Below are 117,565 nucleotides of genomic sequence, written 5' to 3' on the forward strand. Positions count from 1 at the left end.
TTAAAAGTATATATTCAAATCTAATATCTAATGCACATACACTGGAAAAAGATAATACAGTGAAGAATGACTCATCTGGTGTCAAACCGTAAAACCTCTCATTGATTCTGGACTAGAATAGAGTAGAATTCAAGAAAGTGATTGAACTTTTTTTGTGGGGAAAACCACATCATCAGTGAATTTTTATACGTCTCAAACCATTTCTGGAGGGGGGTCTGTCTGAAGGAAAAGTCAGGTGCCCATATAAACAATGGAAAAGTTTCCTTGCTGTAATGATTCCTCCTGGAAATGCACTTCCATTGTGAGTGATGGGTGGCAAAATCCACAGTCCTCATTCTGTGCTAAAACGTATTCTAAAGTTTATATAGCCTTTACAGGCCTTCAAGAGTATGAGCGAGGCAAATCAAGTGTAGCATCTAGAATTTTTTGACACTTGAGTGCCTTTATAATTTTGTATTAAAGACTGTAAATTTGGAAGATATCCACTAACTACTGAAGCCTTATGCTGGAATATGTTTTTTTTGTATGGGAGGGGGAAGCTGTGGACAGTGTCCCCTCATCACTTACAATGGAAGACACACACAAACGTAGAGAGAGAGAGAGAGAGAGAGAGAGAGAGAGAGACAGATACCGGGGGGATTCCTCTCTGCTGAACCAAAGAATGAAGCCTTTTGTCCCTAAACATTAGCAGGACAGGAACTACACCACACATTTCCGACCCCTCCTCCTCCTCCTCCTCCTCCTGCCGCTTAGCTTCATGCGGTCACAAACTTCACTTTACGCCACCATGTTTCATTTTCACCGTTACCATTGGCAACGAGGAAACACACACAGGCACTTCCTCTGCAGAGTTATCATGCTCCGCCGGGCCCGCAGAGGTAAGATGACATGTCAGATGTAATTTGGGATTTCAGTGGTTGTGTAATGTTTGTGTGCAGACGGTGGTTGTCATGCTAGTGTTTACTTAACCGTTACCTATCATTTTCTTGTGAGTGTTAATGTTTTCTCCCTTGGTTTTGCGGTGTTTTAGTAACTTCCTCTCGTGTTGAAGTGGCGCTAATTAGCTACAAACACACACACACACACATACACAAACACACACACACACACACACACATACACAAACACACACACCATGGTGTTTGAATGGTGAATCAAACAGCTTTCCAAATTTGTTTAGTTCAGTGTTGGGTATAACTTCATGGCAGTATAATGTGTGCACCTGCAGTGTAATGAGGCAAACGATTGTGCCCAACTTCGACACTTCTTCGAGCTCATTCAGACATTTTTTCACTCAACAAATTTAACTTCCCTTTTGATAGTCTGTGAAGTGCCAATGCGTCTGTAAGTTTGCACTTAAAAAAGTGAATATATATAGTTACCTTTTGCATTAACTATTTAACTTGTATGTATGGTTGTTGTCCTGTTGTATGTGTTTATACTTGCTTAGCTTTGTGCATCTATGCCTATATTTATATTTGTGTCTTCCTGTAAATCTACGGAGAGCTACTGACATTCAGATTCAAATGCCTTGCATGTGTCAGTTCTGACCTCCAAAGTTGATTCTGAGTCAGTAAAATGTATCCTACCTCTTATATAAACAATGAATTTATTTATTTACAGCTTTATTTTTTACAGGAAATTGGTGATATATAATCTTAAATAGTGTAATTTTCTTGTTCTTTGCCTTTGAAAGCAAACTTAGATGTTATTTTGATAGGTAACTGACTGTAAAACCACAGGTGTCACTTATAGCATTAACAGTAGCTCTATTTTAGACCTTGACAATGTGTGACGATTTGCACATGTGCTTTTCCTACTGTAATGTCTCAGAATGTCTTCGGTGCTCACGGCCAGGTGGCACATGGATTATTTCTTGTGTTATCTTGTGACCAAACTAGAAAGATACAGACTACATCATTTAGCTTTGTAGGTAATTAACATATGTACGACATGAAAGCAAACTTTTATAAGAATGCTCTGTCTACAGGAATGTGACAATATCACAAGTAGTTAGTGACATAAAGAAACACAAAAATTACAACCAAGAGTTAAAAACATCAACAATGAACACAGTCAAAACGGTCACTTTCAGCTAGTGGTAATTTCAAAATGATTTAGGCATACTGTGAAAAACCTATAGGTGTGCAAAGTTTACTTGTTAGAGGAGCAGTTAGACAGTGTTGTTGGTTCTAAAAGTTGACCTAAAGACAAACACTATAGTAAAATGAAACCCTCTTAACATGCTTCTCTTTTGCAGGCAATGAAAGGAAGAAGTGCTTCTATTGGATAGTAAACCTGCTTGTCCCTGCATGAAACCTGAGATTCAATTGGACCTGGTCCTGCAGTGAAATTAGAAAGAGAGACAGAGAGAGAGAGAGCGAAGGAGCGAGAGAGGGAGGGGCAGAGGGGATGTCCCTCTCAGGACTGTTGTGAAGGATCATCAGCATCAGTGACCCACCTTGTCATACAGCTGCGTTGAGACGACATGGCCTCTCTAAGGCAGTTCGGCCGAGCGTCTGTGGACATTGCTAATGTGATGCAAAAACTGCAGGGTAAGTGTCATTCTTTGACTCAGTAGGCTTAAGGACAAAAGATTCTCTCCTCCAGCGCTGCTGCACTGTAACATTGTGCTGATTCAATGCCTGGGCTGCGTGCCCATCTGAAGTTTGTCGGCTTTTGCAGGGCAGGATGCTCACACACTTACGCTTACATACACACACCCTCTCACAGACTCATTCACATAGGAGCTATTTGGACATACAGTTGAAAAACTTGGAAACTTTTTTCCCATTATTGCTTTCTAGGATTATAATAATAGGACATTCCTCCAGTTAAGGGTTTGTCTGTTTGCTGTGTAATTTTGTCTCTTAATTTCTTGTAAATCTGGATTCTGTGTTAATGGTATAAACCTAGAGTTATAAAGTGCACAAAAATTACAATGTCAGGTATTTTTTTTATACTTACAAAATGATAATTTATGTACATTGTGTGATTAACCTGTTCTCAGGCACTTGTAGCCTTTTAATAACACATTTAGGTAATTTGATTTAGTGTGCACATGGTATCTTTTGTCACCAGGTTTATTTTTTCCAAGATAGCACATAATCTTATTTGCAATAATAAGAAATTCAATGTTCATTCTTGTGATATCTTGTGACCAAACTACAAAAAGACATACTGCATTGTGTGGCGGCCTGGACAGGGCAATTAAGTTATTTAGAGGAACATGATTCGTTTTATTTAGGTGATATTGTGAAACTCCTGATCTCAACACATGATTCAGAGCGCTCCTCTGATGAGCTTGTTTTCACATCTTTAAATCAGATTTTCTTTAGTGACTAGTAAGCCAAGTTTGTTGCAGAGAGACATGCATTCATGCCAGTATCCAAGTAGCACCAAGTCAGTCTGGAGTAAAAAGAGCTCTATACTTTTTTGGTATGTATAATTTTTTGAAGGAATATACAAATTTTTGTCCTTTGTTTGATCATAAGATTTAGTCTGGGGTTAAAAGTGAGCTCCTTTAGTTCAAGATGCATCTGAAACATTTAATCTGCTCTGAGTCTTGACACGAGATATCGAGTCACAACAACTGGGGCTTCATGAATGCACAGACAATGCTCTGAACAACACTAAAACCTGACACCCTTTCTGCCCTTGGTAAGAGAATGGATCGATGGCGAGAGTCTCTTTTTGTTGGTGTCCCCCTTCTGTTACAAGGGCATTAGGCCACTACCATCGCTTCACAAGTCTGGTCGATTCTGGCATCAGCTTCTGCTCAGTTGAGATGTATTTCTGGATGTACAGTGTGCCAGGATATTTTACACGTTATAGCTTGTTACCATAGCTACTGTTATGAAATATTTGTCTGTGGTTGTTCCAGTGTTGCCCAGTTCCTGCTGTAGAGAGACTTGGTTTCCGGTGTGCTGCACATCTTTTGCCATTCACATTCACGCATAATGAGGGCAAAATCTGTCATCACTAAGAACACCTGTCATTTGGATGTTATTTAATTGTTTTACACAATTTGACACCTCATACTGGCCCAGACCTGCTCTGACATGCAGGACTATATAAACTCAAAGTAAATATTTTCTTTTATTAATGCTGTAAGTGATAAACATGAACTAAACCTTTTCTTAGCTGTTGCTGAAAAGAATAATTAGATTTCAATATAATTTTTTAGGATGATTTAAGAAACACAAACAGCTCTATTTAAAAAAACAAATCAGAAAACCTAAGATAACCTGTGGGTAAAATCTACTTGAACGGTGCACAAATGGCACAGTCTGAGTGCCACCCCCTGTTGCGTGTTTCATTTCAGGAAGTGGAATTTGGTGTCATGTCACATCTGGAAATCATTCTTGTAGCAGTGGTTTTAGGTGTTCAGTAGATGGTGAAGCTAGTCAGGGTTTTTTTTTTTTGCAGCTTCCTGTCATTAAAAGCATCCTGCAGGGAGGGTTACAGCACGATCACTTGAGTAAAGGTCCATCTGGGTGGATGAATTATTGACACCAGCACATCTGTAGTCATTTGAAAACTAACTGATTATCTTAATAGTGTCGATTGTTTTAGTTTACTGTGTATAAAAACAGAAACCTCCTAAATTATTGAATGTTCTACCTTTGGGAAACTAAAAGCTCGTATTTGTATCTGATGCAACTTGTTGCTGCTCTCATGCTGCAGTCGTAGTTTATCTGTCTGGTTCCGGGGCCATATGATGATAGTGTAACACTTAGTGGCACTAAATGCCCTCAAGGTACAATTGGTGTCGGTCTGTTGCGTGACTGTCTCTTGCATGTCGCTTTCATTATGACTTGGCTTTTGTGGGTTTCGGTTTAGTTTAGACTGTGTGTCAAACAGGATATGAAGGCACACAGCTGGTGAAAGGTTTGCGGTGACGTCTCAAAACTGTGATGAATCTTCCTCCTGGAAATAAGGACACACAATCCTATCTAATCTCACATGATGACAAGATATAGGCCTATTTCTTTAATGATTATCTTTTGAGATTTTTGTCTGATTTCCAGTAATTATTTGTGAAATGTTATGTAGTTTTTAAACCCATTTGCTTCCTGTGATGAGTAATCATGCCACACATGCCACACAGAATGAGGGAGAAAATCATTAGGGTTGCAACACACAATTATTTTCTCAATTCACCAATTAATGTCAAAATAGTGAAAAAAATGCCCAGTACAATTCTTTCTGACCCAGTGTCACGTCGTTGATGTTTTGTTTTTGTCTTTTTGGCTAACAGACCAAAAAACAAAGATATTCATTTTAAAATGATATAAGAGCAGAAAAAAGCACATTTTAGAAACTGGAACCAGTAAATGTTGAATGGCATCCTTGCTGGAAAATACCTCTCTACTTTGGACTTGCAGCCAGAAACACAAAATTGCACCTTTTAGCTGTAAAAGGTCACAAGCTAGAAATCTGTGTTCACCAAGAAGGTGGAGCTGTTTCATCACTGTTGGTGTAAAAGCAAATAAAAGAAAGGCAAGCTTGCATGTTGTCAGCTGTGAGAGATGCTTCTACTCCACAGTGTCAGTAACAGCTGCCCAGACAGCCATCACACTGATATGATCTCATGAACACAGAGCCTAATTCCCACTCAAGACTAAGCCAAGCTGCTGCAGACTGTTTTAAATACTTAGTACTGCAGAAGGTACAGACTGTATCTGTTCTCTGATCCTATGTTCATTTGTTCTCTTTGTTTTTGAACAATAGGTTACAATTCTGTCATGTTGTCTTGAAGATCAGGAAACCATTCACTAAGTAATAATTCCTGTATCTCGGAGTGGACTGGCTCGAGTCCAGCCACAGAATCTTTTCTTGTCCGGTCTAATTGTTGTTGGCCTGTCGTAGCTAAAGTAGTGCTGTCGACTAAATGGAAAAACAACAGAGTGAGTGGGCTTTTACAGTGGTCCCAGATGACCAACACAGGCGAATGAAGCCAAGCACCCACAGTACAGTATTGCCAAAGGTATCATCTGTCCTAAGATCACCTTAAGTACTCCATTACTCACGTGAATTGCAGATGCGTTAGTGGTTTGATGCACTGTGTGGTGTTTGTTGCTGGGGATATCCACTTTTAATTGCCACTTAGCTGCTAGTAATACATCAGGATTAATTAAGTCAGTTGACCAAGACATAATGACTCAGTGATGGTCAGCTGGTTTACATAAGGATATCATGCTTGTCAGTTAGTATGCAGTGTTTTCAGAAAGAATTCCCCTTCACTTTTTTCACTTTTAGATATGTTTCAACCTTTGTTTGTGTCATTAATCTACACTCAGTACCCCATAATGCCAAAACAGAACTTTAGAAATTTTTACAAAGGAAATGTTGAAATATCACATTGACAAGTATTGAGACCCTTTACTCAGCACTTAGTTGAAGCAACTTTGGCAGTGATTACATCCTCAAGTATTCTCGGGTGTGATGCAACAAGCTTTGCACACCTGGTTTTGGGGGGATTTTCTGCCGTTTTTCTCTGCAGATCCTCTCAAGCTCTGTCAGGTTGGTAGGGGAGTGTTGGTGGACAGCCATTTTCAGGTCTCTCCAGAGATGTTGGATGGGGTTCAAGTCAGAGCTCTGGCTGGGCCACTCAAGGACATCCACAGAGTTGTCCCTAAGTCACTGTGTTGTCTTGGCTGTGTGCTCAGGGACATTGTCCGGTTGGAAGGTGAACCTATGGCTCAAACTGAGGTCCTGACCGCTCTGCACCAGGTTTTCATTAAGGCTATCTGTTTCCTTCTCTCCAACTTTTTTCCCTGCTGTTGAAAAACACCCTCACACAATGGTACTGAGCCGGTGATGAAAGTTGCCTGGTTTTCTCCAGACATGATGCTTAGAAATGAGGCCTAACATCTTATTATAGGACAAAGTGAAACATATAACTGAGTTCAGGACTCTGGACAGCTCCTTAAGAGCTAGTTGGATATAGAGCAGAGCAGCTGGAATATCAGGAAAACTTCAAGTTATCATTTGCAAGTTTGCTTTCTTATGTCTCATATGTTCTTTTTGACAGTCCTAAAATGACAGTAAGTGTGGCTTATCTAACCTCAGTACTTTGGAGTCTGTAGCACAGAGTCTACAAAAACTGTCCAGAAGTTTGCACTGAATGCTTTGTCAGATTTTTAATCCTGTCATTTTAAATTAGATAGTTCCTAATTTTAGATCTACAAGTTACTCCTTGTTTCTGAAGCTTTCAACTACCTCTTGTGGTCCTCCTCTGTGGATGATGTTTTTTAGCTTTGGAAACAAGTGAGCGGGATGCTGTGATTGGGAATTGGTTTGTCAAACTGTTTTTTCCAAGGTCAAGAATCAACCCACAAGCTCAAACTTTTACCAGTATTAAACAGTTTTGTTTGGACAGTTAGTTGTTGTATTGCTGCTTGTGTTTAGAAAACATTCAACATTTCCGAACTTTGGCTTATTTTGTTAAATTTAAAAATAGTTTTATTTAAAAAGGAGTAAATTCCTTAATTCCTTAATTTTGAGCATAAAAAATAGTATTGTTTTGCTATTAGTCTCTTTTTGGATGTCAGTACTATTTGAGCTTTTATGGACTCTAAGTACCATGAAAGGTTGGATCGATATGAACTTAATAAATGTACTTGGTAGATTAAACCCTTGTTTTTTCAGCCATTGTGTTTGTGCATCGTATATAAATAAAAACTCGAAAATATGTTGTCAGTAACAGGGTGCACGTTAAAGGGTTAAAAAGATAAATAAATATCTTCAACATTAAACACTTGAAAATGCTTTAATTACAATTAAGTATAAGCTTAATGTTATCATTTTGTATTTTTATCAGTTGTCCTCCAGGCCAGTTTGAGTATCTAACTTTTTTTTTGTTCAGGGCTCAGCTGGTCATAAATGACTGAGCACTGATTGCAGTATCTCTGAAAGCCCATTGTTCTCAGTGCATGCAGCTGTCAACAACATTTTAATGGTGCTACTTCTAACCTTTTGCTGTTTTCAAAGTAAAAGGGAAAAAAAAAAAAAATCCATTTTCACCCAAATAGCTTTTCTGGGCCAGTTCCACTTGCAGTCTATAGAGCAGTAATAATAGAATCACAAGCTCAGGCCTATTTTTAGTTTATCAGAAAAGCTTTTAGTATGCCGTTCTGGTCTTGAAAGAATAAAGGGAATTTTTCTGCAGGAGATGATAAGCTATCATGTACCATACTTATTCACTATTGTGTGTTATATTCAGAAGAGTAGAGTAGTAGTCCAATAGAAAAGCAGACTGGTCAGAGCTGAAGTGGTTCTGTTAGCTCTTACGGTGCAAAAATGAATACGCTTTAAAGCTTTTACATGATGCTGTGCATGCAAAGGGAATCCCAGGGTGGGTGTGTCTGCTTTGTCGTCACAATAGCATTGACACTGAGAGAGAGAGAGAGAGAGAGAGAGAGAGAGAGAGAGAGAGCAGGTGGTAGATGTCATTCATCAGCCTCAGCATTAATTATTAAGAGATGCTGCACCATGGTGAGCTTTGTGCAGCAGTCTATCTAATTAATAGGTCTACAGGGACTTTAATTAATTTAACAGCTAAAATTGAACACAAAATAAATCTTTATTATATTTCTTTCATCATTGCCTGAGACAATGTGATAATGTGATGCTTTTTAAATGTGTCAGTCTCATAGAACATTAGACAAATCTTATGAGCAAACACAGATCCATAGACACACACACACACACACACACACACACACACACACACACACACACACACACACACACACACACACACACAAACCAAGCTTAAATCGGGATAATGCAGCCAAGGCTGTGACATCACCACCTCCCAAAAGCTGATTGGTGGAGCCATGCATCTAGCTGATCTCTCTCCAGCCTCAGACGGTACGATGATACAGCGAGGCAGTGCAGCGGGGGCTGTGCACATCCACACAGGCATGGCTCCTCTGGGTGGGAAAAACACAGGAAGAAGGAAGGATGGGATTGTAAATCGCCTTATCTATTAGAGTTTTCCCCTCTGCCGTCCGTCCGTGTGTGTGTGTGTGAGTGTGTGTCTGTGTGCGCGTGTGTGTCAGTGTGTCAGTGTGTTAGAGTGTCAGGGAGGAGGGGACGTTTTCATCACAGCCTCCAGCAGCTCTTTTGCTTTCACCAGGGAAGCCAGGCAGCCAGATCTGTTTTGCTTCCTGCTGGGAGAAAAAAAGAAGGGAAAGGACAGCTGTGTGTTTTCACCCCAGTTTTTCCACTGTGGATCTTATTTTCACACATACGTATATGTACGCTGGAACTCATGAAAGGCAAAGGGAAGGAGCCGGAGAGTGGGGTCTAGAATGGCTCACTATAAGGATGTATCTGTCAGGAAGACTTCTTTAAACCTGGTGACTGGATTTTTTCAGTATCTTCGTGGTAAGTAGGGCAGCAGCACCCTTCATCTCTCATCCTATGTGTGGTCCTATGTAGCTAATATAGGACATAACATATGCTAATGGTTAGTAGGTGAATCCCTGCTATGTGAACTAGTTATGATGCTGCACAAACACAGCTGTGTATGTGTGCTGCATGTGTGTGTATTTGTGCTTGTGTGCATGTGTGAGTCTGCATGTGTGTGCTATGCTTCAGTGGGCATCCCCTGTGCATCAGTGATGAAGCATTTGCCTGTGGGTTAACTTGATGTCTTTGCTCCCTGTATAGCGTTCTCATAGCTTCTTTAAACACGTGACCACTATCTATATCTCTATGGGTGGATGTTTAAAAATGGCCACTCTGTGCACTGTGCAGCACCAGCCTACCGGCATGCGTGACAGGGTGTTAGAATTCAGTCGCGACAACAGCATCACTACAGCAAAGAAATCAGTTGTTTTGTTATACGTGTTGCATAATGCATGAGGCTTTGTGGCTGAATATATTAATAGGCCACAAAAGAGTCTGAGGGTGACCTGAACAATCACGCATGTTATTACTGAACACAGAGGGGCTTGCGAGGTGTGTTGGCTGAATTCTCCTCCCCACTCAGTCTCTAATCTCCTCATATGACCTCTTTTTGATTGGAGGATCTATCATACAAACACTGGCAAGCTTGTGTTAATGACATTGCATAAATCTAACCATTGCAGGAGTCATACTTCTTACTCAACATCCCAGTGGCAGTGTGAAATTATGTAGTGTGAGGTTGGATAAAGTAGGATTATGGCGGTGGGAGTCCTACAGAGCCTATAACTGACAAGAGTTATAGATATATATGTATAATATTTGATGCGTTTTATGTTTCTGTGGTGTCATGTCCATATGTAGAATCAGTTAACTCATTTGCAAAAAAACATCTTGAATCTCTGATCACCTAGTCCTATCGCATCTGTTCCAGTCACCCGATTTGTGTGTCCTCTATCAATATCACCAGCTCCCTCAGTCTCAAGTGTGAGGCTTAGACTCGACAGTCAACAGTCAGAGCATGTGGCGTCTATCATGTATTGACATGCGCTGTGTGCCGTTTGCTTTCAGATGAACAAGAGGCAGTGCAGAAGAGAACCTTCACAAAATGGATCAATTCTCATTTAGCAAAGGTAAGTGTGAATTTCCATCCATGCTCTCCACTGCTTACACACCACACGATGATCGTTCATCACTCACAGGGGCTTTTACGAGCGCATCAGGCTCACGTTAAACAAACAGTCAAAGCAATTACATTACAAGTAAGTTGGGAGCTATGCTATGTTGACCTTTTTCATCAGAGACACTAGTGATGTTTTATTGCTCATCATGATTATGCAGCTTTGGTCAGTGACTGACTGCAAGACGAGCGTTGCAATGCAACAGTAATAGCATCTAATAACACTGCACAAGATGATTGAATTTATCCAGTTAACTGCATGTAATAAAATCATTTATCTTAGCCTTCAAAATCAAATCATGTTTGATGGAGCAGGTTTTGTTTATAATGATAGTTTCCTGGATGTTATGATGGGGAAGGAACACACCCTCTGTATAGTACCTATGAAAAGGTCATGGCAGAGACTGCTGCTTGTTGCTGTGCTGCAAAGATGACATAGACATGATGGAGCTCAGAGGCATCTTTGCAGTTCTGTTCTAGAGAATCTCACTAGGGGCATTTATACTTAGACGAGCTTCTGTGCCACTAGTGGAGTGTGTTTGTGTGGACATATGGAGGGCTTAATGGAGTTCTTCAGAAGATGCTGTGTGGGGTGTATATACTTATTGTGTGTTAGGTCTTTGTGTTTGTCGGCCTGTGTATGACTGTAGGTATGTGCGTGGGTGTTTGGTTATTCATGTACTGTATGCGTGTGCGTGTGTGTGAGTGTGTGTATTTGTAGACAGGATTGGCAGGGACAGTGATGCAGTGTGCAGATGGAGAGCAAGAGGGTGAGGACAGTTCCCTGCAGGCAGTCGTCTGCTTCATAGGTCCATGCATGTAAATTACAAAGCACCGAGTGAACAACAATAACACTCGCTCACATGCTGTAATACATCACACTGTGACCCTAAAATAACAGAGGCTTTATTAGATTATGCACACAGCATTAAGATGAACCTTAGAGCTGTAAAACATCAGAAACGGACAAAAACACTTCACAGAAAATTGTTAAAAATTCAGAATATGGTAAACTTTATGCAAGTAGAATCACAGATGACACAGCAGAGTGTGCAGCTAATCAGACACAGATTCAGGGTTTAAGCCTGGAACCTGGCAAAGAGATCTGGTTTAGAGGGGTCTTTTGTTGAGCTTGATCTGCCCACAATAGTTCAAAGCATGGCTTCTAAAACTTTGGAAGAATCTCAGTTATGTGGTGGGCCAACGTAGAGTCGCTCTGTTGGTCTATTCTTCATTATTCATGCACTGCGCCCGAGCTCACTCACTGTGCATACCAATAGGACTAATGTAGCATAAGCCACATCATGAAAGAGCTCTGTCACGTTTACACTGCAGACAGTGATTGGCTTATTTAGGGATATTTACGGTACTTTTCTTGTGCACAAAATGTTTCCCGCAGTGATTTGCAATAGTTTTGTGGCTGTTTATAAATGATGAATATTGGTTTGAAGGAAACTCCTTTTTTAAGGGTGAAAGTGTGTTTTATCTAAGTTTGGACTTCCTCCAGTTGTCACACTTTCCCTTCAGCCTTTGTTTCCATTTCCTCTGATTTTGCATTACTAAGCACCTTTCCAGTGATTTTCAGAGTTTTTCCACTGATGGGAAGACTCATGTGACTGTTTTCCAGGGTGGGAGTGATTTTCAAATTTCAGAGGCTATTTTTGTGTCACGGTGCATATTAGCAGTATCATTGGAAAATCAGATAACTCTTTCTTCTTCTTTTTTTTTTTTAATAATCTGATTGATATGAATAAAGTAGTTGTAGATTCTTCTAGTCAAATAGTTTATGTAATGCATAACTCTTAAGCCATAGCTGTGTGTAATCATACAACAGTAATGGGCCTTCTATGGAATTACAGGACAGACGCTTGCCTCTTCACACTGCTCTGCCCCAAATAGGCAGCCAACTGCATCCTGTCATGGAATATGTTGAGTTGTGAAATGGCCTGTATACAGTGCCAAATAAAGAATTCCCTTCGCGACCTTTTCCTTTTAATTAAAGCTTCACTCTGTCGAATAAATACACATCTGTTTCGTTCACTCATACAGTACTGCTTGTATAACACAGTGGGCTGCAGCGCTGTCACTCAACTTGGAGATTGTGCAGCCCCGTAAATGTGCGGATATGATATCAGGAGACAGTATCCAGTTAGGGTTAAATGAATACCATCGCCTCAGGACTGGGCACCAAGCCACTGCTGAGGAAAAGGCAGCATCTTTTCAGCTGCAGGGAGGCTCTGTGGTTGTTGCCAACAAGCCTGTTTCTCACAAAACAGCATTTGGTTTCTCCTCATCCCTACTAATGGGTTAGAATACCAATATCCTTTCACACTAAAGGATTAACAATGCATTGATACTGGTTCTGTAAATGCATGGCTTCTACAGACTGACACATTTATAATTACAACAAATTTTCATGATGCTGTTTCTGCATTTCAAAGCTCTGTCCTCTCCCCTCCAGCATAAACCACCACTAGAGGTTAACGACCTTTTTGAGGACATCAAAGATGGGGTGAAGCTCTTGGCTCTGTTGGAAGTGCTGTCTGGCCAGAGACTAGTAAGTAATACTTATTTTAACACAGGATTTAAACATGGATTGTGTAGATATGCTGGGCCTGATTCACACCTTTAAGATCACTTTTTTTTATTTGATGCTGATTTTTAGTGTTGATTTAAATCATTCCCTTCTGAATGGACATGTAAATCAAGGCACATCTTTTCACTTTCACACCACAACAAATCAACTTGTACTTACATATGTTGATTCCCTACATTACATGATTTAAAACTAGGAATCTGCATACAAATTCAAGTGCTTCTGTTACATTTGTATTCGATTTACATTTGTTAAAAACTAAAGCTCTGTCAAAGTTGCTGTTGTTGTTGCAGTGTTGTTTAATTCATTGTATTAGAAATGTGAGCGGCAGTTCAGAGATCTGTAACCAGACCGTTGATTGGTCTTTGAAACAGTTGAATATATTTTAAATACATTGTATTACAGCAAAGCAAAACATTCAATATTGGCCCATTTACTGTATATCCTTATCTGATCAACATCGATATCAGCCTCAAAAATCCTGTGTTGGTTGAGCTACAATTTATTTTGAGGCTCAACTTTGACAGTGGCAAGAGAATTGAATCAGCGTGGATGTGCAGTATACAGCATATGCATTTTACAAAAAATCCAAGGTTCGGATAAAAATGTTGTTCACATTTAGTGTTGGCTCACTGCACATAAATTACTAGGCCATAATTCAGATCTGAGGCTCCCTGCTGTGAGAACATGTTAGCACAACAGTCTTCTTCTTTCACTCTCTCTCCCCGACACACAACACACACACACACACACACACACACACACACACACACACACACACACACACTGGCCTTGACTCTGATTGGTATTTAGTAATTAGACCTATCTTGATACAAACTGCCATGTCATCTGCAAAGCTGTTACCTGGCTAATGAGTCACTCGCACTGGTGAACGCTGCCTGATGCACTCACTTAGTGCTTTCAGACGCACACCCCTGCTGGTTTATGTCAGCCAGAGTTTTAACATGGACAGATCTCAGGATTATACTTTTTCTCTTAAAGCAGCTTTGGCACTCACCAGTTAATTTATGTAAGAAAAAACACACCCAGACCACTTTCACTATCCTACCAAGCAACTAGTGACAAATGAGCTGGCTTTTAAGCTTTGCTACTGCTATAGAGGTTGGTTGGTACAGTAGACAAAATGGCCATCTGCAGTTAATATCCCAAGCTTTAATATGATATTGCTTCCTTGGCGAGCTTGATTTTCACTTTCTGTCTGACTTGTCTGTCTTAAGCCCTGTGAGCAAGGCCGCCAGCTGAAGAGAATTCACTGGGTTTCCAACATCGGCACCGCACTCAAATTCCTTGAGGGCAGGAAGGTAAGCATTCAGTCATAGCAAATATTTAATCTTTAAGATATAAAGTAATTTTTCCACAACTAAATATACTAGTAAAAAGGAAGGCATATCTTAAAGAAGTCAAGGGTATGACTAAGAAAAAGCTGTTAATTAGATGTTTGTTAGTGCACATTAGGGGGGGACCTGTCTGCACAGCATGTGAAACGTTGAGAGAAGCAGCAGCTAGAAACAGGACTTCTTGATTACATAACCCATCTCTAAATCCCTTGGCTCTATGAGGCCCGTGTCCCACTTTCGTCTGGGCTCCATGAGGACTGAGACTTACATTGTTGTGATCTCTCTCCCATCATGTGTGCCTTCAGTCTGTGTATCGAGGATCTCCGGTCAGTCGCCATTAAACGCCCTGTGTGATCATGTACTGTATGCATTCTTTTCATTTGATGCACGATGTGTACTGAGCTTGGATACAGACATTCAGTTTTTTTTTATAAATGTAGTCATTACGCTTTTCCACGGACATGCATATTAATGCATTTGGACTAGAACGGTTTCTGATGTGTCTGGCTCCCTGCAATTCTGAGCTGCTCAAATGTAAAGAGATGTAAACATGGCAAATTGGGGCTGCAAGGTTTGCAGTGCTGTGGCTCATTTGCTTTTCCTTTAACGCCTAGTTGAACACACTCTTCCTCTCTTTTCTTTTTTTCCTTCTGGTTCACTTTTCACCGTGGCTGTTTCTGCCGTCCTGGTTTGGCTATACAGATGCTCCATGATTATAATACTTACCTGCATCAAAGACTTGTCTTTGATGACGTAGAGCAAATGCAGCATTGTTTTGGTTGATATTAAACTCATGGGGCTTTTGTGGGTGGAAATGCAGAAGATTCTTACTTCCAAACTGTCTGGCTGTGACTTATATTCCGGAATAATCCTCTGCTTGGCTTTTGTTTCAGATCAAGCTTGTTAACATTCATGCCACTGACATCGCAGATGGACGACCATCAATTGTCCTTGGGTTGATATGGACCGTTATCCTCTACTTCCAGGTAATACTTCCTCTGATGTCCCTGAGTTTAATAACCATGCTCACTCCAAGATGAGTTGATGTCCTAGAAAAAACCCTGCACATCAGAAACTCCCCGACCAAATATTTTTGGGTCAACCTTTTAACCCAGTGTCAGTCTTTGTCCTGTTAAAACTTTACATTGCCTAAAGCAGACGTCAGTGGATGGTTTATGCTAGAAAACGCAGATGGAGATGGATGCAACAAAATATTTCCATTTTCTTTTCACGTTGCCATGGCCACAGAGCAACCCTTTCTTCTCCTTTTGTTCTTGTTTCTCAATTAGATTGAGGAGTTAACCAGCAACCTGCCAGCCCTCCAGGCGCTTTCCAACAGCAACTCTTCTGTGGAGAGTATAGCCAGCTCTGAAACAGGAAGCCCACCCATGAAGAGGAAAGTGGTCAACAAATTTCAGGGCAATGCCAAGAAGGCCCTGCTCAGATGGGTGCAGTGCACTGCTGCAAAGTATGACACTTTCAAATTCCCTTTTTGGCTTGGTGTTGCAAATGTTTAAGGATATTGGTGTAGATACTTATATGTACATATGATACAGAGAATGACTAGCCCCTAAAAGGCAACTGACAATTTTACATGACATATTTTGGGTGTTTCTGCATATATAGATGTTTATGCGAGTCTTGCAAAACAAAAATGTCTATGCATGTGCTTTTCAGGCATCATGGAATTGAGGTGAAGGACTTTGGTCCCAGCTGGCGAGATGGTGTTGCATTCCAGTCTGTGGTGCACGCCATCAGGCCAGACCTGGTGGACATGGAGGCTGTGCGCAGGAGAAGCAACAGGGAAAATTTGGAGGAGGCCTTCTCACTTGCTGAAAATGAACTGGGCATTCCCCGTCTGCTGGATCCAGAAGGTGCCCTTGACCTCCCCTGCTGCTTGCATTTAATATTTCAGCGACGCACAACATTCAGGCAGAATAGCACTGAATTCAGTGCGGACGAGTCTTTCTAAGCTTTTGTGTTGCCATTCAGAGCTTGGCAGCGTTTTAGACATAACGGCAGCAAATATACGGTATTGAGTAGATTCTACTTGTTTTTCACTGAAAGTAAATAGTTTTAGCCCTTCAGTCCGTGCTGCCTGAGCATTTTGACAAAACGTCTGCTGAAAAGATCAGTGACACCCTCCAGAGGATTAAAATTCTGTTTATATACGTGTCTGATTCTATTCTGTGGAAGTGAAGCAGTCCTGCAGTGGCTCTGCAGTCCTGTCTTCTCTAGCAGAGTCATGATGCTTTATTGCACAAAGAGCTGCACTGAAATGATTTCTAGAAACATAAGTTCCGGGATGGAGACGAAAGTAGACATTTATAATTAGCTGTCCGGCCTGGGGGGATTTATCCTCATAAGGACAAAAGTTTTTTTTTTTATAATATGTCACATGAACTTAATGCCACATGAAACTGCTCTGTCATATCTGCCTTTTATTTCTATGAGGTCTAAGGTCATGTTTAAAGTTAAATATTATATATGATTTTTGGAGGCCTGAAATACATTTTGCTTTCTATATTCAGATCAGTTAATTTTCAGTGGTGAATTTCATTTGTTGCATCACATAATGTTTGTGTTGTTGTGTAGATGTTGATGTAGACAAGCCAGATGAGAAATCCATCATGACATATGTGGCTCAGTTCCTCAAGCACTATCCAAACCCCCACCACTCCGAGACTGATGGACAGCAGGATGAGGTACCCGTTCAAAACTTATATTATAGATAAATTGCACATAAGGCTCTGATACGTTGGGTCACTTTTGGGAAAAAACACCTCTGTCTTACCACTAGATACTGTAATAGGAGTGATATTTTATTCATATGTTATTATTTTAAAAGTTGTATGTGTTTTTGCCATCCCCATTTTCCCCTAAAATCAGCTAGTGTATCATCATTCACAGAGAATAACCAGATGCAGAGATCATAACAACAGAATATGCTTAATGAGAAATGCTTAACTCCTGCTGCGCTTAACTGTTGTAAGACCATGCCTGCAATTCGTCATGCTCATCACTGTTATCACATAAATCTCTGATGAAATTAAAGTAATCATAGCATGAACACAGCAGTAATATAATCATCAGGTTCATCATGTTTTCCCGTCATCACAGACTTTCATTTCATTTCTCCATCTACTTGTTTTTTTTTTGTTTTGTTTTGTTTTGTTTTTTTACGCACATTAAGCTGCTTCTTGGCTCAATTCCAACTTTTGCACTGTCAGTGCCAATACTTCAGGTGAGAGATCAGGTCATAGTGCTGCATGCTTTTTGTTTGAAGTGAAATCCCGCCTGCATTCATCCTTCTCAGCTTCTTTTCTTTTTTTCCTTGCTATTCTAATGCCTTTTGGTGTGTGTTTGAATTTCTTTGTGTGCCTTGCCGCTTCCCTGGATAGTTTGGTCCCCAAGATATAGAGCAAATGCTTGAGGTATGTTTGACGAAATTAACAGACCTAATCAAAGAAGATACTTTTAATGTCCATACGCCTTTACGTCTTCCTCAACTTGTAGAACTAATCGGTGCTAAAATATAGAGGTTGTTTAATCTGTTAACATCTTTCTTTCTAATCTTTAACTGTGTGTTTCTGGAATGCCAGCTTGGTGTGAGTCTCACGATATATCGGCATGCTGATTTGAAATAAAAAAAAAAAGAAAAAGAAGAAGGGATTCAAATAAGTTTGTTCCTGTGACTCTCTAATTGTCCCAGAGAGAGGAGCGGAAGATGCTGAGAGAGCTGAAGGTGTTTTTAGACCAGCTGGAGAGAGATGTGCTGCGGGCCCAGGGAGCAGAGGGAAACCTCACTGACAAATATCAGGTGAGTCAGGCCGGAAAAGACAAAGTGCACCGTTATGTAACATTCTGCTTTGACAAAGACATTTATCAACTCTAACCACATGTGTATCTACTTTTACTATTTTTGGTTCTGCAGGCGTTTAAGAGCTTCCGTGTACAGTACGAAATGAAGAAGAAGCAGACGGATCCGCTGCTGCAGCCAGTCCACAGGGATGGCAAGCTGTCCGTGGACCAAGCTCTAGTCAAACAGGCCTGGGACCGTGTATCTGCCAGGGTAATTGTGCTGCGTACTTCCGCACAACATAAACAATTTATAACCAAGCCACAAAGAAAACAGAATTAATTATGATAGTTAATCATTCCCTAAATTAAACAAAACCTGAGTATTAATAATATATCTTTTTTTTTTTCTTTTTTTTATTTGTCATTGTGCTTTTCTTTGCTAAAAAAATTGCTTTGCTGCACTGAAATCTGTTGTGAGGAGAGAAACACGACTCGGGTTCTTCTTTTTATCCACTGCCAGTGAAAGTTCAGTGGAGTGCAAGTGTTTGAATGAGAGTTTCTTCAGAGAGGAGCGGGCGGGAACAGAGGAGGTTTTGTTCTCTGGGCAGTCCACATCCACAGCTCGTCTGGACCGGCATAAAATCTCTTTTGTGGCCTGATTGCTTGTGAACATGTGGAAGTGTTTTGATCAGTACAGCCTCCTCAATGGTGGGATCTTGCTTTGGCAGAGTGTTTTTTTTTAATGGATGTCAATTGCAGCTGCTGGACTGGCATATCCATCTGGACAAGTCTCTGCCTGGTCCTCTTGGAGTGATTGGAGCCTGGCTTCACAGGGCAGAGATGGCTCTGAGAGAAGACATACCCATCCAACATGCTCATGACGAGACAGCCAATGTTCTTCACAGAAAACTAGAACAGCATAAGGTAACGTAGCCATGCAGGGTACCCCCTTCATGCTGTTAACATTGTTATACAAGTACAATATAAAGGGAAGCCAGTGTGAACATGAACATTTCAATTTTGCAGGAAGTATTAAAAAACTTGGAATCGCACAGGCAAACCTTCCACCAGATCCACAAGGACAGATCAGTGAATGGGGTGCCTGTCCCACCTGAACAGCTGCAAGACATGGCCGAACGGTAAGACTACTCACTGTCTTAAGATCTAATTGTATGTACCGGTTTATGCCTAAAAAAATAGCTTATATTTAAACATTTGGAATAATTATCTTATTTGTTTAATTTGCAGGTTTAATTTTGTGTCTACATCATCATATGCTCACTTGATTAAACTGGAATTCTGGGAGATAAAGTATCGGCTGATGGCATTTCTTGTGTTGGCTGAATCAAAGCTCAAGTCCTGGATCATTAAGTATGGCCGGCGGGACTCAGTTGAGCTCCTCTTGCAAAGCTACCTTGTAAGTTGAAATAATTGGCACTGTAGTAGGAGAGTGAGTATTGCACAGTGTCTATCAAACTATTTAATATCATTACTTTTGTCTGCCTTTTCGTTCCAGACTTTCATTGAAGGCCACAAGTTCTTTGAGCAGTATGAGATAATCTTCACAGCCCTCCAGCAAGCTGCAGAGGTTTATGTAAAGTCTGATAGTTCAAGTAAGACTCTTTTCTGTTTAGGTGCAAGTTGTCTATTGTTTACATACATTATACATGTATATAAATGTTTATTTGGGCTCAAAGTAAATGGTTTTATTATCGATTTCATGTTATAGGGTCTAAGACCTGTAACAGAGGTAAGTCCAAAAACAGTCTGACAATCTTCAAAACCTGAACTTTGCCTGTCTCCTGAGCCATTTCTTTCTGTAAATGTGGGGCTGCGCTTTTCTTTTCTAACATACTTTTAACCCTCAGAACAGAAAAAGCATAGTATTGCATTAAGCATGAAAAAGTAACGGTAATCTAACAGTAGTTGAAAAGCTACTTTAGCATGATCGTTCTCGACCTAACACACTGTAGGATCACCTGAATGGCTTAATGATCAGCAGACATAATGAAATTCTTTTTTTTTTTTGTATACCTGAAACCCATATCGGTTAGGGTTTAACTAAACTGAACTAGCTCCTTATTTGATTTGCAGTCGATGAAGCGGAAGGGGTAAGTAAATTCCTCAGTGATGCCACGGCTCAGTGGAAGAATCTGGCTCTGGAGGTGCGGAGTGTTCGCAGCATGCTGGAGGAGGTGATCTCCAACTGGGAGAAGTACAGTAGCACAGTGGCAGGTTTGCAGGCCTGGCTGGAGGACGCTGAGCAGATGCTCAACCAGTCAGAAAATGCCAAACGTGTAAGTAGAGTCACTGAAGCTACTGATGATGAACAGTGTTATTTCTAATGTACAGCATTTATTTTTGCTCCTAACCTGTGAGTCGAATGTTTCTACCATAGCCACAATTGACACAGCTCTAATCGGCTGGACGATGTGCATTTACACAGGTATGTTCTTTGTTTTCTTCTCTTCTTTTAGGATTTCTTCAGAAACCTCTCTCACTGGATCCAGCAGCACATGGACATGAACGATGCTGGGAACTTCCTCATTGAGACTTGTGATGAAACAGTCTCACGAGATCTGAAGCAGCAGCTGCTTCTACTGAACGGGAGATGGAGGGAGCTGTTCGTCAAAGTCAAACATGTAAATGCAACAACAAATGTAACATGAAAAAATGTTACAGCTGAATTATTTAAGAATATCAAATTCATCCATCTGTTTTCCTCTGTTTGACCTGCAGTATGCAAGAGCAGATGAGGTGGATAAGTTGAGGCAAGACTACCAAGATGGTATTAATACCTTAAAGATGTTCATGGATGCAACCAATGAGAAGATGACTGCTCCTGTCCAAGTGTCTTTCCTGAACGTCAGAGCCTTTGTTCAAGATGTTGAGGTAAACAATCGATACATGTGCTCAGTTGTCAGTTTGCTAGGAACACTTGGCTAAAGCTAGTGCAGTCTGATACAATAATCCTGCAGTAAATCCTCCCTCCATGAAGATTTTAATGTTTAGTTTTTGTTGAAACTGTGTTGAAGAGCTGTTGATTCAGCTGTGTGATCATTCTGGGGGCTGCAGTTTGTGGCGATGTTGAACTGCATTTTGCTATGTTGACAGGTATTCTGATTATTTTGTCAGCCCCATTCAAATGAGCGGGGGTAGGCTTAAACAACAGATACACCTCCTTGTACAGCTTACAATATACTTTATTTGTATATCCCAACTTCCTGTAGGAGGTCAAGCACAAAGTGCCAGCTATGGAAGCAGCCTGTAAGGCAGCGAGTCGGACGGCTCAGCTGTTGACCAAAGACACACCACAGGAAGAGGTCTCACAGATGATGGCTGTGATGGCCTCAATCAAAGAACAGCTGAGCAAGGTGTGTGCATGTCTTTATACAGTATCTCATTCGATTGTTTAACCTGTCTTTAAATGTGTGTTTTAAAGTGGCGTGGCATTGTCACAGCTGATACTGATACCTACGGGTATTGAAACTACTGTAACAGATATTTGGTGCCAGTATTTAATATTTTTTATCACAGTCATCAGCCTGATCTAAGAGGGGATGCGTACTTATTAATACAAAAAAAAATGTTCACGTTGTAGCAACCACAAAATTATTTACCTGAATATTAACCAGAAATACAGCAGATTATTCTGCTTTTTATAATTTGCTGCATCATAATTTATCACTTTATGCAAATTATACGCAAATGATTGTTTTAAGGATATGTAAAATGTAGTTAATTATCCAAAATTACTATTTGATGTTATTGATCAAAACAACATATCTCCTTCGTAATTCAAAATAAAATTACAGTATATATATATAACCAGCATGCTGTCTTCCAATCAGGTGAGAGAGAGAAGTTTGCCTCTGCTGAGGGAATCTCAATCTCTATTACCTCCACTGGAAGAAATGGAGAAGAACATTACAGGCTTTTACCAGGCTCTGGAGAAGGCCAGTCATATCACCAGCACCACAGACTCTGAGGGACCAGTAGACTTTAAACAGAGATGCCAGGTAACTAATATAAGAGCATTATGGTGCCAGTTTTACTGAATGACTTTCAGATACATGGATAAAGATAAAGCTGACTGCCAAGAGAAACATGTTTTGGACTGATAAGTAAAAGCCTCAGAATATGAACAAAGGGCTAAAACCCTGCTTGTCACTGAATACTGCAGGAGCTGGCGACCTTCACACACAGCTGTAAGAAGTGTCTGACAGTGATAGAGAGAAACCACCAGACTATCCAGAAAATAATGAACAGCAGTAAAACCCTGCAGCACATGGACATGAGTCTTCTGCAGAAAAGAGTCGGAGACCTGCAGGCGTCCTCACAGGTAAAACTCAAGGCCTGTTTCACTCTTATGCAACCTTGTGTTTAAGCGTTTAAAAAAATATTACTGTTACATGTTTGTGTGTTTAGACAATGATTAAAGAATCTACTGAGTGGCGGAAGCACGTGGAGGCGAACAGCAGCCTCATGAAGAGGTTTGATGAGTCACGGGTGGAGCTGGAGAAGGTTCTTAAAATGGCACAGCACTGTCTGACAGAGAGAGGCAACCCAGAGGAGCTGCTCAAGAAACACACAGTAAGAAAATGGGTCTTTTTTTCCCAGTCTCTTAAGTGTACCCTGCAGTAACCATGTTACACTGTAATCCATAGACCAGTGCACTCAACCATCATGGTCTCGTCACAGTTTTGTTTTGTGTAAGCATGCATAAAGTGTACAGATGAGACACTCAAAACTTTATATCAACCTACACTCTGAGGTGCCAGTACCATACATAACGTGCAGCATGGAGCAGGTGCTTCTTGGAATACACAGTTAAACAACAGAATAAGTAAAGTGCATGTAAAATATTCATGACCTGTCCTGTACAGAGTGTGAGACACGATGAGGACTTGATATTTTTTTTCAGGAATTCTTTGGTCAGCTGGACCAGCGAGTTTTGAATACATTCCTCAAGGCTTGTGATGAGCTGACAGACATTTTGCCGGAGCAGGAGCAGCAGTCGCTGCAGGAAACAGTCAGGAAGCTGCACAAACACTGGAAGGTTGGTGTCATGAACAGTGACAGTAAAAACTGCACTACAACTTTGCACGCTGGTGGCTAAAGTCACGTCAATCTGCACAGTGGTGAAATCACTTTGTCAACAGTGCACAGGTGTGATAAATACATATGGGTCAAATGACTAATGGTCACAGTCTTGACTTTGCATTGATTTGATGTCAAATATCAATATATTTTTTCACAAATCCCACAAACACAAACTGATGAAAAATCTTTACTTTGTTTGAATTACTCCACCTTTACAGACGTGAACTAGAACAAGCAAAATTAACATGATGTTTAGTTTGGTGCAAGTAGGTTGAGCTAGTTGTATTTTGTCTCTTCCAGGATATCCAGACAGACGCCCCTTTTCACCTCTTGCACCTGAAAGTGGAGTTGGAGAGGAGCAAGCTGATGTTGTCGCTGCAGGAGTGCCAGGCAGAGGTGACCAGGGAGAACCGCCACCTGGCTAGCATGGGGAGCGAGAGGCTCATCAAGGAGCACAGGGTGAGCGTGGAGCGGCTGGCTGGCCGAGTTTCATGTATTGATTAGCTCAGTGTGAAATAATTCGATGCAAATTCACTGCTGTGTAGCAGCTTGGGAAGATTTTGATGAACTTGATCTAAAAGAACCGAGGCTCTTCCAGTGTCTAGTAAATACTGTTCTCCAGCAGCTTTTTATCTCTTCAAGGTTTTCAAGGAATTCAGCTTCAAAATGTAATATTTTATTGCCATAAAATCTAAGACTGTCGCATTTCACTGAATGTAAAGCTCTGGAACATTTTTCTTCTGTAACTGAACTAAAACCGATGATATGCTGTGGTCATGGTGTTCACCACAACTGAACCAATTTAAATAGCTGTCTTTATGTTAGGCCTTCTTTAGGGAAAAGGGCCCTCAGTCCATCTGTGAGAAAAGGCTGCAGCTGATGGAGGAACTTTGTCAAAAACTCCCTGAGGGTGACCCTGCTCACCAGACCCTGGAAGTAGCAAGAAAGGACTTCTCTGAGGTCCAAGAGGAAATTGAGAACACCCATCAGAAGATATTACAGCACCCGGATAAATGGAAGGAGTACAACACAAGGTGCAGTAATCTGAAGAAGCTACAGTGCTGCAGTGTTTGCACCGTTCATACAGCAGAAGGATAGAGTTTAACTGAAGGTCTACTGTTGTAGAATCGTTGCAGCAGCAGAAGAATGTGTTATGCATTCCCACGCAGTGTTGTGCATTCATCACATACCCAAAGTAATCACGTTAAAATTCTTCCCTTCACTTGAGATACAGAGCGATAGTTGTGGTGAGGCGAAAGTTTTCCTTGCAGATTTCTTTAATAGATTACAAAATGCAAAATGTGTCTCATTACTGTAAAGATGTTGCTCTTCCACACACTGCTGACCATGAAGTAGAACACACGAACTGATCCAGACAGTTGGGTTTATACGTATCCAATTTAGCCCTGAAGTTTGATTACATTTTTGACTTACATTACATTAAAGCACTAGTGTCATTTATTCCTGACATCCCTCTGAGTTTGAAGTGAAAATCTTTTATTCATGGTGTGAAACAGGTACGCTGAATTCTCCTGCTGGCTCATATCTAAAGAAAGCCAACTGAGGCTGCTGAGAAACCGAGCCAACGATCCCAGAAAATACAGCCAGGTGAAGGCTACCATCATGGTGAGTTTGTCCCATACATACCCTCCACAGTCGCCTCCTCGCCTCCTCTACGATATGACACTTGTGATGTGCTACTGTCGTGTCAGTGTCACCGCTGAGGAGATGAGACAACAAAAACACTTTGCGTCTGATGACTCGTCTCACCACACGGCGTGTATCACACTCTGTTGTTGTGTGCAGGAGCTCAGGAATGATGCAGAGCTACAGGAGGGGAATCTTGGCTGGCTGAAGGCCCGCATGGCCGGAATGATTGAAATCTGCGCTGACAGCGATGCCCAGAGGCAAGGAAGTGCACTGAGCAAGCTCTCTACTGATTTTAAGGGTCTTCTTGCTTCGCTCTTAGAGGTAGGTGAAACTTCCACTTGTTTTATTAAGGTGCCAGACACAATCCTGACAAAATATCCCCCTCCTTAAAATCTACAGTATGTAGTTTGTAGAAGTACCTTATACAAAAATAGAAAACATATTTTTACTAAACTGAACATTCACACCCCTTCATCAGCTCATCATTTTTGTTGTTGCACTGTATTTTTATCCTCCAGGCTGAGAAGATGGTGCTGGCTGTGGGGGACTGTGTGCAGTTCAGGGAAGAAGTACAAACGACTCTGGATGATCTTGTTCACGGGCAGAAAGAGGCGCAAGCTGAGGTCACCAAAATACTGGACTGTCCAACTGTCAGAGAAGCTCAACAGCTGCTACTTGTTCACCAGGTACTGTGCACAAAAAATAATCCGATTTTGTTATTTTAAGAGTTTGGTTTTAAGGATTAATTTAAAATTAAGTTAATCCTTAATTTTCCCCCCTTTCCACAGCAACTGCTGAAACGCCTGAAGCTTAAGAGGAAGGACGTCCAGCAGCTGATCACCAGAGGTCAGCAGCTCCAGGCCGAGGAAGGTCTGGGAGAAACTCTGCAGCAGGACCTGCAGAGTCTGGAGAACACACTCAGCAAAATGGAGCAGAATATGGATTCACAGGAGCAGAGCCTTGAGGTGAGCAGTGTTATGAATTTGTAGTGATTCAGGAAACTTGTGCTAGTACAAATCGTTTCACATTGGATTAAAGCACTGTCACTCTGATTAATAACATGCAACAGTAAAGTTACAAAGAAGGAAGGTCGGTTTTGCTGCAGCTTCAGACTGTCGTTGTTATCGATCAGCCAATCACTGACAGACTCTGAGATGAATCCTGACACACTCGTGATCAATTTAGTAATTGAATGTGGTCATTAATTGCTCCATTCTCTCGAGGGTACTGTTATGTCAATAAAGTGGAAGATTTTGTTCTGACATTAGCTGAAACTGTGTGTATTTCACCTCTGCTGTAGAACGCCGTCTCTAGTTTTGAAGTTCTTGATGTTTAGTCTTTGTGTGTATATGTGCTTTTATGTTCAGTATCTGCTGTGTAATGGTTTTTACTATGTCTCTGTCTTGCTTGTATCTTTTAATGTGTAACATCAACGTTCCCAGGGACTGCGCCTTTTGGCCATTTCTGACACAATTACATCATATTGATGTTAATTAGTGTGTGTTGTCCCTTGTAAATAAATGAATAATGAAGCCAAGTTAAGTAAATTAAAGGGAAACAAACATTTTGTGGACAGAAAAGAGCCTGGTCAGGGCAAAGAGGAGAGGGCTTCCTGTTAATGCAGTGCAGATGCAGCATTTGTGGAAAATGTCCTGAATAGAGGAAAGAGAGGTCTGATTGATGTTTTCTGCTGGAGGGACCTGCTTTCTGAGGCAACACAGCCCCTTTAGAAGATAGTGATGCAGTGAGTCATGCTCTTGGTGGTGCTTTTATAGAAGGGTGGGGGTGGGAGTCTTGACATGAACACCGTGTTGGGCTTTTCTGTGCCATCGAGGATGCATTAAAGATCTAGGTATGAGATCCTCAGTAAGGTGCACACCAATGAACTTCATGTTCCCAGCTCTTTCATTAGCAGAATTGCTGATATCCAGTAGGGTGAAGTGCTTGCAGAATATTCGCTGTGCTACTTCTGTCAGTATGCTGACTCATCCCCCCTGATGATAAAGCCAAAGACAGAAGTGTCATCTATAGACATAATGGTTTGTTAGCACAGTCGTGTGTCAGTGTGCTCTTCTGGTCGTGATGTTGATCTGGGATTCCTGCCATTAGGTTATAATTCTTTTCTCACTGTGACCTTTATACTGAATTCAAGGACTACTGAGAATGGGAAGTGCTGTATAAATGAAATTGATTTTCCTTTCGACATCACTGATCTAAACATTGTCATCCATTTAGGTCACACTGGCAGCCTGGCAGGAGTTTGACAGCCAGCAGGAAGCAGTGCATGAGTTTGTCAACAAGGCCCGCTCCACAATGGAGAGAGACCTGAACTTCAGCAGTCCAGAGAGCCTGGCTGTTGAGCTTGACCAGGCTAGAGTAAGCGACACATATCCTGTGCTTTAATCTTGACGTTTAACTAATGGTATTTATTATAGCTAGATGGAGAGTATTACCAATATTCTTTATTTTGTAAACAGGTGTTGTTGAAGCAGTGTGAAGCAGAGGCCTCACATATGAACACGTTGCTGAAGAGAGCGACAGAAATTCAGCTCGGTCCCAAAAACAAGACTCTGCTTTTACAGCAAGCTCGTTCCCTCAGTGAGCAAGTGGACACAGTGGAGGCTGGGCTCAAAAAAGAGTAAGATGATGGTTTAGATTATATTTTCTTGTGCTAAATAATGTTTGAGGAGACATCAGACAGTATTTGCACATACTTAATGGTTTTTGCCAAAGTAGATATCGAAGGGACATGTACAAAGTAACACGGGAATATTTGAGTCAGTTCAGAATATTTTTGTGCGATGAATTTCACGATCTCAAGGACACAGATGTAGTGAAATGCTGAGGTTTATTTGCAGCTATTACTTTGCCAATTTAAAATGTCTCCTCTTGTGCTCCAGTGTCAAGACTCTGGAGGAAATGAAAACTCAGTGGGACCAGTTCGGAGCCGGTTTTGAAACCTTTTCCTTGTGGATATCTGAGAAGGAAAAGCAGCTGGATGTACTGAAATCTTCTACCTTGAATCTTGAGCAACAGATCAACACAGTAAAGGTAAAGTGCTGTGTACTGTGAAGCTCACAACCCTCTTATGTCCGAACAGTAATCTTTTCCCAGGAAGCATCAACCGCAAAAACCACTCTACACTACCGTTAAAATCAATAAGGCCTTCTTAAGGAGCAATTGGTGTTGGACAAGACACAGGCCTTCTCTGCCCAAGCGCTGACACACTGTCTGTTTTTCCGACACCTGCTTTAAACCTCTATCATCAACACAAGGAGATGAGGAACTGTCTGTTTTTCTTTTTCTTAGACATAGCAGTTTCAGTGCTCACAGCCCGCCTTGTTATTTGGACGTGTTTTCAGAAAGCTGTACGAAAGCTTTGTTCAGTTAAACATACACCATGAATGTGTTTTAATTTATTGTTGTAGTGATTTAAATGGCATCTGCTGAATGGTGACATTAAAGGAGAACTCATCTCTTCTTATGATTAGTGGCTAGAATCTCTGAATTGAACTGTCAGCAGTTGAGTTGCACTGTGAGTAATGTAGGCGCCACGTTTTTCGACAGCAGCCTACAAGGCTGTTACAGGCACCACAATTCATTAGTGTTTCACCTACACTGGACAGTTATAAAACACTGGGTGATTATCTCAGGCTTGTTTTGTTAATTGTTTTTCATCCATATGTGCATGTCCAGACTGTTGGTACAGAGCTTCAAGGGCGAGCCGAGGTCCTTTCTCAGCTGGAGGCAGATTCCCAGGCGCTGGCCCAGTTTGTGTCTTCGGGGGAGGCAGCTCGCATTAAGGCTCGTCTGACCCAAATCGGCAGGTACTGGGAGGAGCTGAGGGAGAGTGTACAGCAGCTTGATGGACAGCTGGAGGAAAGCTCCTCTCACCAGCAGAAGTTTAAAACAAGCCTCGAGACAGTAAGTAAAGCTGAGTTATGATGATACAGTACGGTAATCAGGAAAGATATGATCATACATTTGTGATCTTTATTGTCTCCTAGGTGCAAGCATCTCTCGACGAGCTACATATGAAACTGGAACATCCTATTAAATCCTGCACCTCCTCATCAGAGACCTACAAAGCTCTTCAGAACCACATGGTATTCAGTTGTCTCTTCTTGTCTCTGCGCTTCGTACTGAGCAATTATTTTCTTTGCTGCTTTGATTAAAAAAAAAAAAATCGTATCAATGGTACTTGAAATTGAAGTGCAAAGCAGTGCCTGTTGATCCTTTCTGTGCAAGTCTTCCAGCTCTCAGGTCATGCTGTGTAGGTCACTGTCCTTTACGATTAATGTTCCCCAGGATGTCTGTCAGGGTCTTGAAAGGCTGAAGGGAACCTTACTGTCTCTGTCAGCTGGTGCTCGCAGACTCAGTGACAAAGAGCAAGCCGAGAGGACTGTGACAGAGCTGAACTCCAGCTATGACCAAAACATACAGGAGGCAAAGGACAAGCAGAGCACTTTGGAGAACCTGCTTTCTCTTTGGCAAAAGTAAGAGCTGTTGAACAGACAGGACACATCCCAGGATTTTAATAGCATAAGAATAATGAATAATGAATGTACCCTCCACTTTGACTGTGAAAATGGAAACATAAATCAGATTGTTACTCTTTGAGATACCAGTGTTTCTATTGATGTGTTTCAGGTATGAGAAACAGCGTTCAAACTTTGTTTCCTGCCTGGAGAGGAGTGAATCTGCATCCAAACTGGAGAGTCAGTGTCTGTCAGCTGATAAAGCCAAACTCCGCACAGAGCTACAAGATTTGCAGGTACAAATATTTTCTTCTACTAAACGCATCTAAAACCAAGTCCTAACCCTAAAAGAAATGGTGAATTAATACATAACATACATGAAAATTTCCCTTCAGGCCTTGCACTCTGAAGTCCAGTACCTGGAGCCGGCTCATGCTGAACTAGTATCTCTGGGGAACTCATTGTATGTGACTGCACCTGAAGAGAGAGTGAGGCAGCTGAAAGACGAGCTGGAGACTCTGCAGAAGAGATTGCACGTTCAAAATGAAATCCTGCCTCAAAGGTACAGATAGATAGTTGAACTGGAAATAAAAGTTTTTCATTGTAATTTTCTTCACAAAATCCATTTTTATAATCATCTAAATTCTAGGATTGATTTGACTCACTATGCTGCCGTTTTGTCCCGCAGAATCAAAGATCTTCAGAACCACCTCTCCCTGGTGGAGCAGTTTGACCAGGCCCTGCTTAAATTCTCCCAATGGAGTGAAGCCATGCTCTCAAATGTGCACTCAGCTTCTCAAGTCAACATTAGCAAGCTGCAGTCTGCCGCCGCACAAGTAAAGGTAAGATTTATTGCTATCCATTTGTGCATGTGGAATGCTGCTTTTCACCAGGACCATATAAAGTCAGTGAGCAGATGAATAGCGACTTGCTTAAGAGCAACACCTGATCCCCTGTCGCTTGCTTTTTGACAGGAGACCCAGGCGGCCCTGCAGAAGCAGTCCAGTGTGAGACAGAGCTTGGAGCAGCAGGCCGAGAAGCTCTGTCAGTTCTGTGAGCCTGGTGATGCACAGCTCCTCCGCAGCAGAGCAGACAGCTGTTTGCAGCCCTACATAGAGGCCCAGCACATAGCGGAGCTCCAGTTAGAGTGTCTGGAAAGGCTTGAGGCTTTTCTGCAGACCCACAGTGTGGCTGCAGGGGTGTTGCGGGGTCTGAGACAGACTGTGGAGAGTGCAGGGAGCTGGGATCGCGGAAGAGTAGAGGAGCTGCAGCAGGAACTGGCCACTATTGTCCCAGACATTACCCATCTTGAGACCCTGGCCGTCAATCTGGACAGTAGTCTCTGCAAAAGCCATCTCCACATCGGTGCTGAAGAGGGGTCTCGTAAGTCATGTCGTATGCTGGCTGATTCACTCAGTGCTGAGCTGGATACAGTGAGGAACCTACTTGGTACTAAGCAGAGTGAAGCAGAGGCCCTAGGGGCTCTGTGGACCTCATTTAGACAGCGGAAAGAACAGCTGCTCAAAGCTGTGGAGGACATTGAAGAAAAAGCAGATCACCAGAGCTTCAAAGAGCCGAGCCTGCATGCTCTGCAACAGAGGTAAAGCAATATAAGGTCAATGATATCAATGATAATATTACCATTTTGCACTATTAACAAACACCCATGTGTGGATACGAGAATGCGGACGACAGCATCATATTATCCCTTTGTTTGTCAGGCTGAGGTTCTTTAATCAGCTGGAGGATGAACTACAGTCTCACCAGCATGAGGAGCAGTGGCTGAGGGACAAGGGCAACCAGCTGGCCCAGAGAGATGCGGAGCTGGCCGGGGAGGTGCTGAGGGAAATCAGTCTGCTGGAGACCACGTGGGAGGACACCAAGAAGCTCATCACAGAGAGGTGCGGGGACGGGAAAGAGTTTTTCATCCCTTTTTAACAACAGTCTTTTGTTGGTTTTTTTTTTTGCATTTTCTCTTTTATCCACTTAATTGTTTTTTTTTTACAGTTTGTTTACATATAAGCTTGTATGGGTAATATAGATCGCTCTTCTTTTGACAGACAGGAGCAGTGCAATGTTCTTGTTGAGCTCATGAGAGAATACCAAATCCTGAAAACCTCCATCAGCAGCGTAATTGAGAGCACTGAGCCTCTGGTTGACATAAGCTCTGTTCTGAAAGACCACGAGGAAACCAAGAGGTCACTAACCAAGGTCAGAATAAATGTCAAAACACAACTTGTTAAGCTTAGTAAAATATATATCTTTGAGGATGTGATCTCTCTTTGTTAAATTTAATCTGTTCATGACATAAATCCTAAAAAAGAAAAAAGCTTTATGATTGGTTATCAGATTGCTTAAATGTTTCGCTGTGTTTGCTCCATTTCTAGCATGAGGCGGTGAAGACAGAGATGACGGTCAAGCAACATGACCTGGACCAGTTTTCCTGCAAAGGAAAACAGCTTGTGATTGAACTGAAGAAGATCCCCGACTGTGACTCTGAAATGATGAAGAAGGATATGGAGACACTAGTGGATCAGTGGCTGGACGTGAGTCTGACTATAATCCTGATGTGTTGATGTGATGTGTCATTCAAGTGTTTTTGATTGTTTTGGGACAACAATAGAGTTTCTACACAGAAACAAGCTATTTTAGGTTTCGGCTACATTGACATTACTTCTAAGTTGGATCAATTAATTTTTGGTTTTGGTTTTATAATGAGATTTGTTCACAAGCAGGAAATCCTTTTACAATAGTCTGTTGAAAGTTTTACCGACATTCTCTTTGCTTCACATCCTCAAACCATATGTGATAAAACAAGTGCACATGATCACACTTATGTCCACACACACAGTATTGTCCTGTGTGGTCAGAGACATGAAGGTTTGTGCCACAATTCCCAGCCACAAAAGATTCACTGTGAAGTTACTCTAAGATATTTTAATTGCCACGTACAATTTGTATACATGAAATGGTCAAGAAAAATGTTGTACTCTGTGTTATGTTGCATTAGCAAGCTGATATAAAACATAAAAGCTCTGTGCAAGACTTACAACACAGAGTAAACATGTGTGGCTTATTGAATCCACTCTCCAGGTGTCTGAGAAAATAGATGACAACATTGATCGCCTGAACCAGAGTGTAGCTCTGTGGGATGATGTGCGTAAGATCAGCGAGGACATTGAGAGCTGGACAAGCAGCTGTGTGATTGAACTAAATGAAAGCCTCAACAACCTCAACAACAGTCAGAAGGTGTCGGAAAGGCTCTCTACGTTACAGGTATGGTTTTCTGATGTCACAGTAAAAGAGGGTAATGATGTGTTTAGATGTGGTTTTTCACATAGGACAATGCAAATGTTAAATTAGTTTGGTAATCTTGCAGATTACCAAACAAAGCCACTCAGAAGAGTGTAATACATGCTTTTTCTCTTTTAATACATCCACAGGCAGAAATGGGTGAGAAGGAACAGAAACTTGAAGCCCTGCAGAGCAGAGTCTCAGAGCTGAAGAAGTGTAGTCAAAGTCAAGAGACTCCTGCTAAATTACAGGTATTTAATATGATAATGATTGTATTTATTTTGTTTTTTTCCCCACAGAAGAAGTAAGGCTCCCTTCTCCATATACATATGTGTCACCCACAAACTTTAATTCTTCTTGCTTCAGGTGCTGGAGAATGACCTGCGGAAGAAGATCAGCACTGTTCAGAAGCTCCATGAGCAGGCCAGGGGAAACCTCATGGACTTCAGTTTCCAAAGGAAACAGCTGGAGGATTACATCTCACAGATGTCTGCATGGCTGAAAAGTATGGAGGATTCCTTGGTTTCTTCTCCCACTGGATCAGATCCTGAGGACATCTGCAGAGTGAAGGTACAGTGTTGATCTTAATCCTTATCAACCCTTCTTTTCCTATAAATATCAGAGATGAGAATGTGAGGAAGCGAATCAACTACTAATCAACTTTTTTACATATACTCGAAGGACCTTCAGAAAGAGCTGCAAAATCAGCAGGGAAGCATTGACTCTACCAGGGAGAGCCTCAACACCCTGTGTAGAAAATATCCCTCTGAAGAGCTGGCTGGTCTGGGTTCAGCACTCACTGATCTCATCAAGACCTATGAGTCTGCAAACCAGCTTTCTGCCAGGACACTCGCGTCACTGCAGAACTGTCTTCAGCAGCAGTTCAATGGTAAGAAATCTGAAAAACATCTGAGGGAAATGTGTAGTTTCACTAAGTGGCCGCTTGATGTGGTGGCTTAAATGCCGCACTATTGTAATACTAAGTAAACGTATACATTCTGCAATACATTACACAACTAGCAGCCTATCCTTTTCCTATCCGAGGGAAGACATGCATGTGTGAGTTTAAACTTGATTCTGTTTTAGTCTCCACCAAATATTAATTTTCTTTTCCCTTTGCTCCTCAGACCTAGTTCAGGAGTTCCATCGCTGGCTTTCCGAACAGAGGGAGATAGTGAAAGAATGCTCTGACCGATCTGGAGACACTCAAATTGTGGAACGCAAACTACAGAAACTAAAGGTAAAGCTAGGTCCTAATTCAGAAAATATCACACATGCCAGGAGCTACGAGTACAAAGCTAAAAGTGATTTGAATTATCTGTCAGGGCGCCATGGATCGTGTGGAGGAGGGTGAGGTCCGTCTCACACAGGTCTGTGAAGAAGGAGAGAAGCTCCTACTCCATCTTCCCAAAGCCAGTGCCGGGCAGGTCCAGCAGCACCTTTCCTCCATCCAGCAGGACTGGGACAGCTTTGTTGAGCAGTGCAGACAGAACCAACAGATCCTGGAGGACAGCGCATCCCTCATGAAAGGGTAAGAGACTTACATGAACCGGTTCTGTAAAGCACATTCTAAACCCCTCTATTTATGAATATGCCATTCGAAATTCCTTATAGGTTCGAGGGTCGCCTCAAGAAGCTCAGGTGGTGGTTGGAACATATGGAAAAGAGGATGACCACGGATCTGTTGGAAGCCAGTCAGCGTGGTCCTGAAAAGGCTGTGCTTGAGCAAGTGGAGGAATATCAGCAGGAAGTGCTCAAAGAAAGGTGATTCTACTCTGTGTTTCTACTAATAAAACAAGATAGGCTTTTAATGCCTTTGTAGCATCTGACAGTATTCCTAAAAGGATCCCTAATTATTGTTCCAATTCATTCATCAAAGAATATATTAAAACATTTTACTTCTTTCCATTTAGGGACTCATTTGAGCGTTTATGCCAGGAGGGCCAGGCGCTAAATGAAGGTGGGCGAGGCGACGGTAGTGAGACGAGGGTGTCAGCTCAGCTGCAGTCACAGCACCAGGCCTTGCTGAGGCGTGTGAGAGAACGGCTGCGCAGCTGCCAGCTCACTTTACAGGAGCAACAGGCCTTTGAAGAGACACTGCAGACTACATGGACCTGGCTTAACGGAGTCCAGGAGCGCCTGGCTTCACTCAACAGCACAGTTGGCAATAAAGAGACTCTGGAGAAAAGGCTAGGTCTTGTACAGGTCAGTGAATAATGCCCTGATCAAAGAGAACATACTACTTTGGAGTCCATGTTTTTTTTCTATTTGCTGTAAAACTGTTTTCCTCTGTGTGTAGGATATCCTGCTAATGAAAGGCGAAGGTGAAGTGAAGCTCAACATGACAGTGGGAAAAGGAGAACAGGTCCTGAAGCACAACAGAATGGAGGGGCAGGAGGCCATTTGTTCACAGCTACAGAGCCTGAAGGATGCCTGGGCCAATATGTTGATGACTTCAATGAGTTGCCACAGGTAGGAAATGTGTCCTCTTTTATTCTTTCAGGGAGAACTGTCAGATTGAAGGCTGATAACAGTGTCACCATAGTTCATAACCCTGAGTAACATGCATTGTGCTGTTCTACCTTGCTTAATAACATTTTATCGTTGCTCATAGTCGTCTGGAGTGGACCGTGGCCCAGTGGACCAGCTTTCAGGAGAATAAGAGTCAGCTGCAGCAGTGGATGGAGTCAGTGGAGCAGGAGGTTGGGATGACTCTGCCTCAGCAGCCTGGCCTCAAAGAGAAATCAGCTTTGCTTGAGCGACTCAGAGCCATCCTGGCCGACGTGGACGCTCACGCAGGAGCACTGTCACGCCTTACAGACAAAGCCGTGGAGATGCATGAAAAAACTGGCGACCAGACCTTTGGACCAGAGTCGAGGGCAGAGCTCAATGCACATTTTGCTGATATCTCAGCTGTTGTCAAGGTGATCTAGATACTTGCATTGGTTAATAGTATTTGCAAATACCTGCCAAACCTTAGATGAATAATTTAGGAAAACTGGGTCAGCAGAAAAGAAGGTGTGGATATGGGAACATTAAAAAACACTCTCACAGAGCAAACACTTTGCATCATGATCAGCTTTCTTACAAGCTGATCTAAGTTTCCAAATTGTGTCTGAGAAGCTGGTTATATCATGCAAGTTTGACCACTATTACTTTAGTATCTTAGATGGACATTTTGCTATTTTACACAGTATCATACACAGTAGTTGATGTTTACATTGTCTTTTTATCCCCAAAGGGTAAAGTGCAGTCCATGCAAAACATTGTGTCTGAGCATGAGCAGTATCTTGATGCTGTGAGAGACTTCAACGACTGGCTGATCTCAGCAAAAGAGGAACTCCAGCGCTGGTCGGACCTGTCAGGAAACTCACTCTCTATTAAAAGAAAACTCTCCAAAGTGCAGGTGAGAAACTTAAAAATGTTATACTACCTGATGAGAGATGTCTGACCTTCAGTGTGTTTTCTGTCATATCTACTCTGGGACTTCTCCCATCCCAGCTTTAGCCTCAAAACCTCCACATTGAGTCACCTGGGAGACATTGTTAGTAGGTGTTTGAACCAGTTTAGCTGGATCCTCTCAGTGGAGTTGTAGCTTGACTCTGAGATGAGATTCTAGGATAACTGAGCTCCTCTCCATGTAGGAAAGACTGAGCATTAATGTCCAGTCATTTCTACCACTTGTGACAACAGATTTACATTTTTGGTCTCAGGTGATGACACATGACCAGAATTTATATTTTATTATTCCCTTTAATATGATCGAAGACCTCAGCATACCTGAGAAGACTCCTGTTAGGCCCTTTTGGCTCTGGGGAAAACTGTATTTAAAATTACATGCTTTAAAGATAGCACTTCTCTAAACTTATAACTAGTACTTTTGTAAGTTGACGGAGGTGATAAATTTCTCTTCTCAGGAGTTGCTTGACTCTAAGCAGCGAGGCAGAGAGAGGCTGAATCGGGTTCAAAGATGTGGGGCAGTGGCGAGAGATCACACTGGCTCGGGGGGCTATGAGGCTATGGAGCGAGAGGAAGCAGCCTTATTGTCATCATGGGAACAGTGGGAACGTGGAGCACTACAGACACGGGCCAGTCTGGAGACAGCCCTCTCCCAGATAGCCAGCTCTGAACAAGAGTTCAGCAGCTTGTCAGCACAGCTGGAGCACGACCTGCAGGATTTCAACCGTAAGCTACACAACTGGCGTCTGCGTTTGGCCCATGCAGATGACAAAAAGGATGGAGAGGAGGCTGTTAAGCGGTGGCAGATAGCAAAGGTAGGTCTTGGCTTAATTCAGTCCTAATAGTAAGCCACCTTTAATACGAAACAAGCAACAATAGCAGTAGTTTACGAGAACATATAAATACTTTTGGTTGTTCATCACTTCATGATATCTGTTTTCCATCCAGGACACGTTAGAGGAACTTGTCAAAGCTGAGCCCATGTCTGATAGTCTAAAGACGCAACTCAACGATCTGTGCCGGTTCTCCAGAGACATGGGCACACAGTCTGAGAGAGTGTCTGCTCTTATTAAAGAATACAACAGGTGAGAAAATGAATGAATATAGCACATAGTAGTCCTGGTTCTTCAAGGTAAACTGTCACTACATTTAGCATTTAGATATTTTATGTTTAATTTGTAAGATATATTAGTTATTTTAGACGATTGCCAGATCATTACACGGGATTTGTTGTACAAGTATAGATCAGGAGTGACTTGTACAGGTCATTGCAATGCAGTGTAATAGCCCCACAATGAATACGACCGTAGTTAAATGTTTAGAATAATGATTTAGCTCTCTTTCCGCATCCTGGTAGCCAAATGGTTAGAGTGCATACCACAAGGCTGCAACGTCCACAGTGTAATTGTGTATTTTTGAACTGCATTATATTGTATTGCATTGAACATTGCACACCACTACATTCACATATCTGGAGGAGCAAACATATTAAAAACACTTTACAGTAAACTACAGCTTAATACAACAAACCACAGACTGCAGTCTACAACGACAAGTTACTATATAACTGAACCGACACCTCTCTAACACACTGTCACCAAAAATGTAACATTTCACATGGTTTTTTGATTGATAGGCATTGATTAACGATTATACATGTTACTTGTTTACTTGTTTCTAGTCTGAGTCTCCAAGCGTCCAGGGAGTGCCAGAGCAAAGAGAAGCTGCTGGAACAAGGTTTCCGCTCATCCTTCAGAGAGTTCCAGCAGTGGTTGGTCAATGCCAAAATCAACACAGCCAAGTGTTTTGATGTCCCTCAAAATCTCAATGAGGCCTCATCTAGCTTGCAGAAGATTCAGGTACAGCACTCAGAGACCTCATGCTGTCGGAAAAATGTATTTGATTACCACTTAACACTTCAGTACCGTGTCTCTTTTTTTAACCTTATACATAATGTAACTGCAACTAAATAACCCAAAACTGCAAGATTAAGAGTTTTACTGTGTGCTCGAGTTGTCATCTCATCTCTCCTGTCTCTCCTCTCAGGAGTTTCTAAGTGACAGAGACCAAGGTCAGTCAAAGCTGAATGCTGTGGTTGCAAACGGTGAGCTCATCTCCAGTATCGTAGGTAAAGACAAAGTCGATGCAGTTCGGGCAAAAATGAACACTGCCAGAGAGGACTGGAAAAATATGATGTCTAACCTGCACAACAGAGAAGCAAGTCTACAAGTAAGCATCTAAACATCTGGGCCATCTTTCATGTCATTCCCACAGTAAAAACCTGCAGTGTATTAATACATCTGAAGCCAAGGAAACATCTCATCAGTGTCTTTTGTTTGTTTCAGAACGTTTTGTCTCAGATGAAGGATTTTGAGGCAAGTGCCGAGCCCCTCCAGGAGTGTCTGAATGTGACCGAGCTGGCTGTACAGGAGAGCAGCACGAGGCTTCATGATCTCACAGCCAAGAAGTTGGAGCTTCACAAGCTACAGGTACCAATGTCCAAAATCCACCGAGCTTGGAACGCCCCTCATGCTCAAGTGCAACAACCACTCAGTGCTTGAGTGCCAACCTGACTACACCTGTCATGTGCAGAAGCTCACCATTCCACCTACTGTACATTACAGTGTTTTAGCGTAGCTATTATTTGCCTAGGAAAAACTGCCAAGAGCTTATGCTAACTGCCAGTTGCTTGCTTTTTGAATTCATGCCATCTTTCTGCTTCTCTTTGCTGTTTTCACATCTTCTTAAGTGTCTGTCATAGAAATTAATTCTCACTGTATTCATAAAAGGCATTTTAAATGTGTTTAAAACTATCTACCAGCTGTTTCCAGAGGCCTTGATTGCACGTCTTGACCACCGAGAGCTTTAACAGTAACACTGGCCAAACATCTCATTCTCTTTTCTTTTTGCCATGTTGCCATCTCTAACCCCCTCAGTCTGTGTCCGGAGTTAACTGTCTTATATCTGTGTGTCAGCTTGCATGCCTCTTTGATAACCTGCTTGTGCTCTTCCAGTCTGTGCTTGAGGAATTAGCCTCTCACGAGGTTCAGCTGAACAGGCTGAAAGAGAAGGCCCAGCTGCTGTGGGATGAACACGCGGCCGGCAAGGGTTTTGTGCACCGTGTCTCGCAACTCTCTGCTCAGTACCTAGCTTTAACCAACCTGACCAAGGTACAGTAATGCCTTCCAATCTACCTGTGCACTGGGGCTTTTCTAGGGGTAGAGCTGGAGAGGAGACAGAGGCACTAGACTGGATCGAGCTCTGATTTAAGTTATTTTTACTGATGATAAACAGAGAAGGTACTAACACACCATAATTAAAAACTAATTTCTTTCTTTTGTTACTATAAGTCTTATACACAGGATATACAAGTTCATTTCCTTTATGCCTGTTGTACTAAATCTTTATTAGTCATTCAAGAATCTGCATGTGCAATTACCAGGTTGAGCCTAGTGTGAATTAAATCTCTAAAACTCATAGTGATCATTTTCTGACTGTGTCCTGCTTTGTAATTCTGCAGGAGAAGGCATCTCGGATCGATCGAATAGTCACCGAGCACCAGCTTTTCTCCCAAGGGTTAAAGGAGCTTCAGAACTGGGTGGCCGATACGAGCCACATGCTGCAGACTTACTGCACCCCCACTGCCGACAAAAACGTTCTTGATAGCAGGATGATCAAGCTGGAGGTATACAGAGTCGCTGGTAGTTTTCAAGGAGTTATCACAGTAAATTCCCAATATAGCGTTGCAATAAATACACTTGTGATTGTTGCACCAGGCCTTGCTGACCGCTCGCCAGGAGAAGGAGATCCAGCTGAAGATGCTGATCACAAGAGGAGAGTCAGTTCAGAGAAACACCTCAGCTGAGGGAGTGCCTGCAGTCCAGAAACAAATACAGGAGCTAAAAGATTCCTGGGATGCTCTACTCTCTGCTTCTATTCAATGCAAAAGGTTTGTTCTCTTCCACAAGTAACAACACCTAAAAATGTGTTTCTAGCACCCTTTTGGTAGCTTCATAGCAACAGCATTGTTGACAAAAAAAAAAATCCCAAACTGTTAACTATAAAAAGTGTGAAGTGCACACAGTGTGTAAGCGCTGCAGCTGCTTCTGTTTTGTATTGCAACTATTGCTACAACTACTGTACCGTTGTCTGACTTTGTCGCACTGCACTCTTCAAATCTGACAGTCAGCTGGAGGGTTCCCTGTCTCAGTGGACCAGCTATCAGGAGGATGTACGACAGTTTGTGGCGTGGGTTGAGCGTGTGGAGGAGAGTCTTGACCCCACGGACAAACAGTGCCCAGAGATGAGAGACAAAACTGCAAATCTGAGCAAAGCCAAGGTACTGCAATTTTCTGTCATGCTGTAAGACTTGTATATGAGTTAGTGAATTACCTTACCACTCTGATAGTTGTTTAAATACAGAATATATTTGAATTTTAAACCCTAAATTCTTACAAGTAATGAAAATGAGTGGTGAAAGTTTTTAAAATCTTCCAGCAAAGAGCCATTTAACCACAATAGGTATCAATGTGAATTAATGCACAGTTGATGGATAATGTTACTCAACCTTTCCTGTTGTTTCAGTTGCTGTATGAAGAAGTGCTGAGCCACAACACCCTGCTGGACACCATCACTGCAAAGAGTGCCAGTATTGCTGAGAACTATGTTGCTCAGCTGGAGCTCCAAGATCTGCAAGAGCGCTATAACACCATCAAAGACAATGCCATGGTAACGAGCAGCAGAAGTGCACAACGCTAGGCAGTGAATCCTATTTAAAATGCATTTTGGCTTTAGTACTGTGATACAGTTCACTTTTCTGTTGCTCTTTCAAAAGAAGTATACATGTACAAACCTGTGACAGGATAATTTAATGGCATCGTAAAGCGATGGTTTATTGTCATTTAATAAGGCTCATTCTTACGTTTAAACACAATTTGATATAATAAGTTAGATTCATCAACAGAATATTCATTAAAAAGTATCACACAGTTAAAGTGTGAAAAGTGAAAGTACCAAAGCAGGAGCCACATAAACAAAAGACAATTAGCTCTTAGATTACGACTGATTATCCTCACTGTGTTCTCAGAGGGCAGTAGGCAAAGCAGAGGAACTAGTAAAAGCCCACCAGGAGTATCAGCGGGGTCTCCATGCGTTTGAGGACTGGCTGGAACAGGAACAAGAGAAGCTCGCCTGCTACACCCAGCTGGAGGGCGATGTTGATATGCTGGAGGAGACTCTCCAAAAGCTGCAGGTGTGGAAATGATCAGTGTGGAAATATTGTTGTAAATAATACTGACATTTAATTATATTACTGTTACTACTACACAGCCTGAAATGTTATTCCACATAAGTAATATGTTTTCTAAAAGTTTAGAGAGCTCAAAGTGGTCAACCACATCTGTGTCACTACAGGAACTACAGCTGCGCTGCACGGAGGGCCAGGCTTTGTTAAACACTCTGCTGTGCAGTCGAGAACTGGTCGTTCCCTGGGGACTGCCTCAGATAGAGGATAGAGCGCTGGAGACCCTGCAGCAGGAGTGGAGGTTGTACCAGGCCCGGCTGGCCGACACACGGGCTCAGCTCAACAGTGCTCTGGCCAAACTGCGACAGATGGAGCAGAAGTTCCAGCGTCTCGACAGCTGGTTAAAGGGCATGGAGACCAAAGCACAACTGCGTAGCCATCGGCGGTCTGACCGCGCCACTAAAGATGCTCAACTCCAGCTAATAAAGGTTAGCGTAGTGTGCACACAGGGTGTGCATGTGAAATATTTTTTACCCTTGTGCAAAACTGCATAATTATGTATAGTTTTCAATGCTGTTTCAGTTGCTGGATAATTTCCTCACAAGTGACAAAACACTTTTAGTGCAGAGCAGGTCACTGCAGTTCTCATCGTTTTCAAGAGCCTTGGAGCAAATTCATTTCCAATGGAATCAATGTAACTTCCTGACACTTTCCAGTGAAATGAAAAATGAAGATAATTGCCCCAACATCACTAATGATCCTTCTTTTATCAGAGCTGGCAGGAGGAAGTGCTGGTTTATCAAGAGGAGATGGAGGGCCTCAGTCTTTTGGCTCAGCAGGTTCTGGATGAAACCCATATTAGCAGTCGGATCAGTACCAGAGCCACTCAGATCACAGCCCGCTACCACGCTCTGCTTCTGCATTTACTGGTAACATCTTCTTGAACACAGCACACAGTATCACAGTAACACATAAAGTTAATGTTATATATATATCTATAAGTATATACTTGAATACATGCTTGTTGATAGATTTGTCCTGGTTGCTTTAAACTTTTACTTTAATTTTAGTTTTAAAATCTTTCTGTAAATCTTTATTTTGACATGATCCTAACATTGTTTCATCCTCCGCCTTTGTGTTGCAGGAGACGATCAAACAGCTGCAGGAGGAGGTGTCCTGCATTGAAGAGGCTCAGTGTGTCTTCAGAACCTTCTCAGACTGGCTCAGCAAAGCCCAGAATAACTTCAGCACTGTGGCTATAAGTATCGATGTAGTGGACCGATTTGCCATGGAGAGAAAGATGAAGAAACTAGAGGTACACTCTGACATAGAACACATGCCTTTTGTGTGTTATTGTCTGCTCTGTAAAGACCATTCATAGCATTAGAACTTCAACATGTCATCAGTGGAAATGCGAGCAACATTGCACTAATAAAAGAAGCAACAGCATGATAATCCAAGCCCATGTACCTTTCAGGCTCTTCAGGGTGACATGGAGCAGGGTCACACTTACCTGAAGGCAATGAGGGAGAAGACTCAGCGAGCCATGGCGTTCTTGGAGGAACCCGAGGCAGATCAGCTAAAGGAGGAGGTGGAGACCCGTCTCTTCCAACTGGAGGAGTTGATGGTGGCTCTGCGCACAGAGCACAGCTCCCTCGAGAAATGTATCTCACTCTCCAAAGACTTTATGGATAAATACAAGGCCCAGAACCAGTGGGTGACGGAGACCAAGAACCTTTTAGCATCAAGTGTAGAGCCTAAAGCTGAACTCTACCAGAAGAAGGCTCAGCTAGCAAAGTACAAGGTAACTTAATATTGGTTCATGTTTTTGGAAACCGTGAAAATAGAACAAGACAACTAAATAATTTTGACTGCATTATTCTGCTCCACCTTCATGCATGCAGACCATCCAGCAGACAGTGCAATCGCATGAGTCAGCAGTGAAATCTGTCATTGAGAAAGGAGAGGCCCTGCTCGACACAGTCCACGACCCTACAATAAGTGACAACATGAAAAACCTGCAGGCTGACTACCAAGACCTCTGCTTGGCCGCTAAGGTATGTGTACTGTTAGACTGTTTCTGCTGAGATGTAGTCTGGAGAGTTGGTCTTGGATAGAGGGTCCAAGTTAAGTCCAAAAATGTAATTGCTACTATTATGTTGTTATATTACATAATGGTAGCAATTCAGGATTTCTGTTTGAAATTGATGTACCAGTATATATTGTTTTGTTGTCATACAAATATGAACGTGACTGAGATTTGCTTGTGTTGTGTTTCAGACACAGGTCCAGAATCTTGTGGAGTGGGTGAAGGAGCACGAGGATTACAACAGTGAGTTGCAAGAGGTGGAGAAGTGGCTGTTGCAGATGTCCAGTAGACTGGTCACCTCTGACTCCATGCAGACCAGCAGTATGGAGATGGCCACTCAGCAACTTGCCCGACACAAGGTGCCCAACCGTGTCACTGTCCTGCAAATATTCACAGTTGTTACTGTAGTGTTGGTTATATAGCAGTGTATATTATTACATTACATGAAAATAATTTTGGTTTACATTTCATGGATTACTTTTCATGATGTGCATTTGTACCTGCAACACCTGAATGTTCTCTTTTAGGCAATAATGGAGGAGATAGCCAGTTTTGAGGAGCGTCTCAGCAGCTTGCAGCAGAAAGGAGAAGGTCTTGTTGCCAGCTGTACAGATCAAGTTCAAGCTAAGATCAGTCAACAAGTCCAGGCTCATCAGCAGGGAACCAGAGACAGCTACTCCGCCATTTGCAGCACTGCTCAACGTGTGAGTAATATATATTTAACTAACTATAAAGCCTTTCCATTTGATCAACCTGCCTTTTTATTTTAAGATGTAAAGATAGTGAAAGTCTTACCTCACCTTGTCGAACAGGTGTACCAGAGTCTAGACCGGGAGCTGCAGAAACACGTTAGCCATCAGGACACTCTCCAGCAGAGTCAGACCTGGCTCTCCACAGTGCAGGAGGAGCTCCAGCTCAATGATCAGGGACCATCTGGACTGCAGGAGGCACTCAAGCAGGTAACTGACACACTCTTGGAACGCAGTGATAGCATCAGTGCGCTTAAGTTATTTTTGTATAATTTATTTAGAATGATTTACTTGTGCATACACACAGGTGAAGCACTACAGGGCCCTTCAGGAGCAGGCCAGTACTTACCTGGACTTGGTGTGTTCTGTGTGTGACCTGTCTGATGATGCTGTGAGAGTGACAGCTGCCAAGGTCCAGCAGGTCAAACTCACGGTCAGTTATTTCTCCTTATCACTGTACAACATAAAATACACATTTTATTAATCTAGGATGATTAGTGTATTAGTAATAATGACTCACAAACTGATTTTAATTACAAAAAAAAGAAAACAGGAAATTTCCTTGATGGTATGTTGACACATTACACCCACTGACAAGGTTTCATGAAATACTGTGTGCTGACACACAGTGTAATGATTGGCATGGATATAAGGCATATTATGGCCAGTACCCTACAAATACTCCTTCATCACTCAGTCAGAAAATGCATACAAGCAGCATGACACCCACTGTGATTGCAACTGCTCTGTATCTAGGAATATATAATCCTGCAAATATTCGATGCAAGAAACTGTAAATGTCTTTTTACAGATTGAGGAAAGGATGTCCAGTGCTCAGGAGCTTTCAGAGGGCTGGAGGGAGATCAAGGAACAGAAACAAGATCTAACCAGCCTGTTCCAGGACATGGAGCAGCAGCTCCTCAGTCTCTCCAGAAGGCCTGCAGAGCTGGAGACCAAGATAGCTCAAAACATGCTGTCACAAGCCAAGGTAGGGAACAGTGTCACCACCACTGTTATGGGCAACATTTTTTTTTATCATCCTCGTCAAACCTCTTTTTCTTTTGGGTATTTATTAAAAGCTACATATAACATATGTCTATGTGCCTAGTACTGTGAGTCTAAACATGACTCTGTTGGTGATTTCGTTTTTGCCATCTAATCCAACATTTTGGCTTCAGTTGTGTGGGGATTAAAGAGAGATCTGCTTACTATTTGGGTGTATTTAGGGTCACCATCAAATATATTGCTTGTCACACAGGAATGCAGCCAGCAACTGCAATCTAAACAGAGTATCCTGACCAAGATGAACGAGACTGTGGGCAGATTGACTGGTGGCCAGGACTCCCCAGAACATGCAGAGCTTGACCGCCTGAGCCATTCCTGGCTCGACCTCTGCCATCAGGCCAACAAGCTGCAGGGTCAGAGGGAGGAGGACCTGCAGAGGGCTAAAGAATACCATGACTGTATCTCTGCAGTGGAGGCACTGTTCGAACAGGTCTCCAAAGAGTGGGACAATCTGGCCAGGTGTGTTTGTGCATAAAGTGCATTTTTCCGTCACATACTGCTGCGTCTTCATTCCACTCTCCTGACAAGGTTAAAGCCAAAAAAAGGCTGCAAAAAGATGCCAGTTGTGCTTTCTCTCACAGTCTCTTTTTCCATTGCTATACATTATTTTATAAGGAAAAAATGTATGTATGTAAGATTTCAGGGATTATGAGAAGGAGACCTCCTTGGATAAAAAAGATCTGTGCAAGGCCAATTATGACCATCACTGTTGGGAAATGATTGAATAATGATTGCACGTGTTGCATGCAACATTTGTATAATTACTTGTTTATTTTTTGTAACAGAACGGATGCTGAAAGTTCATCTCAGCACTTGGAGGCTTTACGGAAACTTGCAGTAACCCTGGAAGAACAAAAAGGCACTCTTGAGGACCTTAAAGATCAGAAACAGAAAGTCATCCAACATTTGAACCTGGATGACAAGGAGCTGGTAAAAGAGCAAATCAGCCACTTTGAGCAGAGATGGTCTCAAATGCAAAACCTAATTGAGAGGAAAATCCAGGACTCAGTGGTGACGCTAGAAGATATGAGCCAAGTAGAGGCCCGTCTGAGAGAGGCTCGGGACTGGGCAGAGGAGCAGCAGCCCGCCCTGTCCGAGGCCATGAAAATGAGTCCACCCCCTGAGCTGGCTCAGAGCTTCCTGTTTGACCACCTGAGCATTTGCAGTGAGTTGGAGGCCAAGCAGCTGTTGCTGGCCCAGGCCATGGCCGATGCTGACAGGGTGCTGGCCCGGCTGGGCCTCAGTGAACGGCAGCGTTTGCAGCAGCTGATTTCTGCCACCCAATCTGAAGTGGAATCTCTGAGCGTGAAAGTCGTGCAGCGCAGAAAACACCTCAGCAAGGCTTTCACAGAGAGGACGCAGTTCCTGATGGCTGTGAACCAGTCAATTTCCTGGGTCCAGCAGAATGAGAAGAAGGCCCAGGCAGAGGAGTACATTGCCTTGTTACCTGATGACCTGGCCAAGCAGGTCAGAACATGCAGGAACATCCAAAGCAGTCTCAAAGCCTATCAGAGTGAGCTGACCTCCTTGTGGTCTCAGGGGAGGGATCTGATGAGAGATGCCAGCGAGGAAGAAAGGAATGAGATTCTCACAAAGTTACAGGAGTTACAAAACATCTTTGACAAAACGTTACATAGATGTGGCCAGAAACTGCAGGAGCTTGAAAAGGTATTAGTTTCCAGAAAGTATTTCAAGACCGATCTAGAGAAAATATGCCAATGGTTGAAACAAGCTGATATAGTCACCTTTCCTGAAATCAATCTCATGGTTGGAGACGCTGAATTGGAAGCACAACTACTGAAGTATCAACTGATAGTTGAGCAGGCAATTGAATATGAGAACCTCCTCCTAATTGTACAAAGAGCTGGCCAGGAAATATTGCCCACTCTGAATGAAGTCGACCACTGCTATTTAGATGAAAAACTCAACACCCTCCCCCACCAATATAACAGCATATTAGCACTAGCCAAAGAGAAACAGGAGAAAATCCAGCAGGCTATTCTTACAAGGAACGAGTACACCTCTTTCATAGATGTCACTCATAAAGCACTTAAAGAGCTCGAAGAACAGTTCAACAATCTTGGCACACAACCTGTAGGGCTGCAGACAGAAGAAGTTGTCAGTTTGCAGAGTGATTACAAAGCCATTCAGGCAGATCTGAGCAACCTTGGTCTAGCTGTGAGTGAACTGAACCAGAAGAAAGAGGGATTTCGGAGCACTGGTCAGCCTTGGCGCACAGAGGAAATGACCCAGCTTGTTAGCCTGTACAACGGCCTGAAGAGGTTGGTTGAACAGAAAGTAGAGCATCTAGATGAAACCTTGGAGACATTTGAGGACCGCAAGGCGATGGCCATGCAGGTCGACTCTCAGTTAAAGGCAACAAAAGAGCAGCTGGTTAAAGTCAACGCAGAGACCCAGTCGGCTGAGGAGAGGCTGAAGAACTACCATGCTCTAGCAGGGAGTCTCCAGAGTGCCAACTCTCACTTGTCAAGGCTCATGGAGCAGATGGACACTCTTGCCCCCCGTGTGGACCATGCGGCCCATGACGCCTCTAAAGACCAAGTGGTTCTGTGGCAAGAGGAGCTACGGTCTTTGCAGGCTGCAGTAGGGGAGCTGATAGAAGAGTGTGAGAACAGGTTTGTTCAAAGTAAAGACTTTGAGACAGAGATGAAGAGGACTCTGGACTGGCTGCAGCAGGTCAGGGATGAACTGGGCTGTGCTGTGATCGTGGACGTGAGGGTGGAGAAGGTGCAGGAGGAGATCAGGAAGCAGCAAATCATGCAGGAGGAAGTGCAGTCCAGGCTGAGAATTGTGGCCGCTCTCAGTAGCAGGGAGAAACAGGAGTATAACAGTGCCAATGAGCTTGTCCCGGCCCATGTAGATACAAACCTGGAAGAAATGGCAAAGCTTCAGGCCGATGTCCAAAAAGCACTGAGCTCAAAACAGGTGAGGCAATATTACATTCTCTAAATTATACATTAATTTAATGCTGTTTGTTATAGTTACCATAATGCCTGAATACAATTTTTTATACCCAAACAGTCTGTTATAGTTTTTTTCTCAATTGTTTTTGTGTGAAGATTACTCTGGAGGAAGCTCTGGGGTTGTGTCAGAAGTACCACTTCAGGATGCAATCGGCCTGTGAATGGCTGGAGGACGCCGTGTCCTTCCTGCAGCAAGCTAGCCTTGGTGTGGATGTGGAGAACTACGAGGAGTGTCTCCGGCAGCAAGGGGACATCGTGGCCACGGAGCAGGAGTTCCTGAGCCACCTGGAGGAGCTGCATGGCCTGTTGCCCCAGCTGGAGAACCTGGTCAACCCCACAGCTAAAGAGCAGCTCCGTTTGAGCGTGGAGTCGGCAAAGCAGAGAGGCGTGGAGGTCCGAGATCAGCTCCAGTGTCACCAGGATGTCCTTCATAGGTAGTGAGAATGAAAGAGTGGTGGTGCACATTTAATATACAGTGATTACATAGTAATTTTGTTAATAATGACATTTTATCCTCCAATATAATTTGTCTTTCTTAGCTGTGTGGCTCAGTGGAAGTCATATCAGGAGGCGAGGCAGACTGTCATTGAGATTATGAATGAAGCTGAAAAGAAGCTGACAGAATTTTCCACAGCAAAGGCAGCCACAAGCCAAGAGGCTGAAGATAAGCTGTGCAGTCATCGGGTATGAGAGGCCGAAAAAAGTATTTTTCTTCTTCAAAAAAAAGGGTGGTGCATCTGTGAAGGTTATGCACGTTTCTTTAATGTATCTTATTTTTTCAGTCGCTTGTATCACTGGTGAATGGCTTCCAAGAGAAGCTGAGTGGTTTAGAGGAGCAAGCCGCTCAGCTGGAGCTGGTGGGGAGTGATGCCAGCAAGGCCACCATCAGTCGCTCAATGACCACTGTGTGGCAGCGCTGGACTCGACTACGCAGTGTGGCACGGGGACAGGAGAGAGTACTCGAGGACACAGCACAGGAATGGAGGACTTTTAGGGAGAAGGTATACAGGCAAACAATATGGAAAGAAAACATGCAGATTATAATGATGGGATTATTATTATTTATATAATATTATGTTAAGTGAAAAAACACAGTTAAAATACACTAGTTCTCTAAATTATATATTTTTTTTATAGATGGTGAAGGTGAGAGCAGTGTCTGATGAGCTCCAGAGTCGTTTCCCTGACAGTGCCGTGGAGAAAGCCTCCAAAGCCACCCTGCAGTCGCTGCTAGACCAGCATGACTTGCTGAGCCAAGACTTAGAGAGAGAGCTCTCCTCTCTTACACTGCTCCGCCAGTACGCCCTCAGCCTATTGCACGATGTGGAAGTGCCTTCACCCACAAATGACCAGGATGAGCTGCCCAGCCTCAAGGAGATCAGAGCTGTGCAAGACCAAATGGAAAGGTAGTGGGAAAATTAACCTGTTGTTCACCTACATAAAGAAAACATTCAGATGTATCCACTGTATTATTTAAAAGTTGTATTATTTAGATGTAATAGCATTCTGTGCTATTTAGAAAATAAGATTTTGAGTAGAGTCCATTTTATCTTTCCAGCCTTCTGACACAGTCCAGGACTAAGCGGGCTCAAACAGCTCAGGAACTGAGGGAAAGAGAGGAAGTGGAAAAGGAACTCAGTGTTGCGAAGGCCTGGATCCAGGAGACCAGGGAGCTTCTTCTCAATCCCACACCAGACATCGATTCTCTACTGCAGGAGCTTGAGGTATAACTGCCATCTAAAAAGAGAAATCTAATCTTTGTTAATATCCTCCCGTCAGCCCCAGAACATTGTTATTTGCATATTATTATTTATGAGGGTCTTGTTTTTGTCATGTATAGATTGTGCATGGAGAAGTGATCACCTATCGTCAGAATGTGGATAAATTAGCAGAGCAGCAACAGAGCAAGTACCTGGACCTCTACACTATATTGCCCTCTGAAATCTCCATGCAACTAGCTGAGGTCTCACTCGCATTGGGTGCCATTGAGGATCAGGTATCATATCATTTCAATCACTTTGAATGCACATAAGACCGTGATGTATTTCTTTATTGTCTGAAATGGTAGCAGATGTGAAGTCTACCAGGGAACAGTATGTTAAAAAATGTCATGTGGCATTTGTTTACATTTCTTATTGACGTTCTAGGTTCTTTCCAAAGAGAGAGAAATTCAGAAAACCAGAGAAATAAAAGAGGACTTCAGCTCCAGGATCCATGAAATCTCTGAGAAACTTAAAGCTATTGCTGCTAAATTCAAGGAAAAATCTCCAGATGTTGATCATGCTAAAGAAGAGGTCAAGGTGGGTTATCTTAATTTTCTATCTTGCAATGCATTTGTAGTTTGTTTAGAAATGGTGAAGCTAAATATCATCCAAAAGCATTAAATATTGTCAGGATATAAAATTCTACATGTTGCGTTCCTGTACACAGAGCCTGGCTGAAGACTTGGACTCCTGCGGTCGCACCCTCTGTGAGCTGGACGCTGCCATACAAGAGTTTGGCCGCAGAAACCCCCTGCTGGCCAAACAGCTGAGTGACGCCATCAGCAAGCTGTCAGAGATGCATCACCACACAACGCGGCTGGCAGACTGCAGGAACAACTGGCTCAAAAAGGTTTGAGATAACGTTACAGTCGCACAGGAATGCATGCTTTATTGTTTTGTCTTGTTTCTCAGTACAATATGTTTCTTAGCCTCTCTCTTATCTTGGTTCTTCAGGCTGTCTGCTATTTAGATGAGTATAATGAGATGCTGGACTTCATTGTGAGGTGGTCGGAGAAAGCCAAAAGCCTGGTGAGGGCAAACATCATCTGGAACTCGTCTGTTCACCTGCAGGAGCAGATACGGATGTATCAGGTGAGCTGGGGTCTGGATATGTACCTGCACATTGTGTTCTGTTTTAACTATACTGAAAAACAGAGGTTTTAGCTTTCCTCCTTCATATTACTTTGACAAGTAAACTTAAGTGGATGGACATGGTTCGAGGTGTATTCATACTCATCCACTCAGAGTTCTTGGGCACTTCAGTTTCTCTACCCATGCACACATTTCATAAAATGCACATTTTGCAGGGAATGAGCTGCCTCTCATTCTCTGCCTTGTTGCCCTTGTTGCTCAGGCTGTCCTGCGTGAGTCTCGGGAGCTCCACGGAGACCTGGAGTCAATGGCGGAGAAAGTAGAGCTCCTGTCTGAGGTGCTGCAGGTTGAATCTATGAGCCAACAGGTTTGTGAACTCAGTCGACACACAGAGGAGCTTCAGCAAAGCATCAAGATGCGGCTGCAGAGCTTGGAGGATGCAGATAAGGTACAAAGGAAATCGTCTTATCTACTTTATACTTGTTTGTAACATTAATGAATTTCCTGGTTTCATTAGCTCTTCAAAACTGGAAATTAGCATTTTAAGCATCTGAAGTCAAACAAATGATTTGATTCAATTAGTTATTTGTTCAATGTTATTTATATTTCCATGTACCTGTTCCTGTTGATACTGATGATACCTTATTTATGAGCAAATAAACATGCAATTGACTTATGAAATGTCCACAGAGTATGGAGGCGCTGGAGTATGAAGTTAAGGCCCTACATGTAGCTCTGGAGCAGGTGCAAGCCACACTGACCTCACCAGAGTTGGCACGCCAGAGCCTCAAAGAACAACTCGCTCAGAGACAGGTAACCACACAACATTAGAAAATCTGAGATATAGCCCATAATTTACCACTTAATGCTTCCCTTGCATGTTGTAGCTTGTTAACAATTTCACACAATGTAAACCTCCTGTTTTTGCAGCGTTTGTTGTCAGATATGGAGAGCTTCAAGCAGCAGGTGCAGGCAGTCCAGATGTGTCAGAGTGCTCTGCGGGTCCCAGAGGAGGTGATGCCCAACCTTGCCATTTGTCGCACAGCTCTGCGTCTGCAGCAAGAAGCCAGTCAGTTGCAGCACGTGGCCATTCAGCAATGCAACATTCTTCAGGTACAGTAGGGGGAGCTACTGCGCAGTAACTTTGTCCTGTTGCAATACCTGCATTCAGACACAGTATGCGTAATGGATATACTTTGAGGAATATACTCTTTTTGAATGCGGAACAAAAGAACCTTTGAGATTTGATCTCTTGATCTAACTGTTGCAAAACTGTTTTCTGTTGTTGCCCAGGAGGCAGTGGTGCAGTATGAGCAATACGAGCAGGAAGTGAGAGACCTACAGGGGCTGATTGAGGAAGCACACCGTGTCATCCAGGACCGACCAATCCCTGCCAGCAACATCCAGGAGCTGCAGGCCCAGATCCTTCACCATGAAGTACAATACATGAATTCATTCATTTTACTCACATCTCATACACAGGGTCAGGGGCAGCTACAATGCATCTAGGGCTAGAAATCAAATCAAGTTCCCCTTTGCCACGTTGCATCAGTGCTACACAGTTCATGATACATTTTTATAGTGAAATCTCCTCATTTTTGCACCATTTAAGTTTGATACTTTGCATTTATTTTCAATAGGAACTTGCCCAGAAGATCAAAGGTTACCAAGAGCAGATCGCCTCACTGAACTCAAAATGCAAGATGCTGGCGGTGAAGGCCAAGCATGCCACCATGCTGCTGACAGTGACTGATGTGGAGGGACTGCCTGAGGGGCTGCAGGACATGGATGGGGAGAAATCAAAGAAATCCTCAGCACAAGCCGTCATGGTAAAAGAACACAAAATACCACATAACATACTGATGCTGATGAAGCTGTTTGCTTTGTTTGTGATGGCATCGCCTAATTAATAAACCTCTTGACTCATTCTGCTATTTCTGGCTTTAACTTAAAGACTTCTAAACAGTTTTAATCCATTTAATTTTACTAATTAAACTTTTTTGCCTGCCTTCATTATAAAATATGTGTTTTTACTTATAAGGTGCGTTGTGCCTCTTTTATCTAAAAAACACATTGCATATGATTAATCTTTCCAAATCCACCTCGCATGTCTGCTCTTCTGTTAATGTTTCTTGCATGGCCTGTCAGATGACGGCTGGCCGCTGTCACACACTCCTGTCTCCTGTAACTGAGGAGTCTGGGGAGGAGGGCACTAACAGTGAGGTCTCTTCCCCTCCTGTCTGTCGCTCTCCCTCCCCCATCACTCACACTGAGGCCACTGTAACCAAGGTATCTGCCTTCTCTATTCCTCTCGACAGCTTTTTGTTTTTTATCAGTCATTGTGGTTTTAAACAAAATTGCTCAAACAGTACATCTTTGTGGTTTCTATCAGTTCTTTCTTCCCCTTTCTTTTTCAATATTTGTTCTTTAATTTTTCTGTAATCATTTAACTGGTTAAACAGAATAATTACAAAACAACAGCAACTAATAAATGCAAATGAAAAAGGCAAAAACAAACCAAGGGGACTAATCCATAGCTATTCTCCGTCTGCACCTGCAAGTTCATCATGGCTAATCATGAATTTGGAGCTTTCTGTCTGGTTGCTATCCATTTTATAACTAATTTGTCTTAACTGCTGACAGTGCTATTAAAATGTCTTTTTTTAGATGGGAAGAGGAACACTCACAAGAGCTCCAATCCAAGAATTATATGATCCGACATTTGAGTCTGTGGCCAACCTAGATGACTTGCAGCGCTCATGGGAGACGTTGAAAAATGTGGTATGTGAATAATACAAGATGTCAGCTTGATGATTTATTGATTGTCAGTGGCTGTTATCATGTTTTCAGGCCTAGCACTTTTACATTGTGCAACTGGTCTTCAAACAGATCAGCGAGAAGCAGAGGTCTCTATATGAAGCTCTGGAAAAACAACAGCATTACCAGGGTTCACTCCAGTCAATCTCTTCTAAAATGGAGGCTCTGGAGGCCAAACTGAGCGAGCCTCTGGAGGCAGATAAAAGCCCAGATAGCCACATAAAGGCCCATGAGGTGCGTTCTGTACTTGTATTTATGTCTTTTGAATTATGTTTTAATTTAAATCTGTGTTCCTGTTGCGTGAACTCACAGTTGTTCTGTATTGTCTACCAACCTGTATCGTACTGTTTTTAATGCTACATATGTGGTGAAGCTGAAGATATCTCTAACCAACTAACTAACTAATTATGCAGGTCTATGTAGGATATATGGGCCTCTCTTATCATTTTGTTTTGCATTTATAAAATCGTAGTTTACATTACATCACTGTCCCTTCAGCATTCATTTAATTTGTTATGGGACTTACTACTCTGTCTATGATATCCAGATTTTTAATTTTGAACACGTATTGTATGGGACAGTATCTGCATTAATAAGAAATAATACTTACCTCTGGTCAACTCAGAAATGAAAATAAACTTAACACCTACCATGCTGTACTTTTCTGCAGGGTCTGATAGATGAGATTCAGAGTGTGCAAGAGGAAATAGACAGGCTGCAGACAAGCTTCACAGAGGATCTGGCCTCTGATGCTGTGGACTCGGACATGGCTGACCAGCTGGCCATGCAGTCCTCCCTCGCTGTGTTGGCTGAGAGGATGGCCACCATCCACATGAAGGCCTCAGGGAAGCAACAACTATTGGAGGTAGTTTTTGTGAAACTTATGAAAGTGTGTGGCCACTAATAGTAGGTAATAGTAAGTTCATGTGATAAGTAAAATGTGATGTGCTCTGTTCCAGGAGCGCGTTAGTGACCGACTGGAGGGTCAACGTCAGGAACAGGCCATACAGTTCTATCAGACCCAGGCAGATGGACTGGACCAGTGGTTGATCAGAATGCGCAGTTCCGTTACCTCCATCCTTGAACCTAAACCTCTGGAGGAGACAGACATGGAGGATCAGCTTGCTGAATGTCAAGTAAGACCTCCCCCTGCTGTCCACTCAGAGTAGTGAATGCAAGCTACACATTTGAATTACCATATTAATTAAGAATATGAATGGATTTATGAATATGAGTTTGATGTTACTTATGTAGCAGATTGTGTGGGAATGACACAAGAAGCTCTGGAGAACTGTTTTCCAGGTGGTCAGTCATTGTCTCTGGTCCTCATCCTGACGCTAAATTGGCAGTGGATTATTTATATCCGTCTTATACTTCAGTTGTTTCCCTTATCACATATGGATCATCCCAGGGGGGCAGGAACCTTTCAGTGAGTAAACAAGAGCATTAGCAGAGTTAGAGGGGCATTCAGATGGCTGGGCTCCTAAGCGACTGTAGCACTAGTCTTAAGCAGATTATGCAGATGTCTCTGTGTGACAGGGGCCTGTTAGAGGCATAGGGCGGAGTAGTCAGGGGCTGTGGCTTTCAGACGATTAATAGATCCTACTGTTGGGATTGGTGTTGTTGGTAAAGCTGCTAGAATATCCAAGTAGGGGAATCCTAGAGAACGGGGAGGGTAAGGCGGGAGGGAGGGAGAGTTACTCTCTGCCTTTGAAAAACCTGCTGAAGCTATCGCTTGAGTTGTGGCTATGCTGTCAGAAAACAAATGTTTCTCCAAACATTGGAACATCATTCTCTGATCGGTGTCCCTGACCGGTCTGGACATTCACCATGGTCTTCTGCACAGGATAATTGCTTTTGAATTTGAACGAGAGTATGTATGTTGCAGAGCATGAAGTGTGAAGGATTAGTGGTAATATGTTGCACAAGAGGCGAGGCCGGAGAGGTGGGCCAAGGATGAAAACACAGGGAGAGCTCTCCCTGTCCTGTGGCCGGGGAAAGCTGCTGGTGTAGGGGGTTCAGCCAGAACTGGAGGGTCTGTTGTGTGGAGAGAGGAGTTGCTGTAGGTGCTGAGAGACCATGTTTGAGCTGGCCTCTCTTCTCCTGCTCCTGCAGAACATGCTGCTGGAGATTGAAGAGAAGGTGTTGGCCCTGTCAGAGCTGTCCATGCACAGTGAGAACCTGCTGCTGGAGGGCCGGACAGAGACCAGAGAGGAAGCGGAGCAGTTGGCCAGGAAGTTACGCACTTTGAAGGGCGGCCTGTTGGAGCTGCAGAGGATGCTACAAGACAAGCAGAGTAACATCCAGGTAGGGTGGCTACAGGCTTCAAATGTTGACATACCTATTTATTAAAACTTTAAAATACATTAGGTTGATTCAATTCAGTCCCTTTGTTATCTGTCCACTAGTTCATCTAGGAAAATATTTTATGTTTATCCTAAAGCTGGTGGCATCTCTTTGATTTAACAGTTTTATATGTCCACTGATAAATTTGCAAAACTTCAAAATACAGTTGCTGCATTAGATGCTCCTGTTTCCTTGCTGATGTGTGTTTTTTTTAATTAGTCTTGTTTAACCGTGTAGTATCTGGTCCTAAAGGGCTCTCTGCAGGAGCAGGAGGACAGTGAGTCAGACTCCAGTCTCTCGCAGAGTCCCAGTGTGCAGGACTGGCTGGCCCAGGCCCGGACCACACGAACCCAACAACACCAGGACAGTCTTCAAAGACAGAGGGTACATTTTCAGATTTTTTAACCCTTTTATGAACACTAGATATTGCAATACAGAAACTTCAATATCCTCTCTCAAACCGTTTGTTGTTAGATAGATTTTACTTGGGCCTACTGCAGCAAACCTTTATTGGGAGATTGTACCTATCTTTAAACAATAAAATAAAAATACTGTCTTAATTATATAAATAAAAATGTCTTCATACCATTCTACCACGACAATAATAGTGTTTCAGAAGCTGTTTTATGAAATGTTAAGTCCAGTCTAACCAGTGTTGTCATATTGCTCTTCAGGAGCTGGAGGAGCAACTTGCAGAGCAGAAAAAGCTGCTTCAGTCAGTTGCTAGCAGAGGAGAGGAGATTCTCATCCAGCAGGCCTCGCCCAGCAGTGCCAGGTATTTTACATCCTACTATACCACACTTACCTACATATACAGTATAGCACTGAATGGTGAGCTGTAAAGGTAATGTATGTGCCAATCCATGTGGCAAATTTCTAAATGGAAGATTAATTCATTCATGTTTCTGTGCAGTACAACAGAGCCATTTTCAGCAGCAGCTTTGGTTGAGAGGGAAACTCAGGCTGCACGAGAACAGATGAGGCAGAGATGGGAGAGCCTGAGATTAGAGCTGAAAACAAAACTGCAGCTCCTACAGAAAACTCTGGATCAGGACCACAAGCAGCTGGTACAAACTGTTCTGTTATTATTGTTGGCAGAAGCAGTAGTAGAGACAGGGTATATTTTCATTGCTGTTGTTGTTAATATATCAACTTTGTTGTATGTTTTTTTTCGCAGGTTTATTCCAGAGCCTCTCGTGTGACCACAGCTGGCTCATTGTTCAAAGGAGAAACACAAGCGGACAAATCCTCCCTGAAGACTCTGTACGACAGCTTCAGACAGACAATAGAAGACATGACCACTCAGGTTTTTATTATTTCCATATCAATGATGCACATTACAATGCCTCACATTGCAAGATTTAAATATTTTGTTAAACGAGGAATTTGCAACACTTGTGTGTACGTAGCCCGGTGGCGGTGAGACACAGGTGGCGCAGATGGAACAGCAGCTCTACACAGCTGTGTCATCCACCTCCTCCTGGCTGGATGGTGTGGAGAACAACGTCTTCTCTGGCTCAGTGCTGCTGGCTGAAAACGCAGAGACCCAGCTAGAAAAGCAAGAGGTACAATCAGGCTTCATCCCCGGAGAGTTTCTTTAATTGTGTAATTTAATTATTCAAGAAGGCTTAAAAATAACAAATCATGTTAGCCTCATTTTCATGTGACATCTCGATAAAAACAAGGAAAAATCTCTGCAACAAGATGATCAATGCATATGGTATGCTGCAGAAGTTGAATATTTAGGTTTCTGGATGTATAATAAAAGTAAATAAAAAAAAGAAACATGTTCCTTATTGCGATCAGTCAAAGTTGCGGTTTATCTTCCCAACAAAATCATTTATCATAAAATCATTTTTAGAGTAAAACAGTCTGAACTGATCTTTGTTTCTGATCTTCCCTGCAGTCTTTAGAAAACGATGTGATGCACGTGACGGAGGAGGTGAAGCTCAGCCAGGCTCTGCTAGCTGGGTCTTCAAGTTTGAGACATGAAGACCGGGCGCTGCTGGAGGACAACCTTGAGTGCCTGAAAGAGAGATTAGGAGCTCTGGGTTGTGGTCTGGCACAACGCTGTGACCACATGAGGACCAGAGCACATGAACTCACAGCCTACCAGGTTTTTAACACTTCACTTCCAAAATATTCATGTATATGTACACTAAGATTTGCTCAAGTTTATTTTTATTTAACCTATAATAAGCAGAAAGAGAAACACCAACAGAAAACAATAAATACCCATATATTTTAACACACTGTGGATCCTATACATTATGTAAATGCACCATGAATTGTGTTCTGTCTTTATAGACTGAGCTACAGCTTCTCCAAACTGCTTTAATTGAGACCAAGTGCCAGATCCTACAGGCCTTAGCTGGAGCCATGGACAAACCAGCCTCAAAACAGTTGGAGGTAATACGAGCTTTAGTATAGACAAGCATGCGCACACATTCCCCTCGTCTCCTCGAGGCTTACAGAGAATGTCGTTCATTCATGTCATTTATCTCTCTTAGGTCATCGCCAGTGCAGAGGAGAGCCTGAAAGACTTTGAACAGAGAATCACAGAGATCAAAGCCAGAGGAGCAGCACTGCAAGCCGATCAGATATCAACAAACAAAATACTGAAACTCCAGGTAATGTACATCACACACAGCTGGCACTGAAAGCTTCTCCACAGGTGTCTTATCTTCATTTTAGATTCATTGCTTTGTTAAAGTAAACTTTGCAAAACGTAAATCTAGCAGAACAAAGTATACATGATGCTGGGTCAAGTTTTATCTGTACAGTGTGGACATTGTTATGTCTCACATACGTTTACATTTTGTTACAATTAAGGAGGATTTAACGGCAATGAAGACAAGACTATTAAAAGTATACGACATGAAATTGATCATTTTAGCAAAACAAATATTAAATAAAATGAAAAAAAACAATATCGTCTGTATGTGTTTTTCAGGATTCTTATGAAGAGCTGGTGATGACCGTGGGTTCCCGGCGCAGCGGCCTGAACCAGAACATGGCTCTGAAGGAGCAGTATGAGCGTGCGCTGCAGGACCTGACCGACCTGGTGGATACAGCTAAGGACAAGATGGCTGCTGATCAGAGGATCATTGCCAGCTCTGTTGAGGAAGTCCAGAATCACCTGGACAAACATAAGGTTTGGTCAACTTGGAGCTCTTCTTAGTTAGTAGGTTTAACGAATGGTTATTCCCAAAGGTGTGAAACGCTGAACCTAATGTTAGCAGTACTGGAGACAAACTGCTAATAGTGTGTTTATTTCTGTCTGATTGTGTTCGTAGGAGTTCTTCCAGGGTCTGGAGTCCCATATGATTCTAACAGAAACATACTTCAGGAAAATCAGTGGCCTGATGCTTCCCAAAGAGAGCCAAGCCCTGGAGGAGACGCTGGCTGAGGCTCAGAGCGTCCTCAAAGAGGCACACAGTAAAGGAGTCGAGCTCGAGTGTATCCTGGAGGTGAGAGAGAAAAACACAGTTAATGTTTACCATGATGAGATGAGATGTGCTGCACACAGCTGCGTACAAGGCTCATACAATATATAGATACATAAAATACAAGGTGCACATAAAAACACAGGTGCATATAGTTGTTACAGTGGAGCACTAATACAATGTTTTTTCAGTAATCTATCTGAAGACTAATTGGGCCTTTTAGTGGTTTGGACATCCTCACAAAAATACACATGGTAAAATGACCATGGAATAGCAATCATTTATGGTGGTCAACGTCTAATGTTTGATTATCAGCTGTTTTGATTTCAACTGTTCTTTGTATTTTTTTTATTAACTCTTTATCAGACTTGGTGCCGCTTGGTGCAGGATTACCAGAGTCTAAACCGACAGTTGGAGGCAGTTGAAGGAAACATCCCCTCTGTTGGTCTGGTGGAGGAGACGGAAGAAAGGCTCATGGACAGAATCTCGTTGTATCAGGTACAAAGAGACAGATCAGATTTTAGGATATGGCATAATAATCTTATGATGAATTTTAATAAAATGGGAAACAGTTTTTTGGGTGGGATTTCTCAGCAGGCGTCACAACAGTTACAAGCCCCACGTCTCTCTGATTTCTTTGTGTCTCCTCCTCTTCAATTCTCTGTAAAGGGTCTGAAGGGGAAACTGACAGAGCACCAACACAAGCTCCACCAGGTGCTGGATGAGGGCAAACACCTCTTGCTGTCAGTGTGTTGTCCTGCACTGGAGAATCAACTCGCACTGCTGGGGGAACACTGGCTCAACAATACTGACAAGGTCAACAAGGAACTGCAGCGCCTGGAGGCCATCTTAAAACATTGGACCAGGTCAGAAACACATCAGAATAATATGTCATTTTAGGCATCATGTACAAATAATTATGTTTTTTAGATTCCCTAGAATCAGTGTAATCTCATGGCATTGTTCTGTTTAAATGATTTTCTTTCAGGTATCAGAGGGAGTGTGCAGAGCTTAGCGAGTGGCTGCAGTCTGCTCTGGAGCGCCTGGAGTTTTGGAACACGCAGGCGGTGTTAGTGCCACAGGAGCTGGAAAGTGTCCGAGACCACCTCTCTGCTTTCCTTGTGAGGCTGCAGACAATGTTCTTTTTCTGATTTGTGTTTGTTCTTGTATTGATCCAGAGATTCAGGCTCCAGCAACAGTATTGCTACTGTTGGAGCTGCCCACAACTAAGACTTGATAAGGCTGGACAAGCAGTAGTGCCACTTTTGTAAAGATACGTCTGTGTGGGGAAACTTGCAGGTTATTTCTACATGCCCAGTGTGTATGTAAATATGAATCTAATTTACTGTTGTCACAGTTTATTAATCCCTGTGGGGAAATTACTCCAGTGCATTTATCGCACCCTAACTATTTAGGAAGAGTGTGCGGCTGCAGTGCAGTGCTTAGGTACCAAAGTCCTGCTGTATCATTTGCAGTAATAGCGTTACTGGTAAAAGTGCTGTATGTAGAATCATATATCATAATCAGCATAATATTTATTACTTAATATTTACTTTTGATTGCCTACCAGTTGATGAGTCCTGTCATTGTCTGTCTCAGGAGTTTTCAAAGGAAGTTGAGGGCAAGTCCAGCCTGAAGAGCTCAGTGGTTACCGAGGGCAACCAGCTGCTGCGACTGAAGAAAGTGGACACAGTGGTGCTGCGGTCTGACCTGGGACGCATTGACACACAGTGGACTGAGCTGCTCACACGCATCCCAGTGGTCCAGGAGAAGCTGCATCAGGTATCGTCACATGCAGCCCGAGTGGACAGGCTTAGCTGCTCAAGGGCAAATAGGATTACTTCTTTCTGCTGCTTCACTTGTATACAGAAAGTTTTCAGTCAAGGTTGACCTCAAACTGGCAGCACTTTTTTTTTTTTCCTTCCTGGATGTTTAATAAGCAAGACCAACTGATTTAATTTCATCTCAGATCCAAATGGAGAAGTTGGCCTCCCGTCATGCCATTTCTGAGCTGTTTAACTGGATCTCCTTGATGGAGAATGTCATTGAGGAAGATGAAGAAAACCTCAAAAGTGCTGTGGGGTCAAATGTGATTCAAGACTACTTGCAAAAATACAAGGTAATTGACTTTTCATACAGATTGATATACATTTATGGCACTTTGGACTTTAAGACCAATGTGTGGCAGCTACATATATTTTCAATATTTCATCTATTTCAAAGATGAAAATTTGTTTTCACTTTTTCAGGGTGTAAAGACAAAGCAATATTTTTGTATATCCTGGGTGTAATTTTGCTGATGTGGTTATAATGGTGATCTACGATGCAAATTATAAATCTGTAATTTTGATCAATCTACTGTTGTTTCCTCACTTTAGGGCTTCAGAGTAGATTTAAGCTGCAAGCAGCTGACCGTGGACTTTGTCAACCAGTCAGTGTTGCAGATCAGTGGTCAGGATGTGGAGAGCAAGCGCAGTGATAAGACAGACTTTGCTGAGCGCCTCGGAGCCATGAACAGACGCTGGCAGATCCTCCAAGGCCGCATCAATGAGCGGGTGAGGCCATAGGCAATTATACTGTTACTGAAAGAATAACAACCTTTGTCATTTATTAGTGCAAAGTCATGTATAAAATATGTATAACTTACTTACAGATCCAGTTCCTGGAGAGCCTTTTGGAAATGTGGCTGGAATACGAGAGCAGCATTCAGGCCCTGAAGTCCTGGATGGCAACTCAAGAGGAAAAGCTAAAGAGGAAACACCGGATAGAGGATTTGACATCGGTGCAGAATGCTCTCAAAGACTGTCAGGTAGGCTTCTTTTACTGTGCCATTGCTGATATATTACTGATTTATTATTGATTTATTACACCTTTTTGAGTACATGTTTTTTTATCTTATGAAAATGATTACAAACTTTTAGGAAATGGAAGAGTTGGTGAAGGAAAAAGAGAAAGAACTAGAGAGGGTGGAGGAGCAGGGCTGTGCCCTTGTCCAGAACAAGACCGATGAGGCCTGTGCTATCGTCATGGAGACACTCCAGTGTGTCAATCACACCTGGGCTAACCTGGATCACTTGGTAAGCTCCCCTGTTCTCCTTTCACTCTGTTTTTTAATGTGGCGCTTTGGTTACACCCATTTATTCTGCTGAACTCTGCTCTTTTATTTCACCTCTAACAGATAGGACAACTAAAGATCAGCTTGAAGTCGGTGCTGGATCAGTGGAGTCTTTACAAGCGTGCTTCAGAGGAGATCAATGGCTACCTGATGGAGGGAAGGTACTCCGTGTCTCGTTTTCGCCTCCTCACAGGCTCCCTGGAGGCTGTTCAGCTGCAGGTGCAGAGTCTGCAGGTATGTCAGGATGACAAGGTGTCTGTTTGCTGTTGTCAACAAGACAAATTTGTATTAATTGCATTACTGCATTAGAATGTGTTTCTGATTCTTGTTTCGAAGAAGTTCAAATTAATCTTTTTCATTCGCGGATTGTTTCTAACTTCTTTTTTTATACCATGTTTTATCAATGCTGGTGAATTAAGCCATGTGTTGTTTGTTATCTGTACAGGATTTGCAAGAGGAACTTGAGAAACAGGAGAGCAGCTTGAGAAAGTTTGGTGCTGTGACCCACCAACTGCTGAAGGAGTGTCACCCTTCAGTGTCAGACTCCCTAAACAATGCCCTCAAGGATGTCAATGCAAGGTGGCCTCACTGAACTTTAACTTTTTTTTTGCGATATTATTTTTACTTCAGTAAAATCCATACACCTGTCTTAAGGTGCAACCAGATGTTTAACCCATTACATTTATATATACACTCTTGTAATGTTTGCACTCAGATGGACCGGCTTACTCGAGGAGATTGCGGAGCGTCTGAGAAGCAGCAAGGCTCTGCTTCAGCTGTGGCAGCGCTACAAGGAGCTTTATGAGCAGAGCTGCAGCAGCATCCAGCGGCAGGAGGAAAAGGCCGACCAGCTACTCAAGACCACCTGCAGCAAGGACATCTCTGATGAGGAAGTGTCTGACTGGATCCAAGAATACAGCGTGAGTGAGGCCACAGCTGTGCCCGGTGTTGAATTCTTTTAAATCCTATGCCACCTGTAAGGATTTCGCCATGTTTCTCTGTTGTTGCAAGATGGAAAGTATTTTGAAAAGTGAATGTTATGGATGCTTCGTCTCAGGAGCTGCTCCGGTCCCAAGCTCCAGTGCAGGCCTCCTTGCAAGTTCTCCAAGAACTGGGAGATCAGCTGAAACAGCAGGTGGACACTTCTGCAGCGTCTAACATCCAGTCAGATCACCTCTCTCTCACCCAGCGGCTGTCTGCTGTGGAACAGGCCCTTACCAGACAACTCACCACCCTGCAGGTAAAAGAAAAAAGATTTGTCACTCATGCATCATGAATTTTACACTTGTGTGTTGCTGATGTCTCTCTCCCACAACAGACTGGAGTTCAAGATTATGAAACCTTTAATGATCAATTGGATTCATTGGGATCCTGGTTAGTTGAAGCTGAGGAGGCTCTGAAAGTGCAAGATCCCAACGGCTCCACCGACCTGACAGTTATCCAGGATCGCATGGAGGATCTCAAGGTTTGTTTTTTTTAATTTCTTTTTGTCAGATAATTAAACAAATCAACTTACCTGATTGTCCTGAATTAATATTTCTCCCCTGTCCTCCTACAGAGGCTCATGCTGAAATTCAGCAGTATGGCCCCTGAATTAGAGCGTCTTAATGAGCTCGGTTATCGGCTCCCTCTCAACGATACAGAGATCAAACGCATGCAGAACCTCAACAGGAGCTGGTCAGCAGCCTCAGCACAGACCACAGAGAGATTCAGGTATGACACACAAACGTTTCTTATATTCCTAATACTCCTGTAATAAACTTGGTCCTTCAAGTACAGTTACAAGACACTAAACAGATTTTAAAACAAGAGAATTAACTCTACAGATGTCCAGTAAAAGCTGATGTCTTTATTTTGTACTTCTCTTGCTGTTTGCTTCTTTGCAGCAAACTTCAGTCCTTCCTGCTGCAGCAGCAGACCTTCCTGGAGAAGTGTGAAACATGGATGGAGTTCTTGGTCCAAACTGAAGAGAATCTGGCTGTGGAAATTTCTGGGAACTACCAGAGTTTGATCGAGCAGCAAAAAGCCCATGAGGTCAGAGTCCTCATTAAAGAAAAGAAAACTTGAATTTGCTTATTAATTACAAGTTCCCATTTATTAATCATTGATTTATTGTCTTCCAGTTGTTCCAAGCTGAGATGTTCAGTCGCCAACAGATCCTCCACTCTATCATCAGTGATGGACAGCGGATGTTAGAGCAGGGTCAGGTAGATGACAGGTAAAGCCCAAATCCATGCTGTGTTTAGTCTATTTATCAATAAGTGGAAGATTGTTAGACCTGATAAATCCATTGCTCTTTGTGTACCACAAAAATGCATTACAAATTTTACTTATTATCATTCCTCTCTCTCTCTCTCTCTCTCTCTCTCTCTCTCTCTCTCTCGCAGAGATGAGTTCAACCTGAAGTTGACTCTGCTGAGTAACCAGTGGCAGGGCGTTGTCCGCCGTGCTCAACAGAGGCGCGGCATAATTGATGGTCTGATCCGTCAGTGGCAGCGCTACAGAGAAATGGTGGAGAAGCTACGCAAATGGCTGGTGGAGGTGTCCCACCCTGCAGAGGCCCTTCAGGCGGGGACTACAGTGCCTCTGCAACAAGCCCGCTCCATGCTGGACGCTGTCCAGGTACATAATGTAAAAGCTTACAGAGTACAAATCTTAGATATATCTGGCTAGCGCAGGACAGAACCATTTTGTGATGACTCCACCCTCTAATCTCCGCAGAACTGGCATTTATTGATTATTATTGTAGTATTGATTAATGTTTTAATCCCAGTGGATCTTTGTCAGGAAGACGTACTATGCAGTGAATCCTGGCAGAGATCCTCTTAGATCAAAATCTTGAGTGAGGAGGAGAGGATGAACTTTCTTGGAAAGCACTGAAGTACAATAGTGACACTACACCAGGGACTGATGCAGATTTGGTGTAAAAGGGGCTTAAGATATTGAAACAGTGTCATTGTTCTTGGTGTGATAGACCATGCCCATCTGATATGACTTTATCTGAGTGACTGTGCTTTCTGGTACAGCTGAAGGAAAAAGTGCTGCAGCGTCAACAGGGCAGCTACATCCTGACAGTGGAGGCTGGCAGACAACTGCTCCTGTCGGCTGATAGCCGGGCAGAGATGGCCCTGCAGACAGAGCTTACTGATATCCAGGAGCGATGGAAACATGCCAGCATCTGCCTGGACGAACAGAAGAAGGAGCTTGCCACCCTGTTAAAGGTACACCAGACAAATTGCCAGCAGCTTGTAGAGCACAGGAAACTTCCGGAGACGTTGAATGGATACTGTAAATGTTTTACTTTAGAAACATTTTGCATTGTCGGTAGAAGATTGTATATTTTTCTTTTTTCTAATTTCTCACAAAGAGGCAAAACCAGCTACTAAAAAGCTAAAAAAATGAAACCCTTGTAGAATAGTTTATGAAAAAAACAACTTATTTGCTGTTTGCAGTTTTTTTAGTTGTATGCAAATAGTTTTGATTCAGTTGCAACCACTGTTTGTGTCATGTGTGTGGATATATCATGTCATGTACAGGACTGGGAGAGGTGTGAAAGAGGTATTGGTGGATCACTGGAAAAGCTTCGAGCCTTCAAACGGCAGCTGTCCCAGCCTCTCCCTGATCACCATGAGGATCTGCAAGCTGAGCAGATGCGCTGCAAGGTAACGGAAATGGAAGTGGAAAGTGGAGAACAAGGGGAAACTGAAACTACCAGAAGCATAAGACTGAAAATAAACGTTGCTTTGGGGATCTTGACCTATCAAGTGTAGAATCATCTGTTGAGCTTGACATTGTTTCTCAGGTCACGACATGTTGGTGAAAGTTCTCTCTGCAAGATTTACAACTACTTTTTTTAAATAATATTACTCTTTTCTCAACAACAGGACCTGGAGAATACATTTGATGGCTGGACAGGGGATCTGGCTCACCTGACTGTACTGAGAGAGTCGCTGTCTTGTTACATCAGCGCTGAGGACCTTTCTGTGCTGCAGGAGCGAATTGAGCTTCTGCACCGACAGTGGGATGAAATCTGCCACCAGGTACCGTGCTCTACATCCACATGGAGGATTTCTGAACTATACTGTGTGCTGTGTACAGCTACTGATGGATTTCTTTAAATTACAGTTTACTGCTACTTCTTTAGATTAGATTTTCAGTCAGGGTGTAGTCATTATAAATGACTGTAAGTTGTGTCACTATTTTACACACTTGCCGTTGCAGTCCCCTGAGATACCAGATGATGGTGCTAGTGTCAAACTAAATTATAATCCTGACTGTTAGACTTCTGAATGGTGTCAGTGAGCTTCCATCAAATACAGCTGATTACCATATAGATACAAGACCAAATCCGAAGCTGATGAATGTCAAAAATGCAACTGAATTTTATGAACACACATAGATTTGCACTTATAAAACAAAGGGATTTCATCTTCAGTTTTACTCATATTGACTTGCACAGTTGTAGATGCAGATGAATAGAAACTTAACATGCATTTCCCCATAAGTTTTACAAAGGAACTGTTCTGTCTGCATCAGTCGCTTTATCATGCAAAGTTAACTTGGTTTCAGAAACTTCAAGGCCAGTTTTTTTCAGAGTTGCATCCTGTGTGGAGCAGATAAAATACACGCACAGGAAACACACAGAAACACACACTCGCTGCTTTTTGCAAATGAATCAGTTAGAGTGCAGTCATCTCTGCCACAGTGCTTCCTTTGTAGACTATCTGACATTAACTTACTTTTCTTTGCAATTTACCATGCATTGATTGATTATATGCACTTTTAACAACGATGCACTTAACTGTTTATACGTTGTTGTGCAGCTGTCCCTGCGCAGGCAGCAGGTGAGTGAGAAGCTGAATGAGTGGACTGTATTCAATGAGAAGTACAAGGAGCTCTGCGAGTGGCTCACCAACATGGAGAGCAAGGTCTCCCAAAATGGTGACATCAGTATTGAGGAGATGATCGAGAAGCTTCGCAAGGTAAATAGAAACTTGCCTGAATATTTGTATATAATAACTTTAACAGAAAATATTGTAATAAATAATTGTACTCTCTCTCACTGTTAGTTGTTTTTAAAAATGCAGTTTGATTTTTCAGCCATAATAGCTTTACTTTTCTGTATCTTGAATCTTACATATTCATTGTTCATAAACACACAGCAAACAGACACATTAATGCCTCCTTAGTTTTATTTATGTAATATACAGCGACAAATGGAAAAACCTTTGACACTGACCAATTGTCATTTTGAATCTCTTGCTTTACGCGCTGGTTGTATCACATTGGCCAACCAGGACTACCAGGAAGAGATCACTGTGGCTGAGGAGAACAAGTTACAGCTGAACCAGCTGGGAGAGCGTCTGGCCAGAGCCAGTCACCAGAACAAAGCTACTGAGATTGAACAAAAACTCGGCAAAGTCAGCGACCGCTGGCAGCACCTCCTGGATCTCATTGGAGCCAGGTAAAGAGACGGACGCACCTGAGTAGCTTCAACAGTCCTGTAACGTTACTTTACTGTTTTCATTTCTTGCTTGAGTATCTGGCATTAGTTTGCACTGACAGAATTTCATAAATGTTGTTAATAGAGTGAAGAAGCTGAGAGAAACTCTGGTGGCCGTGCAGCAGCTGGATAAGAATATGAGCAGCCTGCGCTCCTGGCTTGCCCACATCGAGACTGAGCTGTCTAAGCCCATCGCCTATGACGCCTGTGACTTCCAGGAGATTCAGAGGAAGCTCGATCTGCAGCAGGTAACCTAATACACTGTACTGTGCTTAAAATATGTACAATACTACATTAAAGATTTTATTATATTATTGTCGCAATCCACTGTCCACCTGAAACCACAAGCAAGTGCTTGTTAATTATGTTTTTGTTGTCCTTTTAATGGCAAGTTAACTATTTATTCAGTGCTGGAAAAATTACCTTTTGATCGATTGATTTATGGAGGGTTTATTCGATTGACTCAACCAATCCAAAGTCATCGTTTTTATTTTATACTATGTTATTATTTCCATCTCCCCCTCCCTTTGTTTCACTCTCTTATTGTTTACACACACACACACACACACACACACACACACATTCATAATCTCTGTCTCTGTTTCCTGCCTCTCAGGAGCTTCAGCGTGACATAGAGAAACACAGCACGGGAGTGGCGTCTGTGCTGAATCTGTGCGAGGTGCTTCTGCACGACTGTGACGCCTGCGCCACGGATGCAGAGTGCGACTCCATCCAGCAGGCAACTCGTAGCCTTGATCGCCGCTGGAGGAGCATCTGTGCCTTGTCTATGGAGAGGAGACTCAAGTGAGTAGATGAGGTTTATGTCAGATATGTGTGGATGCAGAACAAGTCTCATTATTCTGTGTAAATATTACACTTACCTAACTGAATTAACTTTTCCCAAATGTTTCCCTTTGTTAGGATTGAGGAGACGTGGCGTTTATGGCAGAAATTCCTAGATGACTTTGCACGATTCGAGGAGTGGCTGGCCACTTCAGAAAAGACTGCTGCTCTGCCCAACTCTTCTGGTGTGCTGTACACTGTAGCCAAAGAGGAACTAAAGAAATTTGAGGTACAGATACTTAGAAAATAAACCATGAAAATTTTAGTCCTAACCACAGCGAGCGTGGGATTGAGTCTGAAGGCAACATTGCCCAAAAATATAACTTAAAAAAAAAAAACACTGAAACAGGAAACAGGATGGTGCTGTTGGTTATTACCACATTAATAAAATCCTGTGCTTCCGTAGGCCTTCCAGAGGCAAGTCCATGAAAGCCTGACCCAGCTGGAGTTAATCAACAAGCAATATCGCCGCCTGGCCAGAGAAAACCGCACTGACTCGTCCTGTCGTCTGAGGGAGATGGCCCATGATGCCAATCAGCGATGGGACAACCTGCAGAAGAGGGTGGCATCCATCCTTCGTAGGCTTAAGGTACAATCATATGTATTATTACATTTTCTTGATTTTTTTTAATGTAAAATTTATTCTTTCACATGCATTTCTAAACTTCTGTCTCACCTTTAGTTTACATGGTAGCATCTGTGTATTTTGCTTGTTTGTCTGCATGTTAAATCAGACTAATGAAGCCACAGAGAAGTCTTCACACATAATTTATATCTTAACATCCTGTACTATGTAGATTATTCTAACAGCAGCATCTCTATTTTAAATGTGTAGCACTTTATTAGTCAGAGGGAGGAGTTTGAGACAGCCAGAGATGGCATCTTGGTGTGGCTGACAGAGATGGACCTGCAGCTGACAAACATCGAACACTTCTCTGAGTGTGACATTCAGGCCAAGATCAAACAACTCAGGGTAAGTTTGTCACCATATTTCCGACCGATGGTCTGAGAAGTATTTGTGCAGCATACTTTCCTATGTCATACCGGCAACAGCCATGGCTGGAGGCATTATGTTTTCATGTTGTCCGTCCATACGTACATATGTACATCCCATTCTCACGAACGCAACATCTCAGTAACACATTGAGGAAATTTCTACAAATCTATCACATGGACTTAAAGATGAACTGATTAGAGTTTGGTGGTGAACGGTCAAAGGTCATACTACAGAGTGAAAGGCCTCAATATGCACTGAGAGAATTGAAAATTTGCTCTTAATATGTATAGAAAACTATGGAAGGACTTCTGTACTTTTGAACTACCTTTACACCATCATCATCATATATATATATAAAATCAGCTAGACTGACATTGCAAAGCTAATATTGCCCAAGTCATACTGAAAATTAAAATTGGTAAATGAAATCAGGAAATTAACATCTGGAGAAGACTGTGCATTTTGAAAATAAGACTGTGAAAGAAATCATTGTTTGGCTTGAAAAACAAAATTAATGAGGACTTGTTTATCTGTGCTCTTCTCCCTCGGGTCCCACAGTCCTTCCAGCAGGAGATTTCCCTGACAACAGCCAAGATCGAACACATCTTCCACAAGGGAGAGGCACTGATAGAGAAGAGCGAGCCTCTGGATGCTGCCGTCATCGAGGAGGAGCTGGAAGAGCTACAACGCTACTGTCAGGAAGTGTTTGGTCGAGTGGAGCGGTACTACAAGAAACTCATTCGTCTTCCTGTAAGATCTGAGAATAAAAACAGATTTAATGTGTTTTATTAATCTGTTCAGTATCTATTGTGGCTTGATTCCAGGCCTCAAAAGAGTCTAGCACTCAAATTCTCAGTACGCACTCTTTTTTTTCAGCTTGCAGATGATGATACTGAAGTGTCATTCTCGGACCGTGAGCTGGAGCTGGACGAGCCTTGTGATTTGTCCAGCCTGCCATGGAGTGAACGTTTGGGGGATGGCTTCCTGTCACCTCTGCCCTCCTCCGGCCGCTCTGCCTCCCTGGCGGCCCAGCTCCGGACGGAGCGCTCGGGCAGGGACACCCCTGCCAGTGTGGACTCCATCCCCCTGGAGTGGGACCACGACTATGACCTCAGCCGAGGCCTGGAGAGCGCCAGCAGGGCCCTGAGAGAGCAGCAGAGTGAGGAGGGAGACTTCATCCAGCGGCCTGCTTCCACCTTGTCAGGTTAGATTCCACACACACAATGTTCTGATAAAATTAAAATTAAAACTTGTTGTTTGTATGAATGGTAAATCTGTCAATACATACTTGCAAAAGTTGTTTTTGAGAAATAAAAGGAAATATTAAAGTTAGGAAAAAGAGATATTTTGAACCAAAGTTCAAACTCCTGTGTCATCATGAGTCAGTCCATCTGTGTGTACATGAGCATGACACTGGAACTTGCGAAATGATGTTGACAGAGTCTTAACTCTTGACCTTTCTAGAAGCCAGAAATGAAAGGAAAAGTTCTACTTGGACTTAATTAAAGAAAAGCATTTACAGCTGCTTTAACGGAGAACTATACAGAGTGAGTCGTTAGGGACTAAAAGATTTAGACACAAGAATGTCAGCGCAGTGTTTTTTTCTATGATTGACTTATCTTTGTGACAAACTCCATCCATTTGGTGGTGGATCGAACTAAAGTTAAGAACAGCAGGTGAATGCCAACACTAATCAGTTCATGGAGTCAAACAGTGTAATGCCCACTGCTGAATGTGTGTACTGTATAATGTTTCTTCCAGATGTAGTGATCCCAGAGAGCCCTGAGGCCTATGTTAAACTAACAGAACAAACACTGAGGTCCTCCACTGGTAGGCAACAGCAGACCCCAGCATGCCACAAGTGTTTGGGGCCAGAAATAACAGATGCTCACTTATACCACACTTATAGACTAGGCTTGGTCTTTGATTTGTGTTTATTTCCTCTCTTATCTACATGTTGGGCACACACTGTAACCAATGGCAGCACTTTCTAACCCTGGGGGATAGGGTCAATTCCATTTTCATCTCTCCAATTTAGTGGTTCTGCTTTCGTCTCCAATTGAGCAGAACTGAAATGGAATTCAGCCTAACCCTTCTTTCTAACTGGCTTTCTTACTTTTGTTTGACTTGCAGTGTGCTGTGTAGCTAACCTCTTTGGATTTTTTTGATGTGCATGTTGTTTTATTGTCACGGTGATCAAGTCTGAACTTCTCGCTAAAGCGATTGCAGATTTGTTTAAAGTAAAATTTTGATAGGCTCCGTTCACACAGAGGCACATTGCTTTGAATGCTGTACACCTGATACAAGCAGGACACGGCACCAATGCGATGAGGCACTTTTTTTTTTGCCACAGAACAGGAGAAGAAAAGTTCAACTTTTTTAGGAAATGCAGCATCAATCACTTGTAAACTGCAATGAGTGACAAGTGGTTGGGATAACCAATCTGCATTCCTGCTTACTACCTTCAAATCATTTTTCTTTGCTTTCTCTGTCTGAACGGGGTCTTTACCTCTTCTGGGGTTGTTAAGCATATTTCACATTACCATTATTATTGAATATTTAATCATGTGCTGCAAAGATGACCAGTTGATGTTGTGTCAACAGGGGAGGTTCCCTCTACAGACTCACATGTTCACCCTCTGGACGTCAGCCGTTTCCACCTGCAGCAGACAGATAGCAGCCGCAGCCGCACTCCCACAAGCACAGAGCTGGATGCTTCATACATGGGATACGTATGTGTCACTTTTACAGTTAGATGGGATGTACAGGCACAATTACCACGGCATCATTTGTTTTGCACTGAACTGTAAATAAAATCATAATTAATTCTGCTTTGTGTATTTATATTAGATTAGATTAGATTAGATTAGATTCAATTTATGCAGTTTAACAACCAACACATTGGTATAAGACCTTAAAACAGTGTTAAAAAAGTGTTTACTTTATGTTTTTAAATAATGTCCAGCCATATTTTGTTAGCTTACCACCAGCCACCATTATTACTTTCACCTTCAGTACTGTTCTTACTTTTTGTACTTAGAAATATTAAATAAAATCAGCTTACACTGCTTTTACTATGTAAAATAAAACCTGTAACCTAACACATGCATTCTGTAGATGCGGCTGCTGGGTGAGTGCCGTGGCAGCATTGACACAGTGAAGAGGATGGGCTTTGAGCTCAAGGAGGAAGAAGACACAGTGTCTGGACTGGCAGATCCCAGTAGCTCAGAATCCCAGACATCAGGTAACACTACACCACACCCGATCCTACATCCATACATTTAGATTAATGTATATGAAAGGAAAAGGTTGAAAGGTAAATGTTATATCCAGTGGGATGAAAGAATTTGTATCATGACCTACTTGTCTTTTACACCAACTCACTTGCACTCTGCACCCCAGGAGTGATTGAACGCTGGGAGCTCCTGCAGGCTCAGGACCTCAGCAAAGAGATGCGCACAAAGCAGAGCCAACAGCAGTGGCAGCAGCTGAACTCTGACCTGAACAAAGTTTGGACTTGGCTGGGAGAGACGGAGGATGAGCTGGAGCAGCAGCGGAGGCTGGACCTCAGCACAGACATCCAGACGATTGAGCTGCGCATCAAAAAGCTCAAGGTATTGCTGTTTTTCTCTTACTACTAATACAATTTCTTTTCTATGTTTATCATTTTCTATCTGCTCCTCAACTGACTACCTCACAGTCTGCAAATGAATAAGGATTCAACATACATGATCCTTTCACTCATCTTCACTTGCTTACACAAACCAAGCACATATATCAGACTGCGTTCATTAATTGTAAAATGTAAATGTTTGTCTCCAGGAGCTGCAGAAGGCGTACGAGAAGCGCAAGGCTATTGTGCTTTCCATCAACCTGTGCAGTACTGAGTTTGTGCAGACAGACACAGAGGAGTCCCGAGAGCTACAGGCCAAACTGAAAGACATGAACAACCACTGGGACAAACTGGGCAGCTCACTGGAGGAGTGGAGGTCTTCATTACAGGAAGCCCTCATGCAATGTCAAGTAAGTAGCCCGTCGTTATCTTAAAACGGGAACCATGATGGGCAAGTTCAGATGTCTTGTTTGGACAAATCTGTAATTATAAAATTCCATATACATATACAATAGTTGGAATCTCTACATTCCTCATGTACATCTGATCAATAGGACTTCCATGAGATGAGCCACGGTCTGCTGCTCTGGTTGGAAAACATCGACCGCAGGAGGAATGAGGTGGTTCCCATCGACCCCATCCAGGACAGTGACACTCTCCATGAGCATCATAAAACACTTACGGTACAAAACTATTACGTTATCATTTATAAGTTAAATAAGTTAAACACTATAAATATAAGGCAAAAAATTTACATCCTGATTAAACAATATGGATCAAAATACACTGACACTTATTTTAAATGCAAGCTATATTTGTATTGCTTCTATTGTTATTGAATCTACATTTTAAATTTATAATTCCCATTGTTCAGCAAATCCGCCAGGAGCTGCTGGACTCCCAGCTTAAAGTCGCCTCACTACAAGACATGTCCCTCCAGTTGCTGGTCAACTCTCAGGGCAGCGACTGCCTGGAGGCTAAGGAGAAGGTTCATGTTATTGGGAACCGCCTTAAACTGCTGCTAAAAGAAGTAACCAGAGACCTCAGAGAGTTAGCCAAGATTCTGGACATCACAAGCAGCCAACAGGTAGATCTTCACTTATTATATAAATGCCCATGTTACCTGTATGAATGTAAGACTTGTGTAGTTTTAGTTGAGCAATAAAGTAGTGTACATGAAAAACTAAATACTTGCGTTGATTAAAAATGACCAAGTGAGATTTTACAGGGTTTAAATCGACACTCAATGGGCTTTTATTTGCCCACCACTTCCTGAAATCTAAGGTATCTCTCACTGTCTCGCTTTCTCTATCTCTCTCTGTAAACGTTTCCTTTGACAGGATCTGTCTTCTTGGTCTTCTGCTGATGATCTGGACACATCCGGATCCCTCAGTCCTGTGTCAGGACGGAGCACGCCAAGTCGCCGACGATCGGTAACGTTCACACCTACCTGTACATGCTGCTCTATGAGAAGCCAGGTGTTTGGTAACCCCTTTGAGACAGTGCATATAGTAACTTGTGCCCCGAATGCCCCATCGAAGTCCAGATTCACCCCCGTCATCCCAAGATCTCTCCTCACACTTTTCTACACCTCCACAACCTTAACACTCACCCCCTCTGAATTCTGAACTTCTCCCAGCCTATTACTCACTTTTGCATGTTTTCTATTCCCAGAGCAAATCCTGCTAGAAAAGTGGGGAATCCTTTTTTCTAACTTTTTTTATTTCTTCCTTCCTCTTCTTGGTAGACTTTTTCAGTTCTTACTTTTCACCTCCAGTATTTCCTTACTGAAATATTCTATCCTACAAATCTCTCCTTCCAATACACTTTCCTCTAATTTCCTCTCACTCTAGTTTTTATCCTTGTAGTGTTATTCTTAGGAATACTGGCTGGAAGGAAACTGCTAAAATTACAAAAGAAGTATAGAAAGTGTGATTTTATGATGTAGTAAGCATGATATCTTACTTGTTTTATATTGTAAGCTACAAGAATGAGACAGCACTAGTTTTACAGTTATTATTTATCTAAAGATCAGTCCAAATAAGCATGTCGCTGCTTATACTATGTGTATGTTACTAAATATCACTGTTACCAAAGAGAATCATGCATCACATTGCATAATTTGTAGCTTCCTATTTGCAGTCACTTTGTTGCACTCACAAGCCAAAGCACTTCAAAGTAGTTGTGCACTTTGAAAAGCCAGATTCCTTATTATCACGGGTTACAAAATCTATCACCTTCACATATGATTTTGTTGCTGCCCTTCTTTCATTTTGGGATTTCTTTTCATCGGTAGCTTTGTCTTGATTTGCCTGGACTGAAACATACTTTCTTTCTTTTACCCCCCCTCCCCCTGTTCATTGCAAACAGCAACGGGGCAAATGTAGTCTGTCACAGCCTGGACCCTCTGTGAGCAGTCCACACCACAGGTACCTTTCTGTTGGTTTCTAGCACACCCAGAAGATAATGGAACTCATCAGCCCATGATGCATTTGGAGGCTGATTCATGATTTCTAATCCTCCCCAAGTCTTTAACAACAGCTGAGTTTTGAAAAGCTAAAAAAATTTTTATTAAATTTCAGTTTTTAATGTACATGCCAGATTAGCAGCTCATGATAGTGAATTCCATCATCTTCTGTAAGTCTAGACACTCTGTGTAGGCTAGGTGATGAGGTGAGTGGCAGCCCACACATCCTTGATACGAGTTTGACAAGGAATGGTGCAAGGCCTCTTCTCCGCCGATGTCCTCGGCTGCTTAATGTCGCTAACCAGAGGGCATTTCTTACGTATAACACAAATATTTTTCTACGTCTAACTCTCCCCTGCTATTACTGAGCACACACACTCCTTTTTCTCTCAAATTGCCGAGCCAGTAAATGTCTGCAATGAACAATGCAAAGGCTGAAAGTTTCTCTCTCTCTCTCACTCTCTCGCTCACTATCTCTCGTGTGTGACATTTCTTCTTCTTCTTCTTCTGCTGCTGCTGCTGCTATCTCACTGACTATCCACCATCTCCCCCCACCCTTCAGTCTGTCATCTGTGAGTCTTGCCTCTCAGGTCTCCATTTTGTGAAGTGGTACAGGGGCACTTTTAGTCACCACATAAGACAACCTGAGTGTAAAGTGTCCATCACTAATGTCCATTCATTCCTGGAGTCACAGATCATCATAATTAAACATGTTTTTAGAGTACTGCAGGCCTTTTTTTCTCCTAGTTAAAAGAAATAAATGATTGTTTTTGACAGTAAGTAAAATTCTCTTCAATAATTCCCTTTAACTGATCGTGTCTTCTAATCTTTGAGGCTATCTGAGGGTGATGGTGACAATAAATGATGATACAATTAAATAACTAGAATGAAACGTATTTGTTTTCTTGCTGAGAGTTTAGAGCTGGAAGCAGGGGGAAACGGCTAGCTTAGACTTTATGCTAAGCTAGGCTAGCCATCTCCTGTCTCTGACTTCATATTTAATGCACAGATGATCAGAGTGGTGTCGATCTTCTCATCTAACTCTCAGCAAGAAAGCTAATCAACATATTTCCCAAAGTATTCCTTTTGAAACAGCTTAGCTAAACTACCTTATCAAAGAAGCTGTTTCTAATGGCTGTGCTCTTCTCGCCTCGGCATGCTTTGCATTTTTCAACAGGACACACACTTTCAAAGAGTCCTTTTTAAAATAAATCTAAATATCAGCTGATACTTGCAGCATGCCCTTTGTCTTTAATCCTAACACCCTTTGCAAAAGAATGCAAGCTCACGTGATAAATGTATTTGTTGAGTGCAGAATTGTGTGTATGCCTTGACAACTGTTTTGTGACTGTCTTTGTAAATGTGCTTATTCACCCAGTCTCAGTCAGCATGTAGATCACAATGTCAAACATTGTTCCAACATAGCTTTGAACCATGTTGGCAGCGTCTTTCAATGCGGTGCTTACATTAAAGCACTGCCATGCAGTTCCTCTGTTGCTGAACTGAGATCTTATTTGGATTGAAAATTGGTAGAAAAAAGCCGAACAATAAAGTGCATGGAGAGAGGGAGATTAGATTATGATGTAGTTTGACGTTTATTGAATCAGACTAATTTGATATGTTAGTTATCTTTCCTGAGTGTATTTTTGTGAACACGCTGGCACATTTAAGGTTGCTATTGTAATGTAATTAGACAGTTCTTAAAGTAGGGATTCAGATGAGAAAGCAGATAGCAGGATTTTATATGCAATCCATGTGAGTAACTAAACCTGAGTCTGTGCTGCGTTGTGGATGCGTGTGTGTGAGCAGGCCACGCAGCGACGCTGGATCCGCTTCCTTCCCTTCTGACCGGGAGACATCAGCGGTTCGTAGGTCGTCATTTCTGCGGCGCATCCTCTGGGTCGCGTTGCCTTTCCAGCTCTTCCTGCTCCTGTTAGTGGTCCTTGCCTTCCTGCTGCCATTGTCCGAGGAGGACTACTGCGCTCAGTCCAACAACTTTGCCCATTCCTTCTACCCGATGCTCAGCTACACGAACGGACCACCTCCAGTGTAGGCTGGCTGTCAGGGCGTTTTCATCTCAGTGTTCTTGCATCAGTATGACCTGAACAGGACTCACAGGGATATCCTCTAAACGGTCGATCACGTTGGGAGCAAAAAACTAATCTTGGTCATCCATTTGTATTGCAGAAAAACAGTTGTCATCTACAGTTAATATCTTTGTGTGTAGCGCATAGGATCAAGCATCTCACTATGATACTCTGTGTAATGCTGTGTCGATTAAGGAGCAGCTTTGGTGAAGAAACAGTTTTTTGCACAGTGGACATTGCCGTATGAGTGAACTGTTCAGCCAGTGGCGTGTACAAGATGTATTTCTCTGAAGGAAACCGTCAGTGGATAGCACCAAAGTTAAATGCTGAAGTATAACCATGTGAATTTGCTTGCAACTCGAAAGTTTGTAAAGAAAAAAGAAAAAAAAAACATTTAATATATCTTACATTGCAATTATTTTTTTACTTGTATTTTGGCATGCAGTTCTAATTTTTTGCTTTTATTTACCTACATCCCTCATTGTATCTGTGGTTAGACAGTCCATTTTTAACTTGAATTACACTGATTCATGTAAAATTCAGTTAAGCCAAGACGTGTTTTCATATCAAAGTCAGACACAATTCAACATCAGTCATCCATGGTCTTTATACATTTTACAATTTTATTTTTTAAAAATCTGAAATAAGACTTTAAGATTGAGAATTATGACATATAGAAACTATTGTATATTTTGTATGACTGTCAGTTCAGTATCAAATGTATAACAGTCCAGGATTATTTAACGTGTATATAATGGTAAAACATTAATATGAGAAATGTATGTATATGCGACCATCAAAAACAATGAATGCCAAATCCTCATTTTGATATTTGTCTTTTTATTTGATTCTTTTATTTGATTTTTACATTTCTAATATTTGTTCATTGAATCATATTTGAGCTTTTCCTGAAAACACAAATAGGAAAGCATGTTCTTAAAGATCAGTTCATACTGTATAAGGTCTATTTTAAAACAATAATACCTTTACACCTTAAGTGCAGTTTGGCATAAGTATAATGTATAAATCTAGGTTTCTTAAAGGGGAACTGCATCTTCTGGACATGCAGACCTAGAAACATCCAAGGAGGAGCTGTGAGGAAGATCCTGGATTTGGGGGAGATAAGGCCTCTGGTGAGTAGGACAATGCCAGGGCATATTCACATGGTGATGAAGGTGGTGATGGTGATGATGAGGGTGAAGAAGGGTCTCTAGTAATTTGATTATTTCATAATTTGGGAGAGGCAGCGCCGTGGCATCCAAACCAAGCATCTGGGAAACAACCATCCGGAAATCGACTAACTGAACAATGGACAGAAAAAAGAATATAGTTGAATTTAACACTTTAAAACTGTTAACACTCTAAAACATTCTTTATTATCACTGATAACTAATATTTAATTACTTCAATATAGTATATTTAGAGTAGGAAAAGATTGTTTTTAAAGAATGGAAAGAGCCAACTGATGACGTAAAGGACATGGAAATATCAATTATACATTATATGTGAAGATAACAGTATTTGCTTTATATTTAAAGGGTCTTTAATAGCAACAGATCATGGTGAATAAATGGTAAATAGACTTTTCTCCCCTTTCAAATGGATCTAACATTGCAGAACAACACTTTTCATGTTCATCACACCCTTACTTCTCTCTCCCTCTCAGACAGCTGAGCCAGGCTCTGTCTGAGGGTGATGAGTCGCTGCTGCTCCTCTCTGGTCTTCGTCTCTTGGCTCTGTAGGTCTGAGCTCACTGAGCTCAGTTTCTTCTCCACCTTGGCTTTCCCCTCCACCAGCTGATCCAGCCTCTTTTTCTGCTCCTGCATGGTCTGACTCTGTTGCATGACTTTACACTTGGCATGTCAGACAGAAGTGTTTAGTGAAACAACCGTTATTCGATGACTTTATCAAGGAGATGATGTTTGTTTGTGTTTCTCACATACTCAGATACTTAAAATATATATGGTTGATTTCAGAACCAACTTGCTTACATAATTGGTGCACAGTTAAATATTATCCCCTATTTCCAGCTACCCATACCTAAATATTAATGTAAATACACTAAACATCATGAGGTAAAAATGCCTCTGGATCGACTTTGGGTCTGAACCCTTGTCCCCTCTACCTTGAGCTCATTAGTGTGGGAGAGCTGGGCCTTGAGCTCAGTGTTGGACAGCTTGGTGGCCTTCAGCTCGCCCTGGAGACGCTCTATTTTTTTCTGCAGCTTCCTGGCCTCCAGATGAGCATCATCTCGTTCCACAGCCAACGCTGACTGACACCTCTTCTCCTCCTCCAGCTCTGACACCTTCTTCCGCAGAAGCTGAATGTGTAATGATTTACTCTCTAGTTGGTCCTTCTGTAATTTTAACTGGGAAAAGGACGTTTTTGATTACAGGTGCATCACTGGTCATGCAACACAATACCTGTTTTGTTTATTCATACTTTTAGAGAAGGTGAACTTTTCATCACTACAGAAGTAAAAGATGATATCTATCTAATACCTTTCGCTGTAAACTGTAAGTTAGACTTTTGCTCTCCATCAGAGCATTTCCTTCTTGTTTGACAAGTTGTTCTGCACGTGACAAGATGACTTTCAGTCTCATGTCGAAGCTTAGATCCAGAGCAATACTGTCAACCATCATTGTCTCTGACAGCTGTTCCAGGAACTCCTCATACTGCGAAAACAAACGGTGAGTTGCCATGGATGTATGCCACTGGACTATATAGAAATGCATTACACATTTAATGTGCCTGTAACTGTACTTCCTTTTCGCCTGCTACTTTACTCACATGCTGTTTGCTGTGTTGAAGCCCGTCATGATGCATGTCCGCTGTCAGCAGCTCAGTCTCCAGACCTTGCAGTCTCTCCCTCAGGTCCTGAACTTGCTGCTCTGCGAGCTGCGCCCTCTGTAGTGCACTCTCCTGGAGCTCCGTCTGCTCCCTTAGCTCCTCGGAGACATGACACAGCCTGGTATCCATCTCTGACACAGTCTGCAGAACAGTCACTATCACTACGACTGCCCCCGAGCAATGTAGCAAGGATAGCAGTGTTTATTTTAGAGTAGGACATGGAAGATTTAATGCAAAGATACAGATGGAGACCAGTGGAAAGAAACTACATACATTTACTCAAGTACTGTATTTATGTAGAATTTCAAGTTACTTGTACTTCACCTGAGTATTTTAATTCCTTGCTACTTCATACTTTTTACTCCATTTATGTGACTGATGTAGTCACTGATTATTTGGCAGATGAATATTAAAAGAAAAATACAAAATAAAATATAATGTATTGTTATAAAGTAAATTAAGCCACCAACCAACTGTATACAAAATTAACTCTGCTGCAACCCGCTACAATGAAATGCTGCTTACATGTCAATAGATCAGAAATAATAATCCAATAATATATAATGTAACACTGACAGAGCACAGAAATGAGGCTATGACATTTTTTTAATCTCTTGTCCATAGGGCCAAAAACTCCAGCAACACTTGAAATGTAAAGAACAACTTTATATTGAGACCAATGCATTTGTCATTCGAGTCCCCAAGATGACACGTGTTGGTCTCATGATAGAGTTGTTATTTTTAAATGTGAGTGTAGTTTTTACCCTTTAAGACTATTTCTCTTCTATATGCCAGTAGGTCGTGTTGTGGCATTAATCCCCACTGACTCCTCACCTTATCCAGTTTCTGTAAAATATCTCTCTCGGTAGGCAGGATGACATTTTCAGACTTAACCTGCAGCAGACCTGCCAGTGTTTTAAGGAACCTCTTTAGTTTGTCTTCAGCTGCCTGAGTCTCTCCTTGGCTTGAGTGCAGCTTTCTTTCAAGCTCCTCCACCTGTTTCTCCAAACAGTTCGACTCTCGCCGAGCTGCCTCTATCACCCTCTTGCTGGCCTCCAGCCTCTCCATTAGAGTTTCTTTATCCATCTCAACACTCCTCCTTCCCACCACCAGGCCATCTAACTCCTGAAACAGACAAAACAACTGTGAAGAGCCGCACCACACATCAAATATTTAATATAAGACCATGTCCTGGCAGAAATTTCATATGTGGTTTTTAAATCGTTGAAGTGCAGAGTTCAGTCTTTAATTAAATTTGACTACTTTTAAACCAACTATTAACAAATTAATAAATAAATAAACAAATCATCTCTATTTTCCCAACACAGCTGTATTACTTGCTTTGGAAATAGCTGTGAAACAGTATTCACACCATCATGATGAGAAACAACATTTAAAAATATCAACAGAATAGTTACATTAACACAACATGAAGAATCCAAATAATTAAAACATTTGTAGATTTTTCTGTTGGTGTCTGGTCAGAGTTGTCTTAAGTGTGTACTGTACACTAACTGTACTGTGAAGTTAAGTTAGTGGTGTTTAAAAGTTGTGTAAATACCACTTTGAGTGAATCGAATGCTGCTGCACTGCTGGCAGCCTTCCTCCTCTCTCGGTCCAGCTCCGCCACCAGCCTCAGCACCGTCTCTCTGCTGGCTTTACACTCCACCTCGGAGGACTTCACACTCTCCTCCAAAACAGCATTCCTCATTTTCAACCTCTCCTTCTCATTAGACTGGTCCACCTAATAATTAACAAGCCAAATGGCATTAAAGAGTCATTACAAATTCTATAGCAAGGAAACTTTTCCATTATTTGAATGCCAAAAAAGTAAAGCCTGATTAAGAAGTTGCCAACATATGGCAACATTTAGTTCTGACTAATGTCTACCAAACAGAGGGGTAAAATGAATTTATTTAGCAAAGCATACCTCACAAGTGTTTTCCAAAACTTCCATAATTAGATGTGTTGCAGGGGAAGTGAGTATACAGTTGGTACTTGTGTTACTGTTTTAACAAGTCTCCTGGCAACACCAAACACAGGCTATACCAGGCTCCACCAGAGGGGGTGCTATAACAGAACCACTGACATCAAAAGACTTGATCAATTTTTTTTTTATAATAATAACCCAATGGAAGAGAGGTTGATGAACATGCATGTGAAGGTCAATGTGAACATTTGGTTTTGTAGCCCTGATTTTATACTTGCAGGTAACCCTTCCTACAAATCTCAATGGCCTCAACCTTAACTTTCACCATAGCTCTGTCTGAAATCGCTCTCCCTCTCACTGTTTACTGATTATTATAATTCCATGTAGGCTATATGCTCATAGCCGCACAGAAATCACAATAGAATCGTTTTAATTAAAAACAACAAAATAACTTACCTGCCAGTCAGCGTCCCGGGCTTTTTACGTACATAGCTTTATTACGTCATGTCAAACAGGAAATGAGCGGCAACAAAACTTTATTAACAAACAACAAACACGCCTCCTTTCGCTGTCGTGCACATTGACATGTAGCAAATGAAAAGTTCACTATTATACTTTAACGTACGACTTCGAGCTACCGCCGTTTTCTTTACTGGTGAAACCCTTTTAACGTCGACATGTTCTGAATCACTTCATTTTCTTTGACTGGTAAGCTAACTAACGGCTAACGGCCCCATATCTACACACTGATTTGCAGCAGCATGTTCATGTTAACCACTTCTGTTAGCTTGTACTTAAAGACAGTGCCAGGTATTCAACCGTATTTTTTTTTTCGTGTATAAATCACACTTTCTCACAGTCTGAAAGTGTATAGTCGTGTGTAAATTGTAACCAGACTACTAGTGAGGATATTGTTAGCTATTAAAGTCAAGGTCAGTCTTGCTTGTTTTGGTTCCTATTTTTCTGTTAACAGTTAAGATGTTTCAAATTGAAGATTTTAAATGTATATCCATTTGGGTCATAGCTTCAGGATGCTTTATAGAGTTCTGTAATGCTCGCAATATAAAATTAGATCATTATTTGGTACCACTTTCTGTACCATCTATCTTTCTAGTTAGCTTTTGTAGGTCATTAGAGAGATCTCTGCAATGGACTGTTTGGCCATTTATCTTGAGCACTTGAGAAATGGATTTTTTGGTTTAGTCTTGTAATCCTTTTGTAGAAAATGGTGGTCAAACAATCCATTTAAGAGGTCTCCCTATTGAATTAAAAGAGCTAGCTAGAAAGAAAAGCAGTGTCATGCTTGAGGAGAATTTTGCACAACCTGGCAACCCAAGTATTGTTCTTATTAATGACTTATACAGTATTAGTAAATGATCTGTCAACCATTTTAATGCCACTAATTAAAGAAAAGTGTTACTCATATGATGCGTATCCCGAAGAATTAACACCTGATGCTTATGTTGTAACTCACCTGTACAGCTGTGTATATGAGAAGATGCTTCTCCGGAAGTTGTGGTCCAAACTGGGAGCGCAGTGGCCTGTAGAGAGGAACCCACTCTGCATCTGTGCCTCGGCCAGTCTATCCCAGTCTATCCAACTACATAAGTATGAATCCAAACCCAGGACTCACTCAAACTTGTCTGGACCAGGGATGTCAAGGACCTGTTTGTTAAACACTCTTCACCAACAGCAGACACGTACAAGACGTGTTTTTCCAGCTTTAGGTGGATTTGAAAGTTTTAACAGCACTTTGTGTGTTGACCCTGGGATACTGAGTAAATGTGGAAGTGGACAGAATCGTTTTTATTCATCAGACCTTGTGAAGTCAATGTTAAAACCAAGTTTAAAACCAGTGACGGTGCCTGGAAAAAAAGTTCCCAAAGGACCAAGGACAAAACAACCTTCTAGAGCCAATCAACCTTCTCTGAAAGAGGACAAGGTAGATAACCAGAAAAATGACTGGTCTTTTTTAAATGTTGATACATGCTTCAATGATTAATCCAATCCTGTTTTCTCTGTAGGATATGATGCAATGTATTGCCTTTGCAACCGCAGATCAGTATCATTTGCCAACACTTTGCCATGACTTGATAACCCATGGCTTCGATGAGATAGATTTACCAAGAGGTATGAATCAAAATTACACAGATTACAACTTTTCAAGAAATTAGTTGTGATATATGTACATATATACATATACTTCTTGGAACAACATATGACAATCATATTTTAATTTCAGATGCCTCAAATGTGCTGGTGATAAGCACAGACATGGCTGCAAAACCAGATGACAACGCTCTCATGTTCTTCTTCAGGTAGAAATAACATCTTTTTCTCTTTTTGTTTTAGGCTTTGTCTTCAATGTAAATTATGCAGTGCTAAATTATTTAAAAGGATTGCATAATATACAATTCTTTTAATTTGATAGGGCTGGGTTTTGAACCTTAATATTTTTTGATTACTGACAGAAATGTGTCCCCAGGATCCAATATCAAAAACTTAAGTATCAAATATTGAAATTTGACTTACATTACTTGGTTTTTTCCATCAGATATTTACTGATCTAAATCATACATTTTTTTAAATTGAGAAAGTGTTTTATTGACGCAAAGTTGTTGTTTGACTGCTTGTTTTAAGATTAAACACTGATGTTCTGAGAAGTTTGGCATGTTTTGTTCTATGAAGAAAGGAGTTATAGAAAAACATGTTTACATTTCTCAAGTAAAGTATTGAAGATTTATTGGAAATGGTACTAAACTAAAATTGAAAAATCTGAAAAGATAGCATGCCTTGTTATAGTGTAACTTTTTTGGGCTAATCATAGACTGACTTTTCCAATCTGAAATTTCAGGGAAGGCTCAGTAGTTTTCTGGAATGTTGAGGAGAAAACGGTAAACAAAACTACATACAATTTATAAAGTGTAATATTTCATTAATTGTAAAATACTTCTTTGACCATGTACATTTTTTTTTACTATTTCCAGATGAAGAACGTGTTGAGAATATTGGAACATCATGAGATCCAGCCGTATGAAGTAGCATTAGTCCACTGGGAAAATGAAGAGATAAACTACACTGTTGGAGTGTATGTTCTGCTCCACCTTCTGTCTTGTATTTTTGTACCTCCACATTTCTTGCAGCTGTTGTAAAACAAATCATTTCTTCTTCAGAGGAAATACGAAGCTTGAGCGCGGCAACTTTATTTTGAGTGATGAGATTGAGCAACATGAAGCTGTTCTGGAGAAATTTGCATTTTCTAATGCTTTATGTTTGTCAGGTGAGAACTTGTGTTTCAACTATAAATCATAAAGGTCTGTTTAATGGTAGCACTCTACTTAGTCTGTTGTGTGAGTCTAACCTCTTGGCTTCTTTTCCAGTGAAGCTGGCGATATGGGAGGTGTCATTAGACGACTTTGTGGAGTCAATTCAATCAATTCCAGAGGTACAGTGGACACTTAACAACCAGCAGCAAGAAATTAATAATAATTGATAATCTGCCACGGTTGACTGTTTGTATGTGAGACAGACCATGCTGTTATTTTAAAACATCCGTTCTCCCCTTAATGCTAATGCCCTAATTTTGTTTTCTTTTTTTCCCTCAGACGCTGAAGTCTGGCAGAAGAGTTAAGTTGTCCTCTGCAGAGGTTATGCAGAAAATAGGAGAGCTTTTCACATTAAGGTAAATTCTGTTATGTCTAAATGGCAGCTCATTGAACCGTTCTAATTTTGGATTCAAGGTTTTTTTTGTCAGCTCAGTGGATGTTTGTGTCTTCCAAGCAGTAACAAATATGTTGACATTCATATTTACCCACAGTAGTTACTATCACTAACTACTGAAGCTAAAAGGATTTTTGTTTTAAAGTATATGCATTTGCAAGAACTATTGTTGGCCCTCTGTTTTATTCTCAGTTACTGGAATGATTTGACTTTAACTTGAGTCTCATTCATAAAGTAGGATTTTCAACATTTACATTTAAAATGTTTGTATTTACATCCTCCTTTGACAGACACTGTATAAACCTGAGGTCTGACCTGCTCCTCACACCTGATTTCTACTGGGACCGAGAAAACCTGGAAAAACTCTATGATAAGACCTGCCAGTTCCTCAGCATCAACCGCAGGGTCAATGTAATTAAACCTGACCTAACTTTATTTGACACGGTAGCTGTAATATAGAGTCCCACTCTGACACTGAAGAGGGTAAAGAGGCACCTGCTTTGTTTCTGGTGTAAGCTTGAAACATTGTCTGTGTCTTTAGGTTGTGAATGAGAAGCTGGAACATTGCACACAGTTGACAGACCTGATGAGGAGCCACCTGAGTGAGAAGCACAGCTTGAGGCTGGAGTGGATGATAGTCATCCTCATCACTATAGAGGTAAAAGAAATCTTTCATATCTGTAAGATTGAATGGTTTTTTTTTTTTTTTTTTGCTAAACTGGCTTTTGTTTTGAACTTTAATTCATCACATCAAACCGGGGATCTACACCTTCCAAGCAATATCACACTGCTGCACTTAAAAACGCTTATAACCTCTCTCATTCAAACAATGTTACATCTGTTGCTTTGTTTTTCTTGTAGGTTATGTTTGAACTTACAAAAATGATCTTCTGAACTACTCCTCCAATAGTGCACAAGTCTAAACAGGGTATGAGAAGTGACAAAGGAAGAATGCTGGACTACACAAAGGTACTCTGACAGTAATATGTGACAGTGTTTTCTAGAAGCCACTGAAATTATGAAATGGACCTAAACATTTTTATGTCTTACTGGTCATGTTGTAGAGTACATACATTTTGACAACACACAATAAATCGAAAAACAAATTAAATAAATTATTTTATTCAGTTTCTTTACTGTTTTGCTGGAGATCATGGCTTGAGGGTTTCATTATTTTATACACATTTACTGTTTATTGCATTTGTGAAAACAAAGGGCATCAGTGGGACTTCATAAACCTCTGAGATCAGCTGACCAAACAGTAATGTTTTTTGAGTTTTGTTGGCTGAATTTATGTGTTCAATCATTTTCATTTAATGTTTACATTATGTGCAAAATTCTATGTATGTTCTTCAGTATGAAAGAGACAATTTTTTAAGGGATATGAGGGCACAGACTCACCTCAGCATGTGTCATTATTCTTGTGTATAAACACTAGCAGTAGAAAAAAGAAAACAATATTCTGGAATATATCTAATTCATCGAATCCCAAACTACAACTATGATTGCTGTGTTATAGAGAATGTAATAAAACCATTATTTGTTTTAAATGTCTGCCTGTTATGTTTCAGCTTTTGCATGTAAAATGTACATACATAAATACAAGAAATACTTGAAATGTACAGGTATTAATTTATTCAAATAAAATAATATTTTATTAATAAAACACTGGTAAATATAAACACAGGTAACACAGGTCTATGTTTTACATTTAGTCATTAGTTGACATCACATATCAGACCAGCAAGAATTTTCCAAAAGAGTCAGTGTATGTGAAAAAAATTCAGACACAACAAATAGCCTGTCATAACCTTATTTCTTCTTTCACCCATACCACTCATTGTCCTTACTAAGCTTACGGTGTTATTTATACCATAAGTTCATTGACACCAGACACAAAAAGCTGGGAAATAAAACAGGACAAGTAAAGCTGCCATGATTGTTTACGTTTAAGGCTCTGCAGATTATAATTATATTAATGATAAATACATATGTTAAGATTCATTTAAACTTGAAATCAAAAATATAGTGTAAATTATTACTTTTTGAAAAGCAAAGATGTGCCATGCGCTCATCATGCTCTTTTTTTCTATTTTAAACATGTCACAGTAGAAATTGTTGAAGACTCAAAATTAGCACAGTTTGGCTTGTGTAAGCATTAAAACAGTCATTATGTACAAGGTAATATACAGTAATACTATATATCTGGGGTATGCTGCCTATTGTTTTTACCTGCATATATTAGGAGTTATGTGTTTTAAGATTAAATGGTTAAACAATTGCACATATGAACATAGATTGATGCATAGTGAAAGCTGTGAAATATCTACATATACTAATATACTATATATCAAGAGAAATTAATTTGCACTGTACCTAGGTCACATACATTATGAATTATGTTTTTAACACTTACACAAATGTTTTTGAAGCAGTTTACCATTAAAAAAGACATTGTTAATAAAAATACTCTCTTGTTCTCCTAGACATATACATTCTATTCAAAAACAGAATATAATGTGAAATATGATTGAAAAGATCTGACATGATTAGTTATTAAAATTACACTCTATAGCAAGCAGCTCATTAAATTTACTGAAAGAGGCAACTGCAAAGAGGATGTAGTTCAGTGTCACACTTCTAAAATTACACTGCATCCCCCGAGAAGAGTAGCACTTTTCCAGTTGATACGTCTCTTGCTAGATCCCATTCATGAATCACAAATTTTATAATGTTAATGAAATAATATTACAAATCAAGACAAGTTTCATCAGTAAATATTGGAATATATTTGATTGAGCATAATGCCAAATAAAAGCAGCAAAATGCTGTTTCCTGTAGTTTTCTTCTACCAGTCAGTCCTTCTCTATAATGGCTTTTTGATAACTCCTTACAAACTTGAGTGACTTCCTTTTTGATTGCCCAACCTTGAAAGAAAAAAAAACAAATCATAATATTAATTAATTTGGATATTCCAATGACTGTGATTCATGATTTCAATGTTAGAGCAAGTTGATTCATGGGCCAGATCCTGAAAAAAAAAAAAGATACTAAAACAAAAGCAAATGAAGATGCTTACCTTTTCATGACGTTGAAGTTTGGCTGATTTAATCCCACTCGATCTTAGTGATGGTTGCAGTTGCAGTTTCTGGATGCTCAAGTGCAACAGCAAAATCTTCACCCTCACTCTCAATTTCACGTGTTGCTCCTGTTATGAGCATTTCTTGTTGACTTTCTTCTTCCTCAATCTTGGAATTAGAAGCCATTTCAAGCTCATGTTGAGGTACTGCCTTTTTGTCCCGGTCACTTTCTGTCTGTTGCTCTAGACGTTCCTCCTCCTCATGAAGAGGCACCTTTGATTCCCCTTGAGTGTAAATGTCTTCCTCAGCATCCAGCCACACATCCTGGTCATTTTCCTCCTCGGTTTGTTTAGCAGGTTCCTTTGCTTTTGTTTCTTGGTCACAAGCTTCAGACAGCACTGGCTGACTCATTTCTGTTTTCTCTGTTTGCCTTACTGTTTGTATTGTCTCTGTTGCCTGGACATTGGGCGTTACTCTCTCTGTTGATTTGATTTGCTCTACTGGTTTTACTGTTTCCATTGCTTGCATGCCAACATCCAGTAGTACTGGTTGATTCATGATCACTGCTCTTTCTGTTGAATTGATGTTAGCTGGTTGTGGTTCTGTGATTTCTGTTGCCTGAACAGCAACCTCAGTTACCTCTGTCTGTTTCTGGCCCTCAGCATTTTGTGTTGGATCTATTTGCTTTTTGGGTTCTACAACCTGAACGCCGACTTCAGACACATCTGTCTTTTTAACTGGTTCGATCCTCTCTGTTGCAGGTGGTGGAGAAGCTGGTGCCCTTGCTTGCCCAAACTGTATGTTAAGTTTGAATTCTAAAGAAAGGCTAGAGGGAGACTCCACATTACCTATTGACGAGACTATTCCAGTGTTTTGGGGGACTACTACTCCACTGTTACTAGGGGTTACAATCTGACTCTGGGCAATTTGTGGAATTGGCGATTCCTCATTAATTTCATCTTTAGGTTCCTCAAAATCCTCTTTGCGATCATGGACAGAGACATCTAAACTTCCTGGAATATCAGGTGTTTGCGTTAGTTCCTCGAACACTTGCTGTTCAGCTTTCTCACTCTCCTCTGTCACAGCATCTGGCTGTTTCATAACTTTTTGTTCCAAGTTGACAAGGACTGATTCAGGTACTGTCTCTGGTACTTTCTCCTTTACATGTTGAATAACTTCTTGAATGGTCACCTTGCTTTCCTTATTAATTACTTCTTCAGTCTTTGATGTGGCAGAGAGTGTGTCTACTTCTTTAACTGTTTCATGACAAACATCTATAACTTCTTTGGTTTCTGTTACCCCTACCTCTAGCGCTGTGTCAACAATTGTCTCGGCTGATTTGATATCAACATCGACCACCTGCACTTGAACTCTGTGATTGTCCTCAAACTGTACTGATGGCACGTTCATCATCATAATCACACTACCTTCCTCTGCTGTCTTAATCACGTCATCTTTCACTAGTGGTGTTGCACTCATGACTGTTTCCTCGAATTCTATCTCACTTACTAATGTGTCAATCAAGGGTTCATGAATGTCTGATGTTTTCTCTACCAAAACATCAGGTATAGCGGTTGAGACATCTTTCACATGACATGTGATCACTTCCGTTACTACAGCATGCTCAACTGCAGCACTCTTTATCACAGCAGCTTCAAGTTCACCTTCTTTTTCTCCCTCAACACTGGCAACCACTGCACTGAGATGCACCTCGTGCTTGGGTTCATGTGTAACTGCAGCACTGTCCACACAAGTTGCTGGGGTTACTTCAGAAAATACAGTTTTTTCTATGACCTGAACACTACTTGCTCCCTCACTAACAGAGGATACATGAACTGCTGTTAATGTTTGTAAGTCATCTACAACTTCAGCGATGTGGTTTTCCTGCCCAACCTGAACATCTTGTTGTGTGCCCTCTGTTTTCTGATCCTCATTTATCTTTAAAGCCTGGTCCAGCTCTTCCACATCTTTACTCTCAGTTTCATCTGTAACTGAAGCGATGGCAATCTTGGTGTCTGGTTTGGGAACATCTTCGGACAATATTTGCTTCTCTAGTTCCTGAGCGCTACCCTCCTCAACACTTTCTGTGACTACATGAGCATGCATTGATGTCTCTACCTCAGTTTCTGCTTCAGTTGCAATTTCATTTACATCAGATGGTAATACTTGTGGTTCTTCAACATGGTCCGTTTTGGCATCCCCTACTGATTGTTCTTCCTCTGGCTCTACACTGCTCTCAGGTGCCTGTGTTAGTTCAACAGTTTCTGTTGGTGGAATCTCCTCTGATATTAATTCCTTTTCAAGTGATTGGACACTAACCTCTTCAGAATCTAATTTTGCTTCTAATACTTCGAGTTCCTTGACATGTTCAGTTTCAAAAGCATCTCCTGGCTCATTGTCTTCAACGAGAGGCTCTGTTTCCTCTTTGAGTTCATTTGTAACAGTTTCTGCCTTTGGTGTGGCCTCTGATATAACTTCTTTTTCAAGTGATTGAACACTGCCCTCCTTTGAATCTAATGTGGGTACTTGTATAGCTTGTAAAACTTCTGCAACTTGATGATTGTCAATATTTAGAGTATCTGTTTTCAGTCCTTTGTTTTCTGGCTCAATGCTGATTTCAATGAGGTTCTCTTTTTTTGTTTCATCTGTAGCTGTGGGAATATCCTCTGATAGTATTTCCCCTTGAGGCAATTGAATTCTATCCTCCTCTGAATCTGTGGCTGTTTGTACAGCTTCTAACACCTCTGCTTCATCAATGTGCTCAGTTTCTGCAGCATCTGCTTGTAGTTCGTATTCCTTCTCTGCCTCAACATTATCTTCAGTGAGAGGCTTTGTTTTCTCTATGGGTTCATGTGTTATCGTTTCTGTTGCAGGAATATCTTCTGATATTACTTCCTTTTCAAGCAACTGAACACAACCCTCCTCTGATTCTAATTTGGCAGCTTGTGCAGCTGCTAATTCTTGTAACTCCTCCACCTCCACAGGTGGTTGATCTTTATCCTCAACTTGAACTTGATCAGTGATATTGTGTAAGATTTCATCGTCCTTTTGTGTCAGAGTTTGGACTTGATCCTCCACACTTCCATCCTTAGTTTCTTCTGCTACAGTAACAGCTGATTCTACTTCTTGACAGTCAAATTGTAGGGACTCTTTTTCATCAGCTAGAGAGCCTTCATCTGCAACAATTTCTTCACATTCAGATAATGTTTCTGTAGACACAGCTTCGTCTACCTCAGATTGGCTTTCCACCTGATGTTGGCTCTCATCAGTACTTTCTAATTCTTTTATGCTTTCTTCTGGATGTAAAATGCTGACCTCATGAACTTCATCTACAACAATTTTAGCAGTGTCAATCTCCACGGTAGGAGCTTCAGATACAATTTCTGTGGAAACACCTTCGTTGACTTCAGATATGCTCTCTGTTTGGACTGTTGCGGCAAGTTCAGTAATTACGTCCAGTTCTTCAGCATTTAGACCTATTTTAATGGCAGTTGCATCTGATCTCCTGTGTATTTTCAGAATTGCTGGCTCCTCTTTTACAAATGATTCGAGTATTTGATGCGAGACGGATCCAACTATTCTTTCTGAGCTTATCTCATCTGAACAGAGTGGGGCTGCCTTTGGGCTTATGCAGATGGTTTCAACAACCTCATGCAGGAGCGCCTCTGTATCTTTGATGTCGTATTCTACTGGAACTGGTGTTGTGTTGCCTGATGTTTTTGAAGACTCTGATAGCTGGGAAACTGCAGAGATCATCTCAGTTTCATCTGTCAAGGTAATGTCTACTGGCTCTAGAGCAGTTATGGCTTCAGATGTCATTTCTATCAGATCATCTGCTATAGTATCATCATATCTAGCTGTGTCTTCAGTGACTGAAGCTGGAGTGGCCATGGTCTCTGTAATTATTCCCTCCTCTGGAATATCACTGAGTTGTTGATGTTTACTGATTAATTCTGTAAGGTCCTCAGGTTCTTCATCTGAAGCGGGAGTGGTAGATGTCTCATTCTCTAAAGTATCCTCATCGTCTTGGACTTTCTTTACTTCCGTTTGCAGACTGTCACAAGGCAGGACTGGTTCAGCCATCTGATCAAGGAGGTCTTGCTGCAGTTCATAGTCTGCTTCCTTGGGCACATGGCTTTCTACATCAGCCTGTGTTTCTATGTGAACTTCTGTTTCAATTGTATCAAACTCAGACAATGGAACCACAGCTGGTGTCTCAGAGTCTTCTTCACCTGAAGCTGCTTCCTTGTCAGCCTCATCTGAAGACACTTGGTCTTGCTTTTCAGCAGACTTCCTCTTTTTTCGACCTGGGAGAAGATTCTTTATTGAAAAAGAGGAATCATCCTGAGCAACTTCACTGTCAGACTGTACATTATCTTTGCTTTCTTCCTCATTCTTGGCCTTCCTTTTGGGGGTGACAAGTTTTTTCAGTGATTTCCATGTTGATCCTCCATCAACCTCTGAAGGACTTCCTGCTTGTTTGGGGGAGATGGCTAAAATTTCATCTACTTCATTTGAACTTTCTAATGGCGAATCTTGCTTCTTGTTGTCATTTTCAACTTGGGGCATTTCATCCTCAGAGTCTGATGTTTTTCGACTTCGGCTTCTTCTCCTTCCAGAGCCACATAGAACAGCTTCCCATGACACAGATGAGTCTTTTCTTTTTTTGCCATCTTCAGTGCTGTGATCTGATATTTGCTCTCCTTCACTTGGTTTTGTTTCCTCTACTGAGCTTGGGATTTGTGTCTCCTCCTCTTTGGTCAAGGAGGACGTCTTCATGCGCTTTTTCGGAGTCACAAGTTTTTTGAAAGAAGCCCATGCGCCATCCTCCTCTCCTGCTGCCTCTGCAGGATGTTGTACAGGACTTTCTTCTTTCTGATGCTCAGCTGACTCATTAGATGACATGAGCTGATCTGAAAAGTGTTCTCCAGAGTCTGACAGCTTTGCGTCACTTGATTTCCTGCCTCTCTGCTTTTTGGAGTGTTTCTTTAAACTAGACCCTGATAAGAGCCTTTTCAGAGGGCTGGCTTGAACTTTCTCTTGAGAACTCATAATTTCAGGCTCATTGACAGTAACGCTTACTGCATCTGTGGGAGGTGATTTCCCGTCATTCATCTCCTCTTTAAGTTTGTTTTCTTTATTTTCTGTCTCAACTGTATCAGCCTCAACACCTAGACTAATCTCCTCTTTATCCTGTTGTATTTCTGCTGTCTCTACTGTTTCCTTTCCCATCTCCACCAATTCTTTATCAGTTGTCTCATCTTCTGTGGGCTTCTTTTTCTTCCGTAGTCCAGAAAAGATTCCAGTTGTAAAAAACCTTTTAATTGGAGATACAACCACATCTGGTTCAAGACTAGATGGAGGATGTAGGTCTTCCTCAAGTGTGGCATCCTGTTGTGCCTTTTCGTCTTCATGTACAGGTGAAGTTGTTGCTGCATCTACATTTTCAGATCCAACAACCTCTTTGGCCTCTGTTGCTTTCACCTCTGCATTATCTAGGATGTCCTCCGATGTAGCATCTGTCAGGGTAGGACATGTTGTTGAATCATTGTCATAAGTCTCCTGTGCTGTGGTCAGATCTATATTCTGTTCAGTATCCTCACTTTTGGTTTCCTTTGCGGTACCCTCAATGTATTCCGGTCTGTTTGATTCTTCCTCATTCGTCTCATCAGGCACATCTGTTTCTATTTCAGCTTTTTCAGCCGAGCCTCTTTTAACTGTCAGCTTTAAACCGATGTTACTGAAAAATCTCCTAAAACTTTCATTGATGTCATTCTGCTTTGAATCCATTTCAATCATTTCTTCATTATCATCAACTTCATTAGGTGATTCATTTTCATTAATTTCAACATTTTCTACGGGTGTATCTTCTTCTTTAAGTGACTTTGTAGTTTCTGGAACATCTTCATCTGGAGACAGGACAGCTAAACCAGAAAAGATATTTAATATTAGACCACTTGAATTGCACAAACTGTAAAAGAGTGATGACACAGGTGAAATTCTATCTGCTGAAATTCAACAAGCTATGTGCCTGTTAAAAATATGCTGACTGTCTGTCAGTGAGCAATAATACACAGATTGTAAGTACCCACCCTCTGCAGCGCTCTCATCTTCACAGTGACCATTGACTTCGGCTATAGTGCTGTCTGCTTTTCCATTGATCTCAGAGATTTGCCCATTATTTTTGAGAGGCTGAAACAAAGCACAAAACAAAAATGCACAATCTAGCTCTGCTCTTGTGGTGCATTTTAGATTTTATGAAAGCTCAAATAATAGAAATCAATCTTTCAGCAGTCAGTTTCTGAGTAACAGACAGTAATCATAGAAGAACCACAACAGGGACCATTCTCTCATAGCTACAGAAGCATTGAAAAATCAATCTAAATTTGTACTTCTATGAAAGCAAACAGAGCATTCCAAACTTTGTCCTATTTTGTAAACAACATACTTGAGTACTGCTGTGGGCTGATGATGACCTTACAGTTTAACAACCCTAATTGTCCCAATCTCAAATCCGTGAGCCAGATTAGTCTGGAAAGTATGACTGGGCAAGAAGGAACAAGAAACATGTCCTTCAGGAACCAGCTTTTACTCCCCTAGATACAAAAAAAACATACACTTTTAATTGAAACATTAGTATATGCCAAACGATCAAGGCCATAATATAATTATGGTTGGCTGTGAGCTATTTTTTTTCCAGTCAAAAGTTATTCATCATTTTATGTACATGTGCCTCCAATATTAGGAGCTGTGAACATGCATGTCTTTGTTTTCAGTCATTCGGGTTTCAGATTAGTTAAGTGCCACTAAATGGTGTAAGTATAAATCAGTTTAATTTTAGAAAACATACAAACAAACTTTTGTGGACTGGCTTTGAAAAAAAAGTACCAATAAGAGTGACACAGGATATATTTCATCAGTTATTAGGGTTAGGGTTTATTTGGAGAAAAAAAATCAGATAATTGTACCACGTTTATGTTCGACTAACCTAGTGCAAAAACACTGTGGCCTTTGGGGTAAAAAATTAAATGTATTTATGCACTTAGCATATTTGTGGCTTGTTTTCACATTTTAACCTTCTTTGAAAATTGAGACTTTATTCAAAGTTAAAAGATTTCTTAACAGCATATTTTGCCCATTATTCCATCCAGTATGAAATCACCTAAAAGTCACAAAGGTCAAGGGTGCTAATAAATAAACACAACATCATAACTGTAGCTCATGAGACATTAGGAGCTATTTTCACTCTCACAGTAGAGTGCTGTCTAATTGACTTCCTGCTCAGCATGATCCAGTGATCATGTTGTACACAAATAATCGATGTTGACTTCAGCTGAGTGCAGCAGAGGGGAAATTCCATCCCTCCCATGAGCTTTACTTAGGTTCCTCGGAGAATGAGAGGTCATTATTCCCCCACGCTACTTCCTTTGTCATCTACAGTAAATGAAAACCATTGCAACACCAATGAAACAGTGAAAGCGGGGACGGATAGCCACAAACTACCAAAGCAAGAGTCGGCAACCAAGCGGCCATTTAGTGGAACAAATTTTCAACAACTTTCATATGATATTAGGAAAAGGTTGGTGGCTTCATTTGGCACCTGCACTCACCAGGAAGAAATTGATAAATGTTCCCTGCCTGAAAGAGCAGGGGACATTTTGGGGCTTTTTTAATTAAAAGCCATTGTCAGAGTCCCAGAATAGCTGGATGTCCTGGATGCAATTCTGTCAAAAGAGACAAGGACTTTTTCTTTATCTTGAGGTTAATGGATGTGTTGGCAAGCAGCAGCTGCACTGCCCTGACAACAACTAAATCCAGCCTCAGCATTTCTATAACACATAGCACCCTCTGACTGTTTTTTTTTATTAATTTTTTTTTTTTAAACAAATTCATTTGTTACTGCAGTTAAAGCTACTGAAAACCCTTTATGTGTTAATAAGGAGGATAAATCATCATTGCAAAGTTTGTGCATAAATATAGGAGTAATTTCGGCCAATCCATCCACCTGGATCTGCGGGAAATAAGGCGATACCTTGTCTTCAGTGTTCTGCTCCGCCGGAGCATCATCCACTTTTCCGCTCTCCTCCTCAGCCGCTGCGTCCTTCTTGTTCTCCCGTTGCGCAGACTGAGCGTCTCCCATTATCGGAACTGCAGCGCGTCACTATCCGGAACAAGCCGCCGCACAAGTGATGTAAATATCCCAAAAAAAGGCAAAGCAGGTAGCTCCGTGAGAGGGCGAGGGACACTGATCAGATCTCAAATGGTGCAGCCTGGATGTTGAAAAAGTCTTTTTTAGCCAAACACCTCCCTGCAGGATCACATGAAGCTTATGAGCCGAGCCTGGCCCGGCCCGGCCCGGTCCGGCACGCCTCCCGCTGCATCAAAATGAAAGAAAAAAAAAAAAACTGCAGAGAAAACATAGCCTGTAGTCAGATGACTGGAGCAAATGTCCGAGCAACAAGCCGGAACCTGCCCCGCCATATACATAAACCTCAGGGTGCAGATACATGTGAAGTCACACTGTAAAACAAGGAGCGTGATGAATTGGATGCTGATGAGTCGCAAGATTTCAAAACATCTGCACATTTGTCACGTGGATTTCTATTTTTTGGCCATTAATTTTTAAGAAGCCGCTAATTATTATTTTATATTAAATGCAGTTGTGCTATGACAAAATTACATCCGGGACTGTCAGAGTATGTGATTAAAAGTCCAAAAACAAAATGTATAATGAAGAAAAAGGAAAGAAAACATCTTGATCATCAATGCAGTTAACTCTCTCTTTTAGTTTCTTCTGTGCACATCATCAGTATCTGAAACTCCTCCTGGTCATTGTGTGAAGACGTGGGCAGAATTTATTTCATGAGCAGGACAATAAAACACTGACTTGTCCAAACCCCAAGACTTTGAACATGAAGTACAAGGCGGATGCAGAAGCTTTAAATAAAACTTTAACTAAAATGGATCAACTATTTTATCTTTGTCCATCAATCTACCGTTTATTGGCTCATGAAATGTTCTGTTTTGAGCTGCCCTGTTATGTTATGCATCAGATGGTTGTTCAGAGTTGTTCTTCAAACCCACCGATTCATGTATTTTTATGCATTTGAATATTTATTTCTTAATTCGAAATAAAAATGAGAAAAATAAATCTCACTCCCTCAAAAGCTCATTAATTGGCATCTTACATCATGTTTGTTTAATCAGTACAAAAACTTTAACTTGATCTTGACCTTTATAGAGCTGCACATTCAGTCTAGGAAAATGGGCGAGCAAATCTCATTAAGAGGTCTGTCATGTCGGCTCATGACAGTGAGAAGTGGCTGCTGATGATGTTGCTGAATCTTGGTCACTCAGCCTCATGGGGGGAAAAGTCACCGCCTCTTGAATTGATGCGTTTATGTAACTGCGGCTGGGACATCAGATGTCCTCGTTGTAAAAAGAGTGCACAGTTTCCTGACTTTTGGTCAGTGCTGTAGCCCTGATGTTGGCCAACATGTTTAACACACACACACATGAACACCTTGATCTAGGCAAATACTATTTTACACATTACAATGAAGAGAAATAAGCATATGGCATGTATTCTATTTATTAAAAAAGATACCAGTTTCTAATAAGACAAATTTTATATAGGGTTTATTTATCATGTTATTAATGACTTATTAACACGTATAACTGCAGACTCAATGATCAAAACCTATTAACATTTCTAACTGAAGACCTGGCACCTTATCACAAAGTGACAAAACCCATGAGCATTTATTAATGGATTATCAACATTTATAACCAATCAGAAGGCTAAACACCAGCCAATGGGATTTGTTTTTTTACAACCTGCCAACCCCAGATTTGGTCTTATGAATGGTTTTTAAGTTATCTATAAAACATTTATCAATCATTAATATAATCATGAGTTACAACCTATAAGCGCAAGTAAAAAAGATGCATTATTAGAAAGTTGTTCCAAAATTAATGTATATATATCTGGAAGTCATTATTCAATTTTTTCAAAATAAAGAGCCGTCGTTTTGGCAATCAAAAACATGAAAAGTATAATATTTAAACCCTTTGAAAAGAAATATAATTTATTCATCCACAGTATTTTTAATTTCTCCCCACTGTGAGACTAAAAAAGGATTATTTTATCTTATCTCTCCTATCTTATCGAAGATGCAACTTTTTTAACGTTCTGTAAAGATTTGGGTTTTATGTTTTACATTTCTGAATGTCATGTCATATTAATGAACACAAGTCGTGGAGAATGCTGCTGATTTAATTTCACTAAACATCAGAACACGTGATGCACAAGACATCAGGAGATCTCATATGCATGATACGCCTGCAGTAAGTCATACTGAAATGATTAACGTTTCAACCTCTGCATCTATCATCTTAATGAATTTACAGTTTTTAGCCAATGAGACAGTGTAATTATAGTAAAATTACATGAAAGTTTATAAAAATGATCAAGATTTTAAAGTCAAGCAAGATCGCTTTCTTAAAAGGAAGGAATACAAGGGACTGGTCAAATGTATCTGTGGAGCAAAACAGACTTAACATAATTTGGAAATTAAACTGAGACATGTGGGCAGAATATCATGAGCAGGGCCGGACAAATAAAATAGTCTCACAGGTTTGTCCAGTCTCCAAGACTTTGAACATGAAGCACAGGGCGGCTGGAGAAGTTTGACCTTTAAATAAAACAGAGCTGGATAAAGAGGTATAGAAGGAATAAAGTATTTATAGCTTTATCTTTTAATCTACCATTTATTCACTCTTCAAAACCTTTGAGGACTACAGAGCCGGCCTGTTGGATCCTGTTTTGGCATCACATGTGGTTCTTGAAAACTGCAGATTCCAGTGTTAAATACATTTTCTGAATTTAAAGAGCACTGTATAACACTTCTCCGAAATCTCCCAAAAGTCCGCAGCTGGGTTGAGATGTGCTGACTGTGTCATACTCATCAGGCCGTTCAATGACGCCTCGTGCCCTGTTATATTTGTCCAAAGATTCATCCAGTTTTTTCCTTTCGTTTGTTACCCAGCCGACGAATTCATAACTCCATTTTGTCAAATAACAATTTGGCAAGTATGTCCATAGGTCCTGTAAAATCTGTTATCCCTGCTGTAATTTCTTGTGTTTCTAATGAGTCCATTTGTCCATTTTACTGCCAGGAACTCAAAACGCTTTGTTAATGAATGCAAAGCTCGACCAGCTTTGCCCTGTGAGTGTGCCAACCTCACCACAACCCGGCCAGCGCTGTAGTAGCTTTTATTTTTACTATAATCTGTATTGTCTGTGGATTGTGAAACAAGTGATGTGTCTCCTACATGTCCTCCAGCCCCGTACTCACTGCTGCTGCATCCTTAAGTTTACTATCAATATAACTATCAATACACATTAAACACTGGCCTATAGTTTTACTAACAACCCACCATCTGTTTGCCTTCATGTCAGTTATTTCATTCAATTAGACTATTTTGTGTAAAAGAAGAGGAATCAAAATAATCAATTAATTGAATTTTTATGACTTTACAGCAGGAAATACTTAATTGACCTCTGAGAGTGTAAGAGAGAGGGTAAGAAGCCCCTGCACGGCTGCGTACCTGCACTGGCTTCCCTGTTTACCCCAGTAGCTGAGGACAGGTTTACCTAAAACAAACAGTGATGTGTCACCGAAGCTGAACAGAGTGAGACCTTGGGAAAGCTCCGAGCGGAGAAACATCTCCGAACCCATGACAGACATTCATGTTAATTTGATCAGATGCAGTGAGACACTGGTGCTGTTATGTGAACCTTGATAGGACGCTAATAAGTTTAATTAATTAGAGTCACAGCTTTGGTTAACTGAAAACAGCTGATGTTTTCTCCACTGATTACAGCAACCTAACTCCAGTGGCCTGATGCAATATAATGAAATAAAACGCAGGGGTTCTTGGTGAGTCAGTCTGCATCTGTGTATTTTTTTTTCTGGGCATTTGAGGGCATCAGAAATAAGTTTACTGCTAAAATTTAAACCTGATGAATGTGTCCTTTTTTTTATGCTGAGCTGAAATCTTTTGCTCTGTGCATGAAACTGGATTAAAGACCATGAGGGTTCAACAGAGCTTTGATATTGTGATTTCTGCTTTTGCCCCAGACTTTGCATTAAATATTAGCATCAGTGTATTTTTGTTTCAGCAGAAACGTTTGACTAAACGTGCTGTTTTACAGAGATTAGCATCTCAAAGTCAGAGTTTGGAGCATTTTATCAATTTAATTCTTAAAGTAACACCACTGACATAGAGACGTTGATTTATTTTTCCCTTGACGACCCAAAAATCTTAATTTTTAAATACTCCAACAGGATTTGGAATAATGTTTTAGGACAGTTGGAAAGAGAGAAGTATAGAGTCATAGTTGAACCAAAGAAAGAAGATATAAAGGCGATTGTGTTCCTCTGACCCACTCAGTTTTTGTTGACACACATACTGTAGATAAAACTTTTTATTTCCAAGAAAGGGTCTACTACAGAAATCTGGCATGGTGACATGGTGGGGGGGGGGGCAAACTGTGCTACTTTAAGGTTTCCGAGTGCACAAAATAGACCTTTGTCCTGGAGTTTAGCAGATTTACGGCCTTTAATTAAGAATACATTCTTGGCACTTTCATAATGAACTGTTAGTATTTGTGGACCCCAGTCTGCTCGCTCTGACCTCGCAGCAGCGCTGAGGAGTGTATACAAGGCCAAGTTAGATTTCAACTGATCACATGCTCGGTTGCTGACCGGTGACCAGGGGAGTCTACGTCTGAAACTCATGCAACACAGCGTATTGATAAAAAACATGCTGCTCAAATCAGAACCAGGTGACTGAAAAGAAATAACTAGATTTAAACCACAACTCTTTCAACTTGCTCAGTTTTTTTTTTTTGGGCTGAGTTCGGTCCTAAAAATTTAAATCAAAACTTATGTAATGCTTTGACCAAAATCCACATTAAAAAAAAAAAATTTTAAATCAAGTAATGAATTCATGAAAACAGTGATTACCTTGTTCTTTAGTTAGTTAGTATTACCAATACCATTTATAGTCCAATTGATGGGCTAATTGATTGTATTCAGTTATTTGATTAATAGTGTTTTTTCTCCGGTGCTGTGTGTATCTGTTGATGTGCTGCATACAGACAAATTGTTCTGACAGGGATACATAAAGCTGTACCAAATTTGATCTTAATGGATGTCAGATTTTTATTGCTTTGTCATTACATAAAATACAGCCGTAACTAATACAAATTGCATTTCATCCCAAATAAACCTGTTACTCAGGCTTTGTTATCATAAACCACGTGTGCAGGTACTGCTGTACCACTGACATCTGCTGGGCAAAATAAATACTCCACCAAAAAGCACAGTCCTCAGTCAAATATACATAGTGGTGAAAAAGGAACCAGGCTGATGTTACAAAAGTAAAAGTCCTGTATTCAAAATCCCTTCTCTAGAGTAAAGTACAAACCAGATAAACTGTATGAATGTGTGAACACGCCAGGTTTTGACCAAGTGAATGAAACAAGAGACGAAACAGTGAAACAGAGAATCGTGGTTGCATCGTGGTTTTCTGGGGGGATATTTTAGCCTCAACTGGTTCGATTCATGCTTCTCTTCTTAAGAATCGAGTGTCAGACTTGAACACTGGAGGAGTGTGTGCCGACAGATTAACTTTACTTGAAAACCCCTTTGAGAAACGAAGCCAGTATGACTCAGGCCCATGGAGGCTGATGGAAATTACTAATCACATACAATCCACTGCTGGCTGTGGAAATGACTGTGTCACACAGCGTCCTACACATCACCTCACCCATCCATCTCCTTTGTTCAAAATATAGCTGAGCTTCTCTTTCTGGCAGCATGATTGGTAGTCACTTGACAGTTGGTGGTTTCCCTGTGTGCAATGTGAGAACGAGGCCTCGGTCAGACTGCTTTTTCATCACACTGAAAGGAAAGGTTACGTTTGTTGCCTGCAAAAGTGGCAAGACAGACTGACTTCTGCAAGACTTGATCATTTCTTATCACAACTTAAGGCCTAAGTCCCTCCTCCCCCTTTTGGAAGATAGCATATCTGAAATACTTCCTCTTTATATCTGTCGGTTTTCGGCCTCCAATGTCAGTGTGTGATGACTTCTGTCTTTGATGTTATCTAACATATTTGGTTTTCTTTCCCCCCCTTCAAGGTCATAGCTTAACATCAGTTTCTTTTCACAAAACTCTTTGTCACTTCATTAGACATTAAACACAACTTAGACATCTATCAGTAAACACAAACATACTTGAGTCACAGCTGACCCAAGGTAGAAGAATGTAAACACAGGTATATCAGTGATCGTCCTTATGATGGAGGCTCGAGAGGCTTGGCTTTACCTTACTGCACGTCACTCCCTGTGCCTCCATGTGACACGAGAGGAATGCAGACTGTTTTGTTTCTGTTTCCTCTTAAGCAGGTGTATAAGTGATGATGGTTAACATTTTTTAAAAAAAAGCTCTCACTCTTTCTTCAGCTGTCACTTTGGATCCATTGAGCGACTGGATTTCTATATGATCAGCTTGTGCTACAGAAAGTGAAGAAACCCTCTATAGATAACAGCTGAACAAGTAAGGTATCAGTATAGTTTGACGTATTCAATGTGTTTGAGGTTTACCTACGGTGGTCTTTTAGGTCAAATCTTTATACATCTGAATTGACAGACGAGAAACCTCAGTTTGGCATCTGTGGCCTCTTAACTCTGGCTCTTGTAGAAAAATGTGTCAAGAATATTGAAAAATTTGCATTTTTCTTTTGTAAACATCAACTAATGCCGACCAGACTTCCTCGTGCTGCTGGTTGGTGACTGCTTTTTGTCAGGCTGTTAAGAATAACTGATGTTTCCTCTGTTTTTGATGAATCCCACTTTTAAAACACTGACATTAAGTAAGAACTGTACATCCCCTTAGTTAAAACCGGCTGAAATCCTTCTACGCTGTACTTTTCTGCTTGAAAACTCGTTTGCCGAGTCATGAATGAGACTGAATGACCTGGCAGCTCAAGTATGCTCTTCTAAGATAACATGATACAAAAGAATGAGAAGTAGATGCTCGCGCCTGCTGTGGATATTGATTACAGAAGCTTTACATTTTCCTGCTCTCAGTAGCACATTATGTGCTCGACTGAACTCCGGCCTGTTGGACGCCCTTCAGCTGCGCTCAGGGAGACATTTAACACAGCAACAAGTACACGCTTCTTTGTTGCTACAAATGAGTCCTGATCTTGTGGCGTCTGTCATTTAGTGTGTTTTTCTTCCCAGTTTTTACAACAAAACAAAAAGAGAATTCATACTCCCAGATCTATAATACACTCATTTTTCTCAATGGTTACAACTTATGTCAGTTGTGACTATTTAAAATGAAAGTGTCTACTGGGCCCCCTTGTTAAAGGTTGCATTTGTTTATGTGTTTGACGTTGTTCCACCAACAAGTAATTTTCACCTTGCAGTTTCTCAGATTACAGCTTGTTTCTGCTGTCCAGCAGTGGCCAAAAAACCCGTTATAGCAGGTTTAATTATCTTGTGATCCCTTGTAAGAGATTGGACCCAACAGACAAATTGTTGCATCCAGCTGAATAGATCAAAATCTTTTCTCTTTCTGTGTCATCTTCCTTTCAGACATGAGAGACAGACTGAGCAACCTACAGCAGGTGCAGACTGACTCAGAGGGTTTCAGCACAGTGGAGCTGGACGACCTGTCAGAGCATGCAGCGGCAGCAGCAGCAGCAGCGCCACATTCACACCAGGACATGGATGGTGTCCTACAGGAGGCCCAGCAGATTCGTCTGCAGATCCAGCAGATCCAGAACGACATCAGCGAGTTGAAAGATGTCAACTACCAGGCCTTAAACAAGACCACGTTCGCCACAGCAACAAAGCGGGACTCCAATGCAATCGGGGCAGATATTAAAAGCAGGGCAGAAGGTGTGCTGCAGCAGCTGCACACAATGAACGCTCTCAGAGGGGAACTGGAGGCCCAGCGTGGCAGCGCTGACCCCACAGCACGTATAGCTCGGACACAGTACCAGTGTCTGAGCAATGCTCTGCAGGAGGTGATGTTCAGCTACAATGACACAGAGATGAGCCACAGGGAGGCTTGTAAACGTCAGATCCAGAGGCAGATGGAGGTGGTGGGCAGGGAGGTCAGCGAGGAGGAGCTGGAGGAGATGATGGAGGGCGAGGAGTTGACTGTGTTCAGCGTCCAGCTGGAGGGCAAAACGGCCCGTTCCGCTTTACTCCAGATCGAGAGTCGTCAAAAGGAGCTGGTGGAGCTGGAGAAGAGGATCCAGGGGATCCAGGAGCTGTTCCTGGACGTGGCCGTGCTCGTAGAGGAGCAGGGGGTCGCCGTCCAAAACATCCAGAAAAATGTCCAAAATGCTGAAGTGGCCGTTCAGGAAGGAATAGTCCAGCTGGAGAGAGCCACTGCATCCGATAAGAGCAACCCCTTCAAGAAACTGTTCTGTGGCTGCTTCCCATGTTATTACAATTAGGTCTGATGAGGGGCCACTGGGTTTGGATCAGGTCCACTGGTCCGTGTGGTCAAAACTGCACTACAAAATAAATGAGCAACCCTTTAAGCCATATCTGGAGCCTTTGATGATTGTAAAATATTGTGAGACTGTAACTGAGCTGCACCGGTTTCCAGGGTGAGGAGAAACCCTGTGGACAGTTCATTGAACACTTTAAACACTGATGATGATGAGGTGAACTTATACTGTTTTTATCTGGATAAAAAGAGAGCAAACATACATCAAACAAACAAGAGATCAATATACCCAATGAGATTTATCAAACTAATGATCAGCATAATTTGCAAACAGCCATATCAGCAAATAATATAAATCAATAGGGAATCAGACATAACTTTCAATCATATAACATAGATTTTGTCAACTGGACACACTCCGTCTAATGATGAAGATCAAGTCATGTATGATTGAAAGCCAGTGGTGGAGCGTAGTACCTTAAGTACAGTCCTTGAGTAAATGTACTTAGTTACATTCAACTACTGTGGTTAAGTAACATTTTCGATGCAGGACTTTTACTTGTAATAGAATATGTTAACAGTCGCGCTACTTTTACGTCACTAAAGGGTCTGAATACTTCTCCCATCTTTATATAAAGCAGTAAAAATGATCTATGTCCTAACCACAACAGTAAATTGCTACTTAATGCATCAGTAATATTGATCCAATAATATGATATACAATGGTACTACTAATTCTGTTCATTTGATACTTCTAATACATTTTGCAAGTGACTTATGGACCTTTATACTGGAGTAACATCATGTTTCCAGCAGCAGTTTTAGTGATGGAGTATTTTTTACAATGTGGCATTTGTACTTTTACTAAGTAAATGATCTAAATATACTTCACCACTGTGGACAGCATGGAAGTTCCATGCAACAGCATCTAAATTTACTTTGTGGTGAAACTATTTGTTAACTTCTGTTTTTTTCCTGTACACTTTTATAAGTATAGATGTTATATATAGACCTTAGTATAATAAGATCAAATTATGTTTTATTGTTTCACGTTAATTTAATGGAAGACTTTGTTAATAAAGAAAAAAAATTTAAAATGTAATGTAATGTCTGTCATGTGTCATCCTGACAGTAAACTGGAGGCCTCACAAATCATCAAAAATCAAAAATTATACATTAAACAAAAAAAAACAAAACAAACAAACAAAACAAAACAAAACAAAAAAAACATGAAACTGACTCAAACCAGAGAAACGGTGAAGTGTGTGAAATGTAGAGGAGAAGGCGTGATCTTCCGCATTAGTACCTGCTGCAGGCTGCATCACTGTGGCAGTGTAATGTGAGTGTGTGAGTGTGTGAGTGAGAGACCTCCTCAAAACACTGGGAGACTGTTGACTCTTGTACATGTTGAAATTTGGTGACAGAACGAAGAGAAAAAGAGGAAATGAGTCTTTCCGATGTCACGTCTGCTGCTTTAGTGAGTTTTCTAGCATAGCACCGCTGGAGGACAACTCAACGAGGTATGTGAGCTCTGTTTTCTCTTCTCCGGTCGATATATTGGCTCAAATAATCGATTAAATCATTTCTGTTAACTCGGGACTGACTCACACGCTGATCTCTGTCACAGCTTCTTAGTGTTGTCTAGTTTCTCTTTTCCCCCATCCTCCTGGCTTGTCCTGGCCAGTGATGCTTTCAGGTTTGTTAGTGTGATTTATTGCGTTTTGTGAAACACTTTCTCAACATTAAGTATCACACTAACGATATGTGACAGGTTCTCTCAATAGGAAATAAGCGAGTCTAAGTCGACGCCCTGTAATTAATTTCTATCTGCGATGAGAACGTCACAGCTGAGGAAGTAGCCCATCGGCTTCCTATAGAGCAGCTTTTGTGCTTCTTTTCAAAAAAAGTCTTTATATTGAACTTTCAGAAGTTACACTGCACAGACAAAAAGTATCCTGACATTCACAAAAACATGCACACATGATATAGTTACATAATATTTCTGTAAAATAGTAACCCCATATGAATTACAATATACTTTTACTATGATCCTCTGCAGATACAACTCATTCACAACATGTACAATTCTTGTGTCCATATCTTGCTGAAATTAGTAGATTTTCTTATTGTATTGCTAATTTCTCTAGTTTTACATGAAATATGACATATTTCATCTGGCATTAGAAGAAGGGTTTGGATTTCTACGTAGGATGAGACCAGAGATAGAATATGTATTAATATCTTTTTCTTAAGTAGAAGTACTACAACACCAGAATTATTAAAGTTTAAAAAGTACTCAGTGTTTTCTGCAGGAAAATGAAGTCTGTGGTTGATTATTAAATAATCTAACATTTTTCTCACAGCATTAGATCTTATACTGTCTGATGACTGATCTTATATTAATGTTGATGCATTATTGCAAGCAGCACTTTACAGTTATAGCTGGTTGAGGGTTAGAGTTAGTTTCACTACCCTTTCTACAGTTTGTTCAGTCCAGTGGTTCAAGATCTAAGGGTTGAGCCCCTCCAAAGGGGCACAAAATAAATATGAGGGGTTAATGAGATGAATATGCCTGGACAGAATAAAAAACAAAGTTCTGTTTTACAATTTTTATTGGGTTTTCTTTTTACATCTTGACAATTTTTTATGGGGTGACTATTTTCTTAGTTGGAACCACTTCCTGAGGTCTCTGCTGGTGACCTGGTAACTGCTCAGAAGCAAGAAATGGTCCAGTACATAAGCCCCCATAAAATGACACGATGTTGTTTTTCCACTGGTTTTGTTACAAATAAAACAAATGAGATATAACATTAGTAACTTTGTTACTTGCTGTTTCGTCCTGTTTCTACTCTGTAGTGAAGCTGCCAGGAGCCATTTAGCATAGCTTAGCATAAAGAAAGAAACAGGGAAACAGGTGGATAAAATCTACCACCAACTGTAAAGCTGACAAGTTAACATGTTTAATTGTTACAACTGGTAGATGGATATTTTTTAAATTTTGGACAGAGCCAGGCTACCATTTTCCCTGTTTCCAGTCTTTATGCTAAGCTAAGCTAACCATTCTCTGGCTGTAGCTTCATATTTAACAAAAAGATTCAAGAGTGTCACCGATTCTTTCATCTATCTCTCTGCCAGATGGCAAATACACATATTTTCTGAGATGGTCAGTAAAAAGCTCCTGACTCCTTTTGCAGGTGAGATGAGGGACCGACTGTGTGAGCTGCAGACCTTCACCCCCATGCCTGCAGAGGAGGTGCGCAGGCCCGTGGAGAACCAGAACCACACCGCTGACGATGAGGAGCATCTGGAGCAACATGCCATCGTGTTTGAGGGAGAAGACATGATGGATGGCATCTACAAGGAGGCCCAGGCGATGAGGAAGGAGATGCTGCTGCTCAAAATGGACGTGAAGCGTCTCGGGAAGCAGAACACCAGGTTCCTCACGTCCGTCAGGAGGATAAGCAGCATCAAACGGGACTCCAGCGCTCTGGGACGGGACATCAAGGCCAGAGGGGAGGCCATTTATGCACGGTTGGAGAAACTGGGGAAGCTGACCAAGGACCTGGAGGAGGAGCACGGGCCTACATCAGCTGTAGCCCGCATGGTGCGTTCACAGTATGTGTCTCTGACCAGGGCCTTCCACGATGCAATGTCTGAGTACAACGAGGCTGAGATGGTCCAGAGGGAGAACTGCAAGACCCGCATCCAGAGACAAGCGGAGATCATGGGCAAGGAGGTGAGCAGGGAGCAGATAGACGAGATGATCGAGACGGGCAAGTGGAACGTCTTCTCGGATAATCTTCTCCAGGAAGGAAAGACTGCCAGGTCTGCTCTCAGCGAGATCGAGAACCGGCACAAGGAACTCCTGGAGCTGGAGGGCCGCATCAGAGACATTCATGAGCTTTTCTTCCAGATGGCCACGCTGGTGGAGGAGCAGGGCTGCATGCTGGATAACATAGAGGCAAATGTCAGTGCAACTCAGGACTACGTCATCAAGGCTTCAACTCAGATCAAGAAGGCTGTGAAATACAAGAAAAACAATCCATGCAAGAAACTCTTTTGCTGTTGCTTCCCTTGCTGCAATTGAGACATCATCAGTCTTTTTTTTTTCTCAGTGACATCAAAATACTGAGATTAGATTCAAATCAGCTTCCTACACAAAGATGCTTGTAATATTTTGTTTTAGTTTGTGTATTTATTGAGCTCTAATGAAGCAATGAGTCAATTTTAAATTAAGCAGCAGAAGTGCCCAATTATTATTATTTTCTCTATGAACCGGTCTGAGAAAAAGGTCTGGTGTATTTTGAAACCACACATTCGTATGCAAATATGTACAGTGCGATATGAGTGTTATGTTTCCTGATTGTTACTGAGACCAGCGTTTGCAAGATAACTGTAAAGACATCTAGGCTATTATTTTATGCATAACTCCAAGCCTTCTTGCTCTTTCAGCTTTGTACGTTTGTAAGTTGTTCTATGAAATATTTAAGTGATGTAAAGTATAATTTACTTAGAAATAAATGCCTTAGAGTGGCTAGTTTTGACAGCCTGAATGTAAGTCTATAGCTAAGCTTCAAACTGGAACTGAAAGCAGGACTATTTCTTATTTCAGCCATTGCTTAACACCTAACACCTCTTTAGAAATACAGTGAATACAACACACACACACAGACACACACAGACACACACACACACACACACAGCTTTTGATTGCGTTCAGCTTGGGAGGCAAGATAGATAGGTGTGGACCGTACAACTTCATGCTGGCCTCCCCCGTGTAGAGTTATCACCAGCTATAAACCAGGGCTTTCTCAAGACTTGCCTCCTGTTTTCAGTGATGAAACTGACTGAGCGTTAATCCCTTGTTTCCCTGTAGCTGTTAATGATCACACACTGGCACACACACCCAAAGTCAATCATATTTGTATTATAGGGCAGGTTTCTGATTTTTCTACATGTAAATATTTGTTCATTCAGGCAGTGTGACAACAACAGGGAGAATGGGAAGCTAATCAGGTCAGAGGACCTTCTGTTTGCACAGCAGGCTTCGCTCTCTTGTCCTGTAATGATAGTCAAATTAAAAAGACCTTTATTTTCCTGTGTGTGATACGGGGGAATCCCAGTTAACATCTGGTAAACTGAAGCTGAGAGGCTCTGTGACTGAGACCATTATACAGTAAAGAAGGACACTGCTGAGACATAACTGCCTCTGCTCAGTGTTGAAACGGGTGTGCAACGATTGCACTTCCTCAGCAGAGCTGTGCGGTCTGTGGGGGCATTTACTGGAAGCATGACTGGCTTTATTTGCACTGTGGCGTCGTGGCTTAGTTCAGGTAGACATACCTGACAACATTATGTCACTTTTGTCTTTTAATCATGACTGCAATCCCTGGCAGAACTCGTGTACTGACCAGGATGGCCGAGTGGTTAAGGCGTTGGACTTAAGATCCAATGGACAATAGTCCTCGTGGGTTCGAACCCCACTCCTGGTAGAAGGCGGAAATTTTAAGCTGAAAACCTGCGGTGGAAGAGAAGGGTAGTTTGGTTGTCTGTGACAGACTGAATTTCGTCAAATGCGACTTGCTGTCCTCTGGTCATGCTGTCAGTTTGTCATAAAAACGTTTCTGTCTGAGTAACCACCGCAAACATGTCTGTGTCTTATTTACATGCCGCTGGTCCTTTCACATGGGAACGATTGTCAGGCTCGTGTGTGGCTCTAAAAGTCATGCAGTGATTGCTAATTCTAGCAACGCGTTCATCGTTTAATCTTATTTTAGTAACACACACCACAGACGATTAACAAAGCTTCATAGGATCGGAAACCGCAAAGGGGGAAACACCCCGACTCCGGTGATATATTTGGTTTCCCTTTGTGAGGGGGGGTTTTGGGGTAAATATATTCAGCACATTTCACTGTGTATCTCGTCCTTGAATTATGATCTGAATGCGTAATCTAGTCCCAGTGTAAACAAAACGGGTGGCTCAATAACGAATATTAAAATGATTGTCTTTCCTCCTATGTTGACTGTTAGACAAGTATTTGAACAAGAGCTAGGACAAGAAAACAGCAAAATGTAGTCATTGATTCTGTACGAGGTTTCCTTACATCAGTTATGATTGTCAACACAAGCCAAAATAAATAAATAAAAGTAAAGGTGCGGTCTATAATTTACATTTACACCATTAGAAATATTTTAAATACTTATAGTTTCTGTCACTTTTCAGTAACACTGGAAAACCATTATGGTAACAACTGATTTGGCCTCTATTGAATTTACCTTGGCTGTATATATCCAACACAACAAGACAAAACTAAATCACAGATACTCCATCACAGCGGAGGAATACTGTAACACAAGGGCGTAGGTTTGGTCTCAACATAGGGACGCAACAACCCCGCCACCCCTCCAAAACAAAGAGAGTTAACGTACAAAACGGTTTATAGAATCTAAATTTATATTCAGGAATGCACATATCCAAATGTAATATGTGTACATGGTTGAATTTACACACATGAAATATATGTACATATGAAGTAAAATCATATATGTATATAAAGTATAGCCAATGTATGTAGAAATTACATATGACGCTTTTATATAAACTTATATATATATTTATATTTACAATTATAGAAATATTTTACATAAATATATATCCATCCCAAAGCCTATCAGTATATTCAGATTATATATGTAAATATAAAAAATAGACATGTATGTTTTAATTGAATAAGAAAATATTGAGAAAATTATATACAAACATACAATTTGAATAAGGATGTTGTTTTAATAAAGTTGCATTTTACGATAAGTATTTCATATATGTTATAAAATATATACATCCAGAGGATGTATATACTGTATGTCATAATAATATATCCTCTTATAGGTGACACATAGGTTAACATCACTCTTGATAAAGGGACATATATGTCATATATATATCATAAATCATATGCTAAGGCATAAAAATGTCATAGTATACTAAGACATAAAAAAGTCAAAGTATAGCGAGGCATGAAAAGTCATAGTATAGCATTGGCATGAAAAAGATATAGGGCGGCATGGTGGGCAGTGGATAGCGCCTCGCAGAGAGAAGGTTCTGGGTTTGAACCCCGGGCCTTTCTGTGTGGAGTTTGCATGTCTCCCTATGTCTGCATGGGTTCTCTCCGGGTAATCCAGCTTTCTCCCATAGTCCAAAAACATGCAAAATAAATTAATTGGCGAATCTAAGGTGCTCATAGGTGTGAATGTGTGCTGACTGGTTGCTCTTTTGGGATTGTATCATAGTAGTCATTGTAGTCATAGTATAGTAAGGCATAGAAACGTCATAGTATAGTAAGACATAAAAAGACAAAAAAAACGTCATAGTATAGTAAGACATAAAAAGACAAAAAAAACGTCATAGTATAGTAAGGCATGAAAAGTCAAAATAAAAGTCAAAGTATAGTAAGGCATGAAAAGTCAAAAAAAGGTCATAGTATACTAAGGCATAAAAACGCATAAAACATCATAGTATGGTAAGGCATGAAAAGTCAAAATAAAAGTCATAGTATAGTAAGGCATAAACAGTCATAAAAATGTCATTGTATAGTAACACATAGAAAAGTGTAAGGTATTTACATGCATATAACTTCGACCTGAGAATATAAGTGATGTTTGACTGTATATATGTGTAGGACAACACGGTATTTAGGACATATCTGGAGGGCCTTGTTAAATTGATGAATGTTGGTGTTTGCTTATATGGTTAGAGCCCCACAGATGGAGAATGATCTCAGGAGGTCTGAAGAAGAATGTGCAACAACTAAGAGGCCCCACCGATGCAAACATCTCCAGATCATCATCAGCTTGTCACGCACATCGGAGAGCAAAAGACCAAACAAGCAGTCAAACTTTTGTTACTCAGAGAGAGACCTTGGTGTGCCTTGTACCAGATCTGTCCTTCATGCACAAATAAAACCAGCCTCATTGAAGTGTTTACTTGTTGGTCTGATTGTGTTCACTTTTTCATTTTCCTGTCATAAGAAATCATCTTTTCAGGAAGACATGAAAAGTCATGAAAACTTCATAGTATAGTAAGAAAGTCATATAAACGTCATAGTAGTTTGACACAAAAACCATTGTACTATAGCAAGGCATGAAAAGTGATTAAATTTTCATAGAATAAAAATGAAAATGACATAGTATAGTTAGGAATAAAAATGTCCTAGGATAGTGTGGCATAAATAATCATTGACACAACATAGTATAGTAAAGCAAAGAAACATCATAGAAGAATAAGGCATAGAAAGTCATTATCATTACATATGGCATAAGGCATAAAAACATCATAGTACAGTAATGCATAAAAAGTCATAAAAAAAGACATAGTATAGTAAAGTATAAAAACATCATACTGTGGTAAGACAAAAAAAAAACATAATTGTATAATAAGGTATAAAAATGTAATAAAAATGTAATAAAAACATTTATTAAAACAACAGAGTAAAGTAAGGCATAAAAAGTTATAAAAACTTCATAGTATAGTAAGGCAAAAAACATCATAAAATAGTGAGGCTTAAAAAGTCATAAAAACAACATAGTACAGTAAGACATAAAAATTTATTAAAACAACAGAGTAGAGTAAGGCATCAAAAGTCATTAAAACGTCATAGTATAGTCAGACAAAAAAATTGTAATGATATAGTAAGGCATAAAAAGTCTTAAAATCGTCATAGTATATTAACCCAAAAACGATCATAGTATAGTAGGACTTAAAAGAAAAAAAAAAAGAACATAGTATAATAAGATATAAAAACATCATAGTATAGTGAGGCATAAAAAGTCATAAAAATTACATAGTATTGTAAGGCATAAAAACGACATAGTTGAGAAATGCATAAAAAGTCATAAAAACAACATAGTATAGTAAGACATAAAAATTTATTAAAACAACAGGACAGTAAGGCATAAAAAGTCCTAAAAATTTCATAGCACAGGAAGGCATAAAAAGTTATCAAAACGTCATAGTATAGAAAAGCTTAAAAAGTAATAAAAACATCAAAGTATAGTGAAGCATAAAAAGTCATAAAAATGTCATAGTATAGTAAGGCATAAAAAGTCAAAAACGACTTAGTATAGTAAGGCATAAAAAGTCATAAAAACAACATAGTATAGTAAGACATAAAAATTTATTAAAACAACAGGACAGTAAGGCATAAAAAGTCCTAAAAATTTCATAGCACAGGAAGGCATAAAAAGTTATCAAAACGTCATAGTATAGAAAAGCTTAAAAAGTAATAAAAACATCAAAGTATAGTGAAGCATAAAAAGTCATAAAAATGTCATAGTATAGTAAGGCATAAAAAGTCAAAAACGACTTAGTATAGTAAGGCATAAAAAGTCATAAAAACGTTATAGTATAGTATGGCATAAAAAGTCATAAAAACATCATAGTATAATAAGGCATAAAAAGTCATAAAAATAACATAGTATAGTAAGGCATAAAAATAACATAGTATAGTAAGTCATAAAAACGTCATAGTATAGTAAGGCATAAAAAGTCAAAAATAACATAGTATAGCAAGGCATAAAAATGTCATAGTATAGTAAGGCATAAAAAGTCATAAAATGACATAGTATAGTAAGGCATAAAAAGTAGTAAAAAAGTCATAGTATAGTAAGGCAAAAAAATGACATAGTATAGTAAGGCAAAAAATATCATAAAAGCAACATAGGATAATAAGGCATAAATAGTCATAAAAACATCATGTATAGTAAGCTATAAAAAGTCATGAAAATGACAGTATAGTAAGGCATAAAATCGTCATAATATAGAAAGGCATGGAAATTCATAAAAACAACATAGTATAGTAAGTCACAAAAAGTCATAAAAAATAACATAGTATAGCAAGGCATAAAAATGTCATAGTATAGTAAGGCATAAAAAGTCATAAAAACCTTATAGTATAATAAGGCATAAAAAGTCATAAAAACCTTATAGTATAATAAGGCATAAAAAGTCATAAAAATAACATAGTATAGTAAGGCATAAAAATAACATAGTATAGTGAGGCTTAAAAACGACATAGTATAGTAAGTCATAAAAAGTCATAAAAACGTCATAGTATAGTAAGGCATAAAAAGTCATAAAAATAACATAGTATACTAAGGCATGAAAAGTCATAAAAACGTCATAGTATAATAAGGCATAAAAAGTCATAAAAATAACATAGTATAGTAAAGCATAAAAATAACATAGTATAGTAAGTCATAAAAAGTCATAAAAACGTCATAGTATAGTAAGGCATAAAAAGTCATAAAAATAACATAGTATAGCAAGGCATAAAAATGTCATAGTATAGTAAAGCATAAAATGTCATAAAAACAACATAGTATAGTAAGATATAAAAATTTATTAAAACAACAGGACAGTAAGGCATCAAAAGTCATGAACATTTCATAGTACAGAAAGGCATAAAAAGTTATCAAAACGTCATAGTATAGAAAAGCTGAAAAAGTAATAAAAACATCAAAGTATAGTAAGGCATAAAAAGTAGCAAAAAAGTCATAGTATAGTAAGGCATAAAAAGTCATAAAACCGTCATAGTATAGAAAGGCATAAAAAGTCATAAAAATAACATAGTATAGTAAGTCATAAAAAGTTATCAAAACGTCATAGTATAGTAAGGCATAAAAAGTCATAAAAATAACATAGTATAGCAAGGCATAAAAAGTAGTAAAAAAAGTCATAGTATAGTAAGGCATAAAAATGTCATAGTATAGTAAGGCATAAAAAGTGGAAAAGACATCATATGATAGTAAGGCATAAAAAGTGAAACAAATCGTCAAAGTATAGTCAGGCATAAAAAGTCATAGTATGGTAACGCATGAAAAATAAAAAAAA

The 117,565-nt window shown here is 41.0% G+C and overlaps 6 protein-coding genes and 1 non-coding gene across 8 annotated transcripts; 5 read left to right on the forward strand and 2 right to left on the reverse strand.

Annotated features, from left to right (window-relative positions):
• The first annotated feature begins 9,128 nt into the window (after positions 1-9,128).
• On the forward strand, positions 9,129-79,383 carry syne1b (spectrin repeat containing, nuclear envelope 1b). The gene is made up of 146 exons (XM_087177902.1): positions 9,129-9,396; positions 10,489-10,550; positions 13,059-13,154; positions 14,432-14,515; positions 15,445-15,537; positions 15,841-16,019; positions 16,229-16,425; positions 17,147-17,256; positions 17,953-17,985; positions 18,264-18,371; positions 18,486-18,623; positions 19,112-19,276; positions 19,379-19,491; positions 19,601-19,769; positions 19,869-19,965; positions 20,082-20,102; positions 20,447-20,649; positions 20,830-20,994; positions 21,092-21,244; positions 21,583-21,726; positions 22,204-22,371; positions 22,536-22,694; positions 22,781-22,945; positions 23,277-23,411; positions 23,756-23,914; positions 24,281-24,489; positions 24,973-25,081; positions 25,262-25,426; positions 25,624-25,791; positions 25,894-26,070; positions 27,341-27,481; positions 27,583-27,743; positions 28,006-28,156; positions 28,802-29,029; positions 29,113-29,211; positions 29,414-29,601; positions 29,756-29,879; positions 29,979-30,145; positions 30,272-30,425; positions 30,558-31,183; positions 31,305-31,484; positions 31,644-31,794; positions 31,971-32,129; positions 32,677-32,859; positions 33,027-33,128; positions 33,244-33,447; positions 33,559-33,766; positions 34,005-34,117; positions 34,203-34,408; positions 34,492-34,641; positions 34,791-35,082; positions 35,177-35,349; positions 35,492-35,801; positions 36,119-36,283; positions 36,795-37,151; positions 37,285-37,421; positions 38,018-38,195; positions 38,383-38,565; positions 38,682-38,825; positions 39,351-39,506; positions 39,857-40,021; positions 40,113-40,285; positions 40,522-40,675; positions 40,921-41,064; positions 41,423-41,587; positions 41,749-42,066; positions 42,352-42,507; positions 42,723-42,893; positions 43,056-43,382; positions 43,483-43,635; positions 43,859-44,026; positions 44,195-44,371; positions 44,480-44,626; positions 44,724-44,849; positions 45,228-45,404; positions 45,675-45,940; positions 46,267-48,427; positions 48,562-48,899; positions 49,005-49,149; positions 49,248-49,466; positions 49,603-49,871; positions 50,024-50,189; positions 50,306-50,461; positions 50,613-50,765; positions 50,896-51,078; positions 51,183-51,320; positions 51,583-51,768; positions 52,011-52,133; positions 52,251-52,433; positions 52,614-52,757; positions 52,961-53,149; positions 53,469-53,609; positions 53,988-54,101; positions 54,210-54,371; positions 54,808-55,002; positions 55,097-55,273; positions 56,253-56,444; positions 56,736-56,867; positions 57,158-57,258; positions 57,397-57,550; positions 57,661-57,789; positions 57,893-58,048; positions 58,390-58,599; positions 58,791-58,892; positions 58,994-59,113; positions 59,437-59,637; positions 59,780-59,953; positions 60,296-60,427; positions 60,599-60,795; positions 60,918-61,050; positions 61,529-61,711; positions 61,899-62,048; positions 62,308-62,484; positions 62,583-62,738; positions 62,851-63,006; positions 63,108-63,278; positions 63,490-63,623; positions 63,760-63,964; positions 64,102-64,284; positions 64,363-64,509; positions 64,603-64,757; positions 64,931-65,078; positions 65,168-65,262; positions 65,432-65,666; positions 66,071-66,265; positions 66,581-66,706; positions 66,929-67,084; positions 67,868-68,026; positions 68,342-68,508; positions 68,633-68,795; positions 69,164-69,351; positions 69,469-69,619; positions 69,797-69,979; positions 70,226-70,363; positions 70,946-71,137; positions 71,264-71,591; positions 72,149-72,217; positions 72,992-73,119; positions 73,505-73,631; positions 73,790-74,001; positions 74,210-74,410; positions 74,555-74,683; positions 74,875-75,087; positions 75,341-75,433; positions 76,371-76,429; positions 78,277-79,383. The coding sequence occupies exons 1-146, from the start codon at positions 9,321-9,323 to the stop codon at positions 78,518-78,520; spliced, it is 26,388 nt and encodes an 8,795-aa protein (XP_087034028.1). The 5' UTR covers positions 9,129-9,320; the 3' UTR covers positions 78,521-79,383.
• Positions 79,375-83,395, reverse strand: ccdc170 (coiled-coil domain containing 170). Its single transcript, XM_087177903.1, has 8 exons — positions 83,335-83,395; positions 82,966-83,148; positions 82,239-82,529; positions 81,345-81,545; positions 81,056-81,229; positions 80,680-80,922; positions 80,204-80,407; positions 79,375-79,855 (listed from the first exon to the last, which is right to left on the reverse strand). The coding sequence occupies exons 1-8, from the start codon at positions 83,359-83,361 to the stop codon at positions 79,592-79,594; spliced, it is 1,587 nt and encodes a 528-aa protein (XP_087034029.1). The 5' UTR covers positions 83,362-83,395; the 3' UTR covers positions 79,375-79,591.
• A 476-nt stretch (positions 83,396-83,871) lies between these two features.
• On the forward strand, positions 83,872-88,604 carry rmnd1 (required for meiotic nuclear division 1 homolog). The gene is made up of 12 exons (XM_023421020.2): positions 83,872-84,042; positions 84,817-85,276; positions 85,359-85,464; positions 85,577-85,652; positions 86,189-86,228; positions 86,322-86,422; positions 86,508-86,614; positions 86,715-86,779; positions 86,940-87,016; positions 87,345-87,465; positions 87,596-87,712; positions 87,916-88,604. Exons 2-12 carry the CDS (start codon positions 84,833-84,835, stop codon positions 87,946-87,948), a joined length of 1,287 nt encoding a protein of 428 aa, XP_023276788.1. The 5' UTR covers positions 83,872-84,042; positions 84,817-84,832; the 3' UTR covers positions 87,949-88,604.
• A 62-nt stretch (positions 88,605-88,666) lies between these two features.
• On the reverse strand, positions 88,667-98,478 carry akap12a (A kinase (PRKA) anchor protein 12a). Its single transcript, XM_023421019.2, has 4 exons — positions 98,167-98,478; positions 96,227-96,326; positions 90,134-96,058; positions 88,667-89,981 (listed from the first exon to the last, which is right to left on the reverse strand). The coding sequence occupies exons 1-3, from the start codon at positions 98,272-98,274 to the stop codon at positions 90,162-90,164; spliced, it is 6,105 nt and encodes a 2,034-aa protein (XP_023276787.1). The 5' UTR covers positions 98,275-98,478; the 3' UTR covers positions 88,667-89,981; positions 90,134-90,161.
• A 6,141-nt stretch (positions 98,479-104,619) lies between these two features.
• Positions 104,620-107,777, forward strand: LOC111665847 (syntaxin-11-like). Of its 2 annotated transcripts, none has more exons than XM_087177912.1 (2): positions 104,620-104,766; positions 105,808-107,777. In XM_087177912.1, exon 2 carries the CDS (start codon positions 105,810-105,812, stop codon positions 106,677-106,679), a length of 870 nt encoding a protein of 289 aa, XP_087034038.1. In that variant the 5' UTR covers positions 104,620-104,766; positions 105,808-105,809; the 3' UTR covers positions 106,680-107,777. The 2 variants fall into 2 exon arrangements, with proteins under 2 accessions (XP_087034038.1, XP_023276703.1); XM_023420935.2 differs by having other exon boundaries at positions 104,620-104,761.
• Positions 107,778-108,010: 233 nt separating this feature from the next.
• stx11a (syntaxin 11a) lies at positions 108,011-112,829 on the forward strand. The gene is made up of 2 exons (XM_023420929.2): positions 108,011-108,195; positions 109,870-112,829. Exon 2 carries the CDS (start codon positions 109,875-109,877, stop codon positions 110,760-110,762), a length of 888 nt encoding a protein of 295 aa, XP_023276697.1. The 5' UTR covers positions 108,011-108,195; positions 109,870-109,874; the 3' UTR covers positions 110,763-112,829.
• Positions 112,085-112,167, forward strand: trnal-uaa (transfer RNA leucine (anticodon UAA)). The gene has a single exon. It is a non-coding gene; the product is annotated as a tRNA-Leu (tRNA).
• Positions 112,830-117,565: the final 4,736 nt, after the last annotated feature.

The sequence above is a fragment of the Seriola lalandi genome, unplaced genomic scaffold, assembly GCF_002814215.2.
Source record: "Seriola lalandi dorsalis isolate HSWRI2012SDOR001 ecotype SW California unplaced genomic scaffold, Sedor1 jcf7180002054660, whole genome shotgun sequence".
Classification (NCBI taxonomy): Eukaryota; Metazoa; Chordata; class Actinopteri; order Carangiformes; family Carangidae; genus Seriola; species Seriola lalandi.

Excerpts from the sequence above, each read along its gene's own strand:
- syne1b (XM_087177902.1), top strand. The coding sequence starts at position 9,321 with ATGGCTCACTATAAGGATGTATCTGTCAGGAAGACTTCTTTAAACCTG. Across the intron at positions 31,795-31,970 it reads CCAAGAGGTCACTAACCAAG|CATGAGGCGGTGAAGACAGA; the intron begins GTCAGAATAAAT and ends CTCCATTTCTAG. Across the intron at positions 53,150-53,468 it reads CCTCAGCACAAGCCGTCATG|ATGACGGCTGGCCGCTGTCA; the intron begins GTAAAAGAACAC and ends ATGGCCTGTCAG.
- ccdc170 (XM_087177903.1), bottom strand. The coding sequence starts at position 83,361 with ATGGAAGTTTTGGAAAACACTTGTGAG. Across the intron at positions 83,149-83,334 it reads TTTTGGAAAACACTTGTGAG|GTGGACCAGTCTAATGAGAA; the intron begins GTATGCTTTGCT and ends GTTAATTATTAG. Across the intron at positions 82,530-82,965 it reads CATTCGATTCACTCAAAGTG|GAGTTAGATGGCCTGGTGGT; the intron begins GTATTTACACAA and ends TGTCTGTTTCAG.
- rmnd1 (XM_023421020.2), top strand. The coding sequence starts at position 84,833 with ATGCTTCTCCGGAAGTTGTGGTCCAAACTGGGAGCGCAGTGGCCTGTA. Across the intron at positions 85,465-85,576 it reads TGAGATAGATTTACCAAGAG|ATGCCTCAAATGTGCTGGTG; the intron begins GTATGAATCAAA and ends TTTTAATTTCAG. Across the intron at positions 86,423-86,507 it reads ATAAACTACACTGTTGGAGT|AGGAAATACGAAGCTTGAGC; the intron begins GTATGTTCTGCT and ends TTTCTTCTTCAG.
- akap12a (XM_023421019.2), bottom strand. The coding sequence starts at position 98,274 with ATGGGAGACGCTCAGTCTGCGCAACGGGAGAACAAGAAGGACGCAGCG. Across the intron at positions 96,327-98,166 it reads AGCAGAACACTGAAGACAAG|CCTCTCAAAAATAATGGGCA; the intron begins GTATCGCCTTAT and ends GCTTTGTTTCAG. Across the intron at positions 96,059-96,226 it reads AGATGAGAGCGCTGCAGAGG|CTGTCCTGTCTCCAGATGAA; the intron begins GTGGGTACTTAC and ends TTTCTGGTTTAG.
- LOC111665847 (XM_087177912.1), top strand. The coding sequence starts at position 105,810 with ATGAGAGACAGACTGAGCAACCTACAGCAGGTGCAGACTGACTCAGAG.
- stx11a (XM_023420929.2), top strand. The coding sequence starts at position 109,875 with ATGAGGGACCGACTGTGTGAGCTGCAGACCTTCACCCCCATGCCTGCA.